Source organism: Bos indicus, chromosome 3 (genome assembly GCF_029378745.1).
Source record: "Bos indicus isolate NIAB-ARS_2022 breed Sahiwal x Tharparkar chromosome 3, NIAB-ARS_B.indTharparkar_mat_pri_1.0, whole genome shotgun sequence".
NCBI classification, from domain to species: domain Eukaryota; kingdom Metazoa; phylum Chordata; class Mammalia; order Artiodactyla; family Bovidae; genus Bos; species Bos indicus.
Window position 1 is genome coordinate 22,224,711 of NC_091762.1, and position 121,896 is coordinate 22,346,606.

General features: G+C 44.9%; 2 protein-coding genes and 1 long non-coding RNA gene across 3 annotated transcripts; 2 read left to right on the top strand and 1 right to left on the bottom strand.

The window, feature by feature from the left end:
• The first annotated feature begins 15,437 nt into the window (after positions 1-15,437).
• On the top strand, positions 15,438-33,032 carry GJA5 (gap junction protein alpha 5). Its single transcript, XM_019956678.2, has 2 exons — positions 15,438-15,599; positions 29,919-33,032. Exon 2 carries the CDS (start codon positions 29,951-29,953, stop codon positions 31,028-31,030), a length of 1,080 nt encoding a protein of 359 aa, XP_019812237.1. The 5' UTR covers positions 15,438-15,599; positions 29,919-29,950; the 3' UTR covers positions 31,031-33,032.
• An 11,891-nt stretch (positions 33,033-44,923) lies between these two features.
• Positions 44,924-98,408, bottom strand: LOC139182142 (uncharacterized). The gene is made up of 2 exons (XR_011565707.1): positions 98,282-98,408; positions 44,924-51,170 (listed from the first exon to the last, which is right to left on the bottom strand). It is a non-coding gene; the product is annotated as an uncharacterized lncRNA (long non-coding RNA).
• On the top strand, positions 98,367-119,241 carry ACP6 (acid phosphatase 6, lysophosphatidic). Its single transcript, XM_019956677.2, has 10 exons — positions 98,367-99,019; positions 106,401-106,532; positions 106,653-106,783; positions 107,574-107,653; positions 111,309-111,396; positions 112,776-112,908; positions 113,908-114,008; positions 116,864-116,959; positions 118,230-118,395; positions 119,044-119,241. Exons 1-10 carry the CDS (start codon positions 98,801-98,803, stop codon positions 119,185-119,187), a joined length of 1,290 nt encoding a protein of 429 aa, XP_019812236.2. The 5' UTR covers positions 98,367-98,800; the 3' UTR covers positions 119,188-119,241.
• The last annotated feature ends 2,655 nt before the right edge of the window (positions 119,242-121,896 follow it).

A 121,896-nucleotide genomic window follows, 5' to 3' on the forward strand; every position in this document is an offset into this window, starting at 1 on the left:
TGTTGAGGGCCCCTCCTTCATCCCATGCAAGATAACAGATTCCTGCCATTCCAGGGTCTCTACTTATGATTCCCCAGGAGGGGCTGGTTCTAGGTACCCAACCACAGGTGTCCACGTGTCCCTGTCCCAAGACCACGTTAGACTCATGGGAGCTAACATATAGTGGTCAAGTAGCTAATATTTAGGAGGCACCTGCTCTGTGCCAGGCACTGTGCTTAACACATTCTTGACTCATCGTTTAATCCTCTCAACATTCCTCTGACATAGGCATTATTAGAATTTTACAGATAAGGACACTGAGACTCAGAGAGACCATGTAACTTTTCCAAGGTGACACAACTTGGTGTTGACACAACTTTTCCAGGTGACACAGTCCTGCTGGAGTCAGGATTTAATTCCTGCAGCCTGACTTCAAACTCTCACCCTGAACCACAATGGGGTCCAGCCTCTTGTGATACTTAGAGCTTCACATTAAGTCTTTAATGTTTGTGAGAAATTGGCCTCTCTGCTTTTCTTCAATTAATTTCAGTTTCTCAAAGTTCTTCAGTATTTTGAATCTTTTCTTTCTTACCTTTCAAGTTATCCTTTATAGGCATGCCTTTTATTCTCTTAGAATTTTGTCATTTGAAAAATTTCTCATTCAGAAATTATTTTCTTATATCTGTATTTTATCCATTCCTTTGGTTATTTGATTTTTTTTCTTTTTCTTTTTTGCTTCTTGACTTTTTCATCTTCTACTTGCAATGGCCAGAGGGTAAGGATGGAAACTTGAATGTGGAATTCTTGGGCCTGAAGTCACCTCAGGAGTCTTCTCTTTTCCCTCTGTCAGGGCTGTGCCATGAGGAAGCATCTGTAGATTTTATCTCTTAGCATCCATGCCTCTTCGTCATCACACCAAAATTCTGCTTTGGGGGCCCTGCCCTTCCCTGTTGATATTTGAGGAAGTATAGCAAAGGGGTGCCACACTGCCTCGGCTTGAAACCCTGCTCTGCCACCAGACCATCTGTGCGAACTGGGATGGCTAATTCAAACCCTATGGCAAAGTTTCTTCATTAGAATAGTACCTGCCTCATAGGGTTACTGTGAGAAGAAAATATGCATAAATATAGTGCTTAGAGCAGTGCCAAGTGGAAAATCAACACACCATAAACATTAGTGATTTATATCATTAATCTTTTCTAAAGCTTGGCTGAACGAGCGCTCTTTCCCTAGAATTTGAATCTTGAGCAGAATGAGAAGAAGACAGAAAGCATTAAAGCTGATTTACTCAGATAATTGTGCCCCCAAAGAAGCGGTTAATCAGCTCCTGCTCCCTGGATCCTAGGGCAGTCCTTGTCTGGTCCTTCTGGAATCTGGAGCTGCAGAATATTCTTTTATTCTACATTCCTCTCCCAACACTCTGCCAACAAATGTGCCCCGCCCCCACCTCATTTTGTTCTTCCTCTTCCTCTTTCCTCTCCTTCTCCTTTTTCTTCTCCTCTGGCTAAAAGTAGGAAGTGTTAGTTTCTGATACTTCTTGACAAGAAACTTTACTAAACCAACATCCCTTGAAAATGGCCCTTTAGCCTTGGCTTAAATCCTTCCATAAAACACCTCTCTCTTTAAATTGGTAAACTCTAAAAGTACTTCCTCATAGCAAAAAAAAAGTGTGTTAGGTGCTCAGTCATGTCTGACTCTTTGCAACCCCATGGACCACCAGGCTCCTCTGTCTATGGGATTCTCCAGGCAAGAATACTGAAGCGGGTTGCCATGCCCTCCTCCAGGGGATCTTCCCAACCCAGGGATTGAGCCTGGGTCTCCTGCACTGTAGGCAGATTCTTTATTGTCTGAGCCACCGTGAGAGAAAACCTTTCTAGGACCCTGGGGCCAGAATGTTTGGAGCCTGGCTCAGTCATTTGCTTGCTGTGTAGCTTGGTCAGGCTGCTTAACCTCTATGCCTAAGTTTCCTCATCTTTAAAACAGAGGTTGGTAATATTTAACAGTAACCCCTTCATGGTATTGTTGTGAAGATTATGTGTCGGAAACACTTAGATGCCTAGTAAGAGTGAGTTGTTGGCCCCCTTCCTCCCCCTCCTTCCCCCCTCAGGTTCTAGCTGCAACCTCTATAGCTGCCCAGAATGAGCTAAATCCTCCTCTTCATGTCAACCTTTCAAATAATGATGCTCTCCTCCTTTCATTCTTTCCCCCAGGCTCAGCCCTGCTTCCTCTGTAAGCTATTGTTTGTGGGCCAGACTGACCAAACTGGAAACAGCCAGTCTTTAACTGGCCTGCCTCATTACTTTATCAAAAATAAAGCACAAACATCTTATAAGGCTTTATGTTAAAATTTGCCCACATCCTCGGGAAGGACCTGTGCCACAACTTCTGGACCCCAGCGCCTCTGAGCCAGACTCCATCACCTGGGCTGAGAGTGGAGACTGGGGTCAGGAGGAGGAGGATGCACGAAGGCCCTGGGCACAATAGCTGTTGGGAAAACTCTCCTCTCCCGGCCGGGGTCCACCCTGGTTTGTGCAGAAGCAGATATACTTCTTGCATTTTGCCTGCTCTGCCTGCTTGGCTCTAGAATCATGGACACAGCCCTGTACTAGGCTGTTTCTGGTTGTTGACATGCCACCAACAAGCCTGCATGGTTTTCTCTTTTAGGAAGAGCTTTCCCCACAGCGTGGAGAGCAAGAGTCTGATTGATAATAACATCAGTTGCGTGGCACTTCGCAATTTGAAACACATTAGTTTGGTACAGTATTGCGACGAATTTGTCAGAGCCAGAATAGCTTTTTCACACACACACAAAAACATACCCCACCCCCACCCGCAACTTTTTTTTTTTTCGCCATGGAGACATTGGGGCTTGGTGAGGTTAAGGGACTTGCCCAAGTCATACAGCCACCTGGTGACAGAGCTTACATTTGAGTTGAGTTTCAACTTCTTTGTGACATGCCTTGTTTGGAAGGCTTTGGGGCTACTGTTGGATTGCTATCCCTGTGATGGCATCACTCTGCCCCTGAGGCTGCAGGACCTCCTGTAGCCTTTTTCCCAACGGTCAGCAGAGACACAAGAAACAGGTGGCCTGAGAGCTCTTGTACCTACAGACCTTTGAATGTAGAGACAACAGCTTGTGATCTGACAGACCCATTATGTTCGGTCAGTCTGCAGGTGTGTCCGGGAGAGAATAAGAACAGGAATAGACTGGTGGGTTGGTATTATTCATGTTAAGGGGAAAGTCATGTTCCATTGTCTCTTCAACCTTCCGCTTAAGAAGGGAGCCTTCCAACCGAGGGACTGTGTTCTTTGAGATCTGTACAGAGATTTTAAGGAAAATAAGTGCTGGCCCCTACTTGGATTTTCTTGGATTCAGGGCTCCCAGGACAAACAGTTTTCTATGGTGGAAAGTAGATGGGGTGTCTTGCCTGGCTCTGTCATCCCTCACCTTCCAACCCTGGCCTGGCAGTAGGACTGAAGTCACCCAGCCCTGAGCTCTACCTGGTGGCCAAAGCAGAAGTGATTTTACACTGGGTGTGAAAGGTGGGATAAGGCAACTAGGCAATCATCCTGCAGATCCCTGAAAACTGAAGGAGTCCTGACTCATCTCCTTCCTTGGCTCCCTGCTGTTGCAGAACAAACTGATGTGGTTTGCAAAGCTCTTAACAATCTGGCCCCACACTTTGGCTCTGCAAGCCAAGCTCCCATGAACCTTTCAGTCCAGCTGTTGTAGAATTATTTTTTGGTCTTCAAAAATGCCAGTTTTCTTTCTCACCTCAGGTCTTGGCTCATGTTGCCTGGGGTGGACTGCTCCCGTTCCTCTGTCTGGAGAACTTCTGCTCACTCTTCAAGACATCATCACGTCACCTCCTTTGGGGAGCTTCCCTGGCACTTTTACTACTTGCTCCTTTTTCGGTTTCTACAGTCTTCTGATCTTAGCTCTGCTGCAGCCCTTCTCACATTTATTTTGCTTGTGATTTATTTTGTCATGTAATTTATTTTATGGTGAGTGAACAGACACTGAGATCAGATTGCCTGGATTCAAATCCTAGCTCAACCACAGAAATGTTGGATGACCTTGAACAAAGTCTCTGTCCTTGCTTTCCTCCTCTGTAAAATGGGAATATAACACCACAGTTACTATGAAGATTAAATGAGCTGTATATTAAAGGTTTAGGTCACTGTCTGGCACTTTTAGTGTTAGTTGGTATCATTATCAGTAGCTGTTTGAAGTCGCCTGTCAAGGTTCCATCCTTTTCAACCTGTGCTTCAACCATCATGATGTGGCCTCTTGCAGGCCCATCAATAAGTCAATGAGCCAGACCTGGAAGTGAGTGAGACGCTCTGTTTGCACCCTTGTGTGGAGGTGAATAGATGCTGACATGCATGGTTCCTGATTTCTATTCTATGTTCTTCTAGACCAGAGCTCCAACTGGATCCCTTCTGTAGTCCTTTCCAGCTCCTTCCAGCATGCTTTGCCCAGCCCCCTCAATCCAGATGGACTCCTTGGGTATCAAAATGTCCTTGTAGACTCAGCAATCTAAACCAAGATAGCATTTCTCCTCCAACTAGTTCTCCATGCCTGTGGGTCTCCCTTCTGGTAACATCACCCAGTTGATTCTCAGAAGAGTCTGGGAGCATCTGGAGCTTTATTATACCACCAAGTTCTGGTCTACATGCTATGTTTGAGTCACTCAAATATCTAGTTCTCAGCACAGTACCAAACTTTGTGCATTTTAAAAACTAGACAAATGGATGATGGAACGAATGAATAAATAAATGGATCAGTGATAGAGCCATCCATTAGCATTAACGCTTCCTATGCTTTCCCACAGTGTAGTGGTGTACGAGGTTGACTGTACCTGGATTTTCTGTAACTAACAGCTGAAAGCATCCTAATTAGAATACACTTCCAAGCATATGCTCATTTCTATTGTTCTTATCTGGAATTCTCAACACAGTGCCACCATCTGGAATAAAACAGGTCTAAGAACATATTTTGGGCTCCCAGACTGCTGGGAGGGGAACACCTCCAAGAGCAGAACAGTTGGGCATCCAAGACAAACTTCAACTTCTTCCAAGCTTTGGCTTGGTTTGGAGAGAACCAATCACTTAGAATCATAGTGATGGTGAATTTTAGAGCTGGAAGGAATGGTGAATGCAATTCAACCCAATTCCTTCCTTTAACCAAGATTGAAAAGTGAGGGCCAAAGAGAATGAGTGACTTCTCAAGGCCACTCTGCTCTCTAAGTGTCAGTTAGGACCCGAACTCAGGTCTCTCGAGTCCATGATTAGCGCGTTTCTCCCCAGCCTCTCACAGTCCCATCAGCCCTTGCCTTTTCTCGTGTCTTCACCGTCACAGGCAGAGCTGATACCTCAATCCCTAGGCTGTGTGGGAGCTCACAGAAACATGGGTAGGGCTGGTGGTTTTGAGGGCAGCGGACCTGATGGCAGTGGCAAGAGCTGTTTGTTTTCACTGTTCAGGATTTAAACATCTACTTCTGTTTACCCACAGAACTAATCTCTCAAGACTTTTGAAGGATTTTCTCAGGATCGGTCAAGGTCACCCTTATCTTCCCCAGTGTTTCACCACTCACTCAGACACTTCCTTTTGTGTGTTATGTATGTGGTGGGGAAGGGGTTGTTGAATAGGGGAGGCTAGTAATTTTTGTTTTGTTTTGAATTGTTTTGTTCAGAAATTCTGCTTTTTCCCACGAGTTGTTTGTGAGGCTTTGAAATGAGGGCTAGGAATCACATGGAGTAATTTATTTGGGGCAGACAGCGGAATGTGTCAGCGGCACCAGATTACCTTGTCTTAGAAATTAAAAGGGCGCCACTTACCTTCAACATGGTGATATTTATATTAACAAAAAGGTTGAAATGCCCAATAATATCATTAAAGGAACATTGTTAAATCTACAGAGTAAGAAATTATGCAACCTAGGGACTTAGCAATAGTTGAAGGGGACATATCTGCTGGAATCAGTCTGGAAGGTCCCGCACAGATGCTCAGCTTTGGGAATTCTAGTGCAGTGCTAACATCCTCACAGAGAGAAAGGCACAAACACATTAAATTACCTTTGGGTGTCATTTCCATTCACTACACTCTAGATAATCATTAAAAAGGTGAAGAAGATGTATACTAGTGACATAGAAAATGTCCCTGACATACTGTTAAGTATAAAAAAACAGACTACAAAGCAGTGTTTGTAATACAATTCTAATTTTGTAAAAAAAAAAAAAAAATTATAAGGATAAGAATATGGTGGCTAAAAAAGAGATACCAATATTTTAACAGTGGTTACAGGTGATTTTAAGTCCTGTTGATACTTTTTCTGTATCATTAAATTTTTACAATAATACACTATTGTTGTTGTTGTTCAGTTGCTAAGTCGTGTCCAACTCTTTTGCAACCCTCCAGGCTCCTCTCTCCATGGGATTTTCCAGGCAAGAGTACCGGAGTGGGTTACAATTTCCTTCTCCAGGGGGTCTTCCCAAACTAGTGATCGAACCCACATCTTCTTCATTGGCAGGTGGGTTCTTTACTACTGAGCTACTTGGGAAGCCCAATACACTATTACTTTTCATAATTAGGAAAATACTATAAAGGTTTGAAAAAATAAAGCTTTCTGTTTGTAGCTGAGCTCAGGGATTGGTTTATGAAAGGAGGAGGAGGTCGGTCCTTGCCTTAAGAAAGTTAGGCGATCAATAAAATGCTATTACCCTTTCCTGTAAACAAAGGTCTGTCTAGTCAAGGCTATGATTTTTCCAGTGGTCATGTATGGATGTGAGAGTTGGACTGTGAAGAAAGCTGAGCGCTTTTGAACTGTGGTGTTGGAGAAGACTCTTGAGAGTCCCTTGGACTGCAAGGAGGTCCAACCAGTCCATTCTAAAGGAGATCAGCCCTGGGTGTTCCTTGGAAGGAATGATGCTGAAGCTGAAACTCCAGTACTTTGGCCACCTCATGAGAAGAGTTAACTCATTGGAAAAGACTCTGATGCTGGGAGGGATTGGGGGCAGGAGGAGAAGGGGACGACAGAAGATGAGATGGCTGGATGGCATCACTGACTCGATGGACATGAGTTTGAGTGAACTCTGGGAGTTGGTGACGGACAGGGAGGCCTGGCGTGCTGTGATTCATGGGGTCGCAAAGAGTCGGACACGACTGAGCGACTGAACTGAACTGACTGATGAAGAGAGGGAGGTAGGAGGAGTGTATCCTTGATGTAGGTATAGGGTAGAGATTCTTGAGTCTGAAATTCTAAAGTGTGAGATGTACTCCTGGTGTCTCCAGTCAGAGTTTGGCATCATTATTTCCCATCCAGAGACCATCTTAACTAGGTATTCTCAGCTCTGTAGTTAAACATTAGTCCTTAAATAAACATTTTGGGCCTAGTTTGGGAAGCTAACTACCCTTTACAACATTATTTCTGTGGGAAAATATGCTCCAAATTCCATACCATCAATTCACATTGGAACTTTTAAGATGCAACCATTTTCAGTTTGGAGCCATTTTTGTCCCTTTTCCCTTAAATCACTAATTATTTAAACAATCTCTATTAGTTTGTTAAAGATTACAAACTTATAAACAAATCATCTGGCTTATGCTTCATTTTTTAGAGTCCAGCACACAGTCAAAGGGTTTTCAAGACTGAAAGGGATCTTAGAGATCAGCACCAACAACTAATTTTTGAATGAATATTACTTCTCATGGGTCAAGCTGGCTAGAGCTGTCTAGGGATCAAGCAGTTGTCTGTCTTCCCCAGAATTTCTCTTATTTTTGCCATGATAATTAATTTCATGCACCAGCTTGACTGGGCTAGGATGCCCAGATCACTGGTAAAACATTATTTCTGGATATGTCTAGGAGCATGTTTCCAGAAGAGATTAACAGTTGATTCTGGGCTGGCACTATCCAGTCTGCTGAAAGCCTGAATAGAACAAAAAGGCAGAGGAAGGCTGAATTTTCTTCTTGAGCTGGGATGTCCATCTTCTTCTGCCTTTGGACATTGGGTCTTGGGCCTTCAGCTTCTGGGACTTATGCTAGTACACCATCCCCACTCCCTACCCCAACTTCAGCCTTACTATGAGAGTCACAGCATCAGCTCCCTTGCATCTCAGGCCTCTGGACTCAGACTGAACTATACCACTGGCCTTCCTGGTTGCCCTGCTTGCAGATAGCACATTGCAGCATATCTTAGCCTCCATAATTTTATGAGCCAATTCTTATAATAGATCTTTCCTTATATGTCCTTCTATCTCTATATATCCTATCGGTTCTGTTTCTCTGCAGAACCCTGACTAGTACACTTACGTACTTTTCCTTAATTGTTTAGAGAAGCTTAAGGAACATATAATTCTTTTATTCATTTTCCCAACACATTTACAAATTCATTGAGGTAAGGGTTGGACTTTGTAATCCTGAAGCTCCTCTAGCATTTGGGACAGTTTCATGACCATCCAGAAGGTGCTTAATAAACACTTGGAAACCTTAGGAGGCAGTGGAAAGAGTGCTAGATGAGGTGTGATGAAAGTTGGATGCTGGTCTTGGCTAGCTGTGCAAGTTTGAAGTTATAAAAAGGAAGCAGTGGTCAAGCTGATCTCATAGGGACTTTCTAGACCTTTAGCAGAGAAACTCACCTCATGTCAATGGGACAGATTTCGTCCTGTTTGCTAACATACTTCTAGGTCAGAGGAAAGGGAGAACATGTTGACCTCTGTTAGATTTGTCAGTCATTTCAATTACTTTGAAGGTTAGTGGCAAATAACCTTTCTTGACCTTATAGACCTAGAGCAATGATCTTTGCCCTTTTCTGAGGCAAGGGTGTTTTGTGAATCAGATCAAGAACATGGTCCCTCTTCCCCTAAAGCTTTGTGTATGAATATAGGAGTTTCTCAGCCCCATGAAGCCCACCATAAGTCTTCTAGAGGTCCATGAGTGTAATATTCAATTAAAACCCTCTGGCTAAACTCTAAATGGCTGGCTTCTGCTGCTGACCTTGGACAAGCCGCTTCCCCACTGGGGGCCTCAGTGTGCGAATCTGGTTCAGTCACTCTTTAAGTTCTCTCCCAGCTCCAGTGAGTCCTTGATACCTGTGGGACACTCTCTAAGAAGTCATGATCCTGGATCCTAACTCTGGTCCATTCCTGCTACTGAGGATACTCCTGTCCAGGGAGGAATTTCTAGAGCATCCTGACTGAGAAGCCATTGGCTCCCCAGAGGCCTCCAGGGGGAGGGCAGGAACAGGGCTTTCTTTTTGGCTTTCTGCTCTTGGAAGAAACTTACTAAGAGCCATGTCAGAGGGCAGATGCCCACTGACACATGCGTATCCAAATGAAACCCACACCCAGAGGACCAGAAAAGGCAAGCCAGCATCAGGGATTCAGCCGTGCCCTGAACAATACAAAATCTCCACTCTCAGGCGTTCTCCCACTTCCGTGACTCACCTCCTCTCATTCCAGAAAGTCATGCCCAGGAATTAATTTATGGGTCCTGTTCAGAGGTCTTTAGGTAAACAGCTCTACCAATCCTTTCAGCTTCCCAGACAGCTTGATTTCTGGCCCCAGGGAGGAAGCTAATGACTTGTAGTTACTTTGCTATTGTTTTTCCGAAAACAATTTGACTTCCTTTCTGATAGTCTCAGAATTCCTACTTTACAAATGAAGTCGCTACAGCCCAGGAAGGGCTGAGCTCACCAGGTCGCTTGCACAATGCTCCTTGCTCAGTAGCAAGATCTCCTTTGGGTGAAAAGTCCCAGAGGCTCCAGAAAGAAGGGTGGGCAGGCAATTCTGGGGATGTAAGATCTGTCTGGGGATGGAAGGCACCTTGGTGCCTCTGACTCTCTTCTGAGATCTCACCTCCATCCCAGAGCTTGCAAGAGTAACAAAGGTGTATTGGTGTCCAAAGAATAAACTTGTGAAGATGGTGTTATTATGACCATTTTATAGACCAAGACGTTGAGGCTCAGTAGTTTGCCCATACCCTCTGTCCATGGGATTTTCCAGGCAAGAATATTGGGGTGGGTTGACATTCCCATCTCCAGGGGATCTTCCTGACCCAGGGATTGAACCCAGGTCTCTCACACTGGGTGAAGATTCTTTACCATCTGAGCCACCAGGGAAGCCCAGTTGTCCTACATATGTCCACTTTAGCACTAATTACACTGCATTCAGCTTACTGGTACACAGGGCTCTCTCCAGTCATGGGGAGCATCAGGGCAGATTTTATCTCTCATATATCTTTGTATGCCCTGTCCTCACACATAGTAGGTCCTCAATATACCTTCACTGAATTAAAGATAAGTGAATAAATGACTCTACAGAACAGTGATGTTCCTCAGACTCTGGGAGGAGGATGCCGTGAGGCAAGTACAGGTCTGCTGGAAAAGTACATGTCATGTGTTCCCGAGTACAAAGGGACAGTTTTAAGTGTATGGTAACTTTGGATGTGTGCAATGCATATCTGCGTGGCTGTATCTGGTGGCCTTGCTTACAGGAGGCAATAATGGTGGCCATAATAGTTATAGCTACTATAATGGTGATAACACCATGTTCCATTGTTAATTTTTTTCTCTTTCCATAGTATTCTCCCATCTATAATTTAATTTTGATCTTCAGAACAGATCTCTATGTATTTTACACATGAGAGAGAATATTTATTTAACACTCACTATAAGCCAAACATGATATACATCTCATTCAATCTTCATAAATAATCTACAGGTTTGATAGGTACTATCATTGTCTTTATTTTAAAAGTGGACCAGATGTGGCTTTCAGGGAGAAAAAAATTGTCCTCTGTCCTTTTGGTTCAGTACTTGGGCTGGGGGAGTCGGGGTGGGTAGAGTGGCCCATGAATTGAACTCACGAAAGAGATTAATAGCACAAAAAGAGATTTTTTTCCCCAAATGCATAGGGGAGCTAACAAAAGTAGTTAGCTCACTAAATGGTTAAAGTTAGAGGCTTATATATTTAATTTAGAGAAGAGATGGGGTGGGGTGGTGGCGGGGAGGAGGGTAGAAAAGACTTCTATGGGAGGAATAAATAGGTTTCCTTAGAAAAGACAAACAGGTATTTAGGAGAACAAATAGGAGACAAGAAAGTTGTGATAATGTTTGTTTATGCAAGTAGAGTGATCATTCTGTCTTCTTCATGGCCATGAAATTTCCCTGGAGAGGGGATTTATAGTAGTCTCATTTCCCAGAAGCTGCTGCTTCTAGTCAGATAAGGGAAACTCCGAGAAGCCTTCTTTCTGCCTGCTGCTGCTGCTAAGTCACTTCAGTCGTGTCCAACTCTGTGCGACCCCATAGACGGCAGCCCACCAGGCTCCCCCGTCCCTGGGGTTCTCCAGGCAAGAACACTGGAGTGGGTTGCCATTTCCTTCTCCAATGCATGAAAGTGAAAAGTGAAAGTGAAGTCGCTCAGTCGTGTCCGACTCTTAGCGACCCCCATGGACCGCAGCCTACCTGACTCCTCCATCCATGGGATTCTCCAGGCAAGAGTACTGGAGTGGGGTGCCATTGCCTTCTCCGTCTTTCTGCCTAGTGAATCTCAAATGTCTTCAACTTACTCTTCATACCAACTCTGATGCTCCAAATGGGTCCCCACATGGCAAAAGAGGACCCACGTCTGCTGAATGGAGTCAAGATCTGGACCCAAGCACTCTAACCACAAGTTTATTTGCTCTGAGTCCTGTGTTTTCTACCTTGAATATTTAGCTATCTGAACATGAGATTAACCTTTGGGGATGGGGGGCAGGGGGGTTGGAGAGAAAGAAAATTAAAACAGAAAACAGGGAAGAGTCTTAGTCTTCTAAATGCCTCTGCTGCTGCTAAGTCACTTCAGTCGTGTCCGACTCTGTGCAACCCCATAGACAGCAGCCCACCAGGCTCCCCCGTCCCTGGGATTCTTCAGGCAAGAACACTGGAGTGGGTTGCCATTTCCTTCTCCAATACATGAAAGTGAAAAGTGAAAGTGAGGTCATTCAATCGTGTCTGACTCCTAGCAACTTCATGGACTGCAGCCTACCAGGCTCCTCCACCCATGGGATTTTCCAGGCAAGAGTACTGGAATGGGTTGCCATTGCCCTCTCCGTCTAAATGCCTCTAATCTTGCATAATAACTTGACTCCAGGAGAACACTAATTTGGGAGGAGATATAACACTTTTGCTCATGAGTTTGCTTTTTATTATTATTGGCTGGATTATTAAGACAGGCCTGGGGTGTTATAGCTATTTCACATGCAAGGAAATGACTCTCCTTTGAGTGATGTGTCTGCAGGCACTTGCATTAATGGCATATTTGACGGAAAGTTTCTTGACCTTGTATTTTAAGATGCTTGCCAATAGATCACCTAGATACCATGGACTTGACTGAAAACATCTTTCAGAATAAAGGAGAAGCAAGCCCTTTTTAGTCCTTGTGAGGTGGGTAGGTGTGGATAGACCAAGAATGCATAATTTATTATAAGAGAGAGGTGTGCTCCGGATATGCACTGCACACTCTAGACACTGCTGATGATTCAACCAAAATAAAATTCCCAGCCTTCTTGCTTTCAAGGACTTCCATTCAGATCTAGAGGACAAAGCCCATTCTAAAGTTTCCCAGAAGAAGGTCCCAATCTTTGTGGATGCAATGCGTGGACCTGGGACTCACAGAAGCCCAGTGATGCTGCATCCAGCTGTTGTCTTCATGCCCTGGCTTCAGTGGGAGAGCATCAGGCTTGGCTGATCCTGGATTCCTCCTCCTCCTCTTCTCATTTCCGTGGAGGCTGCAGGTACAAGCCCACCACAGAGTTCTTAATTTTGGAATCAGAAAAAAAATCTCACCTGCCTTAAGCCCAAGAAAAAGCTTGGTTGTGACTCAGGCCTTTTCTTGGGGACTAAAACTTGAGATGTGTTGAGAGTAGATTCATAGACCAGAGTACCAGGGGCAAGGAAGTCTGTGTTTCTTTTGCTTTCTGCTTCTTGGAACAGGATGTTCTTGCTCATTTTAACCACTGGAAAGTATGTCTTTAAGGGGACAGCTTACGACTATGGTGTCTGAATCTCCACTGGCAGAAAAGTGTGTGACCTCAGCCCACAAACCAGGGCTCCAGTGACCCATTAACACCCTCCAATGAGGCAAGAGGGACTCATCACTCTTGAAAGGAGATGCTGACAGAACTTATTTGCATGTGTTACCCTTATAGGCTCTAAGGAGAGTGGCTGTTTAAACATCTGGACCCCAGCGTCTTGGGAAGGAAACTGATGGAGTCAGAGACACATTGAGTAGAGGAGACATTGAAAGGTCTATTCATTTGCCCTCTTGCCCATCAGGAGAAGCAAAAAAGAAGCACTTTTCAAAATACCACCTTAAAAGACTCATAGAGAAGATGATTGGTCTCTTCCTGGAAACCTCAGATGGTGCTGGACCCGCTGGACTCACAGTCATGGTCAAAGACAACCTCTCCTGCAAGGGCTGGAGCCCATCCTTCTTGTGGCATCTGCAGGTCTGTTTGCTTCCAGCTGGAGGGCCCTGTGCCCCACTTCTCTGACCAGGTAAACAGGCTTCATGAGAATTTCCTCTACAGCCATGGGGAGAAAGTGCCTGGCCTTTAGCATCAGGCAGACATTTCCTCCCCCTATTAACTGAATAATCTTGGGCAAGTCACTAAACTTCTCTGGGTCTGAATTTTCTTTTCTATAAAATGGAAATAATAACAGAGCATCTACCCTGCAGTGTTGTGAGGTGAGAATGCCTGGTACTTAGAAGGCCTTCAGTAAATATGCCTTTCCCTGCCCCCTTCACCATTATCAGACATCACTCTAATGAACATGTTGTCCAAATGGTGTTTTCCCCACCCAATTTAACACTGCATTATATCATTATGCATTGACGATAAATACATATAGATACTGCCTTTATACTAACTGCTTTATCTGAATAGCTCTTTTCTGCAACTAGAATATCAGCCTCTTGCGGACAAGGAACAATCTTTTCTCCCACTTAGCATAGGCTGGCCCTATTGTTATTCAGTTGCTAAGTCCTGTCCGATTCTTTGCGACCCCATGGACTACAGCGCCCCAGGTTTCCCTGTCTTTCACTATCTCCTGGAGTTTGCTCAGATTCATGTCCATTGAGTCAGTGATGTCATCCAACCATCTCATTCTCTGTTACCCCCTTTTCCTCCTGCCTTCAATCTTACCCAGCATCAGGGTCTTCTCTAATGAGTCAGCTCTTTGTATCAAGTGGCCAAAGTATTGGAGCTTCAGCTTCAGCGTCAGTCCTTCCAATGAATATTCAGGATTGATTTCCTTTAGGATTGACTGGTTTGATCTCCTTGCAGTCCAAGGGACTCTCAAAAGTCTTCTCCAACGCCACCAGTTCAAAAGCATCTATTCTTTGGCACTCATGTTTCTTTATAGTCCAACTCTCACCTCCATATATGACTACTGGAAAAACCATAGCTTTGATTAGATGGACCTTTGTCTGAAAAGTGATGTCTCTGCCTTTTAATACACTGTCTGGGTTTGTTATATCTTTCCTTCCAAGAAGCAAGCATCTTTTAATTTCATGGCTGCAGTCACCATCTGCAGTGATTTTGGAGCCCAAGAAAATAAAGTCTGTTACTGTTTCCATTGTTTCACCATCTATCTGCCATGAAGTGATGGGACTGTATGCCATGATCTTAGATTTTTGAATGTTGAGTTTTAAGCCAGTTTTTTTCACTCTCCTCTTTCATCCTCATCGAGAGGCTCTTTAGTTCCTCTTCACTTTCTGCCTTTAGAGAGGTATCATCTGCCTATCTGAGGCTGTTGATATTTTCCCCCAAAATTTTGATTCCAGCTTGTAATATTATGTCTATATCCATATCTATATCCATATCTATCTCACCCCATCCCGGTGCCTGACACATAAAAGTATTCTCTTTGCATTAGAGAAGGAGAGAGTGGTCCTGGGCAGTGGAGATGCCCTCTCCCCGCCCTTTGGAGCTTTCAGGTGACCCCTGGTGTCTATTCTGGGTGCTGGTGTTTGTGATTTGTGAGAGCATGTTTTCTGTGTTCAGCTCACTGATGTGGGCATAGTAGACATCCCCGAAAAACCTGCTCTGTGAATGCGCAGTCCATTTTTCTGACAACAGGAAAAGGATGGGGAAGAGGGATCTCTGGGGTAGTACCGGTTTTCCCATTGATGCCCAGGAAAGCAGCTCAGCAGCGGGTGGGCAGGCAAAGACTAGCACCATTGCACAACCAGCCTGAAGGAGAGAGGGCTAGCTCGAGGACTGTGGCAACAATGACAGGGGGAGGGCCGGGGGGAGGGGGAGGGCTCAGTCTCCTTCTGGGGAGAACGCTGTGTGGAAAGGCTGCAAGCAGGTCAAGGGGAGAAAACTTTTTAAACAAGCAAAGATCCTAGGAGCACAAAAGGGAGAGGGGAGGGAGAGATCCTGAGGGGGAAGTGGGAGGAGAGAGAAAGAGTAGGAAGAAGTGGGCGGAGGGAGGGTGACAGATAGCGATTAAAAAGAGGGTGGGAGAGGAGCGACTGACAGGCTGGAGAGCGAGGAAGAGTGGGCAGCGGAGGACAGGCGGCCAGAGAACCAAGAAGCCTACGGGAATTCCAGACAGAAGGAGGAGGAGAAGAAGGTAAGAGTAAACTTGGATTTTAAGAGCTAAAACTACCAATTGATGGGAAAGAGCCATAGAGAAAGTCTTGAATTACAGGCTGGTCACAACAAAGCTCTTTCTCTGCACCTGTGGGTTTCTCTCCTACCTCTCTCACCACCAGCCCCTGTGATGGTCAGCTCTGGGTATATTAAAGAGGATGGCTTAGGAAGCAGTAGATAAATCACGTACTCGATTTAGAAGGAGCTGTAGAAACGCAAGTGGAGGGCCTCTGCCATCTGTCTACCTCTCACAGAGTCTCCATGCTGCAGGGGCATCTTCTAAGCAGGACACCAGGCCATTTCCAGGAACTTTTGTGAAGACTGGAATTGGCCCTTTAAAAACTCAAACGATCACTATTTTACGATGCTTCCTCTAGGCTTGGAATCTTTTGAAATGTTTCCACAGCATCTAGAAGAGTGTTTTGATTTTTTTTCCCCCCTAAGGCATGTTGGATGGTTTAAAAATATTCCCTGCCTGGTTTCTTGTGGAGTATCATGTCCCTGCTGTACATTGTGAGCAATCTGGCCCCTCGTGCTGGAGGAAAGAAGCTGGTGAGACCCAGAGAGAAAGCCCCAGAGAAGCACCCATGGGCGGTCTCCTTTCCTCCTGGGCACAGGGCAGGAAGGTTTCTGTTGGCCCCTTCATCTCCCTTTCAAGCATGTGGTAAAGGAACTGGGGCTCAGGGGGCCAAGAGACCTGGTTTATACTGCACTGAGGGGCTTGTGATCTTGGACCAGACAATTCCCCTTCTGGGCCTCACTTTCCTCAGCTATAAGATGGAAGGTTTGAAGTAACAGGACCCCTCTCATTACCGTCAGCAGTAACATTGTCCAAGGCTGAGATTCCTAAGCTCAAATGCACCTCAGAAACACCACAGAAGGGAAGCCCGACAAAGGATTTGACATCCTTACTGCACCTTGGCTCAGTTTTTCCTTCATTCCTTCTCTCAATATCCCACCATAATGGAGGACTTCCTGGTTCTGACTCCTCAGCATCTCACCGAGCTGTTTTCTGAACACAGCTCTGGCACACAGAGTCTGACTGGCCTGAGACAAGAAAGGACACCAGGCAGGGAGTCAGGCGACCTGGGAGAGATCCAGTGACATTGGACAGAGAAGAGACCAAGGCCACCTCCATCTGCCTGGGGTGGTAGGCTCATGGCTAGGGACATAAGCTGGTATTTAGAAGCATCCCAGCCTGACTTTTACATCATCAGGCCAAGTGGCCTCTATCTCTTCCACCCACTGACCTGAGAGTCATAGCCCAGCCCAGCCCCTGACTTGCCGTTCACCAGGGACAGCTCTGAACCTGCCACCCTTCAGCCAGGGTCCCTAGGGCACCATTGCTGTTCAGAGCCTGCTCCCCCTGCTGTCTCTCCAAGCCTTTTCCTCCCTTGCTGGCGGTCAAGGAGCAGCCCCAGAGACCACTGGCATACAGTAAACCATACCAGGACATGAGTTTCCTGGCTTCCAAACTGGCATCCTGGGGCGTCCCCTCCCCAGACACATGACGTTCACAGAGCCATGGCAGTAACACAACCGTGTTCCCTGCTTGGCCACTGCCTGGAATTCCAGAGATGTTCTCGCTGCGTTGTTGAAACCGGTTATTGTTCTTGTCTATTACCTGCCTCACTCCTGTCCCTGACTCCAGATACTGCCCTGAAGTCCTAGGCCTTTAGAATTGGAAGTGGTCTCTTAGGTTTCCTTTGGCAAGTGAGGAAAACAAGGCTCAGAAAAGGGAAATGATTGTTGGAAACAAGAGAGAGCCAGGGCCAGTGTAGTTGGGAGAACACCATACTCAGCTCACTCACACCACGGGCTCTTCTGCCTCCCATCCTTGGCTGTGTTTTCTGAGTTTCCATTTCCCCCCAAACCTCCCTGCTTCTTGCATGTAAGTATCTGTACAGTCCTGTTGCCTGGCAGTGGCACCACTGTCCACCTGCTCCTCTTCATCTCCGCCAGCTGGTTGGGGGCACCCGCAGTGGAGGCTTCTGGGCTCTCACAGCCAGCAGGGCTACCACAGGGCAGCCTGGCCTCATGAGTCCTGGCTGATCTCGCCTCTGGGACCAGCTGGTCAAAACAGAGCAGGGAGCCTGTCGGTGTGGATCAATCAGACAGGAACTAGAAGACTCACAGTCCTCAGGGTTAGGGAGACCCAAGGCCCAGGCTTTGTCATCTGTCCCAGGAAAGATCTCACCCACCTTGGAGTCCAGCAGTTCTCTGTGTCTGGGCTCCAGGACTGAATTGACTGAAGGGGAGAGATGCCCACTTTTTCAGGAAAGCTTCAGGGCTCATAGGAAATAAGCTGACTTCCCTTTCAATAGCCAGAAGTTTCTGGTTCCTGGCAAGGGACAGCTTGATGCCACTGTGTGAATCAATTGTTTCTGACATATTAGCAAACAATGGGCAAGAAAAATTCAGCCTTTAGTAATCAACTCACCTTCATAAGGAAAGGGAGTCAGGAGGCCTCAGAATCAGAGGTACTGAAATAACACAGAAAGATCTTAGATTTTCTCTAATTCAGGGGCAGGGCAAAAGGAACCACATTTGGATTAGAATTTCAACTGTGTAAACCTTGGGGAAATGATTTAATGTCTTTGAGCCTCAGTTTCTTTATCTGTCAAAGTGAATACATACTTTCCTTGTAAAGTTTTATGTAGAGTAAATAAAACGATGTATTTTAAATGGCTACCATGCAGTAACTGCTCAGTGAATGATAGAACAACAGAGGAGAATACAGGTCACCTGGTGCTCAGTCCAAGTCTCTTGAATTGAGTCTCGTTTTAAGCAAAGGTCTTTCCATAGTGAAGGCTCACCATGACTTGAAATTCTGAAGGTACTGCCTGGTTTTTATGACCACAGATTTTTTTTTTTTTTTTCTGGGTCTACTTTTGCTGACCTCTAAGTTGGGAATTAGAAAATCTGGATTTGCCTCTTGACTTTCCACTAATTTGCCAGATGATCACAACTGGGCAAGTCACAAATTCCCCTGATGTTCTAACAGACCTGGAAGGGCCTAAACAATCATCCAGCTCAACCTCTTTGTTTTACCTATGAGTGAACTGAGGCTCAGGGAGAGGGAAGATCTTGTCTGGAGTCACAACCAAATAGCTGGAACCAGAAAAACCTGTCTTCTGAGGCTCTTGTCCACAGAGGACTTCTAGAAGCTGAATCCAACCTCGCATCTCCGTGATTCAGAACTTTAGGAAGTGCAGGTGTAGTTAGGGGTCAGGATGCCTCTTTCCCCTCAGATCACAGAGTACACAACCTCCTATTTCTCTTTCATGGAAAACTGAGTCACCTTCAAAGCTATCCTTGTGGATGTGCCTTCGGATTGGTGATTAGATTCCTAAGTGCTGCAGCTCCTCAGAAAGAAGGAATTACATGAAGCACACATTGTAATATCGACTCATGAGTCCATCTCCAGACCCAAAATCTTGAGTTAAAGGAAAGTTGGGAGGCAGGCTGGACCAATGATGAGTATAAATGGAGCGTGATTGGAGTGGATCTCTACACGTCTCTTCCTCTCCTCCTACCACTCTTCTTTAAACCGAATGACATAACTGATGTAGAGTTAAATTAATATCCTTCCCATTGACCATGTTTTCCTCACCTCTGACAGTCACCCTCCCCCACGTGGTAGCACATGGGGGCGGTCCTTGCTGAGGCCCTCTAGCCGGCCTGCTCATGTCAAATGCTGAGTCAAGGTGGCTCGCTGGGTCTTATTTGAGAGGAGTTTTTACTGGAAATGGCAGAAAACAAGGAACTACATCACTGAGTGGCTACTATGTGCCTATTATGGTTCTAGATGTTTCCACTTATTCACACACTGTTTAATCCCCATGAGGAAACATGCCCTCTTTACAAATGAGGAAGAAATTGAGAGGTTATGTGACTTGCCAGAGGTCACACTACTAGACAGTGATGGAGGCAGGCTCGAATCCCACTCTTCCGAGGAAGCATGAGTCCTACCACCTAACTATTTCTGTTCCCATTGCTCTTGTTGCAATCTGACATCAATGGAACTCCAGCGCCTGCTGTTTGGCCAGCTGAGAACCCAGCGGTAGACAGTGTCTCAGCCAAGGGCATTTACTGGCTAAAAAAGGAAATAACTTTCTATATGTGATTTCTGGCCAAACGGTGGCAGATGCTGAGGAGTCTGGGAATCCTGACCACTGTGGGCTGAGGGCTCCATGTGATCATCAATTCTAGGAACAGCATATGCAAGGGATGGCCAGCCAATGAACCAGAGGCTAAAAGGAAAAACCCTGGGCCTCTTATGGGAAAGTGGGGAAAGCCCTGCTTGTGGAGTTAAGACACTGGAGCTCCAGTCATGGCTTTGTCACCAGCTGTCAGTCCTGTCAGTCCTAAGGCCTCTTTGCTTTTCTTTCCCTTTTAGAGGCACAGAGAGAAAGGCAGGCTTTGAAGTCAGGTAGACCAAGTTCAAGTCTCCTACACAGCATTTGCTACTTGTGTGACTCTGTACAAGTTCTTTAAACTCTGAGTCTCAGTTTTCTCAGCTCTAAAATGGGATAATACTGCTTTCCTAGCAGGGCTAATGTAAGAGTTAGAAAGTGGACTTGTAAAATGCTTCACACGTGGAAAACACTCAGATAGTGGTTTCTGTTATTACTACCACTTAACTTCCCTGGACCCTGGTCTTCATCTTGGGTTGAGACATAAGGGGTTGATTTTGATTGATCCCTAGATTCCTAGATTCCTTTTAGCTCTACTGTACTATGAATTGATGACAAGATGTTGGAAATAATAAAGCATTTCATAAATGTATTTTTCATTAATAGCCACATAAGTATCAATCAACCCCTTCTGGGATAATAAAGATCTCCCAATATTTCCTTGTAATTCAATATCTCCATTTGCCATTCCCTCCCATCCATTCCTTGTAAATACATCTTCTAACATTTTAAGAAGATTACTTATCCTAGCATAATGCTCTTTCTCTACTTTGCCTGCTCCCTTCTACCTCCTTGGCTTTGAAACAACTGTCAGCCAGCAGGATCTCTGAATGGCCCACTCTGTCCTTGCCAGAATCAAATAATTAAATTTAAAGAGGAGTTAATTATCTGCCCTTGGCCGGAGTAAAAGGAAAACTAAAGTGATACTTAATCTCGTCCATCTGTCTCCTTCTCCCTCTCTCTCATCTCTAACTCCTCCTCCCCTCTCTAGAGATTAAGATTCAGGGGTGCAGGCCCCCTGGACTTCTCATTCTGAGAAAGTTGCCCACACTGCCCAACTCAATGCTGCTGCTACTGCTGCCAAGTCGCTTCAGTTGTGTCCAACTCTGTGCGACCCCATGGATGGCAGCCCACCAGGCTCCCCGTCCCTGGGATTCTCCAGGCAAGAACACTGGAGTGGGTTGCCATTTCCTTCTCCAATGCATGAAAGTGAAAAGTAAAAGTGAAGTCGCTCAGTCATGTCTGACTCTTAGCGACCCCATGGACGGCAGCCTACCGGATTCCTCCATCTATGGGGTTTTCCAGGCAAGAGTACTGGAGTGGGTTGCCATTGCCTTCTCCGCCCAACTCAATAGCCATAGGTATATCATAAATCTAGCTAGTTGCTTTCCCTGAGGCTGAAGTAGCTACCACAAACCTAAATCAAGAAAAGAATGAAAGTTCTAAATGTAAGAATTACCCTCAACCACGTACAAATAGTCTCCCTAGTCTCATAGTTATTTCACAAACATCCCTGTGGCAGTTATCTTATGTTAAAGAGGCCACTCCTCGACCAGTAAGGATTTTCAAAGAAAGGAACTTCAGGTGATTTAGAATCTAGCATGATTCTTAAGGCAGGAGCACTGCTGTCAGAAAAGACAAGAGTTGGCTTTGATGCCAATTTCATCGCTTACCAGCAAGTCACCCTCAAGTGATCTTGCTCAAGTCTACCCCCACTGAGGCCTGTAAGAAGGGAACAGGGTCAGTCCCTACTTTCTCTGGTTGCTGTGAGAATCAAATGAGAAAATATATATCAAGAAACTTGCAGAGTATCTGGCACATAGAAGGGTCTCATAGAGTGTTAGATTCTCTTTTTATTCTCACCTTTTTGTGTAACTCTGGGTAAACTAGCAAATGGAACTGAGAATCTGCGAGGATAATAAAGATTAATGAGGTGGCTGAGGATCAAGAGCACTCTCTCCCGTAATTCTCCCTACAAGTCTATTTTAGGGAGAAACTATTGGGGGTGAAGGAAAATTAGAAAAATGTACAATCATAAGTAAGCTTCACAAGAGCTCTGAGATGATGGTTACAGCTGACACTTCACTTTATAAAGCCACCTTTGATATCTGGCATAGCACTGAGGCTCATGGACACTTTCTGAACTGAGCTGCACTGACATGAGACTGCATCTAAGGCATCCTGTAAGTGACACCCTTTGGGTCTTTTTACAACAGAATTCTCTTCATTGGGAAGCAAGTCAACCCTGCCCTTGCCGCATTCCACTGCATGGTGAGCGAAATTATAACATGGGCCCAGGGGATTGTTATTATTACTATGAATAACAATCTTTATTGAGAGCCAGAGGTCTGGTAGATACTATCCAGAACATGTGTCATTGTCCAGAATTAGACACAGACTCTGCAGAGTGATCTTAAAATCTAATTTTGACAAACTTGGATGAGTTTCCCAGTAATCTGTGGGGAGGGGGCAGAGAAGGAATAGTCCGTGGTGACCAAGTCTCTTGCTATAGACACACTCAGTCCTGTTCAGTTAAGTGGAGGGCTCCCTCATGCGCAGAAGGAAGGCTCATGGCTCTTCTTTCCCTGGTATCCCGGTCACCATAGTAACTGTGCAGGTGACCCTAGGTTGGCTTCCCAAGGAGCTGCCTCTACTGGCATTAGGTGTTTTGAGTGACCTGAATGCTGTCATTCATCCACCGTTGTTTCTAAAAAGTACACAAATCTGCCTATCAACTTCAGGGCACAATATCAAGCTCTAAGGGAAAAGAGAGAATAGAGAGATTTCAGGGGGAGGATCCAATGATGAATCATTATGGGGTTTATCTTCAAGGACAACTCAACTCAGGGTTGAGTTGGAGAGATGATACAGAGTCAGCAGAGCAAATAATTCTCATTACGTGTGGGAAACTCAAGGTTTTACAATTAAACCCAAGCCCCAGCCCCTGAGGTGGGGACACAAATTTGTTGTTAAGTAAAATACTATAGTGGAGAAGGCAATGGCACCCCACTCCAGTACTCTTGCCTGGAAAATCCCAGGGATGGAGGAGCCTGGTAGGCTGCGGTCCACAGGGTCGCTAAGAGTCGGACACGACTGAGCGACTTCACTTTCACTTTTCACTTTTATGCATTGGAGAAGGAAATGGCAACCCACTCCAGTGTTCTTGCCTGGAGAATCCCAGGGACGGGGGAGCCTGATGGGCTGCCGTCTATGGGGTCGAACAGAGTTGGACACGACTGAAGCGACTTAGCAGCAGTAGCAGCAGCAGCAGTATACTATAGACTTCCCTGGTGGTACTGTCAATAAGAATCTGCCTGCCAATGCAGGGGATTTGAATTCGATACCTGGTCTGGAAGGATTCCACATGCTGCAGAGCAACTGAGCCCGTGCGCCACAACCATTGAACCCACGCTCTAGAGCCTGTGCTCCACAACAAGAAAAGCCACCACAATAAGAAGCCTTCGCACCCCAGCTAGACAATAGCCCCCATTCTCCACAACTAGAGAAAGCCCATATGCAGCGACAAAGACCCAAAACAACCAAAAAGAAATTAATTAATGAATTAAAAAATAACATATTGTAAGGACTGATATGTTTGTTCCAGAGGACAGAACTAGAATCAACAAAAGAAAGAGAATTTTCAAGGCCTCCTCACAGTAGCTTCTAACTCACTTGCAACACACCTTCTGAGCAGGAGAGACGAAGGTGCAGTTTCTGCTATGTGCTGGGTGGCACTTGTCACCTGCAGCTTGCCTAGTTCGTGCTGCAGTCATGACTAAAGGACTGCAGTGAGCAGGATGACTACCAACGGAAGGGTCTCACGTCCCCCACTCCATTTGGGGGCTGTGTCAGAGGTAATGCAACTTTATTACTAGATCAAACATTCTTCCCCCAATCATTAAGAAAACATTTATTATGCACCGAATAAGAAAACCTAATGCAATAAAAATACTAAGTATTCACTTTGAGAAGTCTACTACCCATCTTATAGGGGAAGCTGTTAAATCCTTGAGGGCAGGAATCATGTCTAATCTGGGTTTTTGCTTGTTTGGCTAGCTGGGCTGTGCAGCATGTGGAATCTTAGTTCTCTAACCAGGCAGCAAACCTGTGCCCCTTATGATGGGAGCGTGGAGTTGTAACCACCAGACCACCAGGGAAGTCCCCTGATCTGTTTATTAATTCAACAGATATTGACTGCCTAGTCTCTGCCAGGCCTGGTACCTCTGAGGTATTATTTCAGTGCCGAGAATAATAGCAGACACATAGTGCAAGTTAGCTGAAAGACAAGAAGTTTTTGGAGAACAAGGATAAGGCAGCATATAGGCCAGTGTGGGAGTATATCCCGACTGTTAGATGGTAATTTAGCATCTTCAGAGTTCAGGAGATATCAAAGAGGGCTGAGGTCAATTTGAGACAATGTCTCCATTTCCACTCAGAATGGTGGGGCAGAGAAAGAGGTGCTGACTATGAGTTTAGGTTAATTTGGGCTGCTCTAAATTGGTTTTCTTTAAAAACATTGGCTGTGTAGGGCGGCCTAGGTGCCAACATAAGGAGGAGCGCTGGATTGGGAACTAGACACTGAATTTTATTCCTAATCATATAATACATGAAGTGAAGGAGTAAAATGATGCTCACTTTGCACAGAAACCTTCCTTTGGCCCTTTCCGTCTTATCCAAGCACCACATTACTATTACCAAACAAGTTCCCTAATTACTTCTCCAAAAGTTTTGCTTTGTCCCACAATGTGACACATTGAAAGAGGACATGGAAATTCTTGGAATAAAGAATGTTTGGGGTTGGGTTGTTCTTGTCCAGGTTCTAGGGACTATCTCTTTTTGCCTTGGGGGCTTCAGAACTCATATCAGTTGCAAAGGGCTGTAGAATTCAACTATCCAGGGCTCTACGAAGGGCCCAGGCCCCACCTGAGCCGGAGTCAACCTCCCGTCTTATGTTTCCATCCCTGCTGTTGCTTAGTCTCTAAGTCATGTCCAACTCTTTGTGACTGTGGACTGTAGCCCACCAGGCTCCTCTGTCCACATGATTTCCCAAGCAAGAATACTGCTGTGGGTTGCCATTTCCTTCTCCAAGGGATCTTCCTGATCCAGGGATCAAACCCAAGTCTCCTGCTGTGGCAGGAGGGTTCTTCACCACTGAGCCCCAGGCCCCTGTATTTCCCTAATGTTAACACACATTGTGCTTTATTGCAATTATGCGTTTATTCTCTCTCCTTAATGAAGGAAAATAAAGGCAGTTCAGCTCAGTAAAGGCAGGGACGCTTGTCTTTTTAGTTGCTGTATCTTCAGTGTTGTCCTCACTAAATGATGCCTGATAACTGGTAAGCATTCAATAAATGTATTAAATGAATGACGGAAAGGGAAGGACATCATAGGCTAAGAGAACATGAGAAGCCAAGATAAAGAGGTGATTTTCCCATTTAGATCACCACAGAGCATTAAGTAGAGTTCTCTATGCCATACAGTAGATTGTCATTAGTTATCGATTTTATTTATAGTACCAATAGTGCATATGTGTCAGTCCCAATCTCCCAATTCACCCCACCCACACTTTCCCCCCTCTTGATGTCTTTATGTTTGTTCTCTACATCTGTGTCTCTATTTCTGCTTTGCAAATAGATTTGTCTGTACCGTTTTCCTAGATTCCACATATATGCATTAATATATGGCATTTGTTTTTCTCTTTCTGACTTTACTCTGTATGATAGCAGAGTCTAACACAACATTGTAGAGCAACTATACTCCAATAAAAATTAAAAATAAAACAATACCAGCTATATAGGAAAAAAGATAAAGAGATGAGAAATTGTGGGTCATGAATATGTGTGTGGGGAGTTGTGTAGCTTAAGTATTGAGTATGTGAGGGGAACAGCAGAAATAGATAGGATGGGGAGGGCTTCCCAGGTAGCGAAGTAGGTAAAGAATCCACCTGCCAATGCAAGAGATGCAAGAGACACAAGAGACTCAGGTTCAACCCCTCAGTCGGAAAGATACCCTGGAGTAGGAAATGGCAACCCCCTCCAATATTCTTGCCTGGGAAATCCCATGGACAGAGGAACCTGGTGGGTTACAGTCTGTGGGGTCGCAAAGAGTTGGACACGACTGAGCATACACACACTGTGGAGGGTCTCAAGAGCAAGTTAAATAGTTTGAACTTTATAAACAGCAGGAAGCTAGTGAAGATCACAGACAAAGCAGTGGCGTATACTACCATTTGTATTTGATAGGTTTATTCATGGCATGGGCAGCTTCCTTTGCCCTCCTAACACACTTCCTGCCAAGAAATAGATAATAATCTACAAAGTATATTGTGTGCTATTCACCCAGAAAACTCAATGAGTATCTCATCTACAAGTTTCTTTGGCTGAGGTTGTAAGGGGCCCAAAGACACCCAGAGGAGTCAGGAAATTGACTTTAGCCAGGGAACTTTCCTATTATAAGCTGAGCAGCTTGTACATAACAGCAATGTGAAGTTTCTCTGACCCTGTCTGAGTCATCCAAGAAGTTACAGATGAGAGGTGTTTCACCCTATATGCTGCCACCAGGGCTCCCGGTCTGCCTCAGTCCACACCTCCTCAGTTAGTTAGTTTCTGTTGTTCTCTCCCAATGAGGCTTCCCCAGAGGCTCAGGGGTAAAGAACCCACCTGCCAGTGCAGGAGACGTGGGTTTGATCCCTGGGTCACGAAGATCCCCTGGAGAAGGAAATGGCAACCCATTTCCTTATTCTTGCCTGGGAAATCCAGTGGACAGAGGAGCCTGACAGGCTACAGTCCATGGGGTTGCAAAAGAGTCGGACACGACTTAGTGACTAAACAACAACAGCAAAGATTGTCTTTCTGATATTCTATCAAGACTGCTTTCCTTTCTGGTACCTGTGCTTTACCTCTTCCAGGTGGGACCCCTTGGACCACAAGTGAGGGAGTCAGCAGGCAAGCCTCCTGGCAGACCAGACCAAAGCATCACATTCTTTGCCTTGAACTATTTTTATACATCCTTGGGGACTTGCAAGGAATGAATGACAGTGCCAGAAGATCAAGGGAAAAGTCTTCAGGGATGGAGGAGAGTTTGAAAAACTTGCCCTGGAAGAATATACATCTGTTCCGTTTCTTTTTCATTAACCTTTCTCTTTCTCTCTGGCTTTCTGCCCTTCTCCTCTGTTTCTCTCTTCTGCTTGATAATTCACATCTCTCCACCTTCCACTTTCTTTTATTTTTGTCTTTCCCCACCACTTTCCTTGCTAGAAATGGCTGCCTTTTATTTGGTTCTTATATTCTGAGTACTGTGTGAAGTGCTTTTTATGTATCCCCTCATAATACTTGATGAGCTAAATAACAGTATATCCATTTTGCATGGGAGGAAATTGAGACATAGATCCAGTAACTTCTCCAAGCTCAGCAGATACTCACAAGGATTTGAACTCCACTTAACTAACCCCCAAACGGACTTCCCTGAACTGTTACAGTCTCTTTCCCCCCATTTCCACCACTCCCTCGTCTTTTCCCTCTTTTTAATCCTTCTCTTTCCCCTTCTCTCCCTCCCTTCTCTCTGACACTCGCCACATCCTGGCCTCTGCATGTGTGCTGATGACCCTGAAGGTGCTGAACACTGTGCACGCGCCCAGAAGGGATCGTAGACCATTCAAATTCTTATCTAATCAGCTATTTTCCTTTTGGAAAAACGCGCCACAATTTTCCACTTTGGGAGGGGGCCCTTAATCATGTGAGGAAAAGGGCAGATGTCTGGTCACAAACCAGAGGAGAGGTCTCAAGACTTGGAAGGGTCTTTGATATGAAGGCGAACACAGATAAGGTCCTTTCTGCTTACTCACGGACCCTTTCATTCCCAGGGACTCTGTGTACTCTCAGGGTTGGGGAGTGGAGTGCTGGGGGAAGACAGAGCCAAGAGGCTGGTCTCTGTCAAGATATCAACTCAGAAGCCAAAGCCTGGACCATGAAATATGGTCCTGTTCTTCCTTCCTCTTATGCATAACAACTGGAACTGGGATAGGATAGGGGGCATGCTGGCAACAAAGATGTGAAGGTTAAGGTTTGAACTTGACAACCTCTAAAGTCCCATCAGAGTCTGAGGTTTTAAGATTCCAAGAAGGGAATATTTATCTTCAACTCCCTCCTTTTTTTTTTTTTTTTCATTAGGACTGGTTGATTAAAGGCTTAAGCCATACGAACATTTATTGCTCATCAAGTAAAAATTCTGAGAAGAGTCAAGAGTTGATTCAGAAGCCTTGGGGCACTGGTTGCATTTCTGAGATTCCCTGGGCAGCTTCAGGCATCTTGACTCACACAACCTGTCCACAGGCAGTCGTGGGGGTGAAGAGGACTTCAAGGGAGGCTCTCTCTGTTTACTGGGGGATGGAAAACATTTTCTAGAGCACTCCTTCCACATTAGACCCTCCCCACCTCACCTCACAGAGCAAAACTAACTGCAGTGAAGGCTGAGAAAGTGATAGCTGACCTTCTTATCCTGCTAATGGACACAGGCAAAGAATAGGGGATTGGTTTGCCATGAGTAGGAAACATCAGTGCCTGCCACCCGCTCCTTCATTCATTCAACTAAGATTTACTAAGCCCCCACTCTGGGCTAGGTGATGATGGTACAGAGGAAAAGGCAAGTCTTGTTCTCAAGGAGCTCCTACTGGAAGAACGTAGACAGAAGGAGGATCACAAGATGTTAGGAGAGGACTGAGTATCCCCAGGGTCACTGCAGAGCTGAAGATATTCAGCGTGAGGAACCCAGGGAGGGCTGGAGAAGCAATGACTGGGTTCAGTTTTGAAGAGTATATAGGATTCAGCCAGGGGTGAGGAAACATGTAGGAGGCGGTTGGGAGGAAGGCATTCAAGAATCTTTCAGGAACTGGCATGCTGGGGACCAGCAGGAAATGAGGCTGATGAAATATGCCAGGACCTATGAGGGAAGGTTCTAGGTGAGACTTAGAGGTTTGGGGCATTTATTCTGAATGTAAGGTGGGCAGGTCTGGGGGTGGATGCCTTCTGTATGCAGAAGGACAAGCTGAAAGGCACACTGGAATGGTTGCACTGCAGTGAGGAGTAGATCAGCACTAGCAGCTGCTCACCAGCTGGGGGAACCTGAGAAACCTCTGAATGTCTTCTTTGTGCTGCTGTGCTTAGTTGCCCAGTCAGGTCCAACTCTTTGCGACCCCATGGACTATAGCCGCCGCCCCCCCCCCCCCCCACCACCACCCCCAGGATCCTCTGTCCATGGGGATTCTCCAGGCAAGAGTACTGGAGTGGGATACCATTCTCTCCTCCAGGGGACCTTCCTAACTCCAGGATCAAATCCAGGTCTCCCACATTGCCAGCAGATTCTTTACCATCTGAGCCACCTTTGCCACCTCCCAGAAGATCTGACCCATGCTGCAAGGCTCCGATTGCTAGAAAATGCTTCCTGAGGAGCCAAATTTGCTACTCCCACCCTCTTTTTTCTCTACCACCTAGTTCTACCTGTTGAAGTCAGAAAAATATTTTTTACCCAACAGCCACTCAACCATATGGAACATGTGAGCTATGATTTTCAGCATATCACATACCTCATCTCATTTAACCCTCAAATCCTCTGGTGTAGCTATTCCCATTTTACAGACAAGGAAACAGACTCAGTGAGGCAAAAGTCCAGAGTCACACTTGCAGATTCCTGTCCTACACTACTCCAATATTTCACAGGTGAGGTCCTTGAATATCTGCATCAGAATAACTGAGGCTACTTGCTGCAAATCAAGATTCCCTCAGGGGCCAACCCAGACCTCCCAGAGTAGAATCTCTGGAGGTAAAAGCACAGGATCCACACACATTTTAACACACATCTCAGTTGATTTCTAGATCCATTAAAGTATGGGAATCATACTCTAATCTTGCAATCAGGAGTCCTTTGAGTCTTCTCTTTCATTTTTACTGGGCATGGGGGAGAAGGAGAGCCTTTCAGGTGAATCTGATTTTTAAGTTGCCTTTCTTAAGGAACGTATTGGTTTGGGTCAGTGGAATCACAGGACATGATCGGACTTCTCAGACATCCGCAGAACCATCCTTCTGTTTTTCTCTCTGCCCCATTGGCAGGAGTCTTGGCGCCTGTCTTCTGCTGAGCCAAGATGGGTGACTGGAGCTTCCTGGGAGAGTTTCTGGAGGAAGTACACAAGCATTCCACGGTGATCGGCAAGGTCTGGCTCACAGTCCTCTTCATATTCCGCATGCTGGTGCTGGGCACGGCTGCCGAGTCATCCTGGGGCGATGAGCAGGCTGATTTCCTCTGTGATACGATGCAACCTGGTTGCGAGAACGTCTGCTATGACCAAGCCTTCCCCATCTCCCACATTCGATACTGGGTGCTGCAGGTCATCTTCGTCTCCACGCCCTCGCTGGTGTACCTGGGCCACGCCGTGCACATGGTGCGCGTGCAGGAGAAGCGGAAGCTGCTCCGGGAGGCGGAGAGGGCCAAAGAGGCTCGGGCTGCTGGCTCCTACGAGTACCCGGTGGCCGAGAAGACAGAGCTGTCCTGCTGGGAAGAAGTGAATGGAAGGATTGCCCTCCAGGGCAGTCTACTCAACACCTACGTCTGCAGCATCCTGATCCGCACCACCATGGAGGTGGCCTTCATTGTGGGCCAGTACCTCCTCTATGGGGTCTTCCTGGACACCCTGCATGTCTGCCGCAGGAGTCCCTGTCCCCACCCCGTCAACTGCTATGTGTCCCGGCCCACGGAAAAGAATGTCTTCATTGTCTTTATGCTGGCGGTGGCCGGACTGTCCCTTTTCCTCAGTCTTGCTGAACTTTACCACCTGGGCTGGAAAAAGATTAGGCAGCGATATGTCAAGTCCCAGCCAGGCGTGGGTGAGTGCCAGCTTCCTGGTCCCTCGGCCGGCAGAGTCCAGAGCTGCACACCACCCCCTGACTTCAATCAGTGCCTGGAGAATGGCCCTGGGGGGAAATTCTTCAGTCCATTCAGTAACAAGATGGCCTCCCAGCAGAACACAGATAACCTGGCCACGGAGCAGGTGCGAAGTCAGGAGCAGATTCCGAGAGAAGGCTTTATTCACATCCGTTATGCCCAGAAGCCCGAGGTACCCAATGAAGGCTCCCCAGGACCCAGCCTCCCCCACGGCTACCAGAGTGACAAGCGCCGTCTCAGCAAGGCCAGTAGCAAGGCCAGGTCAGATGACCTGTCGGTGTGACCTCCAGTGTGGGAGAACCAGATGGGAACAGAGGAACTCAGAGAGGGAAGGCATGTCCTTTCTGACCCCATCTCTTTCATTCTCACCACTGCTATGCTATTTTTGGACTCTGGGTCTCAATGGCATTGCTCATTCTTCCCAGAAGATGTTAGCAGGTCTTTGTGGATGCGGTCAGAGACATAGCTATCTGTCCAGGCTGCTGTCTCTTCCCCATCCACATCCACCCAGAATCCTCAATGAAGTCTTTCAGATTACTCTGTGAATGGGATGGAAGAAGGGAGGGGATCATAGCAAATCTGGCCTGGGAGGGATAGCCAGAGGGGTAAGATGACTCTACACAACAGCCACACAGCTGATGGATTCTCTAGGTCCTTCTGACTTCCTTGATCTGAACACCCTTCCTCTGGCAAGAAAGAGCCCAAAGTTCCCAATCCAACAATGAGCATGAGTCAGGAAACATGCCTCAGATGTGCTCTTGTGTGTTGTCTCCTTGGACCATACCTTGGAATGGTGGTGAGGTTGCCGTGGTCTGCCCTCGGCTGCCCCTCCCTCTGCCCAGTCTTACTTAAAAAGAAGTCCTTGGAACTCAACCAGCAAGCTCAACTTTACAAGTGCCTTGGTATGCACCTCTGGCAAATGTCTCACCTTGGTGATATTGCAGCCTTTCCTTCTGCCAGGGTGTGCAACCAGCCCCTGGGGCTGGAAAGCTCTCCCGGGGAGTCACTGTACACACAATTCCACTGGAATTCCTGCCACCACCTGGCATCCTGCAGCTCTTTTACAGTTCAAGCTGATGATAGACACCATCCCTTCCATTCCCCCTTTGGCAGTCCCTCGAGTGCTCCCCTAAACACCTTATTGACCAGAATGCCCAAGAAGCCATTGTCCTCTCTTGAATCCTGACCAGTTCACCAGCCATGGAGGCCAGTGGAATTTCCCTAGGTCTTATGAAAACAAAGAGGACATTGTGCTTCTCAGATTCCCCTTGGGAAAAAGAATAATTCTGTTGTGAAGATAGAAATAAAAAAGGAGAGAAAATACTGGAAAACTATTTTCCCCTCCTGTTTGCTTCCCTTGCTGACTGCCAACTTCGAGTGCCAAGAGGAGGTGTGATGACAACTATGGAGGCCCCCAGATTTCCCTTTCCCTGGAGTATTTAGCAGGGGCATGAAAGCAGTAAGGGAATCTCCAGTTCTCTTGGCAGGGCCCTGTTTAAGAGCACAGAGATGCCTGTGTCTTCCCAGTGCTCCCAAAGAAACTGCCAAAAGCAGTGGGGATGGCAGAAAAGCTGTGTCTCCCCAGGGACTGGCCAGGTTTCTCTCTTCAGTCTGTCCATAATGGGTGGTTGCCACTTTGGATGGAGATAAATGATGCTCAGAATTGGATGCTGAAACTTACAGGGAGATGATTACTTTTTAAAATGCATGTGTGTTTGTGTGTGTGTATGCTGATAAAGTGGATGAAGGGGAGGGGAGTCCAGAAATAAGGAAAGAATATCTTAGAGACACTTGGGTTTTCCTGCTTTCCTCTAGATGCCCGGCAGAGGGCTGAGACTCACTGTTTTCAGTGTCATCAACCTAAAGATATAGCCCTGAGAGGCCTGGATAGAGGAGGTTGAAGGCTCAGAAGGAGGCTCAGCCTCTGCCCCACCTGCCCATCTCTGGGCCCCTCTGCTGAGACTTGAATGCTCTTGGTGGGGAGAGAGAAGGATGTGGGCAGAGGGGTGGAGGAAACTGACTGGGATGCCATTTAGGGAAGAATGATTGGTTATCCCAGATCCCTGGAGGGAACACCTTTTAATCTATTGTCTGGCACTGGCATTAAGACTCTCCAAAACAAAACAAGACCATCTTTCCCACTATCTCTCAAGGGTGTTTGTTTTATGCAATAAGTGTTCTTGGGTTAGAAATTCTATGAAATCAGTCCTTCATGAAGGGGCTTTCAGGAAGAAAAAGGAAATAATATGTGTAGTTTGTCCAAATAAAGTCTGGCCCTCCATGTATCTCTTCTTTGTGTCCCTTTCATGGTATGACTATAAGATAGAGGTAGCAGACTTGGTAGGGGAGGGGAGCACTTGATCAATATTGCAAAGGGCTTTGGAATCACACATGCTAGGGTGAAAATTGCAGCTGCTGATTTACAACTGGACTCCAGCAAGCTACTTAATCCCTGAAGCTTGGTTTCCTCATCTGTAAACTGAACCTAGTAATATCTACCTCACAGGTTGTTAAATGAGATAGTGTTTGTAAAGAGTTCAGCAGGGTGCCTGGGAAATCATAGTCTGTCATTAAATTACAATTATTGCTATTATCTTCATTATTTTTGCCATTATATTGACTACATAGAATTTGAAAACCTGGGATGTTCAGGAATGATTCCAGAACTTGCCATTATGGAGCTCACAGTCTACTTAAGATGGTTAAACTAAATTACATAAAGGAAACAAAAGAGAATGAAATAGAAATTCATTAATGACCAATTCTAGGACCTATAAGGCTCTAAGAAGTGATCCACGTGAAAAAAGCTACATTAGAGGAGGAGATACCTGACTTGGCCTTAAGGAGTGGCTAAGGTTTTAGGAAAGTGAAGACCTCAGAAATGACTCTGTGAAATAGACCTGTGTGTGTAAGTCGCTCAGTCATGTCCGACTCTTTGCAACCCCATGGACTGTAGCCCACCAGGTTCTTCTGTCTATGAGATTCTCCAGGCAAGAATAACTAGAGTGGGTAGCCACTCCCTTCTCCAGGGAATCTTCCCAACCCAGCGATTGAACCCAGATTTCCTGCATTGCAGGTAGAGTCTTTACCATCTGAGCCACCAGGGAAGCCTGTGAAATGGGCCCGAGAACCCGAGTCTCCTACTTTGCAGGTGGATTCTTCACCACTGAGCCACCAGGGAAGCCCGAAAGTGAAATAGGCCTGATACTGGGCTTTCCAGGTGGCTCAGTGGTAAAGAATCCACCTGCAAAGTAGGAGACTCAGGCTCAATCCCTGGGTTGGGAAAAATCCCCTGGAAAAGGAAATGGCAACCCACTCCAGCATCCTTGCCTGGGAAATCCCATGAACAGAGGAGCATGGTAGGCTACAGTCCATGGCGTCACAAGAGTTGGACATGACTTAACGACTAAACCACCACCACCATCCCCATTTTACACTTGGAAGCTGAGTTCCAGGAAGGTTCCCTGATAGTGTTCATCTTCTCACTGGCCTCTTTGATTGGGATCACATCTCTTTGGAAGAGGAAAATGCTTCGTGCTAAAAAAAAAAAAAAAAAAGAGTCCAGGGATCACCCAGTCACTCACCAGCAAATGGGTGCCATTTCCTAGACAAAGAACCAAAGGCTGGGAAAAAGCAAACAAGTATTATCTGAACTACCAACTGGTCTATCAGGCAGGGAAGCTCTTTTAAAGAGGGGTTGCAAAGAGCTCGTAGAACACATCTTGCAACACCACTGTTGAGAGTCAAGTGTGTACCTGGCACCTGTCCAAAGGTAAGGTGCTCAGCCCAGAAGTACCTGAGCAGTTCAGCTGGAAAAAGCACCTGGGATCCATTTTTTTCTCCTAGGGAAAAAAAAATAGTGAATCTCATGGTTTTATAAACATGGCTGTTAACATTTGACAGTTTATGTTACACCAAGACTTCAAAAGCCAAGGGACTTATTTTATAGGGAGTAGGATTTCAGCCTCACGTTTCTATTCTCATTTTACTTCCTTTCTGCCTCTAAATGTTCACCACTAAAGAGGTAAGCTGAGCATAATATAATGAACACACCTCGGTTGTAGGTCCCTCCAGGCCCCTTTCCTTACTTTCCTTCCTCCAGTGCCAGTTAAGACCACTAGTGTTTCATTCATATGGCTGAAGTATTGATGTGGTTAGTGCTAGTAACACTCTTATGAAGAATTGTAGTATGAATGAGTTTTTCCAGGTTTCTTCTTGATAGCAAACTTTGATAGCAGAGGGAAAAACAAAAGAGCACTAGGCACTTGGCAGATGTCTTGAAGATTGGCTTTCACGATGTGGAAATGAAGAGTGGAGCGAGGCTGGAGAAGGAAGCCAAAGATAAACTGCCACTTCCCAGTCCCCAGTAGATGCTGGAAGCCCCTGCCACCCATCCATGTATTGGCCCTTACTGTCCATATGGTGAACAAACGAATTTACAAATGACAGCTTTTTAAATAGAATAGAATCGATGGTTTATCCTCAGTGGCCACCTGATGATCATCAGAGATGGGTATGGTCTATAGTTTTTTACTGTCATTTCAATTGGAAAAGAGGAAAACTTGAATTCAACAAATACTCATTGAGTATCTACTTTGAGCTGGCACTCTTTTGGGCTTTAGGAATACAGTTTTACAAAATAGACATGGTTCCCTCCTTTTGGAGCTTACAACCTAGTGGGGGAAGACTCCCTCAAATAAGCAAGTGAACAAAATAATTACAAATTGTGATAAGTGCCTAGAAATAAACAGACTGGGTGGGGGTGGGGGTGGGGAGCTAACAAAGGTGGGGAAGTTTCTAATTTCTAAGAAATTAGAAAACATAAACTAAATGAAATGGGAAGAGTGAATATGAAATAGAAAAAGTGAAACAAACTAGATACAAGTAAAAGATCCTCATATAGTCCATATAGCTATCAGATAGGATGGGCAGAAGGTCCTTTCTGAGGAGGTAATGTCGGGGCTGAGATCTGACAGCTGAGAAGAAGCCAGTCAGTGATGAGTAGGACAAGAACCCAGGTAGGGGAAACTAAATTACTTCCAGGAAACCCCAGAATCCAGCTGTCCCTGACCGCAATCTGATCCAACATTTTTGAAAGACACAGAATTCACACAGCAACTGGATAGCACCTAAAGCAAGACTGTTCGGCACCAACTGCTGCAAAACACAACCAAGCCTGAAGGGACAGAGAAGTCTTTTTACTCAAAGAAGCAAAAGGAACATATAAAAGGTCTTAATTAAATATATGTTGTTAACATTCTAGAAAGCTCCGTTTGATGCTACAACTATTATTTCCACCAATATCAATTCTTGTAACACACTTGGGGCCTGCTAAACTAGGCCTGTTCCCTAGAGGCCACAGAAGCTGGTGGGCGCAAGACTGTGTTTGGAGGGGCTGGGAAGGAGCCAGCAAGGCGTGGTCCAGAGGAGCCTTGGCATCACAGGAATCAAAACAGCAAAACATCGAGTGCACAGAGAAGGGGAAGTGAGAGGGAGGGTAGCACATCTGCAGGGAAGCCAGGCTACAGGAGTCGTGCAAGACACCAGGCAGACAGGCATGCTGGGGACATCTCTCCACTGGATCTGGACTTGAAACTAGACCTCCAGACTCAGAGGAGGGAGTTGACATGGGCAAAGCAGAGCTTCATCCTCGGGGCTGGATCACTAGGCGGAGCACCAGGCCAGTGTCTTGGACAGAGTACAAGGTGGGTGCCCATTATCAGAATTACTAAGGTGTTGATAAAGTCATTGCCAGTAATATGTATGATTTAATAGATGCCTTTGAAATCTTAAACCGTAGGAATGACCGATTGAGACTTCCAGGTTCCCCATCAAGCATGGTGGTGGACGGGGAGATGATTTTTGGCACGGAACTTAGCACTGGTCTGAAATAGCCCCAAGTTGGCATCTACTTCCTTCACCTGCATGTAAGGCCAGCATAGCACTGGGGAAGTTGTGCCTGGACACAAGTCTTAAGTCCCCTCTGTCCCTTCAACCCCGCTGACTTTTCCATTACCCTAATTCAAGACCCTTGTGTGACAGGGTAGGCACATTTACTTGCTAACAACAGTTTCCTCAGAGACAAGAGAGCCATGCGTGAACGCATTCTGGAGACGGTATTGCCCTGGGCACTGTATCCTGGCCATTGCTCAACCATTCAGGCAATCACTGCTGTTCCAGCAACAGGGGACATTCAGGGCTGGTGGAATTGTCTTATGCCTTCCTGGGACTCCTCTTCAAATGAGCTGAAATGTTAGAACCATATCTGGAGCCTTGGAGAAAAGAATTTCTCTCATTGTTTCTAATGAGTAGCCATGTTTAAAAACAACTGGATTATATGAGGCTCTTTTACTTGTATGTAGTTTGTTTTACCTTTTCTATTTCATATTCAATGTTCCCATTTCATTTAGTTTATGTTTTCTAATTTCTTCATCTCTTCTTTTTCTTTTGATATTTTTTCTCAAGCCTTTATCAAGCACAGTAGAAAAGCTTTTGTATACATGCATATAAATAGTATGTATAACATATATATTTTAGAAAACTTATGAATTTTGCCTAACTAAAAGATTTATGACATTCTGACTCCACTTGTTTGACTTAGTATGAATAGAATGCTAGATTTTTAATTTTAAAAAACAGATATGCAACAAGTAACAAAAGTTTACTGTATAGCACAGGAAACTGGAGTCAATATCTTGTAATAACTTATAGTGGAAAATAATCTGAAAAATAATATACGTGCATGTGTATAACTGAATCACCTTACTGTACACCTGAAATATTGTAAGTCTTCTATACTTCAATAAAATATATGCATATTAGGAAAAAAATAAAGATTGGAGAAAGAAAAAAATTAAGCTGAAATATAACTTGGAGGGATTTAAACTTGCAAATATTTGAGGTAAAATTACGCATTTGAAACCCAGTGTAAAAAACTGTAGGGTGTCGTTGGCTAGGGACAAGTCAATTTAAAAAAAAAGAACCTCACATATTTTGGTAATAATCACATAACAAGTTTGCAGTTGTTGAACTCTAACTCTTTCATTGGCTCTGTGCTGAGATTTCATGAATGATCATTTTCCCCTTACAATAATCCTATGAGATCAGTTGACTCCACTTTACAGATAAGGAAACAGAAAGATGCAATAACCTGCACAGCTTGTAGGTGGCAGAACTCTGATACAAACACTCATCTCTCAGTCTACAGTGGGCTTCACTCAGTGTTAGTCGCTTAGTCATGTCCAACTCTTTACAACCTTAAGGACTGTAGCCCGTGAGGCTCTTCTGTCCATGGGATTCTCCAGACAAGAATACTGGAATGGGTTGCCATGCCCTTCTGCAGGGGATCTTCCTGACCCAGGAATCGAACCCAGGTCTGCTACATTGCAGGCGGAATCTTTACCATCTGAGCCACCAGAGAAACCCAGCTTATCATATATATTTTTAGTACAAAGGCAACACACAAAATTGTACTTATGCTGTAACGTGTAAAATAGGTATTTATAAGAACAAAGACCTGAAAAGAACAGAAATGAAAACAGTCATGCCGGTATGGTGGATCTGTAGGGGTGCTTTAATTCTCCTTATTTTCTAAAGTATTTTAACGTTATGTTATTTTTGTAATTAAAACATTTAAATTATATTTATATTCAACCTTTGGGCTAAATTTGGTGTCTCCCTGGGGCAGCTGCCAGGAGCTGCCTCTCTTCATTTCCGCAGTTCTCATGCCTGGGAACATTTTTCTTTGTTTGGGCTCTGACTGCCACCCTTAAATGGAATAAGACTAAGCAGGAGGCACCCACCCCAGGGTCTGGGCTGCCGACTACGTGACGGTGGATGGTCTGCCAGCTGTGTCTCTGGAAATTGCTGAGCTTCTGAGGGAGCGTGGGAGGCATGACCCGCACCCTCGGTGTGGTGGGTGTGGACAGTGCCCGCTCCACGTCAGGTCAGGGCCATGGACCACCAGACACTGTTTGGATGATTTAGAAGGTTATCAGTGGGAGAGAAGCCTGCCCTCAGATGCTCAGACCTAGTGGGAGAGGAGAATGATGCTAAAGCACAGGGCAGAAGCACAGTATGGTAAATGAGAGGAAAGCAGCAGTGTAGTTCTCAGAGAAAGGAGGGGACCTCGGGAGAGGAAGAGCTCAGGAAAAGAATCACCAAATAGGTGCCCCTTGAACTTGGGTGTGCAAGATGAATAAGATTTTACTATGTAGAGAAGACTTTCTAGTGGGAAGAAATAGAATGCAATGTTCCAGGAGCTGGGAGGGGCCCAGAAGGGAACTTTGAGGGGGAAGATGAGGGCAAGGCGTAAGAGGATTCTTGAAAGTGTGCCTTTCACCTTGTAGGTGATAAGGAGCTCTGAGTTTCTTTGGGCATCTGGGGAGCGGGGTGATCAATGCTGTTCTTGAAGTCAATTAAGGCCAGTGGGCTGTGGAGGGAAGAACATCGAGGCTGACCATCCATCCCCTTTTGATCTGGGGATGAAGTGAGGGGCCACAGACAGAGCCTCAACCAATGGGACTTGGTGGCTGGTGAGGAATGAAGTGGGAATAGTGGTAGGAGAAGGATGCCCGAGATAACTAAGAGGTTTCAGCTCTCTGTGAACATTTATTTATTTATTCAACAAAATTAATTCCAGGAGAGGGTAATGGGTATATTAGACCCCTTTTACGTATCAGTTCAGATCCTATCCGCCTTGGTGGTGGTGGTTTAGTCGCTAAGTCGTCTGACTCTCATGACCCCATGGACTGTGGCCCACCAGGCTCCTGTGTCTGTGGTATTTCCCAAGCAAGAATACTGGAGTAGGTTGCCATTTCCTTCTCCAAGGGATCTTCCTGAGCCATGGACTAAATCCAGGTTTCCTGCAGGCAGTCTCCTGATTTGCGGGCAGATTCTTTACCAACTGAGCCACTATGGGAGCCCCTTGTCAGCCTTAACTGTCTCTTATTTCAGTTGCCAGTGGGTGCTGATCAGCCACCCAAGGTGCATCTGACCCCACTCCAGGGTGCCCTACCGACCCAGTGGTAGAGCTCTGCTCAGCACCTACACTGGTGCATGGACAACTGGAAGTGGGGGGTCATCAGTGCAAACACAGGGTACACCTCTGAATAGTGGAGACAGAAGCCCCTCCTCTGCCCCTGCCACCTCGCCCCTGATGGTTCAAGGCCTGGTCACTGAGCAGCCCACTGCACTTACCAATGCACAGTTTGATGATGTGTCTTCCTATTTTGAGTCCTTCCCTGTTTCTCTCTCCTTGCTTCCCACTCTTGCTCCTGGAAATGTACACCCTGATAAAGTACTGATAATGTACATCAGTCTCTGCCTCGGGCTCTGCTCCCTGGGGAATCCAGACTGAACCAATGATTCCAGTTTGAAATCTGGAAATTTCAAATCTGAAATCTAGCTTTTATCACTCTACCCAGAACTGTAGAGCATTCAGTCCAAGCCAAGGTTGGCAGTTCACTCTTAGGATAATTATAAGTGTGCAGGTCACAAATCCTGACATTGACAGCTTTCAGAAGTCCAGCAGGTATAGGCATTCTCATAGTTTCTTCTGTGTCAGTCTTATCTGCCTGTATGGATCTTTACCTCCAAGACCCTGTGCCTCAGGCATTTAGGACAATGTGGGGCAGGCAGAAGATGCCAGAAAACATCTGCCAAGTTGAACTGAAGCTGTTCTCTTTTGTTTCCCTAAATTCCACATCATCTTCGGTGGCCTCACTTAATCTAGAGACTAGTTTCCAAAAGGGCATGTCCTTCTGCTTGTACTGTTTGTGCGCAGCGAAGTGGCACCGATGGAAACTTCCACTGAGCATGGCGGTGCCACGGCACTCCAGCAGATACTGGGCCATTATACAGTGCTTTATCCCAAGAGCTCGCCTCCCTCCGGCAGTGCATCTGGAGCTCCAGCCTTGGAAATATTCAGGCTGCTTGCTGCTCTTATGCCCCTGTGTCCCTCTATCCACAACATCCCTGCTCCCCTGTTCCCCCACCCACCCACCACTGACAACCATGACAACTCCCTATTTCTGTTCAAGTTTTCAGTGGGAAAGGAATTAAAAGTGTGGAAAGAAATTATTCTCCCCTCCCCAGTTAACCAAGGACTTCACTGCCACTAACTTGCCTCTCCTTCCCCATTCCTCAAATAGTCTAAAGATTTGGGGAAAATTAAAAGTTGCTACAGATGCACACACATATGCATGCATGCATACACACACACACACACACACACACACACACACAGGGGCCTCTATCTTCACATTTATAGCTGCCCTTAAGCCAAAGGGCTTTCTGGGTGAGGGAGGCAGCCCAAGTGATGCTGGCTTTTCTCTGAGCCTCCCGTGCCGGGTTCATGCAGGAGACCACGAGCGTGGAGGTGTTGAGTTCGGACCGCCAGGGCACTTCAGCTGGTAGAGAGAATGAAAGGCGCCCTCTGACAGCTGGGCTGGGAGCTGTCAGGGCGTGGAGAGAGCAGCTCAGGTGGCAGCTAAGCTTTCAAAGGAAAACACCTCTGGCTTTTCCAATGTGCACTCTTCTGCTTCCTTTTCCTGGCACCCACTTACACTCTGCCATCCCGAGCCCCCTGATCACTCCTTCCAACACTTTCTGTCCATCCTGCTGACCTTCTCTCCCCACCCATCAGAGCCCAGGGTCACTGGCAGATGGATGCATGTGTATATGACTCGTCTTCCCAAATAAACCCCTGAACGTCAGAGTACATCTGACTTTTCTGTTGTCCTCTGTCCCTCTCATATGAATCACAGGATTTTTAAATAGGGAGAGGCCTCTAGCAACAAATTTAACTCGCTTTTTCCAGGAAACTGAATCCTGGAGGATCAAGAATTCTGGAACCTCAGTGCTGAGCAGTCGTTTAGGCCAACCTCCTAATTGCTGCTCTCTGCCAGTGGTTGCCCAGCTTCTCCTGACACTTCCAGTGACAAAGCCCCCTGGAACTTTAATTTGCCTGGTTTCTCAGACCCAGAGTCAGAACCTAGCTTTCTACTTATAAAACCTCTTTGAGCTCTTGTTTCTCATCTAGGAAATAGTATAATAGTATCTAACTCATAGGCTTGTTGTGAAGAATAAATTAAGGAAATAATACCTAGTACCAAATGATTACTTAATAAGTATTAGTTATCATTATGCCTTTTTCCAAGACAGCCCAGCCAATCTTCAGATGGATCTGTTGGAAACTTAGTTTTCTTTTTTAGATAAAATTGTTTTCCTGTAGTTTCCATCTTGTGTGTGCTGCCCAGAGTCACTCAGTGAGTTATGGCAGAACTGAGACCAGAACCCAGATCTCTCCATGGGCCAGGCTGTCTCTGAAATACTCGCTGCATAACTGAAAAAGAAGGCAATTTGCCACAATAAAACACTGTTGTGTTTATTCCCATTTTAGAAGGTGAGATAAGAGAGTGAGTTTTCGCTAGCCTCAGAGCTAGTTAGGTTCAGAATCGGTTCCAATCACGTCTTTTCTCCAGGCCTGTGCTCTGTCCCACTACATGTGCGGCTTTAATGGTGTTTTCTCTCTCCCGTTTCCGTCTTAGCAGATCAGAGAGGGTGGTATTTGTAGATATAGATAAATTGTAGCCTGCCCTGAGATCCCACTCATCTCCTCTGTTCATCTTTCTAATGCTAATGGGTTGGTTAAAATATAGGAATAGTTCTGGCCTGCAAGTATATTGGAGAGACAAGATTAGTCCTTCAGTTCTATAAGGGGTCACAAATAACATTCTGCTTACACCTCTATTTAAGGGTGGCCCTAAAGGACAATATAGGAGAGAAATCCTACCATGGTGCAGAGCTCTGATTGGTTCTTGTCATGATGCACTTTGTCTGGAAGAGGAAATGACCTGACCTCTGGATTGAAGCCAATTCAGAGACAATGACTAATGATTTGGAAAAATAGGGAATTTGAAGAGATAAGACAGAAAGATGTGTGACAAAGAATTTTGGGAAAGAAGTATATGAATGGACCAGTCATAATGGGCCCAGGAAGTGAAATAGATTCGTTCCATGAGAATGTTCTTCCAAAGGTGTGCACAGTGCAAGAGGCTCTCAAACAGTATACAAGATATCTTGCCCTTTGTATGTTAGCCTCTTTCCCAAGTCACCCCAGTATTTGCTCAGTGAGGTTAGGAACCTCATCCTGGTGGCAGGGTTAAGATTATTGAAAGTCTACAACATGCAATAGACTTTACCTAGGCTGACCTGGCCACCATCACTGCTGAGTATCTAACTTCCCAGAAGCTTGAACCCTCAAGATGGTACCATGACCTAGAGGTGCCTATCAACCACTTGCCTGGAAGACTGACTACATTATATCCTCTTATCATGAAGGGGGCAGAAATTTGCTTCTCCTTGAAATAGTAAGTGTGTTAGTTGCTAGTTATGTTCGACTCTTTGTGATCCCATGGACTGTAGCCCGCCAGGCTCCTCTATTCATGGGATTCCCCAGGCAAGAATACTAGAGTGGGTTGCCATTCCCTTCTCCAAAGGATCTTCCCAACCCAGGGACTGAACCCAGGTCTCCTGCATTGCAGGCAGACTGAAGACTCTTTACCAACTGAGTTACAGGGAAGTCCCACTGAAATAGATATTTCTGCATTTGCTATCTCTGCCTACCATGCTTCTGTCAGGAATATTACTTACAGCGTGCCTGCCACGCTCCTCTGTCCATGGGATTCTCCAGACAAGAATACTGGAATGGGTTGCTGTTTCCCTCTCCAGGAAGATGCCCTGACCAGAGATCAGACCCGTATCTCCTGCATTGGCAGGTGGATTCTTTACCACTGAGCCACCAGGAAAGCCCCATAGTAAATGAATGAAACACATTTAGTATTCTCCTTAAGAGATATTCTGAGGAGGGTTGAGAGAGAGGTATGAGAGAGGGGACATATGTATTTTTATGGTTGATTCACTTGTTGTAAGGCAGAAACCAACACAACATGGTAAAGCAAATATCCTCTAATTTAAAAACAAAAGAGATATTCTGATAAACACATTTCTTTCATTTCATTATATTCAGGGATGGTTAACAACCTGGTCATGTTTCCGTAATTCTTGTAAATGGAACTTTGGGAACCTGCCTGGTTGGCCCATGCCCAGCCCTCATTGAAAGAATGAACATTCTTTCATTCTAGGACTGGGAAGAGCAGAGCATACACAATGCGGGGAAATGAGGTCAAGTAGAGCTCGCCCACTAGGTGCCGTCCGGTTGGGGTAACTCCACCATTGACAGCCTGTGCATAGAGAGAACTCTGCAGCTGCTCACCCCTCAACACAGGAGCCTCACTTCCTTTTGACCCAAGGCAGGTTTTCCTGAGAGGTGAAGTGAAGGGAATATGGTGGTTCTAGATGTTTCCCTCTGATAAGGTAAACCCAATGCCTGGTCCCACTTTAATCCATAGCTTCTTCAGAACTTTGCAGAAGGCGGATGTAGCTAACATTGAGTAAAAATAAACCCTGAAACAGACATTGTTAGGAACAGGTGCTTCAGAGAAGTAGGATTTGATTCCTGCAAACAAGTACCTTTGAGGGCCTTTTTGCCAGGAGGCGGGACGCCTGATGGTGGCAGTGAAGTTGGTTTTCTTGCCCAAGACTTCCACCTACCCTCCACCTCTAACACCACCACATACCACAGCCCCATCATTCTCTCCTCACATTGCTTCCCCACCTCCTGCCCAATATAGATTCCTGAAGCCACCACCTTCTGACTCAAGGATTATAGTTTCTCAAAATAAGTTGTACTGAACAACTGCTGTCCCCGGAAAGAGATCGAGTGGAAATTCCAAGGCCCTGGGACAGGGTCTCCCCCTCCCTCATGCTTAAGCCCCTGCCTCTGTGCCCCTGTAGGTGCCTGTGATGTGTTGTTCTGAGTCACTTGGTCATGGCAAGTGGTCCACCCACTATTCATAGAGTATGGAACTGACAATAGGGTAGATTCCATTCCCCAGCATTCCCTGTATCTATGTAACTATCACCCATGGAATATGAGTAGAAATGATGTCATTTCCAGGCTGAGGGAAATCCACATTTTCTTCTCCTGTCTGCCATATGAATGTTAAGAACTCTGAGTTTCTAGGAAAGAGTGGAGCCACAAGACAGCTCCTAAGTACTACATGAAGGAATGCTGCAACCTACCAATGAGAAACATGCACACTGGACAATTACATAATCAAGAAATCAATATTTATTTGTGTTAAACCACCATTTTTTGTTATAGAAACTAGCACTATCATAATGCTGTGCTCAGTTGCTTCAATCATATCCAACTCTTTGTGACCCCATGGACTGTAACTTGACAGGCTCCTCTGTCCTTCAGATTTTCCTGGCAAGAATACTGGAGTAGGTTGCCATTTCCTCCTCCAGGGGATCTTCTCGACCCAGGGGTTGAACCCATGTCTCCTGCATCTCCTGTGCTGCAGGTGGATTCTTTACCGCTGATCAGAGGAAGCCCTGTAGGTGCCTAACCAAGAAGCAAATGGAAAGAGCAAGTCTTTCCAACCCTGTACTCCATTTTTACATCAAAAAGAGGCTGGTCAGGTCTAGGTCAATGTATTGAAAGTCCTTTTGTATTGTGCAACTCTTTGAATACAACGTCCTGTAAGCTCATACAGGCAACTGGCCCACCTGAGCAGCCCTGATCAAATTGTGAGGCAGGGAACGATATGTGGCTGGGCTTTACCCACTTTGCTCCATGTCAATCCTTCCCTCCTGTGGGCCTGGATGAGCTATTAGGATCCCTTCCGTCATAGCTCAGGGAGGACGAATGTGAGGCCCAGATTGCCCTAGCAGGAAGGGACATGCTGAATGGAGCAGGAACTGGAACTAAATTATATGTGGGCCAATCTTTTCAAGCCTATGTTGGAGATACAGATGGGATGTTATATGGCCTTGCTGGAGAGGAGAGAGGCCTGCTGGGCCAGGAACCCTGGCAGGACCAGAGAAGGCTCTCCTGGTCCAAAGAGAACTACCGTGGGGAGGAAGCCATGCAGGATCGAGTTAATCGGCAATTCTGAAGGTTAGTGGGGAAAACCTGGATTTGGTCCTATAGGCAATAGGGAACTGCTGTAACTTTCTGAGCAGAGGAACATCTCATGAAAGGGTTACCAGAAGAACAGTGGCTGTGCTCATGTAAAATCATCTCTAAAAACGCACGTGTCTGAACTACAACAACCTTTAACAAGCACTTCATGGTGTCTCTTCCTCTCATCCAACATTTCTGCCCATCTAATTTTAGATGCCCAAACATGCTGCCCAGGCTTCTGCTCAGGTGTCCAGGTTCCATCACCCAGCATGAACCCATCCTCCATCCTGAAGCTGCAGTGACTCCCTGGAACACAAATGCGGCACGGCATGGCACTCCCGCCTTCAGCGCCTTCAGTGGACCCTCACTGATTCAGGTCCAACTCCTCCACAGATTCACTGCAACCTTCTCCAATTACACTACAGCCTCCTCCAGTTATACTATGGCCTCATCCCCAGTTACACTACAGCCTCCTTCAGTTACATTATAGCCCTCTCTCCAGTTACACTATAGCCACCCTTTCTGGCTTTCTCCTCAGGACACCTACCCACACCAGCCGGTCAGCATTTCCCCTGTCTCTCCCCACCTTCCTGCCTGACTCACGCCTTCCTCTCTGCTTATTCTCCTTCCCCTCTGCAACCTCCCTTACCTTCTCTCAAGCCTACCATTGAAAATCTGTTTTTCTCTGATGCCTAGGTCTAACCTCATGTCTCTTGGAAATCCTTTTAAGATCCTCTAGTCTAAAATAGTCTCTCAAGACACCGCATTTGTATCTCCAGTGTATCTGGTTTAGCACTTATCTGTCTGCCTAGTATCAGAGTTATTTATAAATGCCTGTTCCTCCCGTTGTGTTGTGCACTCTTAGCAAGCACAGAGTTGAAATACATACTTGACCATCTTGTGTTGGCAAGCAGAGTTTATAAACTTTCATGGGGAACAGTTCTATAGATATTTGAAAAGTAAGAGTAGTCATTCTGAGCTCAGGACACTCTGAACTTTTAAGCCCCAAACACTTCCTACCCCCTTGTTTTGTGGTTGGTGAGACCTGCACTAGATAAGAAATGCTACCAAGAAGGCCAAGAGTCTCCTGCACCCCTCCCAGTCCAGGGCTGTGTCTAACTGGAGCCAGGACGGCAATTTGCAGACAGGCACAGCATCAGTATCCAAATGCTAGGACGTGATCCACTGCACGGCTCGAGTCCCTTTCCTCCCATTGTGCGTCTATAACCTGAGGCTGCTTAGTCTTATAAAGACTTTGGGGGAATGCTGCCACTCAGCAATGAGGAGAATGGTTATTTAAGAGAACGGCAGCCATCTGAGGTCACTTATTGAGCATGCTTATATGCTGGGCTCTGAACCCGAGACTGGGAAAACACAATCCTGAAAGGTTAAGAATGATGGTGAGGGGACTTCCCTGTGGTCCAGGGGTTAGAAAAATCAGCTTTCCAATGCAGGAGACTTAGGTTCAATCCCTGGTTGGGGAACTAAGATCCCAAAGGCTGCGTCCAAAGCAACTAAGCCTGAGCGCTGCAACTATTGAACGCATGCCATAATGAAGATCCTGCATGCTGCAACTAAGACCCAATGCAGCCATAAATAAATATTAAAAAAGAAAAAAGAATGATGGTGAAGTTACTAGTCAGGACAGTGTGCCACCTACAGATAGGTTGTGTTCCTGAACCACATGCGTTGCAACTTAGCATGCTTGCTTCAGAGAAACAATGAACAGGAGGGTGAGGCTTCCGGGTTATCACACAAGAGTCCACTGAACTCACAATGCAGTTAACTGTAGTATCTGAACAGTACAGAATTCAAGCAACCTTTAAAGTCTGATTCCAACAGAAGTCATTCTGCCTTCCAATATGGGATGCCATCTTCACCAAGTGCAGCCTCAGCACAGGCCTGGAGGTCCTTTCCTCTGCACCACCACAGTGGGCAGAACCCACTTTCCTTGGGGCCCCCTTCTTTGGGGCCACCACAGTGGCAGAAGCTAAGTGCCTTGGCTCCTCAGTAAGTATAAATGGAAGGGAGGAAAAGTCTCTGAAGCTTCTAGTGTTTAAGTGGGTGCCTAAGTGTCCCTAGCAGCACACAGGAGAGGGGAACTCAAATGTTTCTATCTGAGGTGGGAGTCCTTGGCTGGAATGGCCATCTGTACAGAATGGACATTCACTGACCATGGTTTGTAAGCTGAGAAGAGGAGTTGGAGAACATTAGAACTGAACGGATCTTTAAGATCAGCTAATCCAACCCCCATATTTTATAGAGGAAACTGACACTAAAGAAGTTAAACAGGGACTTCCCTGGTGGTCCAGTGGTTAAGAATCCACCTTTCCAGGCAGGGTACTTGGGTTTGATCCCTGGTGGGGGAACTAAGATTCCACAAGCCATAGGGCAACTAAGCCAGCACGTTCCAGGGCCTATGTACAACTACTGAGCCCTCGTGCCACAACTAGAGAGCTGTGTGCCATAACAAAAGATCTTGCATGATGCAATTAAGACCCGATGCAGCCAAAGAAAGAATTAGATAATTTTTGAAAAGAAGTTAAATGACTTGCCTCTGCTTACACAAAAAGAGTGGCACGACCAGCCCGTGAACCCAGAGCTTCTAAAGGTGAGCAAGTCAAGTTTAGTTCCGTCATCTGCTAGATGGGACAATGATCCTTCCTCATCTCAGGGTTATTGGGAGGTGCTCATGAAGACATCCTTAAGAAATCTTTGTAAACTGCAAAAGGCCACGTGAATGGAAGCTACTTTTCTTTCCACTACTCCTAACTGCTGCTCATTCCTCTCTTCAAACTTAGTGGTGCAGTGAGGTGATACAGAAGCCAGGATGTGCAGAGTTAGGATACCCAAAGGCAGCCCCCAATCCTGTTGGTCTACTAGCCTAAGAGGTGTGGCTTGTTAACTTCCATACTTTTATCCCAAAGCTGACATTTCTCTTTGGACAAGCTGTTAAAAAAAAAAAAAAATGCTCACTCTTCTAATCCAAACAAGAGAAGCCTAGTCTCCTGGAAAAGTTTCCAAGCTTTAAATAAGAGGCATGCTTCATCTTATTTGGGACAACACTAGAAGCACCTCCAGGTGCCTGTCAGAATGGCACCCAAAGCCCCTTGGTATTTCCCAGAAGAAGGCACTAGAAAGCAGGGAGTCCTCAGAAGAAGGCCCTTGGGAAAGAAACCATTTTCCCCTGGTGCCCACTTTGCCCTTTTGAACAAGCTGGTTTAGAATCTGCCCATGTTCCATCCCCTCCCACTTGCAGATATTCTTGCAATAAGTTAAACATTTTGTAATTGCTTGCCATTGATGGGTCACTTGTTTTTTCAATTGCTCTATGCTACCTTCAAGAGTATTCCATTCACCACCACTGCTCAGTTATGGGGTTCTGATAGCTGGTGGGAGCCCACCCATCTGGGTGCACTTGCCTTATAAGGAAGTCCTTGCTGAGTTCTGATTGGCTGATTTTCCTAGCGGTCCAGTTGATCCCAACATCTCTCTGAAGGTGGGTAGTAGTGATTTCTTGGTGAAATCTCATGGCTAATGTGTTATCTCTTGTGAAGCATGGAACAGAGGTAAGTAACAATCATAGTGAGAGCTAACATTTATGGCTCAGTGAATATCCCAGGCTCTGTGATGAGCTTGTTACTTGGGGGAACTCATTTAATCCTTATAATAACCCTCTGAGGTGGGTTGGCGGTTTTTACTCACATTTTGCAAAGGAGGAAACTGAGGCTCAAATAACTTGCCCAGGGTCCCACAGCCAATAGACAGAGGAAGTAGGATCTGCTAATGTTAATCCAGGTCAATGGATTTGGTCTATGAAATTCTCAGAAACTGACTTAAAAACAAATGTATACTACTTTGTTTATGAGAAGTGCTCTTGTGCACATAAAATGGGAAAATAGTCACCTTTCACAGTTCTGAGCTCTTGTTTCAGGTCAGGACAGAGCTTACTGTGGTCTGACATGGGCTGTGTAATCTGGGAAGGACCTTGCACGCAGCAGCTGTAGATGGTCACCAAGTTCTGATGACAGAGGGGTCACCTCTGTACACCAGTCTGAAGTGCCCCCAGAGGGCTGAGCTGGACCCCTGCCCGAGTTCACATGACCCTGAACAACAATAAGAAATTATAGAAGAGTTCACCAAGGAGTGTCATTCTGCCCAAGTCACCCCACCGTAAAACTCCTGGGTGCCCATCCAGCCTCGGGGCGGGAGCTGCGTGTACTCCTGCAGGAATGGGGCTTGAGCCTCACTGGACATCGCAGATGCAAACCCACCTCACCCCCTGCTCACCCTCTGCTGTGGGCTCCACCACCTCCCTCGCCTCCTGCAGGAGGCCACTGGGTGGGATCTTTTGTTGGCACGCTCACTGAGTAGGGAAGAGTAAGCAGAGGGAGGTGGCAGTGACTGCGGCTGTGTCCTTGTCACCACAGGCACAGCTGAGACTGGGCCCCATCCAGCCACACTCTTAACTCCAGCTGTCACGGCAACCACACCCTCAGCTCAGTTTGCAAGAGTCAAAGTAGCTGTCCCCAGTGACCTCTTGGGGGCCGATAGAACTGAAAACTGAGACCAAAAGTGACTCGACAGAAAATAGACTGAGTCAGGGCTTAAAAACAATGCCTTCCTCAGCACCCCCTTCCCCATTTGGCTTTTGTCTCTGTCCCTTATCTCGTAGGTGTGCAAGCTGTTCCATGCAGTGGGAGGAGACCGTTACATACGATGTGAAAACGTTATGATGGTCCTTTAGAACTGCCCTGGAGGGGATCTCAGGAAATATGCTGCTGACACACAGGAAAGCCCAGGAGGCTGTAGGCCCGTGTCACACAGATCATGGGGCGTCACATGGCCTCTGCCAAGCTTTCAGTCTCTGCTAAATATTAATCCACTAAAGCTCATTTCCTCTTCTTCAATAGGGGAATAGCATGAAAAAAATCTCCAAATATCTAAGACATCTGGGAAGAAGAATATTATTGCCAAACAGAAACCTTGCCCTTTGAGGAGAAACTCCATCCCACTCTCTCACCCCAACCAGCCCCACCCCAGCTCTGTTATAGGTCATCGTAGAGTCTGGGCTGAGATGCCTGAAGCAACCTCATCCCTAACCTTGGTCGTGATCCTCCAGGCCAAAAAGGGGCAAAAGGAAGTGTGCCCCCAATTCTGCCTTCCTGTGATCTGGAGAATTCCTCAGTCTTCAGGAGATGCTGAGACCACTGAGCTTCACAGGCAAGTCTCTGTGACGAGAACAAGGCAGGAACCAGGGAGCCACTCAGCCCACATTTTCTTCCTCCGATGAGTACCTTCTTCAGTGCTTTGCCCATTTCCTGATTTGTCAGTAAAACGAGGTCAGAGTAACCAGTTCAGTTGCCATTCTGGTGAGTCCTCTAACCTAGACCTAATAAACGAAGAAAAATCAAATAGAAAGGATAGATATTAAAAAAAAAAAAAGAGCATGATGTGCACTAATGTGTAAAACAGGTAGCTGGTGGGGGCCTACTGTATCTCACAGGGAGCTCAGCTTGGTGCTTTGTGGTGACCTAGATGAGTAGGGAGGGAGTTCCCAGAGGGACGGGATATATGTACACATGTGGCTGATTCATTTGGTTGTACAGCAAAAACTAGCACAACATTATAAAAGTAACTATATCCCAATTAAAAAACAAACAGGAGGAGGGACTCATGGGGCAGAGGCAAAGAATAGAGAGGAGATGAAAGGGCGGGGAGGGGAATAGAAAAGTTCTAAAAGTCCTTGAGTAAACAAGTGATGAGGAGCCAGGCACTGTGGAGTGTGACCAATTCAGTTCATTGCACCTGAGGTCTAATAGAAAATGAATGAACGAATAAGGAAAGCGGTGTGTCTCAGAAACTAAGTCCTGAGAGAGTGCTTTGGACTGAGATGAAAAAAAATGGCACCACTCATTCACAAAAGAGACAGCCCATTGGTTATTTTAAAACTCACCCATATTCACACCCTGGCTCTGACATAATGTATTTTAAAATGTAAAAAAAAAAAATTCTCCTTGCAATTCTAATACGGTGGGGAAAAATTCAAGTTATTGTAGAAAATTCTACAGTGTTTCTTCTGTTAAATGCATAAAGTAAAAATGCCAAGAAAGGAAGAAATAACCATATACGTGCCTGGGACATAGCAAGTGCTTAAATATTTATTGCGTAGTGCACAAATTCAGTAATGCAGTGTCTAACCTACTGTATGTACTATGAACACAGACTCTTTGGCATGCTTTATGTATATTTACTTGTATTTTCTTAAACTGCTCAAAATTTTCCTTTCTTTTCTTCATTGTATAATTCATGCATTCTTCCCTCTCTGGTTCTTTTCTTGCTTTTGTTTTTTCTCCTCCCCATCCCCCACCCTGGCACCATATAGCCTGTGGGATCTTAGTTCCTGGACCAGGGATGAAACCCTCGCCCCCTACAGTGGAAGTGCAGTGTCTTAATCATTGGACAGCCGGGGAAGTACCCTCTTGCTTTAGTTTTTCAACTGGCATTTGCTTTCACAAAATAACCTCAAGGAGCTTCCTTAGTTCCCAAGCCTCTCTTCTCAATGTATTACTATTCTGTTTTCTCCTCACACACACACTCACACAGCACATCCCACAATCTGGATGCCTTTATTTAACTTCCTATAGACAGCTCAACATATACCTCTTTCAGCAGAATTTAATGCTTACCATAAAACATTAATAATATTGTATTTATTCATGTAATTATTACAAATACAGTTAATTTATACTTAGTAAGCCCAATGGTAAAACTCTTAAGAGAGCAACATATGGTTATTAATGAACACATTAATAACTATGTTTTTGATGGTATAAGTTGTTTCTATAAAGTGACTATTCCTATGACAGACTTGCTCAATTATTTAAATGCTTAAATAAAATATGTGATTTTAATACATTATATTACACAAAATGAGTAATTTATAGGGATTCTAAGATTATTTTCAAGAAGACAAAGTAAAAATGCTTCTAAATAGAATTCATTACCTATTACTTGTCAACATCTAAAATACGGTTTTCATAATTACTGAATATCTGTCTATTCATTGGCTTGGCTAGTCACCTGAGAACCATACCCTATTGAATTCTGGGGGAAATATACTTAAATATTTTAAGTAAAGCCATGCCTTATAACAATACTTGATTCTCCTCAATATGGCCTAACGTGCTGGTCTCATCTTCAGTTTCTCACCTTTACCCTCCCTTCAAGCCCAGCTGACTATGAATGTTCACAGCCTGGAATGCCCTAGGTAATTTGGCTGAAACTTACTTCAAGGTCCAGCCTCAATGTCACTTGCTCTATGGGGTGGCCTCAATAACCATGACAGAATTCATCATTTTCTTCTATGTGCTTCTGGGTGCTCCTGTGGCACTTTTCACCTGGAGATATGAAAGTCATGTCTTTCCCTGTGTGACTTCTCCCTGGGCTTCAGAATTCCTTAAAGACAAGGATGGGGACTTATTTGGGATTGTATTTTCACACAGGGTTTGGCATATGGTAGATAGGCAAGAACAGAGAAGGCGATGGCACCCCACTCCAGTACTCTTGCCTGGAAAATCCCATGGATGGAGGAGCCTGGTGGGCTGCAGTCCATGGGGTCGCGAAGAGTTGGACACAACTGAGCGACTTCACTTTCACTTTTCACTTTCATGCATTGGAGAAGGAAATGGCAACCCACTCCAGTGTTCTTGCCTGGAGAACCCCAAGGACGGGGGAGATTGGTGGGCTGAGTCTATGGGGTCACACAGAGTCGGACATGACTGAAGTGACTTAGCAGCAGCAGCAGATAGGCAAGAAATATTTCTTGTATAGACTTATTGAAGTATTTCTGGTCTGCATTCAACATCTCTTTTTATACTTCTACTAACAATGATGCCCAACAGGTGCAGTGAAGCTGACTCCAGCCTCAAGAAGCAAGTCAATTGTCCTAACTTCTTTGTTGGGTCGGCTCCCTTGGCAACAGTAAACAACCTCTAGCTCCCCTAGTTTGCTCTTCCAGTCTCTCTTTTCTACTCACTCTTCTGTGTTTCCCCATAAGTGAGAATAGGAACAAAATCTCTAATGCACACCATATGAAAAGGCTTGCGTTCATGTTAAGTCATTTCAGTCATGACCGACTTTTTGCGACCCTATGGACCATAGCACGCCAGGATCCTCCGTCCATGGGATTTTCCAAGCAAGAATACTGGAGTGGGTTGCCATGCCCTCCTCCAGGGGATCGTCCCAACCCAGGGATCAAACCCGCATCTCCTGTTTTGGCCGTGTGTTCTTTACCACTTGCACCACCTGGAAAGCCCCATGAAAAGGCTTATCTGCTAAAAAACGTTTTTGTGGAAATGTAATTAAGCTACACCTTATATACTCCTGTAGACCATTCTGCAATGCCTAGCACAGTCCTTGGCTCAAAAAATATTTCATCAGTATGGCAGAAATCAAATCAATATTGTAAAGCAACTATCCTTCAATTAAAAATAAATAAATTTAAAAATATTTTATCAGTTAATACATGGTTTTATCAATGCTATAAAATACCAGAGAACTTTAGCTATTTACAATAGCAAAAATGATTCATTATTAGGGTATCCTTTTTGTGGGGTACATAAATAGGGTTAGAAGATTAAGAGACTAAAAACTCTGTGCCTGCCTTATTATTGCCCCCTTAAGCTACTGGGAGACTTGGCACATGCTATTGTGGTTAGTAAACTAATTTCATAAACTCAGTTAAGATAGACTCAATTCAACCTCTGAGAAAGTAACACCAATTTTGAAAGATGGCATCAAAGTGGCCAGAGGTGGATTGTACTGTACACAGAACTGCAGGCAGCCCCTACATGCCTCCTCTGGCTAGATCTCCAGCCTCCTGGCATCTCAACTCAGCTACCACCTAAAGCTGTCACAAGTTTATAACATCTGTGGAATAGAAGAGACTTTAGTTCTAGTTTAGAGACCAAGTTCTTCCAGCCCAGAGACCTCACATTCTCAGGAATATACTAAAGGGACAATGAGAGAGCCAGAGTCATTTTCAATATTTCAAAAAGACCAGTGGAGATCATAGGCTTACCAAGAATCCTATGACAAAACTCTCTTTAAAAGTCTGATTTATGTACAGATGAATCTATTTGCAGGACAGGAATAGAGATGCAGATGTAGAGAATGGATGTGTGGGGTGGGGATGGAAGGAATGAATGAATTGGAGGGGGGAATGAATTGGGGAGATTGGGATTGACATATGTACATAACTATGTGTAAAATAGAAAACTAGTGGGAATCTGCTGTATAGTAAAGGGAGCTCAGCTCGGTGCTCTGTGATAACCTAGACGGGTGGGATGAGGAGGGAGGGAGGTCCAAGAGGGAGGGGATATATGTACACATATAGCTGATTCACTTTATTGTACAGCAGAAATTAACACATTGTAAAGCAACTATACCCCCAATTTTATTTTTAAAGTCTGATTTATTTATGTTTTCGTTAAGCTTTTGTCAATTCTGTGTTATCAAGCTCTCTCTCGCTGATCAAAGTCTCTGGTTAATTACATATGGAGAAATAAATTCTGTAAAACTTGGGGGTTAGGGGAAAAGGAGACCAAATCTTTCAAAACAACATTCATGCAGATAAAAACAATACAAGAGGTCCATGGTGGTGAAGAGTTTGCTGACCTCATCCAGCACTCTCCTTTTCCCACCCAGGAAAGGAAATTTGCCTGGGTCACACAGAAGGCTACAGGCAGAGTCAGGGTGACTCTCTCTTTCCTGGGCTGATGTCTTTAGTGTCTTTTGGGCTCCCACACTGTAGCATTCTCAGTTCCTTGCCCTGAATCTGTCTCTGCTTCCTGATTTTCCTGACATCACTGGCTGTTTCAGACAGACAGGAGCGCACTGCACCCAGAGGAAAGGAGACCAGGAAGTGCCCCAAGAGAGAAAAAAGCTGGAGACTAGCGACACCCACTGCTCAGACCGTGATGAGACATACAAGTGTTCTGGGCAAAGGACCTCAGTATAGGAACTCAAGGAAGGGGACAGTGAGGAAGACTGATGGAGTCGGCTGAAGGGAAGTACACAGGTCAAGAAGAAAAGATAAAGATGGCTCTGTTTCCTGGAGGCCAGGCCTCCTTATTAAAGGGGCATTGAGGATGTGAAACATTTACTCCATCAGCTCCTAATGGTTAATCAGTGGCCCTGTGCGGTGAGATGAGTAAGCACATGGTTTGGTAGAGACCCAAAAAAGACAAAGGGAAGTAAAAGCAAAGATGCAGAGTGACCACTGATTACGTAAGGGACGCACTTGCCTCTTGAGATTTCCCTGATCTCCTCTCCCACAGTCCCTATTGCCTGCCTCCAGAGCTCACTTAGTAATAACACACAGTTAGAGTCTGTTATAGCAATTCACTCAAGTCTCGTAACAACCCTACAGGTAGGTACTATTATGTCCCCATTTTATCAGTGAAGACATGGAAACAGAGAGAGGTTAAAAAATTTGCCCAAGTCTCACAACTAGTAAGGAGCGCAGCTGGGATTCAAATTCAAGCAGTCTGCGCTAAGTGAAAGTGAAAGTCGCTCAGTCAAGTCCGACTCTTTGCAACCCCATGGACTGGGGCCTGCCAGGCTCCTCTGTCCACGGAATTCTGCAGGAGTGGGTAGCCATTCCCTTCTCCAGGAGATCATCCCAACCCAGGGATCGAACCCAGATCTCCCGCACTGCAGGCAGATTCTTTGTCATCAGCCTGACTTGCTATATAATTAACATCTTCTGTTGAAATGTTGCTTTTCCCTCTCAGTCTCTGACTCTGAATTCCTAAAGGTCAGGGACTTGATTTTACTCATTATTGTATCTACTCTACTTAGCCAAGTGCCTGATATATGGTATATTCTCAACAAATGTTTGTTAAATGAACCAAAATCCCCCTCTTTGTCTCCAAATCCTCCAGATTTCTAAGATTCCAGTAGGTCTCCTAGCTGGCATAGATTTTATTCTACCATCTCCTCCCCAGTCCCTACTCTCCCAACAGGCTTGTTCTCATGAGACCTGCTTCCTACTTAGACAATATTTCTTTCCTTTCCCCTTATACCCCTGCATTCTATAGGGCCTCTCATTTGACAAGATCCTATTTTTAGCCATCAGAAATATGAATTTATGCTAATATTAATAGATTATCATTTGTTGTCTCTCTTAGTAGGATTTCCTAACCCAAATGGAAAAACACAAATTCATTCATTCAGACAATTCAACAATTCTTTAGTCTGATTCATGGAAGGTTAGGGCAAGGCAGGATCTTAAAAGTCATCATGTTCAATCTCTTCATCCTACAAAGGATGAATCTGAGTCTTGGAGAGGGAAGTGACGGATCCTTGATGATATTGCCAGTTAGGAGCACAGTCAGCTCTCTTAGGCCCTTATTGATGGATAGGAAATGGTCCTTCCCTTCAAGAAGTCTGTGATGGAAGAATTGCTGCAGGTGCTAGTAGGGGTGGTGTTGGAGTAGACAGACCTTCTGAAATCATTCCATATAGGTGGCCACCTACTTGATTGTCCCCTGCTTTGGGCATCTAACAGTGGTTCCTAGCAATCTGGGCCAGAGGTGGGGAGCCTGCAAAAGTAAGGAGGCTGTGATAACAACCAGAAGCCAACTATTAGAAGGACCTCACTTTAATGTGTGCTTATAGTTTCAGTACAAGTAGCACCAATCTTCTGCAAATTCATTTTAAGATCTTTGGATTGACAGAACAGATCAAGAAGACTTTTTTTTTTTTTTTTTTTTTGGTTTGTTTCAAGCCTTAAATTTGGGGGAACATTTCAGTTCAGGACAATTTCATTAGTCTTCTCTGTTGACTGCCTGTAAAATGCTGTTTTCCTTCATGGCTTCATTCCCATCTATTCATTTATACCCTTTTCCTGACTGATCTCATCCATTCTCGTGGCTTTTAACCTGACTCTCAAATTCTTATCAACTGGCAGTTCTCTCCCCTGAGCCCCAGTTGCTGTATTGAATGCCTTTTGGACATCTTTATCTGGGTGACCACAGTCTATTAGACTCCATAACTTTTAGGAAGGTTTCACCAATCCTTTTCTGCCTGGCCTACCTACCCCTGCAACTCCAGACTATCAGTATCCTGTGACAGACTCTAACTCTTTGTCTACAGTTTATTATTACTGATAATAGTTGTGATGGTTATGTTTCAACTTGACTGAGCTCTGATGTGCCCAGGTCTTTGGTCAAACATTCTGGGTATCTCTATGGATGCTTTGGGATGGGATTAACATTAAATCAGTGGACTGAGAAAAGCAGATTGCCATCTGTAATGTAAGTGGGCCCCATGCAATCAGTTGAAGTTCTGAATAGACAAAAGGCTGCCCTCCCTCAAGTAGGGGAGATTCTCCTGTTCGACGGCCTTTAAACTGGGACATCACTTTTCCTGGTTCCACAGCAGCCTGCTGGCTTTGGGACTTGAATTGGGACATCAAAGCTATAGTTTTGGGACTTGTCATCATCCATGGTCTTGTGAGCCATTCCTTATAATAAATCTCATATGTTCTATTGATTCTGTTTCTCTGAATAATTCTGACTAATACAATGTGCTAACTCACTTCAGTCATGTCTGATTCTTTGCAACTCTACGGACTGTAGGCTCCTCTGTCCATGGGATTCTCCAGGCAAAAATATTGGAGTGGGTTGCCATTTCCTACTCCAGGGAATCTTCCCAACCTAGGGATCAAACCTGTGTCTCTTACGTCTCCTGCATTGTCAGGCAGGCTTTTTACAACTAGCCCCACCTGGAAGTAAGCTGACTAATACAAAAGTAATAGCTATTTATTGCCTTGTTTTACTATACTTTATTTTTGGGGGCTCCAAAATCACTGCAGATGGTGATTGCAGCCATGAAATTAAAAGACGCTTACTCCTTGGAAGGAAAGTTATGACCAACCTAGATTGCATAATAAAAAGCAGAGATATTACCCTGCCAACAAAGGTCTGTCTAGTCGAGACTATGGTTTTTCCAGTGGTCATTATGGATGTGAGAGTTGGACTGTGAAGAAAGCTGAGCGCCGAAGAATTGATGCTTTTGAACTGTGGTGCTGGAGAAGATTCTTGCAAGTCCCTTGGACTGCAAGGAGATCCAACCAGTCCATCCTAAAGGAGATCAGCCCTAGGTGTTCATTGGAAGGACTGATGCTGAGGCTGAAATTCTAATACTTTGGCCACCTCATGCAACAAGTTGACTCATTGGAAAAGACCCTGACACTGGGAGGGATTGGGGGCAGGAGGAGAAGGGGACGACAGAGGATGAGATGGCTGGATGGCATCACTGACTCGATACACATGAGTTTGAGTAAACTCTGGCAGTTGGTGATAGACAGGGAGGCCTGGTGTGCTGCGATACATGGGGTCTCAAAGAGTTGGACACGACTGAGCAACTGAACTGAACTGAACTATGTGCTATAAGCAGAAACACATTAACTGCACTTAACTTCTTTACAACTCTACATGGTAGGTATTATCTCTATTTTATAGAAGAGGTATCAGGTTTAGCATGGGATAGTGATGTGTCCAATGTGCTCTCATTTCAAGGTCCAGATTTCTGGTCACCTGTGTGTCTCTCTCACTGAATTGGATATATTCCTATATCCAAAAAATATATTCCTATATTTTCTTTCCTCTCTCGGCATCACTCAGATTCATCATATCCAAAAAAAGAGTTATTTTACCTTTTCCTTGAAGTTTCTTAGTTAAGGAAAGGGGTGGAGAGCACTTAAGGCCCTAAATTTTGGATATGCTATAAAGTGTTACCACGGAACTCTAAAGAAAGTGATGGAAACTTCTCACCACCAACATTTGCAGCACAATGCCTCACGCCTGCCCACCCTGTGAATGTCTTCCTTGCCAAGAGTTTCAAGTCTGTCGGTAAATTAACTTTAAAAATTTAACCCCGAGAACACACTACAGTTTTATGATGAAAGTCAGTGGAAAATAGAATTTTATTCATTTATTTATTCATCAATTCATATCTATTGAGTCTCTACTATTTTTCAACTTCTGGGCTAGGCATTGAGATTGACAAATATTTCCAAATTATAGATACAGGTGGATCTGTTTTATTTATTTTTATTTTTTGCATGATAAACCAATGGATTTTAATGTAAGACATTGTAGAAAGTTTATTGATGTGATTTTGGATACCACATTGCAACTTAAGAAACTGCTCCTTGCTGAGTTTGTTATGATATCAAAGAAGAATATTCACAGTTATATGCAAAAGTTATTAAAATACTTCACCACAGGTCGATCTCTTTTAATGAGAAGTATACGTTCTTATTGGGGTTTCCCACGTGGCTCAGCAGTAAAGAATCTGCCTACAATGCAGGAGACTCTGGAGACACAAGTTTAATCCCTGGGTTGGGAAGATGCCTTGGAGGAGGGCATGGCAACCCATCCAGTATTCTTGCCTGGAGAATCCCATGGACAAAGGAGCCTGTCAGGCTACAGTACATAGGGTCACAAAGAGTCAGACACAACTGAAGTGACTGAGCATGCACACACACGTGTATATTTCTTTTCAGAAATAGAAATGATACACAGTGGGTTTCACAAAAACAAGCTGTGTTTTTCAGAAAATTTGAAGACATTGAAGGTTTTTGAGCAGTATCTGAAGTCTGACAGCATTCTGCAGAATGAATTAGATGCAAAAAAGAGGGAAAGATTGATGGTCTGGACATAAATTAAGGAGTAATTGCAGTAAGTTGGAGAATGTTGTAATTAGGTATAAGTTTAAAATGTGCCAGACTCAGGTACTGAAAGCAGAAATGGAAAGGGGGTGGGGTGGGTGAAAATGTATTGCAAAGGAAGAATGGACAAGATGTGGGAACTAGCAGACATTAAGGGAAGGAAGAAAAAGTGACTCTAGGAATTTGAGTGTGAGTAACTGGAAGAATGAAACTTTGGAAGGAGGAAGTGGTTTGGAGGCTAAAGCCCTGTTTCAGATACACTAAGTGGGAATGTGGTGCCTCTGGGAGGCACCCCTAGTGGGAAGTTGGTGAAGTGAAATATAGGATTACCTAACCCATGTCTTCCATGGGTTCCAAATAGGAAAAGGAGTACATCAAGGCCGTATATTGTCACCCTGATTATTTAACTTATATGCAGAGTACATCATGAGAAACGCTGGGCTGGAGGAAGCACAAGCTGGAATCAAGATTGCCGGGAGAAATATCAATAACCTCCGATATGCAGATGACACCACCCATATGGCAGAAAGTGAAGAACTAAAGAGCCTCTTGATGAAAGTGAAAGAGGAGAGTGAAAAAGTTGGCTTAAAGCTCAACATTCAGAAAACTAAAATCATGGCATCCGGTCCCATCATTTCATGGCAAATAGATGGGGAAACAGGGGAAACAGTGGCTGACTATTTTTCTGGGCTCCAAAATCACTGCAGATGGTGATTGCAGCCATGAAATTAAAAGACACTTACTCCTTGGAAGGAAGGTTATGACCAACCTAGACAGCATATTCAAAAGCAGAGACATTACTTTGCCAAAAAAGGTCCGTCTGATCAAGGCTATGGTTTTGCCAGTGGTCATGTATGGATGTGAGAGTTGGACTGTGAAGAAAGCTGAGTGCCGAAGAATTGATGCTTTTGAACTGTGGTGTTGGAGAAGACTCTTGAGAGTCCCTTGGACTGCAAGGAGACCCAACCAGTCCATCCTAAAGGAGGTAAGTCCTGGGTGTTCATTGGAAGGACTGATGTTGAAGCTGAAACTCCAATACTTTGGCCACCTAATGTGAAGAGCTGACTCATTGGAAAAGACCCTGATGCTGGGAAAGATTGAGGGCAGGAGGAGAAGGGGACGACAGAAGATGGGATGGTTGGATGGCATCACCAACTCAATGGACATGGGTTTGGGTGGACTCTGGGAGTTGGTGATGGACAGGGAGGCCTGGCGTGGTGCAGTTCATGGGGTTGCAAAGAATTGGACATGAATGAGTGACTGAACTGAACTGAACTGAACCCATGTCTTCTGATTCCATGCAAATACTGCTTTAGTTGATTCACAAGAATGCTATACAATCACTTAAAGTGATGTACTTGAAAAGACATTTGTTCATTAACATGAAATGAAGTCTGCATATTAATTGGAAAAAAGTGAATAGAAAGATCTGGAAGGACTTACCCCAAATGTTAACAGTGGTTACTTCTGGGTGATACGATTATGGTGATTTTTCCCTCTTCTTTATGAATGGCATTTTTAAACCTTTGGCATAATTGTGTTATCTTGCCCTCATCTGAGACCAGTCCCAGATCAATGACTGAATGAGATCTGCTGTTTCCTTCAGTCAGGGTGGCTCACAGTCTCCTGGGCTAGTGACTGGGAGCTTCCCACAACTCTCCTCCCACCCTGCTCACAGGACAGCCAGCAAAACCACAGTGGCCACAGCTCAGCCATCCTTGGCAGTCTTAGTGCCTTCTCTGGTGGCAGAGCTCCCCACGTGTAATGTGTGCCTGGGACATCGTGGGGGTTGTCGGAAGGAAAGGTCCATCCTAGGAGGCAGCCTTCTTTTTGAAGAAATCAGGCTCAGAATCCACGTGGAAGGAAGTGGTGCGGGGAGCTTTGACCCTGTCAGAACACAGAAAGCTCAGAGCCTGTTTCTCCTGAATAAGCCACGAGGCCTCTCAGTAGCCTTAGGTGGCCCTGCCCAAGCTTTCCTCTCTCTCCATCACCCAAGAACTGTGTGTGGAAAGCTTTCCCCAGGCCTTCCAGGTGCAATAACATGAGCATGGGATTGGCACCAAGGCAGGAGAATTTGCATTCTCATTCCACCACCTCCTAATCAAATGTGTGCCAAGCATTGTCACTCTGTGTATTAACTCATTGAATCCTTACACCAACTCTAAGAAGCTGGTGACAATGACAGTCTTTCCCAGCCCCAGAGAATTGCAGAGTTCTCACTCTGACCTCTCTGATTGCTACCCTACAATGTTCCTGCACCTCCGCTAAGCTCCAGCCACAACCATCTCTATCTTCTCATTCCTATTTGCTTCTCATCCCTCTGTGATCCTCTTTATTCCAATTGCATCAGTGAAGTCCCTCAGTAATCTTCAGGCTGCCAACTCCTATGTATATTTTCCCTCATTTTGTATCACCTCTTTGTGCATTTGATTAAGTTGACCAGTATCTCTCATTTAGCTTCCAAGATACTCTCTCCCACCCCCTAGCCCTATTTTCACCTGTCTTTCAAAATCTCATTCGGATGCCATCTCAGAGTCCTGCCTACCTTCTGTTGTGCCAAGGACACTTCTTCCTCTGGGTCTTGCTCATGTCCTCTTTGTTATACTTAGCACATTACATTATCCTTTGTTTACCTGCATCCCCTATTGGCCATCCCTTGAGGGCAGAAATCATACTCCATTTCTCTATTCTAAGTATTTGATACATAAAAGTTCAGTTCAGTCTCTCAGTCGTGTCCAACTCTTTGTGACCCCATGGACTGTAGCATGCCAGGCTTCCCTGTCCATCACCAACTCCCGGAGCTTGCTCAAACTCATGTCCATTGAGTTGGTGATGCTACCCAACCATCTCATCCTCTGTCGTTCCCTTCTCTTCCTGCCTTCAATCTTTCCCAGCATCAGGGTTTTTTCAAAGGAGTCAGCTCTTCACATCAGGTGGCCAAAGTATTGGAGTTTCAGCTTCAGCATCAGTCCTTCATCAGTTCGATAGTCCAACTCCCTCATCCATACATGACTACTGGAAAAACCATAGCTTTGACTAGATGAACCTTTTTTGGCAAAGTAATGTCTCTGCTTTTTAATACACTGTCTAGAGTGGTCATAGCTTTTCTCCCAAGGAGCAAGCATTTTTAAATTTTATGGCTGCACTCACCATCTGCAGTGATTTTGGAGCCCCCCAAAATAAAGTCTTTCATTGTTTCCCCATCTATTTGCCATGAAGTGATGGGACCAGATGCCATGATCTTTGTTTTTTGAATGTTGAGTTTAAAGCCAACTTTTTCACTCTCCTCTTTCACTTTCATCAAGAGGCTTTTTAGTTCTTCTTCAATTTCTGCCATAAGGGTTGTGTCATCTGCATATCTGAGGTTATTGCTATTTCTCCTGGGAATCTTGATTCCAGCTTGTGCTTCATCCAGCCTGGCATTTCGCATGATGTACTCTGCATAGAAGTTAAATGAGCAGGGTGACAATGTACAGCCTTGACATACTCCTTTCCCAATTTGGAACCAGTCTGTTGTTCCATGTTCAGTTGTAACTGTTGCTTCTTGACCTGCATACAGGTTTCTCAGGAGGCAGGTAAGGTGGTCTGGTATTCCCATCTCTTGAAGAATTTTCCACAGTTTGTTGTAATCCACACAGTCAAAGGCTTTGGCGTAGTCAATAAAGCAGATGTAGATGTTTTACTGGAACTCTCTTGCTTTTTGATGATCCAGTGGATGTTGGCTATTTGATCTCTAGTTCCTTTGCCTTTTCTAAATCCAGCTTGAACATGTGGAAGTTCACGGTTCATGTACTGTTGAAGCCTGGCTTGGAGAATTTTGAGCATTACTTTACTAGCATGGGAGATGAGTGCAATTATGCGGTAATTTGAGCATTCTTTGGCATTGCCTTTCTTTGGGATGGGCTTCCCTGATAGCTCAGTTGGTAAAAAAAAATCTGCCTGGAATGCAGGAGACCGCAGTTTGATTCCCGGGTCGGGAAGATCCGCTGGAGAAGGGATAGGCTACCTACCCGAGTATTCTTGGGCTTCCTTTGTGGTTCAGCTGGTAAAGAATCCACCTACAGTGTGGGAGACCTGGGTTAGATCCCTGGGTTGGGAAGACCCTCTGGAGAAGGGAAAGGCTACCAACTCCAGTATTCTGGCCTAGAGAATTCCACGGACTGTATAGTCCATGGGGTCGCAAAGAGTCGGACATGACTGAGGGACTTTCACTTTTCTTTGGGATTGGAATGAAAACTGACCTTTTCCGGTCCTGTGGCCACTGCTGGGTTTTCCAAATTTGCTGGTATATTGAGTGCAGCACTTTAACAGCATCATCTTTTAGGATTTGAAATAGCTCAACTGGAATTCCATCACCTCCACTAGCTTTGTTCATAGTGATTCTTCCTAAGGCCCACTTGACTTTGAATTCCAGAATGTCTGGCTCTAGGTAAGTGGTCACATCATCGTGGTTATCTGGGTCATTCCCTAGGTTGGGAAGATCCTCTGGAGAAGAGGGGAAAAAAATACATAATAGGTCCTCCTCAATAAATTGCTTATTAAATAAATTAAAAACTGAGTAAATTGATGAGGACAATCAGGCATGCAAATAGTTCATTTAATAAATTTGCTAAGGACATAGGAAAGGTAGTTGGAAAACATGACCAAATGGTAGAGAAATGTGGTTTTGTGTGTGTGTTCATTTTATTTAGGGAATGGCTAAGACCTGAGACAAAGTAGTCCCTGAAGAGAGAAGAGGTTTTTAGCATAAGGAAGAGCATAGGGCTTCTTCGGTGGCTCAGAGGTAAAGAATCTGCCTGCAATGTAGGAGACAGAGGAGATGTAGGTTCGAAAGAAATACAAACCCACCCCAATATTCTTGCCTGGGAAAAACCATGGACAGAGGAGTCTGGAGGTCTATAGTCCATGAGGTTGCAAAGAGTTAGACACGACTGGGTACACACTCACAGTTCACTTCATAATTCGCACAGTTAGGTTTGCACGAGGTGGAAAGCCCGTGGTAAAGGAAGTAGGAAGGAATGAGTGTGGGGAAATACCTGAACCAGAGCCTGTGAGGAAAGTCAGGAATGGCCCTAAAGCACAGGTGGAGGGATTAGCCACGGACAGAGGAGGAGCCAGGGCCATACCCTCACCAGCTCGGCCCTGCCCTTCTCAGCAGCTTGTTACCACCCCCCTCAGCTGTGGCTTCCCCAACCCCAGCTGCCCACACCACCAAGACCTGGCAGGCAGGAAATAGGTGCTGCTCCTCCACTTGGTCATTCCTGAGCTCTGGTGGCATGGTCACCATCAGATGCTAATAACTCCTCTCTTCAGCCACAGAACAGGGCCTTCATTCTATTACAGTCACCCTAACCCCAGAATACTTTTTTTTAACTTCCTCCTTCTATTTATTATCATTCCCTCCTTAGCTCTTAGGCCTGACAGTCAGAAAACATTGTGGGGGACACTATATTCCCATTATATATACCGAGCATGAAATGGTCGAAGAAAAACTTAGTGTGTGTATGTGTGTGCGTGTGTGAGAGAGAGAGAGAGGGAGGGAGGGAGGGAGGGAAATGAGGGTGTTGGAGGAGATGTTCCAATGGCTTTGTTTTTAGCTCAGATCTCAATCAGGAAGTCATTCACTCTGGCACTAAATAGATTGGGTCAGAAAGCAAAGATGGGCCACTGAATGCTCAGAGAAGTGTAAAGAGCCAGCTGGAGCTGGAGCTTCTTGCAATTTAAGAGTGAGAAGCTGCTCTAGAATAATAATCAGGGTGGGCAGACAGGATTTTACAGAGTTTTATATCCAATTAGTCATTTGACAAATATTTTGAGTGCTTACTATATGCCTGGCACAGTGCTAGCCCCTTAGGGGTATGCTGCTACTGCTAAGTCGCTTCAGTCGTGTCCAACTCTGTGCGACCCCATAGATGGCAGCCCACCAGGCTCCCCCGTCCCTGGGATTCTCCAGACAAGAACACTGGAGTGGGTTGCCATTTCCTTCTCCAATGCATGAAAGTGAAAAATGAAAATGAAGTCGCTCAGTCGTGTCCAACTCTTCGCGACCCCATGGACTGCAGCCTACCAGGCTCCTCCATCCATGGGATTTTCCAGGCAAGAGTACTGGAGTGGATTGCCATTTCCTTCTCCAACTTAGAGGTATAACATTCAACAAAAGAGATCAAAATTACTACCATCAAGAAATTTTCATCTAGTGTGACCTGTGTGCTCAGTCCTGTCTGACTCTTTGTGATCCCATGGACTGTAGCCCACCAGGCTCCTCTGCCTGGGATTCTTTAGGCAAGAAGACTGGAGCAGGTTGCCATTCCTACTCCAGTGGATCTTCCCAACCCAGAGATTGAACCCAAGACTCTTGCATCTCCTACACTGGCACGTGGATTCTTTACCACTGCGCCATCTGGGAAACCACGTTCATCTACTGTGGGGAGGAGACCAAAAACAAACATCTGGACTAGGTAAATGATATGGTGTGTACAAAGGGATGAGTACTATGGAAAACAATAGACTTCAACATGGACCCCAGTGATCCCACCTCATGGGAACACACCTAGTGTTTTCTCCCACACTGAATATGTCTGGCCTGTGAGACTGACTGGATAAGTAGAAGAGATGGTGAGTGACTTCCAAGGCTAGGTTATAAAAGACATTGCAGCTCCTGTTATCTCTTGGATTGCTTGTTCTAGGGGGAGCCAGTTGCCATGTGGGAGAGGTCCATGTGGGAAGAAACTGAGGCTTCCTGCCAAGAGTCTCACTACAAAGGAGACACTTGAGCGGAGATTTGTAAAGAAGTCTGGGAAATAGAGGGGCAGATATCTGGGGATTTCTGCTTGGAGGAGAAAAGCATGCTTGGAGGATTTGAGAAGCAGTAAGGACTGTGTGGCTGGAGTAGAGAGATGGGGAGAGAAGTTAGTGATAAGGTCAGAGAAGTAATGGGAGGAGGGACAGTGGCTGGTCCAGAGAAATGAAAAATGATTATTGGATTTAGCTCCATAGCAGTCATTGTTGACCTTGATAAAAGTTGCTTCAGTGAACTAATAGAGATGAACACCTGCTTGGTTTGGGTTTACAAGATAATGGGAGAACAGAATTGGAGGCAGCAACTCTTTCAAGGAGTTTTTCTGTGAAGGGGAAAAGAGAAATAGAATGTAGCTGCAGAAGAAAGTGGGGTCAAGAGAAGATATATATTTTTAGATGGGAGAAATGACAGCATATGGGCATGCTGATGAGAAGGAACCAGTGACAATGGATGATGGGGAGAAATGCTGGAGGGATATGCTTGAGTAGGTGAAAGGGGATCAGATTGAAGGCATGAGTGGAGGAGCTGGATTAAAGAGGAGATGGAAGTTTCATCTAAGGAAAGGTCAGGAAGACAGAGAATATGGAACAGTTACTGGGGAGGGCAGATGTCACGGTAGGAGGCTGTGGTAGCTCTTGTCTGATTATTTCTCTTTGCTCACTAGAGGAAGTCAAAGATTTTCTCAGCCATACAATGACAAAAACTGTGTATAAAATGAGCCAGTATATAACAAAGACAGAATAAAAACCCCAGCAGAAGAAAAACACATCTCGATATAGCCTGTTGTTTAGAAAAAAGTGGCATGGAACATAGAAGAGAACTATAGAATTGAACTACCTAAGACTTCATCAAAAACCCAGGTAATTCAGCCAGACCTGGGGACTTTTGAGTCTACTTCATAGTTTTCTACTTCAAACTACTTCTACTTCTATACTACTTCTACTTCAAACTATAAATCCTTCATAGTTTTCATGTGCACTTATGTGTGAGTTTGCCATATGGCAAAGTGTATAAAGTTTTAATTGCAGAATGTAAGTTTTATCATTCTTAATTTTCATATCTTCATCAAGTCCTAAGGTATAAAGATATTTTTAAAGCTCTTATTATAGAGAGATCTCTATCTATCTATATATATATGAAAATTAAGAATATATATAGATATATAGATATCTATATCTATATACCAGGGTTTCTCTGGTAGCTTAGCTGGTAAAGAATCCACCTGCAATGCAGGAGACCCCGATTTGATTTCTGGGTCAGGAAGATCCCCTGGAGAAGGGATAGGCTGCCCACTCCAGTCTTCTTGGTCTTTCCTGGTGGCTCATACCGTAAAGAATCTGCCTGCAATGTGGGAGACCTGTGTTTAATCCCTGGGATGGGAAGATTCCCTGAAGGAGGGCATGGCAACTCACTCCAGTATTCTTGCCTGGAGAATCCCCATGGACAGAGGAGCCTGGTGGGCTACAGTCCATAGTGTTGCAAAGAGTCAGACATGACTGAGCTACTAAGCACAGCACAGAGAGAGATATCTGGATTGGCTGGATCTTACTTGACTTTTGAAATTAGTATGTGGTGTCCCAAGTTTTTGTCCTGAGGTTTTAGCAAGAGAGTATTCCATACTCTATATCATCATATAACATTATATTCAAAATCATCTCTCCATTCACCCAAACAGTATCTTGGATTGAATTGGTACCCTCATCTGTCTCTTTCCTCCAGGTAAAATGTTTTAGTTTGGGACATTCAAAGGTATCCCTCTTACGGGCTGTAATTATTAAAATGAGGACCAATCATTATCTCTGACTTGTCCTGGTCCCCTCCCTCTTTAGGTTCATTAAGCCTGCATTCAAACAGAACCAGTGGCCAGCTACTCTAAGTGCTCAGATTTGCTTTGATATGCTTGAGCTCCCTAAATAGGCAAACGACTCAGCTCACCCGCCCTGGACCCTCCTACATCCCCTTTGTTCCATAAACTGAGGGGAGGATAATTCTTTTTTATTAAGACCCATCTAGGATAAGTTAAATAGCCTGCTGATTTCCCCTGAACTACCATGAGTTATTTTCAAGTCTCTTTAGATAGCACTGGGGGAGGTTGGTGGAAAAGGAACGGGGAGGGTGTTTGACTCATGTTTGAGAATTGTTCTACAATAAAGATATTAAAAAAAAAAAAAGATTCCTTCTGTATAGACTTTCATTCAAACACAAAGCTTCTCTTTATTTGAGTAACAAAAAAATCCTATTTATGCTTACAATTGTGCATTAACCAAAAGCCTCAAATTAAATTGCAAGAGAATTGAGAAAATAGGGCTATTAAAATATTTGAGTTATTTACTGAAGTTGAGGAGGAAAAAAAAGACTGTTCTAGCTTCCTCCTACCTTTTATCCCTCTGCCTTTTCCCCTCCCTCGCCAATTCCCCTCTCTTCCTCAGTCTGTCTGTCTGTTTTTCACACTTTGTCACAGGAAATAACTTTAGAGGGGTCTTACAAAACATGATCCTGCCGTGGCTTTAATTGGCTGCCATATTGACCCTCAGATGGAGTGGAGAGTTTGTCCTCTATCCTGCTCTACTCCTGCTTTTCATATCATTCCAGTTGGAATCATTCATTCCACATGCGTTGAGTTCTCTCCATGTCTAAAGCACTATGATCTATAATTTGGGGGAAGAACAGGCTTAAAGAATTGAATGATGTAGTCTCCTTAGGATTTTTATCATTGAGATGTAATCATACATACATATTGTTGAATCATACATATATATTGCTGTAGTTTAGTCAATAAAATCTGTCAATGGAATTCTCCAGGCAAGAATACTAGAGTGGGTTGCCATAGCCTCCTCCAGGAGATCTTCCCGACCCAGGGATCAGACCAGTGTCTCTTACATCTCCTGCATTGGCAGGTGAGTTCTTTATCAGTAGTGCCAACTGGGAAGCCAGCTGTTCAGAATGCTAAGTCACTTCAGTCGTGTCCGACTCTGTTCGACCCCATAGACAGCAGCCCACCAGGCTCCCCCGTCCCTGGGATTCTCCAGGCAAGAACACTGGAGTGGGTTGCCATTTCCTTCTCCAATGCATGAAAGTGAAAAGTGAAAGTGAAGTCGCTCAGTCGTGTCCAACTCTTAGCGACCCCATGGATTGCAGCCTAACAGGCTCCTCCGTCCATGGGATTTTCCAAGCAAGAGTACTGGAGTGGGGTGCCAGCACAGCTCAAATGATGGCATAGAAGAAAACGTCCTAATACAGCAGGTAATAGATCACACTCCAGATAACAGATCCAAACAGCATGCTTAACATGTCTGCTGCAGCAGTCTTCCCCAGGGACAGTGAATGGATATTTGCCTTACACCTACCTGACCAAATTGATCACTAAGAGGACACTCTCAGGACAAGAGTGGGTTTTCTCAAACACACTCAGACTTCACCACCCAAGAGGCAGAAGCTGCTGCCAGTCCTCAGCTGGCAGTTTAACCAGCTCCATCAGGGTTAAAATCCATTTTCTACCTGGCAACCTATTACCCTTTTATGAATCCTTCATTGTGTCTATTTCTGATTCTGGTTCTAACTTTTTTTTAAGGCAGCAAAAGATCTCCCATGACAAACTTGAATATCTAAAAATGTGTAAACCTTTCAGTAAACTAAATCTTTAGTGTCATAAGCAATAGAGTGGTACTTGTAATATGTTGCTACTTAGGCTTTTTTAAAATGTGAACCTGATCATTTTAGTTTAAGGCTGTGACTCCATATACATCCAGTTGAATACGAAAATAAGTAATCATTTTCTAACCTTCATAATATTTAGTGACTGACTAATGGATCAGTCTCTGAGTGAGTCTCTTTGAGTCACTTTGAGTCAGTTATCTTCATGACTACAATAACTATATGAGTTTTGTAGACCTGAGTCAGCCTACTAGCTCAGACACTCCTGGAGTACTGATAAAATAGGCCCCTTGAAACTGAAATTGTTGTTCAGTCGCTAAGTTGTGTCCAGCCCTTTGTGCCCCCATGGACTGCGGTCGAATATCAGGCTTCCCTGTCCTTCACTATGTCCCAGAGTTCGCTCAAACTCACATCCACTGAGTCGGTGATGCTATCTAACCATCTCATCCTCTGCTGCCCCCTTCTACTTTTGCCTTCAGTCTTTCCCAGCATCAGGGTCTTTTCCAATGAAACTGAAGAACACACCTCAATTTCATAACAAGCTCCCCAGGTGCAGCCATGGTCTGAGAACCTTCCTGAGCCATCAGTCACATCTCTCTCTGACATCTCTTTAACAATAGCAGCTCTCAGGTCCAGGAAAAAACACTTTTCACTGAATAACAAGGACTTTCATCAGATGTGATTTGCCTAGATAGTACTCTCACCCACAGAACATCCTTAGGTTTCTTTTCAGGTCTTAACCACTGGCTCTCATTATTGAGTTGCTACTACATGCCAAACTCTGTGAAAAGCTTTTATGTATATCATCTATAATCTTAAAGAATCTTAAAGAAATTCCTGTGAGGTGGAGCATCATTTTCCTGTTTTCACAGATAACAAGCAATTCTATATGCCTTGCCTAAGGGCATGTAGAAGTGAGTGTTGAAACCAGGATCCAAATGCAAATTTGCCTGGATCCAAAGCTTTTCCTTTTTCTTATTTCTGTTCTGGATATTTCCTGCTGGCTTATTGGAGAATAAGTATTAGTGGCCACCTGTATAAGCCAGTGTACAATAATGAGAGATACCACACAGTAATTTGAACAAATGAAGTTTAGCATAAAACATTATTAACTACATCAGGGGATTGGAATAATGACAAATTGTCTTGTAAAAGGTAAAGAAGAACTTTTACATGTCAATGATAAGAAGACAGACTACTCATTTTTTTTTAATAGACAAAAATTTGAATAGATATGTCACCAAAGAACATGTATGAGTGGCTGATAAACACATGGAAAGATACTCCACATCATTAGTCATTAGGGAAATGAATATTAAAACCACAATAAGATGCCACTCACATCACTAGAATGTTTATGATAAAAAAAGACAATACCAAGTATTGGCAAGGATGTAGGGAAAGTGGAACTCGCACAAATTGCTGGTGGGAATGCAAAACGGTACAGCTGCCTTAGAAAGCAGAGTGGTAGAGTTTCTTAAAAAGTGAAACAAGCTGATTCACTTTGCTGTACAGCAGAAACAAACACGACATTGTAAAACAATGTTTATTTTTTTTTAATAAAAAATTTTTTTAAATGTGAAAACCCGTGCAGCCCAGTGATTCTGCTCTGAGGTATTTACATAAGAGAAATGAAACATAAGTCCACACAAAGGCATGAACATAACTATACAGAGCAACATTATTCATAATAGCCAAAGCCTTAAAACAAATCAAATGTCCATTAACTAAATAATGAATAAATAAGTAAATGGGATCTAAGCATATGGTCCAGATAATAGTCTATATTATCCAGCCATTAAATCCAGCCATTTAAAGGTTCAATATGGATGAACCTTTAAAACATGCTGAGTCAAAGGAGCAAGAGACAAAAGATCATGTATTACATGATTCCATTTATATGAAAAGTCCAGACTAGACAAATCCATAGAGATAAGTAGATTAATGGTTGGCTGGGGTAGAGAATGGCAATTGACAAAAAATGGGTATGATGAATTTTTATGGGGTGATGGACATGCTGATAAAATTAGATTGTGATGACAGTTGTACTATAAATATACTAAAAGTTATTGAATTTTTACACTTTGAGTAATATTTTTTCAAAAAATGTAAAGACAACTTCAAAGAATTCAAGAAAAGCAGATATAAGGAGCAGCCACTACCACAAGGGCTTGGAGCAGCCCCAGAGGAGCACACCCCACACCATCAACTCCACACGCCCAACACTCTTCCAGTCACCTGCCTTGTCTCCAACGTCAAAGAAACTTGAAGCAGTCAGCCATGAATTCCAACTTCCCACCTCTTTACCTGCAACTGCCTTTTCCTGTTTTCTCCAGACCCAGAGGGCAAAGGGTCCCTTTTCCCAATCTCCTCTGGCCACGTGCTCCTCATCCCTTCATGCATTGTCCTCCTAGGCTCTGCTCCACACTTAATCCCCTTTCTTTAAAGTCTGCCTCTCCTTCTCCTCTGCCCTCTGCTGCCACATATCAAAATGTGCACACCTCCTCCATCCAAAGAAAAAGAAAACTTCTCCAATTCTGCCACTTCTTCAACTGCTTCTTTATCTTCTTAAATTCTCAAAAGAATGATTGGCAACTTGTTTCTCCCATTTGTGCATCAGTCCACAGAAATAAGGCTTCCGCCACTTACCCTTTAGCTATTGTGCTCTGAAAACAGAACAATGACCTCCTCCCAAGTTCCCAATCAAAAAGATTCTTTTTCCAGACCTCATTTGACTTGCCCTCTCTGATTGCTCCCCTTGAAAAACTCTCTGCTCGCAGTGTCTCTCCTGCTACCTGCCACTGTGTTGACTCCCCTTCTACCTGATGCTCCCTAGTATTCTGACCTTGGCCGCATTCTTTTCTCAGACCACAACTCTCTCCTCGGCCATCTCTTCGCTCTCACAGCTTCAACCACCTTAGGGCTTGTTCTCTGCAAACTCTCTCCAGACCAGGCCTCCCCACTGAGCCTGAGAGTCAGAGATCCATCTGCCTTCTGCATCTCTCCATCTGCCCAAAACCACTTCTCCTCCAGGGCTCCCTGTGCCAGTAAATGTCACCACCATCTACCTAGTTTTTCAGCCAGAAACCATGGGGCCATCCTAGTCTTCTTTTGCTCCCTCATTCCCCATAATCAAATCACTAGTCTGTATTGCTTTTATTTTTTTTTTTTTAATTGATGTGGACCATTTTAAAAGTATTGATTTTGTTACAATATTGTTTGTTTCATGTTTTGGTTTTTTGGCTGACAGGCATGTGGAATCTTACCTCCCCAAAAAGGGATGGAACCACCTCTCCTGCATTGGAAAGGGAAATCCCAACACTGGATTGTCAGGGAAGTCCCCTGTATCGCTTTTACAATACAATTCAAAACTGTCTATAACTGATCCCTCCTGTCTATCCTCAGTGCCCCTGCCTGGATGAGGAGCAATATCACTTGTCGTGTGCTTGTTTTTCTAAACCCAGACATGGAATTATCATCACTTGGCACAGAAGCTTCCACAGTGGCTCAGCCGTAAAGAATCTGCCTGCAATGCAGGAGACACAGGAGATGCGGATTCAATTCCTGGGTCAGGAAGATAGCCTGGAGGAGGAAATGGCTACCCACTCCTGTATTTTTGCCTGGGAAATCCAATGGACAGAAGAGCCTGATGGGCTGCAATCCAAAGGGTCGCAAAGAGTTGGACACGACTGAGCATGTAGGCATGCACAACAACTGCACAGAATTTATCACCTCTGAAGCATCACCCCTTCAGTAATGCTGATGGGGAGACTATTTGAACCCTCTGTGCTGGGTCAGGGTTTGTCATAGAACAAGAGTCTTAAACCCAATCTAGAGGATCCAGGTAGGTCTGTATCTCTATAAACAGTCAGTTGAATATGAAAATAAGTAACTTAACTGGGGCGGGGTAAAGCTGGCAGTGGGGGGCATGTAGACAGCGGAGAGGAAGGGACTGAGCTGAACTAAAAGACACCGTGCTCCATCTGAAGGCAGTGACGCTCCGCTGCACCCATCAATCGCAATGTGGAAATGCAGGCCTCGAGTTGCCAAATAATCTAATTCCCCACCCCACCCCCTAAAAAGCTAGAAATTCCAATTTTTATCTAAAAATCTTCCTTTTATAATGTTGGAGATGAATTCAAAATATTTTTTAAAGTATCAGGTAGTCAAACAAAGCATAATCTATAGGACTGAGAGGACTTGTTCAGGACTTCCACATTTAAGGTTTTTTATCTGTGGAGGGGCATGGTAGAAACAATGTTCTGGGAAAATGTTTCTAGAAGCAGCGTGCATGGTCTCGGCTGTGAGGAGAAGGTGAAGGCAGGGAAAACTAGTATCGAGCCCAGGTGTGGAGAGGAGAGGCCCTGGATGGGTGGATAGCAGTGGAGCCAGCATGTCATGGATGTCCCCCACACCACACACCAGCTGAACAAGACACAACCAGAGATGAGGTCTTCGTGGCAAAATTCTCCAAAGGAACCCATTGAGGTCTGAGTCGCTGCCTCCACTCACCTACCGACATTAACCTGCGCTCCTCAGCCCCACCCCCATTCTCTTAAGGAACCTGAGGGACCCTGGTGACGTCCATATGGCTCTGATGAGGAAGCCGCCGGCTACTTTCAGAACTGCCATTGTCTCACTCTGTGGCCTTATGCAAATGGCAGGCCCGCCGAGCCTGTTTCTCCATCTGGATCCCCAAAGGAAAGCCTTCTGGACAACCTGACCTTCCTCTTGGAGACAGTAAAAGGAGCAATGAGGAAGCGTTTGCAAAGCCCCCCCCACACCCACTTGTTTGTCGAGGGAAGGAGAGCTGCTCTCTAAATTATTAAGGAGACCGATCTGAGCCCGGAGGGAGTCTTGGAAACTTCATTATTATGCGTGGTGTGTGGCTGTCTTTTGAATATTCTGCTTGCTTGGTTTCTAATTTCCTTTTCCTACGCAAGTCTTTCTCCCTCATAAATCTTTGCATCTCAATGTGCTGTTCTTTCTTCCTTTGTGTTCTGAACTGGGAGTTCTCACAACCCCTCCATAGTTAACCTGATCCTCCAAAGTCGGGCTCTGAGCAGCCCTGGGTGAAATTGGGATGAGTCCTGGAGAGGAGAGGAGAAGAGAGGGGGCGTTGAGGAGAGTGAAGTGGGTCAGGAACCCTCCCATCGAGCCTACCTCTCCCAGCTGGCCAAGGGAACACTCTCCAGACCAGTTCTCTAGAACAAACAAACAAACAAACAAGCACCACAAGCTGATAGTACAAGCAGGACTTCCAATTTCCCTGGGGTAGCACCTCACCCAGAATCAGCAGCAAGTGCACCCTAGTGGGAATCAGAGGCACCCTATGTGAGAGGCAAATCAAGCCTCCCTGAAATGGGCACTCCTTGGCATATGATACAACAAACAAACCCCTCAAATTGGTGTCTTCGTCACTAAAAGACAGAAAGGAAAGTGTCCTTTGGTATAAAGAGGAATCTCATGTCTGAGAAAATGAGTGCTGATCTAATTAGGCTACATTCTCTGGCAGAAGCAGTAGGCAGGGGAGGGACCAGTGGTGATCCTTGGCTGGGGTGACTGTGTGGCCCCTCTACTGGCTCACTCTTGGGACCGGCCCCCAGCCACAGGGTTCCTAGCCAGAACCTGCTACCCCTTCGTTAGGGGAAGCACACTGACTGAAACCCTGGCCAGGCACCAGAGTAACTATTTGCATGAGTTGTTTTACGACAGGAGATCCTGGTAAGGTACATGGAACTAATAAGCCACCACCAACCAATAAGCCACCAGCAACCAGGAGAGTTCAAGAAAGGTCAAAAGGTGACACCACATGCCCAACCACCTCCCTGAATCCTTCTCGCTGGTGTCCATCTTGGCTGAACAAGGTATGCACCACCAGGAAAGACTCCGAGTTAGAATGATTGGCTAAAGACAACCCAGAAACGAAGCCCATCATCATAAAACCTGAGACTGCAAGCCACATGGCAGAGCGGTTCTCCTGGGTTCCCTTACCCTACTGCTCTCCGCCTGGGCGCCCTTTCCCAACAAAATCTCTTGCTTTGTCAGCACATGTGTCTCCTGGACAATTCATTTCCAAGTGTTAGACAAGAGCCCACTTCTGGGCCCTGGAAGGTGTCGCCCTTTCTGCAACCTTCACCCTTGCTTTTGAAATGTGTTGAAGCAGGCCCAGCTGTTTAAACTGTGGCATCCCTGTTTATCTTTGTGTTCTCAGTGCTTAATATCAATAGTTAAGTGCTTGAATGGAATTTAAATTGCTGTAAGCTTGTTCATTACAAAATAACAGAAAATTTTCAGAGGGATGGTGGTTGGGGCTGCATTTCTACTGTTACCGAGTCCAAGCTCCCTCTGCTCACCACATGACAGGCCAATGAATCTGAGAGATGAGGTGTTGAGGCAAGGAATACGACTTTATTCAGAAAGATTGCTGACCGAGAAGATGGCATCTCGAAGTAACCATCTTGTCCATGTCTGGAAACTAGGTTCTCTTACAGAGCCAGAGAGAGCCAACGAGAAACTGAAGTCAAAAGGCAGAACAGAGAGGGAGAGGTAAAGGGGAAGTAAAGTGAAAGGGTCTTCAGTCCTGCAAAACATCTCCCGGAAGGGCCAGTCTTCGGAAAGGGTGTGTTAATCTCTTCTATTCACAGGTGGGCAGGGTCAGATGATCTCTCTATGAGCTAAACAAAAGCACTTTGGTCAGGCAGGGGTAGGGTCCTTTGAGGCAAGACATTACATATGATTTCCTTGGAAGAAAAGCTATGACCAACCTATATAGTGTATTAAAAAGCAGAGAGATTACTTTGCCAAAAAAGGTCCATCTAGTCAAAGCTATGGTTTTTCCAGTAGTCACTTATGGATGTGAGAGTTGGACTATAAAGAAAGCTGAGCACTGAAGAATTGATGCTTTCGAACTGTGGTGTTGGAGAAGACTCTTGAGAGTTCCTTGGACTGCAAGGAGATCAAACCAGTCAATCTTAAAGGAAATCAGTCCTGACTATTCATGGAAGGACTGATGCTGAAGCTGAAACTACAATACTTTGGCCACATGATGTGAAGAACTGACTATTGGAAAAGAACCTGATGCTGGGAAAGATTGAAGGCAGGAGGAGATGAGATGGTTGGATAGCATCACCGACTCAATGGACATGAGTTAGAGTAGGCTCCAGGAGTTGGTGGACAGGGAAGCCTGGCATGCTGTAGTCCATGGGGTCGCAGAGTCAGACATGACTGAGCAACTGAACTGAACTGATTATGTATGATTATAATAACAAAAGCAAGGAAAAGCAAGTCAAAGAAGCAGTTTCCAACATAGAGTCAGAATTGCCTTCCTCTCTGCAAGAGTTGGTGTCTGGCTTAACTTTTTATGTCTGGAGGGTCAACATGGTATAATGGGAAAATCTTGGGTCTTGGAGTTAGTATGATTAGATTTCAACAGGAGTTCCTCCACTTACTAGATGCGGGACCTATAAAAGTTTTAAAAACTTTCTGCGCCTCAGTTTCTTCGTCTTTAAAATGAAAACCTATTTCAGAATCTAGTTCATTTAGCATAATGCAAACTCTTAAACCAGACACACATTTAATGACATGGAAACTTTATGATATGTTAAATTTAAAAAGTAAAGTTATGAAAACTGTTATAGAATGTAACCAGTTTGTAAGATGACATAACACTGGATGTCCCAAGTTTTCTTCTGTGTTTTGATCTATTGCTACCATATTTGCATGGCATCATTGTTACCAAGTCCACACGTGCTCCGTTTGCCGCACAACAGGCCAATAAAACCAAGAGATGAGGTGTTGAGGCAAGGAATACGACTTTATTCAGAAAGTCAGCAGACTGAAATATGATGGCAGATTAGTCAGTCAGTTCAGTCGCTCAGTAGTGTCCAACTCTTTGCGATCCCATGGACTGCAGCATGCCAGGCTTCCCTGTCCACCAACTCCTGGAGCCTACTCAAACTCATGTCCATTGAGTCAGTGATGCCATCCAACCATCTCATCCTCTGTTGTCCCCTTCTCCTCCTGCCTTCAATCTTTCCCAGCATCAGGATTTTTTCAAATGAGTCAGTTCTTCGCATCACGTGGCCAAAGTATTGGAGCTTCAGCTTCAATATCAGTCCTTCCAATAAATATTCAGGACTGATTTCCTTTAGGATTGACTGGTTTGATTTCCTTGCTATGCAAGGGACACTGAAGATTTTTCTCTAGCACCACATTTCTAAAGCATCAGTTCTTCAGTGCTTAGCCTTCTTTATGGTCCAACTCTTGCATCTGTACATGACTATAGGAAACACCATAACTTTGACTATACAGACCTTTGTTGGCAAAGTAGTGTCTCTGATTTTAATACCTTGTCTAGGTTTGTAGCCCAAGCTCCTCTGTCCATGGAATTCTCCATGCAAGAATACTGGAGTGGGTTGCCATTCCTTCTCCAGGGGATCTCCTGCAATACAGGCAGATTCTTTACTATCTGAGCCACCGGGGAAGCCCATCAGCTCCTTATCTCAAATCAAAGGACAGGACTTTGATGGAATCATCTGCAGAGTTTAATGTGTGCCTCCTACATTTGAAGAACACAGGTCTGCTGACTGGCTCACACTGCAGAAATTGATAAGTCGAGGACTGAAGTGTGGGAATTCTCAGAGTCTGCCTGGGCAAATGGTGTTTCCTATGGACAAGACAAAGTCCCTAAGGGAAAGGGAGTTGAGGTGGTTATGCTTTGCTCCTGATCAAAATGGCCTCCAGTGGAGGGGGGTGAAAGCTGGAGGTGAATTGCTGCTGGACACCTTGATGCTGCAGAAATGGGGAAATCGAAGTTCTCTGAGGAACCCATGAAAGTCCCTGGAGAAAGAAATCAGCTTCCAACATCTGCAAAGTCCAGAGACAGTGTGATCACTTGCAAAGCATCAAACAAAAATTTTATGAATCAACGAATTCCCCTCCTCAAGCTCCAGGTCCTGAAAGGATCAGAAACAAGTTAATAAGATGGGAGAAGAGAAGAAGGAATGTGAAAGGAGGAAAGAGAGATGAAGCCAAGAGCCCTTCTCTCCCTGGTCTTCAAATTTCAGACTTTTAATCTGTGGCCAGCCTGAGCTGGAGGAGAAGAGACATTTCAACTGTAAGTTAAAGTTGAAGTTACAAAAATTCTTATCTGGAACTGCCATTTAAATTCCTGATTGACATTTTGTGCCTTAAAAAGTGACGATACTGTTTTTACCTCTGAGGAACCACCTATGTCTCTTCTAAGAGTAAGAGAGAAACAGCCCCTTGGTGCAGACTTAAAGAGACAGTGGGAGACAAAAATGAATTGCTTTAAGATTGCATTCTACTGGTTGTCCTCATTCAATGTAACCTTTACAGGTAAAAATGGGAGAAGGCCTCAAGCAAAGGAATGGAGGTGAGCAGATCCAAGCTCTACTTGGAAAAGGAAACATAAACATATCTCTCCTTGGGGTGGGAAAGAGCAGGAGGGAGCTGGGACTGTAGACAGGGGGCTGACCGGAGGGGCCTCCAACGCCAAGCTCTAGTCATTTAAATATTGGATAAAATTTCAGGATATTTTGGTACTTATTTCACATAGTATATAAATACTCAAGATCAGTAGAATTAAGTATTTTTGTTTCTTTTTGTTTGTTTAGTTGCTAAGTCATGTCCAACTTTTTTGTGACCCCCATGGACATGCTTTTGATCCCTGGGTTGGGAAGATCCCTGGAGAAGGAAATGGCAACCCACTCCAGTACTCTTGCCTGGAGAATCCCGTGGACAGAGGAGCCTGGTGGGCTACAGTCCATGGGGTCGCAAAGAGTTGGACACGACTGAGTATACACACACTAGCATAAATGTAAACCTATGAAATATATTAAACATATTATTTTAATATAAAAATAAAATCCTGCTTAAAGTAAGTACTACATAAAATAGTTTAATTGGGGTTTAAAGTGAAGTAAAATTACAGTCTTTTAAATGATATTAGTCTATCAATGATATCATCATTGAGCTGTGAAAAGCTTTCCAGTTGCTGAAAACTTCTGAATGTATGCTGGTTAAGGGAATGATAAGGAGATAGCTATAAGATGTTCTTAAATATTTTCTCTAGTCCTGTATATTCAAACAACCCTATCTTTAGGTTAATAAGTTCGAGGAGATTTGGGTGAGGGGCAGTATTTTCTTTCTTTGCAGGGACAACTTTTTGTTTGTAACAATCTTTATTTTTTTTTTTTGCTTCAAAAAAAGTATCTCTCACTTGTCTTCATCTTCCTAGCTCACCTTACATTAATGAAGATTCTCATGTGGGCACCATATTAATAACAATAGTGTTCTGGTCCTTCTCCTTCTGTTGGAAATCTTTGTAACAGATAAGAATTATTCTTGCATTAGAAGCTTTGCTTTAGTGGTTGTAATTTTCTTCTTTGGCTTAAGGATTATGGAAGTATAGAAGATAGCTTTCTAAACTAGCTCACTTATATTTGATTCAAAATTTTAATGAAGCATGTCTCTGATTTGCCTGAAGACATAAATGATTCAGATTTTTTAAACTCCAAAATAACCGTATCACACCAACAAGAATGCCAGTATTACAGGACTTTAAAACAGCATGGAAAACCAGAGCAGTGGACCACTGAACACTGATACTGTAAATCATTCTTCCATGGGCAATGTGGAGCCAATAGAAATGTTTAAACAAGGAAATGACAAAGATATATAGACGCAGACATAGACAGACCCGGTTAGAGTTGTAGAGAGTGTTAAGCCCACCCACCTCTGCTAAAAGGTCAGCAACTTCACTGTGAGTCACTGACAAATCACGTGGGAAGATGATTAATGAGGAGAAGAAAGCTGGGAGAAAGGCGTGGAAGCATCTGTTGTTTTCCCCTAATCATTCTGTCACTCGTTTCTAGTAAAAACAGTTCTAAGTCTCCTTTGAAGAACTGCCTGTACTCGTCTAGCTTATGTGTGTGGGTTTGACTTCCCCTTCAACTCCAGAGATGGTTGGAAGTGATTTGTCATGAATTAAACACGTGTCTCCAATCTTGCAAATGATTGCGGTCTAGGGTTTATTTATGTGGGGGAAATTCTTTTTTTCCGGATATACTGGATGCTCAAGAGATAGAACTGCTATAGCCATTGTGTGACCCAGGGGTGTGTTAGGAGTCACCAAATAAAGTTTCAGGAAAAAGGCAACAGAGTGAGAGAAAGATCTGGAGGCTTCAAAAGAACCAGAACCCATTATTATCTGAGCTTCTACACAGCCAAGCCTTCTGAAGTTTCCGATTATGCAACCTAATTAATTCCTTTTCTTTTTTCATATTAAGCGAACTTGAGTCAAATTTTCTACATTTACAACAGAAAGTTCTAAATGATATTTAAGAAAAAAATAAGAAAAACCCAGAAAGCCATCAATTAGGACTGAGGTGATAGTAGGAAGAAATACTTAGTGGCCCCAAGTCATGAAGGAAAAACCCTTTCAGTCTCCCAAGTTAGAGGGTATAGTGAATGCAAGTAAGTAAGTGCTGAGTCCTGTCCAACTGCAACCCAATGGACTGTAGCCCACCAGGCTCCTCTGTCCGTGGGATGTGCCAGGCAATAATACTGGAGTGGGTTGCCATTTCTTTCTCCAGGGGATCTTCCCAACCCAGGAATGGAACCCAAGTTTCTATGTCTCCTGCATTGGTAGGTGGGTTCTTTACCACTAGCGCCACCTGGGCTGAATCATGTATGCAAAATGGCACACAAATTACTATCCCTTCCCCAGTGAGTTCAGCAGTATAGTATCTGTGGCTCATAGTGTTGGCTCAGATGTCAGACAGACATGGGTTCAAATTCAGACCACCTAGACTCTTGGACAAGTTACTTGCATCCTTGGACAAGTTACTTGCATCCTTGGACAAGTTACTTAATTTTTGTTCTCTAACCTCAGTTTCCTTCTCTATGAAATGGTAATAGGACCTTCCATTTAACTTACTAGGAGGATTAAATGGCACATTGCATGTGAAAGGTTTAGCGTAAGGCCAGGTATTAATATTATTATTGATAGTTTCTCTTTTCCAAACTTGCTGGAGATTATCACTGGGGAAAATTTTTGTTGGAGGTAAAAATACCAATGTCAGTTACCTGCCTCCATGCTTATGTCTTTATCTCCTTTACCATCTTAATGGGAGAGGAAGCCCAATGGCACCCCACTCCAGTACTCTTGCCTGGAAAATCCCATGGATGGAGGAGCCTGGTAGGCTGCAGTCCATGGGGTCGCTAAGAGTCGGGCATGACTGAGCGACTTTACTTTCACTTTTCACTTTCATGCATTGGAGAAGGAAATGGCAACCCACTCCAGTGTTCTTGCCTGGAGAATCCCAGGGACAGAGGAGCCTAGTGGGCTGCCGTCTATGGGGTCGCACAGAGTTGGACATGACTGAAGTGACTTAGCAGCAGCAGCCCTTACTGAAAGAGGATTTAAGGCTCTTTCTGCCTAAGGCTGATCTAGAGAAGTTGATGCATCTCCTGTCCAAGACTGATCCTTCTTTCTTTCTTCTTTATCACAACTTCTTTATAGAGATTTTCCGTATCAATGATTCCTTTTTGTCTTCTTGTTTCTCCCCTCACTGGCAGTTTTCTTTCATTTTATTAAAAAAAAAAAAGCTCTCCCAGACTAAAATAATCCCTTCTTGGTACTTAGCTGGTAGTCCAGTAGTTAAGAATCTGCTTTGTAATGCAGGGGAAGGCAGGTTCGAACCCTGGTTGGAGAACTAAGAACCCCCACACACCACAGAGCAACTAAGCCTACAGACCACAACTACTGAGCCTGAGAACCACGACTAGGAAGTCTGTGCCACAAAGAAAGATTCCACATAACACACGGAAGATCCTGCGTGTCTCAACTAAGACCTGATGCATAAAAAAAAAAATCCCCTCCTGACCATCAGTAGTTCTCAAAGTGTAATCTGAAGAACTCCTATATCAGAATCACGTGGAGACCAGCAAGCCTCTGGCTACCTCGTCATCACCCTCTGTTGTGCTGCTGCTACTTCACTTTCCCACGTCCCTCAAATCTTCAAAAGTACCAAACCTACCCCTTCGAACTCAGGGGAAAAAAAGAATCATCCCCCTCCACCACACACACACAAAACCCCTCTAATTCCCATACTGTAAGTGGATCTTCACTTACGTCTACTTTTTCTTTTTTCCCATCTGTCAATGTTGACTATATGTACCTTCTTCTGAAGCTAAAAGTCTCCTAAATACTTCACTCAATTATCCTGTCTTTTGTATTTTCAGCCTCTCCCTATCTACAGCCTTCTTTCTATCAACATTTAAACACACATAGGAACATCTCTCATCTTCAAAATACAGTTAGTTCTCCCTTAATGTCCTGAATCAAACACCTCATGATACTGTACTTGTTCACCTCCTCTTCTCAGCTAAACTTCAGGAAGATGTCTACACTTTCTTCCTACTCACTACCCAGTTCTATGTGATTTTCATCCCACTCTTTCACTGAAACTGCTCTCCCTAACATGACCAGAGAATATTTTGTTAAATTCAGGAGACACTTGGTTCATCTATCATGACCTCTCAGCTCCATTTGACACTACTGTCCATTCTCTTCTTTTGGCTTTCTTTCTTCTCTTGTCTTTCATACCTAAGTCTTTTCTATCTCTGCCACACCTTAAATTTTTTTTTTTAATTTTTAAATAAAAAATTTATTTTTCCCAGTCCTTCTCAGGTTTCTCTTTCTCTGCCCTTCCCCTAAATAACGATGTTCCTTATGTTACTAATCAAGAGCTTCCTGCCTCACACGGAAGCCAGCACAGAAGCCAGTATTATAGCACTGGTTTTTGAGAAAAGAAAGCATTATTGTGAGGTCTACTTGATTTCGGACATGCACAGCAGTAAGCGGCAGTTTGCAACAGGCAGCAGCGAGCGGTAGCTGGAAGCAGGGTCTAAGTTTCCCAGACTGGGAGTCCTAACCACTGGACCACAGGGGCCAGCAGTTAGGGCTAAGTTCCATAGTCTTGCCTGCCTAATCAAGAATGAATTCAGGTGAGGAAGCAGAAGGTAAATGGTAAAGTAAAAAGTTCATTGAAAAGAAAAGTACATATGGAAAGGCACACAGGTGAGACCAGAGAGAAAGTTGCGCCTCTGGAAATTTAAATCCTTTATAAAGGGGCAGATTTCTGGGTCTTCATCTTCCCTTAGGCTAATCACCTTGCTTTATCTCCCTGCTGGTTAATTTATCTCAGGACCTTCCCCTGAGGTGCACATGCACACCCTAGCCAAGATGGATCTCAAAGTGAAGTCTTCTGAAGGAACAAGACTCATATGGCCTGGAATTATCCTCTGACTTTTGGCTCCAAGGAGCCTTTCTGCACATGTGTAGTGTCTACCTTATCAGACAGGGTTTTTTCCTTTCTTTGTCCTTGCCATGATTATTCCCTTGAGGTAAGAGACAAAAACTGGCTATTTACCCAGTTTTTGTTGGCTGCAAATTCCTCAACTGGAGCCCACCTATCTCATCTCAAGAAATGTAAGCAGAAGGGTGACTGATTATAAATTTCCAACCTGGAGCCCACCTATCTCCTACCTCATACTCACAAAGACACAGGAGGCAAAGCTCTCAAACCTCTCTCCTCAACCCAGAGTTTGGGGAGAAATTCAAGAGGTTAGAAGAAGGAAGTGGCAACACACTCCAGTATTCTTGCCTGGAGAATCCTGTGAACAGAGGAGCCTGGTGGGTTGCTGTCCGTGGGGTTGCACAGAGTCGTACACGACTGAAGTGACTTAGCATGCATGCATACATTGGAGAAGGCAATGGCACCCCACTCCAGTACTCCTGCCTGGAAAATCCCCTGGATGGAGGAGCCTGGTGGGCTGCAGTCCATGGGGTCACTAAGAGTCAGACATGACTGGGCGACTTCACTTTCACTTTTCACTTTCATGCATTGGAGAAGGAAATGGCAACCGACTCCAGTGTTCTTGCCTGGAGAATCCCAGGGACGGGGGAGCCTGGTGGGCTGCCATCTATGGGGTCGCACAGAGTTGGACACGATTGAAGCGACTTAGCAGCAGTAGCAGTAGCAGCAACAGCAGCAGCAGGGGAATTTCAAAACTGGAAGCTGATTGGTTAGTCTTGAATAGTCCATATGAGCTACTGGAAGCCAGATTTCCCTTATTGAAGGACTTGTCACTTTGTAAACGGCTCTGGTGGCAACATTTCTATTCTCTGAGTTCTATAGACTGAAGATTTTTGGTTCTAGGGTCATCCTGGAGACATGGGTTCCTGTCTGGCAAACGCACAGTGCTATCTCTGTAAAATAACTCCAGCTTTGATTAATCAACAACCTGTTTAAAGGAAGTAAAACCAGTTTAAGCTGGCGCTGTTTCAGTTTGATTAGTCAGCAACCTATTTAAGGAGGCAAAAGCAGTTGAAGCTGGTTTTATGTGCTATTTCAAAAAATCTTCCCTTTTTCTTCGTACATTCTTCAGTCTTGAGGGAAATAGGGCAATGACCATTCTAGGTGTTCCTTCTGATTGGAGTTGTGAATTTTTATAAGAGGAAGGAAATTGTTTTGCATTTAATCATAAATATTTGCAAATTCCACCTTGAACTCTTAAGTTGAGCAATCTCATGCAAATGGGGAAGGCCTTTTTAAATATACACGATGAACAATAAGTACAAAATCTGATGAATGATTGGATTAACCCTAAGATACAAAAAACTATGACTCCTAACTTTAAGAGTCCTTAAAAAAAAAACAACACACCTATTCCTTTGGGAATCCATGAAAACATGTTATAGTGTCTAATTGTTTTACAATATGAGCTACTCATGCTGCATGATCATTTTCAAAACTGTAATAATACCCAGTTTTAAGGAAGATTCTTTCATATAACATTTCATAAGGGCTCATTTGGAGCTTGTGGCTAAGGGTTATTCTTATCCCAAGCTAAGTTGGTTTCTTGACATATTTTGGTGATTGTCTTTCTAAAAGTATGATTCATCTTTTTAGTTTTTCCTGTAGACTGAGGTCTCCATGAAGCATATAACTTTCACTGTATTACGAGGGTCTAAGATACTCCTTCAGTTATCTTGGCTATGAAATCTCCATGTCACTTTGATAGAAAGAGGCAACTAAAAAAGAGGGAAACTTTCCTTTAGTAGGTCTTTGTTACCTCGGAAACTTTCTCTGTTCAGCATAGAAATGCTTCGACCCATCCTGTGAAGATGTCCACAAATACAAGCAAATATCTGTTATTTCCCCTGTTCTTGGCCTAACAGTAAAGTCTGTTTACCAATCACTTCCTGGTTTTGTCCCTCAGGTTTGCACCCTTTTACTATTCAGCATGGTCCAGTTTTAGGAGTGTTTCTGGTGCAGATGAGGCAATTTTGTACTACTTTTTGGATGATCCTTTGAATTTGCTAACCAACAATAAACTTCTGTAGCCAATGATAGGTTGTATCCTTCCCATAATTGGCTCTTTGATGTAAATGAGTTATAGTTCTTTCCAGTAAACGTGCAGATGTAAGCAGTAGTCCCTATTCAAGTCCAACCTTATTTGGTTGTTTGGTACTGATTATCATCTAAGTCTTGAGTGTTAGCCACTCAGTCGTGTCTGATGCTCAGCCACCCTATGGACTGTAGCCTGCCAGCTCCTCTGGCCTTGGAATTCTCCAGTCAAGAATACTGGAGTAGGCTGCCATTCCCTTCTTCAGTGGACCTTCTAGACCCAAGGATCAAACCCAGGTCTTCTGCATTGCAGGTAGGTTCCTTACTGTCTGAGCCACCAGGGAAGCCTGAAGTCTTAAGAGTCATCAAAATCCCCATAAGTATCTTTTTTTTAGACCCATTTTTGAATACTGAGGCTTAAAAATTGATGAATCCACACTTGGAATTAGTGCAAGGGCCTTAGGATCCGGGGTTTTGGCTCTGGCTGCCTGTTTATAGCCCGATCCATCAAATTATTTCCTTCAGCTACATAACTATCATTCTTTTGGTGGCCAGGGCATTGTACTATGGCTATTTCTTTAAGCATTATAACAGAGTCTAATAAGGCCAGTATCTCCTCTCTGTGTTTAATTTCTTTCCTCTCTGATATCAGTAGACCTCTCTTTCCTTCTGGACCCCTGGGTATGCACAACAGAGAAGGCATATTTAGAATCAACATAAACAGTTAACTTTTTCTTAGCTCTAAGGTATAGGGCTCTCATGAGGGCTATGAATGCTGCCTTTTGGGCAGATGTACCTGGAAGAGGGCTTCTGCTTCTCGGACTTCCTCATGAATTACAATTGCACAAGTAGCCTTTTGAAGTCCCTGGTCCGTGAAACTGCTCCATCTATAAACATTTCCACATCTGGCTTTTCCAAAGGCTGATCAGTCAGGTCAGGTCTGCTAGAATAGACTTCTTCAGTTATTTCTATGGTATGCAATGCCTTAGGGCATTCCACAGCCCAGCTTAATGGTTCACTGTCATTTCTTCTAAGAGCCTCATATAAGGATTTAGCCATGAGTCCAGAGTTAGGAATCCAAATATGGCAAAACCCAGCCATTCCTAAGAATCCTTCCAGTTGCCTTCTGGTGGTGGCTACAACCATCATACCTAATGCTAATGCTTCCCTTAGATTTGTCTTTGTCCTTTTGGTAAATCAAATCCTAGACATTTTACAGTTGGTTGAGAAATTTGCACTTTTCCCTTGGACTTTATAACTCTGGTCTGCCAAAAAGTGAGGATTGTATTTTGGTCTGAAGCATCCTTAGTTTTACAAGTAATTAGTATAAGGGAATCTTTTAATTGGAGGTCCTTTGGCTAGATCAGATCAGATCAGTCACTCAGTCGTGTCCGAATCTTCGAGACCCCATGCATCGCAGCACGCCAGGCCTCCCTGTCCATCACAAATTCCCGGAGTTCACTCAGACTCACGTCCATCGAGTCAGTGATGCCATCCAGCCATCTCATCCTCTGTCGTCCCCTTCTCCTCTTGCCCCCAATCCCTCCCAGCATCAGAGTCTTTTCCAATGAGTCAACTCTTCTCATGAGGTGGCCAAAGTACTGGAGTTTCAGCTTTAGCATCATTTCTTCCAAAGAAATCCCAGGGCTGATCTCCTTCAGAATGGACTGGTTGGATCTCCTTGCAGTCCAAGGGACTCTCAAGAGTCTTCTCCAACATCACAGTTCAAAAGCATCAATTCTTCGGTGCTCAGCCTTCTTCACAGTCCAACTCTCACATCCATACATGACCACTGGAAAAACCATAGCTTTGACTAGACGGACCTTTGTTGGCAAAGTAACATCTCTGCTTTTGAATATGCTATCTAGGTTGGTCATAACTTTCCTTCCAAGGAGCAAGCATCTTTTAATTTCACAGCTGCAGTCACCATCTGCAGTGATTTTGGAGCCCAGAAAAATAAAGTCTGACACTGTTTCCACTGTTTCCCCATCTATTTCCCATGAAGTGGTGGGACCGGATGCCATGATCTTCGTTTTATGAATGTTGAGCTTTAAGCCAATTTTTTCACTCTCCACTTTCACTTTCATCAAGAGGCTTTTTAGTTCCTCTTCACTTTCTGCCATAAGGGTGGTGTCATCTGCATATCTGAGGTTATTGATATTTCCCCCAGCAATCTTGATTCCAGCCTGTGTTTCTTCCAGTCCAGCATTGCATAGAAGTTAAATAAGCAGGGTGACAATATACAGCCTTGACAAACTCCTTTTCCTATTTGGAACCAGTCTGTTGTTCCATGTCCAGTTCTAACTGTTGCTTCCTGACCTGCATACAAATTTCTCAAGAGGCAGATCAGGTGTTCTGGTATTCCCATCTCTTTCAGAATTTTCCACAGTTTATTGTGATCCACACAGTCAAAGGCTTTGGCATAGTCAATAAAGCAGAAATAGATGTTTTTCTGCAACTCTCTTGCTTTTTCCATGATCCAGCGGATGTTGGCAATTTGATCTCTGGTTCCTCTGCCTTTTCTAAAACCAGCTTGAACATCAGGAAGTTCACGGTTCACGTATTGCTGAAGCCTGGCTTGGAGAATTTTGAGCATTACTTTAGTAGCGTGTGAGATGAGTGCAATTGTGTGGTAGTTTGAGCATTCTTTGGCATTGCCTTTCTTTGGGACTGGAATGAAAACTGACCTTTTCCAGTCCTGTGGCCACTGCTGAGTTTTCCACATTTGCTGGCATATTGAGTGCAGCACTTTCACAACATCATCTTTCAGGATTTGGAATAGCTCAACTGGAATTCCATCACCTCCACTAGCTTTGTTCGTAGTGATGCTTTCTAAGGCCCACTTGACTTCACATTCCAGGATGTCTGGCTCTAGGTCAGTGATCACACCATCGTGATTATCTTGGTCGTGAAGATTTTTTTTGTACAGTTCTGTGTATTCTTGCCACCTCTTCTTAATATCTTCTGCTTCTGTTAGGTTTGGCTAAGGCTACCCTGAAGTCGATGGGAGCATTTTTAAATCCTTGTGTGAGTATATTAGTCACTGGATCATCCCATTCAAAGTCAAATGGTTCCTGGGACTCAGGATTTAGTGATTAAATGCATTAAAAGGCAACTTTTAAATCCAGAATTGTAAACAAGTAAGTCTCAGATAAAGTTGCATAACGATTTGGCACCACTGAATGTATGTCCTCCACAATTTGGTTAATGGCTCTCAAACCCTGCACAAAATGATGCTCTTTTGTCCCAGGTTTTTGTATGGGCAGGACTGGAGTGTCACATGGGGATTGACAAGGTCAGATTAATTGGAATTTAAGAGAGATGATTATCAGAGGCTTTACACCTTCCTTGGCATGCCTCTTTAAAGGGTATTGCTTTAAATTTGCAGCCTTGGCACCTGGACAGAGTTGGCTCCCCTCTTTGCTCTCCCTGTGCACCCATCAGCACAAATATCTGTTCTTACACTTTGTAGAATTTCTTCAGGGACTTCTAGTTGAGGCTTGTCTCCCAATTGTAATAGTGCAGCTTGGAGGGTGCAAGCTTGCTTTTTTTTGGTGATAAAGTCATTTAATTTTGTTAGTAGATCTCACCTAAAAGGAGTAGAACATTCAGGCAAATGCAGAAAGCTGTGCTTTAAATATTTTTTCCCCCCAATTGTATCAGTCAGAGGTAGAAAAGCAGGAGGACACATATGCAAATCCCCTGAGCTGACCTTGGGCATCTAGACCTGTGGGACACTGTCTCCGTGGATATTACCCTGCCTGAAGAAAGGTATCCCTGGGCTGAATTGAGTACCTTCTTGGGTATGAGGGAGCTTCTCTGGTGGCTCAGACAGTAAAGAATATGCCTGCAATGCGGGAGACCCGAATTTGATCCCTGGGTCAGGAAGATCTCCTGGAGAAGGGAATGGTAACCCATTCTAGGATTCTTGACTGGAGAATCTCATGGACAGAGGAGCCTGGCGGGCTACAGTCCATGGGGTCACAAAGAGTCAGACATGACAGCAACTAACGCTTTCCATTCCTTTTTGGGTATGGGGAGGGGAGACTGTTGATTGACTGGTGAGGAAGGTTACAGAGCTAGCGCTGGACCTGGGGCTCTAGGAGGATTGTTGGTAGAAGCCTCAGCACCACTCACAGAGATTTCCCCCTTCATAAGGTGGGGGAACAGTGGGAGGCACCAAAGGGGAGCCAGATGTAGTAAGTCAGGATCATCACTGGGCTCTGACTCAGGGAAGACAGACTGTTTGTGGGGGTCTTCCTCTGAACCATAACTTTACACATCTTCTTCAAATTCTTATTCTGATATAAAGACTCAGTTTGGACATGTTGCTGAAAAATGTACAAAATAACTTAGAAAAACCAGTTGAGGTCAAATGTTGTGAGGCCACTACTCATACCTGCCAACTCTTGATCTGAGGAAAGTTGATAACTGTCATGCAAGGCAGAGCTGATGGTAGGACAGCCAAGAGTTCTCCAGTTGGGAATTCCTTCTCTGAAGAAAAACAAGTCCTAGTCAAGTCTGAGGTTTGCAATTGGCTGACTGGATTTCCTTCATTACATTGCTCAAAATAGTGTATACATGTACATACACACTTAAAAGCAGTTCAGTGCTAACTCCTTGAGAGAGGAGTTGTACAAAAGAGGGTTAAAACTCTCAGTGAAGAAAGGCTAAAATGTGTCCTATTGTATAAAAGCTCTTCCCTTGCAAGAAATGGGAATAAAGCTGATTTTGTTCCATTTATCCTCTCTTTTTTTTTGCAAAACAAGTCTAATTGTAAGATAGTCTTACGATTCCTAAGTAACATTCTGATCTTGTGTTTCTTCCTCAGGATAACCAGAGCAAAATGACAAGAAGCAGATTCAATAAAGCTTTGCTGTGGCCATCCAGTGGTTAACCTTATTGTTATTCAATTTCTCAGTTGTGTACAACTCTTTGCAACCCCATGGACTGAAGCACTCCAGGCTTCCCTGTCCTTCACCATCTCCCAGAGCTTGCTCAAACTCATGTCCATTGAGTCGGTGATGCCATCCAGCCATCTCATCCTCTGTCGTTCCCTTCTCCTCCTGCCTTCAATCTTTCCCAGCATCAGAGTCTTTTCAAAGGAGTCAGCTCTTCACATCAGGTGGCCAAAGTACTGGAGTTTCAGCTTCAGCATCAGTCCTTCCAATGAATATTCATCCAACGATCTCATCCTCTGTTGTCCCCTTCTCCTCCTACCTTCAATCATTCCCAGCATCAGGAAATTTTCTAATGAGTCTAACTCATTACAGTCAGTCTAACGAGTCTAACTCTAATGAGTTAACCCTATTAGCCAATTCCTAACAGATAAAACAATCATAGACAAACATATACAAGCAGAGAAATCCAAAGACCTCAGCCTCTAACCCAAGGCTTTAGACTTTAATCCTCTTGAGCACTTTACTGGCTGTAACCTTTTATATTGGCTCTCTTAGGGAAGGACTCTAACCCACAAACTGGACTTGCCTCTAGAAATACTGCCACTAGAGCCCTTTAGTAAGTGAGAAGTCCTTCAATAAGGAAATTCTGGCTTCTAGCAGCACGAGTAGCTTATGGGAACTAATTCAAGACTAGCCAATCAGCTTTCACATTTGAAATTTCCCCAACCCCTTAAACTTTTCCCTTATACTGGGTCAAGGAGACAGGTTTGAGAGCCTTGCCTCCTCATCAGTCAACCCCAAGATAAAGTTCTTTCTTTTCTCAAAAGCCAGTGCCTTTTTATAGCTGAGTAATATTTCAAAGGGGTAAGATGGGGAGAGGGAAATAGCAGCCCACTCCAGTATTCTTGCCTGGAGAATCACATGGACAGAGGAGACTGGTGGGCTGCAGTCCATGGGGTCACAAAGAGTCAGACATGACTGAAGTGACTTAACAACAGCAAGATGGGGAGGGAGGTTTAAGAGGGAGAAGATGTGGTTATCGGAGAAGGCAAAGGCAACCCACTCCAGTACTCCTGCCGGGAAGGTCCCATGGATGGAGGAGCCTGGTAGGCTACAGTCCATGGGATCGCTAGGAGTCAGACACGACTGAGCAACTTCACTTTCACCTTTCACTTTCATGCATTGGAGAAGGAAATGGCAACCCACTCCAGTGTTCTTGCCTGGAGAATCCCAGGGATGGGGGAGCCTGGTGGGCTGCAGTCCATGGGGTCGCTCAGAGTCGGACACGACTGAGTGACTTCACTTTCACTTTTCACTTTCATGCATTGGAGAAGGAAATGGCAACCCACTCTAGTGTTCTTGCCTGGAGAATCCCAGGAACGTGAGAGCTGGGTAGGCTGCCGTCTATGGGGTCGCACAGAGTCGGACACGACTGAAGCGACTTAGCAGTAGCAGATGTGTTTATGCCTGTGGCTGATTCATGCCGATGTATGACAGAAACCATCTCAAAATTGTAATTACCCTCCAATTAAAAAAAGAGAAGCCACTGCTATAGTATTGGCTTCTATGTGCATTGTACAGTGAGCCCTTGCTTGGTAACACTCAGAGTCCTGTTTTAGCCTTCTGTTTTTCTCCTTCTACTCTATTTGCTCACCTGGGAATCTTATCTGCTCCTTTTGTTTCAATTAATAATTACGTGCAGAGGAGTTCCACCTACATTTTCCTAGTCCAAATTTATCCTGAGGGATATAATCTAGAGGGCATTTCTATTTAAATGCCTCACAGGTAACCTCATAATGTACATGTTCAAAATTAACTTGCTAATCTCTGCTCAATCTCCTTCCAAAAGTCATTCTCTGAAAGTTGTCCAACCCAGGAACTAAGAAGTCATCCTTGTCTCCTTCCTCCCCTCTCACTCTCTATTGTTAACTCTCTGTCTTAAAGATTTCACACCTGGAGTCCTGCAACACCCTCACTGACCTTTTTCCAGTTTTGCCCCCTTCCAATCCAAAGACAGCTGAGCACTGTAAGAATTTATGCTTTTGAACTGTGGTGTTGGAGAAGACTCTTGAGAGTCCCTTGGACTACAAGGAGATCCAACCAGTCTATCCTAAAGGAAAGCAGTCCTGAATATTCACTGGAAGGACTGATGCTGAAGCTGAAATTCCAATACTTTAGCCACCTGATGCAAAGAATTGACTCACTAGAAAAGACCCTGACGCTGGGAAAGATTGAAGGCGGGAGAAGGGGCCGACAGAGGATGAGAAGGTTGGATGGCATCACTGACTTGATGGACGTGAGTTTGAGTAAGCCCCGGGAGTTGGTGATGGACAGGGAAGCCTGGTGTGCTGCAGTCCATGGGGTCACAAAGAGTCGGACCTGACTGAGCCACTGAACTGAACTAATCTGGGGTGATTTTTCTGGAGGAAAAGATCACAGTTATACTAGCTATTAGATTCTAAATATTTACTGTGGTCAAGTTTAAAATTAAGCCCCAAACTTCCTGTCAGCCAAGGCGAAAACGAAGGAAAAGTAATCTTTATATGTTTTGCTGTTTGTTCTAATGCTACGACTAAAACAAGGTTCTCAAGAGGAGATTCATATAGGGAGCAATAAGTGATGTAATGAACAATGTCTTCAACACTATTCCTATGATATAACCTATAATTTCATCCCACAAGTATTTGTGGGGTACTTATGAGTCAAGCATTATGCTCACTATTGGAGATAAAGCAGTGAATGTGGTTGTTTCTTACCTAATCTCATAATTCAACCTGAGTTTGGACATAATACTAAAGCCAACCCTCTGAGGACAATTTGGGTGGAGGAGGGCTTATTTCCCAAGCCAAAGTTGTATGATGGTAAAGCCAAGGTCACAATATCAGTTGTTTAGTACCAACCCTTGCTGCTCTGCAGTCCCAGAGCATGATTTCAGGATTTCTAGTCTTTCTTTTATCTTTTTAAAAAAACTTTTAATTTTGTATTGGGGTATAGCCAATTAACAATGTTATGATAGTTTCAGGTGGACAGAAAAGGGACTCAGCCATACATATACATTATATCCATTCTCTCCCAAACTCCTCTCCTATCCAGTTTAGCCTTTCTTTTAAAATGCAATTTATTAACATGACCAGGGCCACTGCACACAACACACCAAATATTTGTAGGATTCCCCAAGTGTTGTCTCACATGTGCTGACAAACAGGGCTTTTATTAATAAACGACCTCAAGGAATCTATCTTTTCCCAACCTTACTCTCTCTGGCTTCTGGCAAAGATCTGCTGCTAAGACTGCTCCCCACGTCAACCACACACTTGCGTCCTGACAGCACGCGCTCCACCGGGTCAAAGGTGCTGCTCACGATGTCTGACAAGACTGTGCTGAGGCTGTCAGGGAACAGCATGTGGACTAGGCTGACCTGTCCATTATGCAGAAGGGAATGGAACCCGGATGCCAACATTACATTGCCCTGGAGCTGCTCTGACATCCTAGAACGGCCAGGACTCCTGTAGCTGCTCATATGCCAGGGCCCTTCTGTACTCAAGTCATACCACATTTTCGCTCAACTGCTGAGAACATTTTTCCCCACTGAGGTTACATTTCATCACTCAGTTTCCGAAGCAGTATTGTCTAGTGCTGCTGATACCTTACTTAGCCTAGAAAAACAGCTTTCAGTTTTTAATAATATCAGAACACACAATAAGACTCTAAGAAGTGAGTCCATGGGCTAGGCCAGGGAGAAAACTGTGACAACATGCAGTGTTCCAAAATGACCCCTCCCAAGGGTAGGACATTCAGAATTTTCTAGCCTGATGTAGAAGTTTAGACTCAGGTCAGGAGCCATACTCCATAAGTATGTTGCCTTTACATCTGACCAAGTTTGACACAATGATAGAATTCAGAATGGTAAAAGAACTGGTTGGATGTTGTTAAAAAGAAAACTACAAGCCCCAAATGGCATTGTTTGTGTTGCCAAAATCTTGGCTCTCTGTGTACCAATACCAGACAAATACAGAGACAGTTAAGGAGGAGAAGGAAAGTGAGGCTTTATTATTTTGCTGGGCAAAGGGGGAACACAATAGGCTAGTACCTCAAGAACTGTGCCACCCTCCCTGGTGAGTAGGGAGAGATTATATAGTCAGGCAGGATATGTGATAAGGCAGTAACAGTCTTCATTCTTTCTTCTTTAAAGTTTCAAAAGTGTGGGATTGCTGACAAGATTAGGGTGTGTGCAAGGTCTCAGGTGGCTCATCTCCTAATCCTGTCCTTAGGACAGTAAGGAGATCAAACCAGCCAATCCTAAAGGAAATCAACCCTGAGTATTCACTGGAAGGACTGATGCTGAAATTCCTATACTTTGGCCACCTGATGTGAAGACTCATTGGAAAAGACCCTGATGCTGGGAAAGATTGAGGGCAGGAGGAAAAGGGGGCAACAGTGGGTGAGATGATTGGATGGCATCACTGATTCAATAGACACGAATTTGAGGAACCTCTGGAAGATGGTGAAGGACAGGGAAACCTGGCAGTGCTGTAGTTCACAGGGTTGCAAAGAGTCAGACATGACTTAGCGACTGAACAACAACAACTGGTCCCTTTAATCTTGCTCAGGTGGTTTCATTACTCTTTCTCCTTTGATTAGTAACTGTTCTGCCCTTTGGAACTCAGAGAAGGTCATGGAGGCTGGAGTCTTGCCTACAAGGAATGACGGACAAAAAGGCCTCCAGGCCCAGGATCCAACAAGGCCTTGCTCAGCATCACTTGTACTAAAGTCCATGGTACCAAACCTAGATTTAGTATCTCTGTCAAATTGCAGTTTTAACCTCCCCTAGAAATGTAATGTTAATGGACCAGTCTGGAATTTTCTGGTTAAGCACCAGTAAATTAAGCTGTCACAGGGTCCCTCTCCATCAACTCCCCCATCCCCAGCTGCAGAAGAGGGGAGTTAGTATCTCTGTCAAATTGCAGTTTTAACCTCCCCTAGAAATGTAATGTTAATGGACCAGTCTGGAATTTTCTGGTTAAGCACCAGTAAATTAAGCTGTCACAGGGTCCCTCTCCATCAACTCCCCCATCCCCAGCTGCAATCTGCATGATAAAACCCTTGCCAGTTCCCTTCTCCTCCCTCTTCCCACTAGGGGAATCCTTTTTTTCTTTTATTACTACCATCTTTTCTTTTGTTAATACTTTCTTGCTCCACCCTATGAAAAACCTTCCATTTTGTACAACCCTATCCAGCATCCTTCTAGTTGCTAGATGGGGTGCTGCCCAATTCATGCATAGTTGAATAAAGACAATTAAATCTTCAAATTTACTCAGTTGAATTTTTTTTTTTAATGTTAATATACTCAGACTCTCTTCACAACTTGACCTTTGCCTTGAGGACACAGATGTGTCCTGTTGCAAAGACCTGGAACAGCAGTTTGGAGCCGCGGTATATTCATGAGAAACCAAACCAGCAGCTGGTTTAGGCTAGCAAGGTGCTTACTCACTGGGACATCTACAGACAAGGCCTGGATTTTTCCACAAGAAATATTCTGGATACAAGTAACGCATCAATGGGCTTGAACTTCTATACGTTTGCAATGATCTAAACCTCTTTAAACATAGAAGTGGGATATCAAATGATTAAATATAAAGCCCCCACTCCCTGTGTAGCCAAGAGTAATCATTCAGTAAGTGGTGTCTTGGCTCTTAACTCAGTAACTTCAACTTCAAGGAAGTCCTCTGTGCTCCCTAGACTCCAAATAGATGATCTACATCACTCAATTCTATCTACCCCTTTCTTCATGTCTCCTACCCAATTAGCCTGGCAAGCTCGCCAATTCATTCCCACACACTGGCCGCCCTGCCCCCGAGACTTACAACCTGCTAGCCTACCAGGCTAGGCCCACTGCGGAGGGCGGGGTAATACCTCCAGCTAGGGCCCACGGCGCGCAGCCTTGTGGGAGTTGTAGTTCTCGAAACTTACAGTCCCCGGACAGGCGTCCCCACGGGACTCGTTTTCCCGTGCTCCTTTGCATGGGTCCACTTGGGGCAAGTCCCTGGGTAGATGAGAAAGTGGCCGGCAGCTTGCTTATAAAAAAGTGGAGTTCAGCGGTCTTTGTTAATGGAGCCACTGCTACGGAGGAAGTCAGGGCGTGTTTCTGTCCCGCCAAGAGTGCTGGAGGCCGAACCTGAAATATAAGTTTAATGTTCCCTAGAGGACGAAAGATCAGGAGCTGAGCTCCCGGCTCCGGGTATCCCCGCCCAGTCTGCTGCAGGAGCGGCCAACACCGACCCGGGTTAAAACTCCCGGGAAGTCTTCGCTGCGCCCAATCTGGGTCCCCTTCAAAGCTGGGAGTCGTAGCCGTCGCAGCCTGGGCGGCTGGATGTGTGCACCCTCCGGTTCCTGGGAACTTAGGGGAGGCTGCTGAGCCCCGTCGCGCGCGGGGGACTTGTATTCGCTTTCTGCACGCTCACCCCGAAGGGCAGACGAGGGGTTTCCACCATGATCTCCCGGGTCTTCAAGCTGCGCATGTGGGCCCCCGTGGGCGTCCTGACCTCGCTAACCTACTGCCTCCACCAGCGGCGGGTGGCCCTGGCCGAGCCTGGGGGTGCGGACCAGCAGAATCCTGTCGACCGAAACCTGTTGGAGTTGAAAATGGTGCAAGTCGTGTTTCGACACGGGGCGCGGAGCCCTCTCAAGCCGCTCCCTCAGGAGGACCAGGTGAGAGAGGCCGGCACGGTTGGGGAGCGAGAACTGTGTGGCCAGCTAGTGGCGGGCCAGGGTCTTTGCCCCAACGCACACCACCTTTGGAATTTAACTCTCACTGAGCGGGAATTCGGACTGGGTCCTGACGAAGGGAAAACAGTGTGAACAAAGGTGCTTATCATGTACCCCCAACCCCCCCCCCCCCCACCAGCCCCCTCGGACACCCGGATTGTGGGACAGCCCGGAAACTTCCCATGGCTGTGATGTAGCCCAGCTAGTAGTAAGTAGTGTGCTTCCCTAGGTGCGTATAAATTGCCTAGGGATCTTGTTAAAATGTGGATTCAGTAGATATGGGAGCCTGAAACTCTGTATTTCTAGTGAATATTTGTGGGAACTTGAGTACAAGGGTGTAATGTAGTTCTGTGTGACCATTTTAATGGTTGTCAAAGAGTTGCAGGGACCTTTGTGACAGGAACCAACCTGATTAGGATCACAGTGGATAAGAGGTTAATAATGCCTTTGGGAAGGGACCTCCCTGGTGGCTTAATGGTGGCTCCTGCCAATGCAGGAGACAGGGATTCAATTCCCTGGGTGGGAAAGATCCGGGCAGAAGGAAATGGCAACCCACTCCAGTATTCTTGACTGGAAAATCCCATTGACAGAGGAGCCTGGCAGGCTATAGTCCATGGGACTGTAAAAGAGTTGGAGTGACTTAGCGACTTTTGGGAACAGATTTTACCTCAACTTTCTCTCCGGGTTTGCTGGAGACCGTTTGAGATCCTGAAGATTTTTTGGGCAACAAGTGCTGTATCTTGGGGCTCTCCTTTTTCATTCTGGCATCCTAAACTTACTGTAGAAGGGATCTGAGGCAGGAAAAAACAAAATTAATTGACCAGTCTTAAAATCCCCCTGGTTTTGCTCAGGATAATTACGATTAAAGAACAAATAGCTGGTTTTGAAGATGATTACCCTTTCTGGATTTGATTCTTGGGAAGACCCAGTAAAGATCTCTGGCCTTTCATAGCAGGCAGGCCTGTGATTAAAGAATTGTCTTCCTAATGAAGATAAATAGGCAACCTGGAATTCCCAGGCATCCAGGTGGCAAACTTGCCTGTGGGATGCTTTTGCATTGTTGGTTCTCCAGGTTGATGTTGGAGCAGGTTCAGCAGGATGTCCAAATTGATATTAGGCATACTCATGACAGTTGCTTTTAAGAAGTCCTCAGGGTTCTACAACTCACGGTGTACAACTGAAAACCCAGTTTTTAAAGCTTGCCACACGTGAAATCAAACCTCAAAGCATTTCCCACATAATAAATCTTTGTAGGCACTTAAATTCTGTTATCAAGTTTCTAGTTAGCCTTTCTAGATGGCTATTCCACATTCTATCTGGAACCTGAACTTCACTCCTTTCCTTCTCTTTCTTTCCTTATTCGAATATTTGGATCTTTTCTCAGTCTCTTACTTTGCCTTTTTATATTAGGTCACTAAATTTTCCTTCTAGTTTTGTACATAGCCCATCTCTTATGTACTCCTCTTTCTTCTCCATTTATTCTTGGTACAGAATTGTTGTTCAGTCGCTCAGTTGTGTCCAGCTCTTTGCGACCCCATGGACTGCAGCATGCGAGGCTTCCCTGTCCTTCACTATCTCCTAGAGCTTGCTCAGACTCATGTCCATTGAGTCGGTGATGCCATCCAACGTTCTTATCCTCTGTCATCCCCTTCTCCTCTTGCTTTCAAACTTTCCCAACATCAGTGTCTTTTCTAATGAGTTGGCTCTTTGCATCAGGTGGCCAAAGTATTGGAGCTTCAGTATGAGTCCTTCCAGTGAATATTCAGGATTGATTTCCTTTAGGAGTGACTGGTTTGATCTCCTTGCAGTCCAAGGTACTCTGCAGAGTCTTCTCCAACACCACAGTTGAAAAGCATCAGTTCTTTGGTACTCAACCTTCTTTATGGTCCAACTCTCACATTCATACACGACTATTGGGAAAACCCATAGCTTTGACTAGACGGACCTTTGTGGCAAAGTAATGTCTCTGCTTTTTAATATGCTATCTAGCTAGGTTGGTCAGAGAAGGCAATGGCAACCCACTCCAGTATTCTTGCCTGCAGAATCCCAGGGACAGGGGAGCCTGGTGAGCTGCTGTCTATGGGGTCGCACAGAGTCGGACACGACTGAAGTGACTTAGCAGCAGCAGCAGCTAGGTTGGTCATAGCTTTTCTTACAAGGAGGAAGCGTCTTTTGATTTCATGGCTGCAGTCACCATCTGCAGTGATTTTGGAGCCCACGAATAAAAGTCTGAATGTGTAGGCCTGGACCTCTTTCAGACAGTATATGTGTTCCCTTAAGTAACCGGAAAAAGATTTAGATTCTTTTAGGGCTTTCTCCTGAGCCAGTGGGTGTGTGATGGGTATCTCTGCCTTTATGTTGGAAGGGGCAGAATGCCGGCTTCATTCATCTTCTATTTTTGTGGCCACGATATATGGTGCATTTGAATCCTTGGTCTCATTTTGCAATTGGCACCCCACTCCAGTACTCTTGCCTGGAAGATCTCATGGACGGAGGAGCCTGGTGGGCTCCAGTCCATGGGGTTGCTAAGAGTCGGGCATGACCGAGCGACTTCACTTTCACTTTTCACTTTCATGCATTGGAGAAGGAAATGGCAACCCACTCCAGTGTTCTTGCCTGGAGAATCCCAGGGATGGGGAAGCCTGGTGGGCTGCCATCTATGGGGTTGCACAGAGTCAGGCACAACTGAAGCGACTTAGCAGCAGCAGCAGCAAGGCACATTACCACTCAGGCCTGTTCACATTTTCAGATTTTATGTAGATGCACTGAACGCCTTTAGTTATTTTGTATAAAGCATAAAAGCAAGGGGTATAACCAACCTTTGTTCAATTTAGGCTATGAGTGGGTGTCATCAGCCTCCTGTGACTTGTTTCTGGCTATCAGGATTTTTTTCCCAAGCTCTAGTTTGATAGAGGTCGTTAATGGGATTTTCTAGTCTTCCTGGTTCTGCTATTAATTAGAGTCAGGAAGGACTATTTAACAGCTGTTCTAAAACTAAAATTGCCTTTGGTAGATGTTTCCAGACTTCTGACTGGTTTATAGATAAACACATGACAAATCAATGCATTCATTATCTCACAAATCCTTAGAAAATATCATTGTTTAAAACTAGATGTTTTATTGAGCTTTTTTTTTAATGATTGAATGACTGATGAATTAACCTGTCTTCCTAAAAGTATTGTATCTGTGCTCTGGAAATAAAACTCTGGAACTTGATTGGTCATTTTTTCTGATTGTTAGATTAGATCCAAGTATGCTTTCCAAAGATAATTTTGACCCTACTTTTGGAATTTTGTCAGCTTCTCTCTGTTTCATGGCAAGATAGCCCCCAACCCAGGAAGACTCCAGTTTTTAGAAAATAAAGTCCAATGCGTTCAAACTCCACAGTTCATGAAGACATTGCTGCTAAGTCACTTCAGTCATGTCCGACTCTGTGTGACCCCATAGACGGCAGCCTACCAGGCTCCTCCGTCCCTGGGATTCTCCAGGCAAGAACGCTGGAGTGGGTTGCCATTTCCTTCTCCAATGCATGAAAGTGAAAAGTGAAAGTGAAGTCACTGAGTCATGTCTGACTCTTCTCGACCTATGGACTGCAGCCTACCAGACTCCTGCGTCCATGGGAGTTTCCAGGCAAGAGTACTGGAGTGGGTTGATATTGCCTTCTCCATATGAAGACATTAGAGTCCATGTTTATTCTATAGTGTAAATGAGCCGGGAAGAATAATGTCAGGTGGGCTGGGGAAGATGATGTCAGTATCATTGTAGATTAACACTTATTCAAAGCTCAGCTAAGATAAGTGGTTTTCAGGAAGCATTACATAAAGGATGTGCCAGTCAGTCCATTAATTCCTGTGCAGTGGTGGTTCTTAACCTTGGGACATTGGATTCAACTGGGGAACTTTAAAAAATACTGAAGCCTAGGTCTGTCTCCCAGAGATTCTGATTTAATTGACTCAGAGCATCTAGTCATGATAAAAGCTTCTCTGGTGAAGCTTTATAATTATCTAGACTGAGTAGCATTCAAAAAACTGAGGCCCCATCCCTGGGAGATTTGGATGTGATTAACCCATGTGGGGCTCAGGCATCAGTAACTTTAAAAAATTTTTCCAGCTGTAGTAGTGTGGAGTGTGCAAGCTTTCAAATTATTAGTTTATTCTGAAAACTATACCTGGAAGTTTTTGTTTACTTTTATGTAGATTTTTTTTTTTCCTTTTACCTGGAATGTAACATATTGATCCCTGTATAGTATTGTCTTCATGGAAATGTGCTTTGGTGAGATGCTATCATTCTGTGTCAAGGGAACAATAAGAAACAATCCCACAAAACTCATTGCTGTGACTACTGAAAAGATGTTCATTATATTACTCTATCCTCTTTATGAGGACCCTTGGGAGGAATTTGTCTGTTCACTTGAGAAATGGTGTGCTTCTCCTGAACAGTTGGCTTGCTTTTATCTTTAAGTTTGTCTAGCTGATCAGGTTTCTCCTTTTACGTAAAAGCCAGAAAGCTTAGTGCTGAATCTTTTGGCCCACCTACAGTAAGTATATAGATCTTCACAGCATGTATTAATATTTTTTGAGAAACTTTATTGCTTTATCCATTTTTTTGGTTACTTTTTTTGTCTTTCTTTTCGATTTTCTTTTCGACTTTTTGTCTTTCTTTTCGACTTTCTTTTCGACTTATCTTGGGAATTCCCTGTTGGTCCAGAGGTTAGGGTTCCATGCTTTCACCACTAAGGGCACAGGTTCAATCCCTGGTCAGGGAACTAAGATCCCACAAGCTTCGTGGTGCAGCCAAAAAATAAATAAATAAATTGGTTACCTTGCTATATTTTAGGTATTGCTACCACCTCCTTCAAGTTAGTTCTTGAAAATGGAGTATAAATAAATAAAATTATAAAGTTACTCTTTGCTACTGACTCTGGACGGCAAAACAGGAGCAAGAACGACAGTGTGTATGTGGGATGGACACTGTGTGTGGAACTGATGTATCATCCATTCTTGAGAGTCTGAAAATGGGTATTTTAGTCTTGATGTGACCTAGCCCTCAGGAGTCATCTCCTAGGAGAACCACAGGTCCTCTCTTGGTGGGTACACCCAACCGGAGAAGACTTTTTAGTGTGGCTGAGCAGGCCTTATGGACCTGGTGTCAGGACCTGTGCTCAGACACTGGACTTACATGGGTGGATAATTCAGTCTCAGCTATAAAAAAGAAAAGAGTTTACAGTGTGATGAAGAAGAGAGACAAAACGGACTCCAGTTATGGGAATATGCTGGGAATGCTGGAAACGCAGAGGAGATATCCCAAACTTAAACTGTACAAAATTGAACTCAGTTTGTTAGCTGTTCTTCTGTCTTGGCCTCAGTTTTAGTCAAGAAGTACCTCCTCACCCCTTACCACCTCATGCACCTGGACTCCAAATCAAAGTAATTTTTTTCTTTATTCTTTCTTGTTCACCTACCAATATAGCCTCCAAAAAAAAAAAAAGAAAAAAAAAGCTTTTATCTACTTACTTGCCAGGATTGACGCAATGTCTTGAATTCTGTTCTGTTGAATTCCCTTCTGTTCTGACTGCCTTAGATGAGCCCTTAGGCTCTCGCTGGCTCTAGTACAGACATCTTGAAATTGGCTTTTTCTGTGTTGAGTCTTTCCAATTCAGTTGTGATCTATCTGATAGCCTTCAAACCATTCTGTAGAGCCTGTGGGCTAAAGGGATGCTGAGTGACTGGGGCTCTGAGTTCCCACTCCTGCTTCAGCTAGAGAAACTCCAGGCCTTTTTATGGCTGAGTAATATTCCATTGTATAAATGTACCACAACTTCTTTATCCATTCATCTGTTGATGGACATCGAGGTTGTTTACATGTCCTGGCTGTTGTAAATATTGCTGCTCTTTCCAATGGCTATTGTAAATATTGAGGTACATGTATCTTTTAGAATTGTGGTTTTCTCGGGGTATATGCCCACTAGTGGGATTGCTAGGTCACATGGTAGATTTATTCCTGGTTTTTTAAGGAATCTCCGTACTGTTTTCTATAATGGCTGTATCAGTTTACATTCCCCAGCAGTACAGGAGGGTTCTGTTTTCTCCACATCCTCCCCAGCATTTACTGTTTGTAGATTTTTTTTTTGATGATGGCCATTCTGACTGGTATGAAGTGATACTTCACTGTAGTTTTTATTTGCATTTCTCTAATAATGAGCAATGTTGAGCATCTTTTCATGTATTAGTAATAAGGTTTTATGAAGCTCCCCTGGTGGCTCAGTAGTTCCAATGCAGGAAAGATGGGTTCAATCCTTGGGTCAGGAAGATCCCCTGGAGGAGAAAATGACAACCCACTTCAGTATTCTTGCCTAGGAAATCCCATGGACAAAAGAGCCTGACAGGCTATAGTCCATGGGGTTGCAAAAGAGTCGCACATGACAGAGCGACTACAAACAACAACAATAAGGATTTATACTCTAATAATAAGATAAAAGAAGGACCAGTGGAAGTGACATTTTTTTTCTAGCCAGTGATCCACAGGGTTTGGGGTGGAAATGGGGGAGCAATGGGAAGAGTCAGGTTTGAGTTTTAGGGATTAGAATTGGGGTAGCCTTGAGAGTCATAATAAATTGGGAAGAGGAGCTGGCATATGGAATTAGAAGGAAAGACTTGTTTTTAAAATTGAGTCATCACATCCAACTCAATGAGTGTAAGAATTTTATGGGCTGTTGGAGCTAGGAGGCCTATAGCTACTTGTTATGTTTTGAAAACCAATACAGCTGGGGCAGGAGCCAGATTACGGGGAGTAAAGGAAGATGGTAAAAAGTGAAGGTTTCTTAGAGGGCAGCTACTTGTTTGAGAAATTGGATGAAAGGAAGAGATATATATAGTAGTTCAAGGGGCATTAAATAGAGTCTTTAACGAGGGGCCACAAAACCCTGCAGGTTGATTCCTTAAACATTCTTACAAGTATATGGTCACTGAGATTGGATTATATTCATTCATTTGTTCATTCATTCATTCACCAAGTATTAGGTGCCAGGCCCTCTGGCCACTTCTCCCCTTTACTTCAGTCTGGGCTTGGTGCCAGAATAGACCCTCAGCAGTGAGTACTAGTGTGGCAATCACAGGACTTGGGCCGAGGACACCTGGAATAATAAATTGCAGTCATTTCTTCCCTTAATTGGAGCTGGAGTGGAAGTTTCTTTCCTTCTTCCCATCCTTCTTGGGAAGGTTGCTTGTCTAGCATCAGTGTGATTCTAGCTATGTGCTGCCAGATGTTAACACTCTTAAGTTTCTAGAACCTTTTTAAGCAATGTGTTGTTTTTTTGTGCTCACAGCAGGTAGAGTGGAAGTCCCAGCTATTAGAGGTCCCACCCCAAACTCAGCTTGAATACACAGTCACCAATCTCGCTGGTGGCCCGAAACCACACTCTCCTTTCGACTCTCAGTATCATGAGACCACGCTGAAGGTGAGCGATGCTTTCCTGCTCCCTGAAGCGCCTTGCAGAGCTGTGATGGTCTGCCCTGGGCTGAGGTTCTTTAGCAGGCTGTGAGATTTCTCCATTCTTCTCTCCCCTCCCACGCCTCAGGGGGGCATGTTTGCTGGACAGCTGACCAAGGTGGGCATGGAGCAGATGTTTGCCCTCGGGGAGAGGCTGAGGAAGAACTATGTGGAAGACATCCCCTTTCTTTCGCCAACCTTCAACCCACTGGAGGTCTTGTGAGTCACTTGAGAAAGGAATATAGCACCCAGTGTCAGGTCTTGAGTGTGAGAAAACCTGTCCTAACCCTCTGTGTGGTTCCCACTCTCATCCGAGGTAGTCTAGGTGGGACATGTGAGGGTGATCTGGCTCAGCCTGTCGCCCCATTGATCGCCAGGGTTGATTTGGCTCATCTGGCTGGCTAGGCTGGTGTCCCCTTCCTCTCTCACTGCTCCTCGTGTATCCCTCCTGATGCTGCGTGCTTGGTCAAAGAGGACGACCTTCCCTGAGAGAGGAGAATCATTCTTCCATCAAGGGTATACAAGAAGCTGCGTTCCCTTGCTAGAACCTCCTAGGCCTTCTGGGGACAGTTACCCTAATATGATAGGATTCGGAGAACAAGTGGTCCCTGGAGGTCATGTTCACTGGCCCTCAGGTCCCTTGGGCAGCCATCCCACAGAGAGAGAAAGGGTATTTCCCAGCCCTGTAGCTCCCTTTTGGGGCTTCCCTGGTGGCTCAGATGGTAAAGAATCTGCCTGCCGTGCAGGAGACCCAGGTTCCATCCCTGGGTTGGGAAGATCCCCTGGAAAAGGGAATGGATACCCAGTCCAGTATTCTGGCCTGGAGAATTCTATGGACAGAGGAGCCTGGCAAGCTATAGTCCATTGGGTCGCAAAGAATCAGGCACGACTGAGTGACTAACGCTGTAGTAGTAGTTTAGAAAGCCTGTGAGTGCTCTGTGGAATAAGGTAGTGTGCACATGTAAATCTTCCTTCTATGAGTTTCTCTATGTTTTTGTTTTGTTTCCAGCATCCGTTCCACTAACATCTATCGGAACCTGGAGTCTACCCGCTGTTTGCTGGCTGGACTTTTCCAGCGTCAAAAAGAAGGTTCGAGTTCAGGGTCTACAAGTCAGCCCCTGTCCCCTGAGGTGCCTTTTCGTCTTGCTTCCAAAGCCCTGCTCTCTCTTTCTTGATGTCTGTCCCACCTGGGTCTCTCTCCTCCTGCTCCTGGGGCCTCTGGTGTACCAGCTGTGTGGCGGGCCCCTCCCTGTCTGGCCTGCCGCTGCACCTGCCAGCCTGACCTCACCCCTACACCAACATGTCAGCTGCTCCGATGCACCCCTGGCTCCTGGCTTTTTCTCTCAAGTGTCTACACAAGCTGCATAAGGTAGCTGCAGCCAGAGTTTTTCAAACAATACTTGGGGCTTTTTGTTTAGTTGAGACACTGCTGGAAGGGAAAGAGAGTAAGAGGAACTCTTCACTGGGACCCGGGTCTGCTGCCACGGCCCTGGTCTTGGTGATAATCCACAGCATAACCCAGGTGGTGGTAACAGTGTCCCATATGGCCTCTCCCAGTTAAGGAAGTCTGTCGAGTTTGGGTTTTGACATATTCAGCCAGTGAATGATCACATTAGTGGGTTCTGCAACTTTCCACCCTCGAGGACTACGTTTATTATTTTCCCTGTATTTGAGGGCTTTTGACTATCCGGTGAAGCTGCATTTTGTCATTTGTAATAGATTCAAATTTACACTTAATTACTGGTCTGAGTTTCAGATCATCATGACCTTGCCAATATTAAAATACTCAAATGATGCCATAAGGCAAAGTTCTTGTTACTTTATTTAGCTTCTTTAGCAGTATCTCAAATCGAGGTAAAATTTCCATCAGGCTTTTAAAAAATGTGTAAGGTACAGAACCTCCAGACCAAAGGAGACTGGCCTTGCCCCTAGCTGGTTTGGGTATGGCTGCTAATTCTGGCTGACATTGGCTGAACACAAACAGCCTGAGTAACAGAGCACACAGGGTGGCCTGCTCCTTACCTTTTGGGAGCCCCTGAGCTTAGGAATAGTCTATGGTGCATGGCCTTCTGAAAACTGTTCACTTGCCCAGCTTCTGAAAGGCAAATGTCCTGTCCCCAGAACCACCTAAAGTAAAAGTAATGTAGAAAGGGTGTTTTTTGGTAGCAGCCTGGTCTACAGGCGGGCCTCAGACTCAGGCTGCCCCAGATTTCTTGCAAGGAAGGAAGTGGCATCATCACCAACTGCTGGTGTGGCCGCCTGGTAGCCGCTCCCTGCGCTGGACTCAGACAGCCTCACACTCCAACTTGACTTGTGTCCTGACTACTTCCTTGCCTTAGCCAGTATCATGGGATTTGGATAGACCAAAGAACCCCACAAGGTGCTAACATTGGTGGGAGTGGTTCAACTTTGGGATATTGTTTCAAGAGTAAAATCCTAGCGAAGTCCAAGAAGGTTTTGAGGAAGCTCCAGAGAATCAGGCTGGTGGGGAAGGGCTGGAGGGTGTTGCTTTGTATCATTTGGTCATTCATTCCTTCAACACATATCTGAGTGCCAGCTGAAGTATACCTTATTTATCATAAACTGAAGCTCTGTTATCCAGACAGTCATGGCAGGTACCAGGTAGGAATTACCATGTGTTAATCAGAGGCTTAAATCATAGTTACTATTATTCTCACATTTAAAGGACTTGCTATACATCAAACATGGTTCTAAGAGCTTTGCGGATACTGACTTAATTCTTGTGATGACCCTGTGAAGTAGGTAGCATCTCTGTTTTACAGATAAGAGAACTAAGGCAGAGGGTAATGGACTGTCTGAGGTACACAAAGCTAGTATATGGAGGAGCTGGGATTCAAATTCTGGCAGTCTGGTTTCCCAGTCCATACTTTTCACTCTTGTGCCATCTTGCTTCTCAGAAGACTTGGGTATCTGGAGAGGGCCTCTGATCATGAGGTCTGTTTTACAATGTGTCCTGCAGAACTCCAGGATTCTTCAGAGGGGTCGGGAACTACAGAAAAGGAGTGGGATGGGGCATGCAAGTACGCTGTGCTTCAGACCCCTACCTTGAAGCCCTCAACCCCTTTTCTTTTATTACCTTATTTCATAGTGGGAGAAAAAAGCTCCCACTGCTTTAGAAACAGTTGGAAATTGCTGATACTAGTCTCACCCCTTCAATTTACATGTGAGCCCCAAAGAAGAGAAGTGACTTCCCAAAGTCATCCTGCTGGCTGGTTGTAGATTCAGGGCTAAACTCATGACACAGTCTGATTTCCTTCTGTCCAGACCAGCCAAGTATGTGACTTCTGGTATTCTGCTCAAGTCACAGTAGGCTGCTCTTTAATCCTGAGGTTTTGACTATCAGCAATTTGTTTGGGAATGGTAGGTCTTGGGGTTTGGATTCACCTGAAGGCTTCCCAGGTGGCACTAAAGAATGTGCCTGCCAATGCAGGAGACACAAGAGATGTAGGTTTGATACCTCGGTTGGGAAGATCACCTGGAGTAGGAAATGGCATCATGCTCAGTATTCATGCCTGGAAAATTCCATGGGCCGAGGGCTTAGTGGGCTATAGTCCATGGGGCCTCAAAGAGTTGGATACAACCGAGTGACTGACCACATAATACAGTAATCATTCCACAGATTGACCTCAGTGAATTCCATAAAGCTCCTCTGCCATCAGAGAAGAAAAGGCTTGAGCTGTGTAGAACAGGACGCTGGTGCAGAGCAAAGCATGGAAAGGTGTTAAAGCACCTCCCTTGGGCATTGACAGGAGACAAGGGTACCTGTCAACTCTGAGCAGGAGCAAGCTGCTGCGAGGTGTGTAAGAAACACTGTTTGTAGTCTAATCTTTGGTTCCTGCTAGTGCATCTAGAAGCCTGGCTTTTCTTTTGGGCAAGGCCATGGGGTCTCAGAGGATTTGTGACCTTGTGGGCACCTTTCTCAGATTGTTTCATAAGTCACCATACTGGTGTATGCATGCATGCTAAGTTGCTTCAGTCGTGTCCGACTCTTTGTGACTGTATGAACTGTAGCCCGCCAGGGTCCTCTGTCCATGGGATTTTCCAGGCAAGATTACTGGAGTGGGTTGCCATGCCCTCCTCCAGGGGATCTTCCCAACCCAGAGATTGAACCCGCATCTTACTTCTCCTGCATTGGCAGGAAGGTTCTTTACCACAAGTGCCACCTGGAAAGCCCATATTGGCCTATAGGATTGGACTTTGCAAAGCAAGAAAATCACCTTGTTCTGCTAAAGTAAGGGATGGCCCATTTGTTAGAATCTCTGAGTGCTGGTAGTATCTTGAGGCAGGCATTTTTTTTGGAATGCATCATAGATGTGCCTGGAGTAGGAAATAGCTACCCACTCCAGTATTGTTGCCTAGAAGATCCCATGGACAGAGAAGCCTGGCAGGCTACAGTACGTAGGGTTGCAAAGGGTCATGACTGAGCATGGATGTGCCAGTCTGATCAGGTCTGTGCCTTCTCCAGGATATAGGTAGCCCAGCAGGAGAGGTTGTGCTCGACAGAACTGGGCTGCTGTGTGCTTTCTCAGGCCCCAGGGGAGCTCCTGTTGGCAAAGCCAGGGCATATTGAAGGCATTCACTGTCCTTAAGGAGTAACCTGGATGATGGCCGGCCTCTGGGGGCAGCTCCATCTGTGTATACAAAGAGAAGAAGAAGGGGATGGAGCTGCTGGGAAGAACAAACTGAAGCCTCTTCCCGCCTGTGCTTCCCACCTTCCTTCCAGGACCCATCGTCATCCACACTGACGAAGCAAGCTCAGAAGTCTTGTACCCCAACTACCAATACTGCTGGAACCTGCAGAAAAGAACCAGGTAACTGCCTCTGATTCTTGTTCCTCAGGGTGGGGTTACAGGCAGCATTGTACCACCTTTGCCAGCAGACCGGCTGTGCCAGTGGATAATGGGTGGGAGAGATGGCATTACTTGGGTCTGACATCAGCTATCTAGGACGGGAGGCAGCTGTTGCTCACAGGACAGGCTCATGGTGAAGGTACAGGACATCAGGGAGACCCACACGCTGGGCTGAGAGATGGTGTATACAGCCACGCGTGGGGCTTCACCATTTACCAAGCGTTGTCCTTTGTCTTCAGTCCTGGGCTCTCAGATGGGGTAACTGAAGAAACTTATGGAAAAGATGAGTAAGCCAGTCATTAACTGCAAATCTAGATGGGCACGCTGAAGAAGACACAGATTCCCCTTCTCTTACCAACGTGCTGCTGTGTAGGATAGATTGGTTTGGAGTTGATGGCACTATTCAGGTTTCAGGTATTTTGGGATTGCACTTACAATATGTAGAGTGTGTTCCCCAGAAGAAGTAGATGTGTTTTCAAGCAGACCTGGCCATGCTTGCATTGTTTTGGGTATAATAGAAGGGAATGCTAGAATGGGATTTGGAAAATCCATTATTCTAGCCCTGGTATGTACTAAGTCAGTTGGCCTAGTAGAGTTTCAGCTCAGTTCAGTCACTCAGTCGTGTCCGACTCTTTGCGACCCTATGCACCGCAGCATGCCAGGCCTCCCTGTCCATCACCGATTCCCGGAGTTCACCCAAACCCATGTCCATTGAGTCGGTGATACCAACCATCTCATCCTCTGTCACCCCCTTCTCCTGCCCTCAATCTTTCCCAGCATTGGAGTCTTTTCAAATGAGTCAGCTCTTTGCATCAGGTGTCCAAAGCATTGGAGTTTCAGCTTCAACATCAGTCCTACCAATGAACACCTAGAACTGATCTCCTTTAGGATGGACTGGTTGGCTCTCCTTGCAGTCCAAGGGACTCTCAAGAGTCTTCTCCAACACCACAGTTGAAAAGCATCAGTTCTTTGGCGCTCAGTTTTCTTTATAGTCCAACTCTTACATCCATACATGACCACTGGAAAAACCATAACCTTGACTAGACGGACCTTTGTTGACAAAGTAATGTGTCTGCTTTTCAATATGCTGTCTAGGTTGGTCATAACTTTCCTTCCAAGGAGTAAGCGTCTTTTAATTTCATGGTTGCAATCACCATCTGCAGTGATTTTGGATTTTGTAGAGTTTACCTATCTTTAAAATGACAATTATACTAGCTAACCCCAATGAGTTGTTGAAAGGTAAATAAGATCCTAAATGATGAATGAGATATACTTTGTAAACTTAATAACCATACAGTATAAAGAAATATAAGGAATAACTTTTTAATTTTTTTCTGCAGAGGCCGGAGGCAGGCTGCTTCTTTGCAGCCAGGAATCTCAGAGGATTTGAAGAAAGTGAAGGAGGGGATGGGCATTGCCAGTAGTGATGAAGTGGACTTCCTCGTCCTGCTGGACAACATGGCTGCTGAGCAGGTGGGCTGGCTGTCCTCGGGCTCTGGGAGGGTGGGGGGAGCCTGGGCAAGGCTTGGTGGGCTGGCTCCTGAGTTAGAAGCGGGTGGAGGCCTCCTGGCTTGGAGGCAGCTGTGAAAGAACTTGCTGGCAGAATGGACCTGGGAACTGGGGGGTAGGGTGGACTCCTCACCAGATTAGGAGTGTAGACATTTTAACTCTTGACCAGAGTTCCTTGAAGCATATTCACTAGAATACCCATGATGCAAGTGTATATAATGTGGGCAGGCAGGGCTGGGGTGGGTGGTGAGTAGGGAGGGATTGTGGTCTAAAAAGTTTGGAATGCCTCTTTATTGTATCACTTTTTGGAGAGTCTATATGCACGTCAGCCTATTAGAGAACCCGAGAGCACTGTGGTAAAGAAAACTGGTTAATCTTTAATTCTGTTTTTCTCAAGCTTGTTTAGCCCTAGAATCTTTTTTTTTCCTAATAAATACTGAAGGCCACACAATGGGAAATGCTGCTCCAGATTCAGAAGTCAGACACCCAAAGACTGTGCAGCCTGGATCCTCCTTCCTTCTCTTGTGAAGATGACAGTGTGCCTTGAAGGCAGAAATGTACCTTATGCTTATGTGTAAAATAGGTTTAAGGTTATAAAAAAAAAAGAGTTGATAAAGTATTTATATGGCATACTTTTTAGAAATCATTTTGGGGATGATTAAGGCCGAGTAAAAATTTATGAATTCCTTGCCTTGTATTTTATTTATTGATTTATTTAGCTTAAAAGAACACAAATTTTTTTTTACTTTGGAGTAGATGAGCATCAGAAAGAGAGGAAAAAACTATTTTTCTCTGGGCCTTCAGATCTGGAGGAATAGCTTCCGACAGGCCTTGGGGACATAGAGCTTTGAGCCAGTCTTTTTCTGAGAGAAGACAATCCCCTTGGACTCCATGGAAGCGGGTCCGCCGCCAGGCTCATTGGATGAGTATTTCTTTCTAAAACTGTACCCGTGGCCCTTTCAGGTGCACAGCCTCCCGAGCTGCCCCACGCTGAAGAGGTTTGCATGGATGATTGAGCAGAGAGCTGTGGACACAGCCTTGTACATCCTGCAGTGGGAAGACAGGTGAGGGGGGCCTCTTCAGCTGCCGGCATACAGTCACGCTTGGTCAGGCCTCCCAGAGTGTGGGGAAGGGGACTCGTCAGGCCGGCTCACACCTGTCAGCTGGCATCTCTGTGTGCAGAGGCTGAAATCACCCCCTTCTGCTGGCCTTCTCAATAGACTCGGCCCTGGGTCCTTCCATTTCTGGAGCGGGGACTGGTGACGTAATGTTTTCATTCACTGTTACACAAAACTGGGAGCTGCCACTCAACCAAGTTTCTCTCTCTCTTTTTAAAGTATTTATTTTATTTTTATATATTTATTTGGCCACACCAGGTCTTAGTGGCAGCATGTGGGATCTAGTTCCCTGACCAGGGATCAAACCTGGGCCCCCTGCATAAGGGAGCATGGACTCTTAGCCACTGGACCAGCAGGGAAGTCCCTTGATTGAGTTTCTCTTAATCACCGACTTTTTCCTTTGCTTTAAGGAAAGGTACCCAGGGGATGCTGAAGGAAGAATAATTATTGCTCATTTTATACATCACGTTACAGTTTACAAATCATTTTCCTGTTCTTGCCATAAGGTTGGTGTCATTATCCCTGACAAGTCCAAGTCCTGGCTTTAAAGATGGAGAAACTGGGCCTGAGAGATGTGGGCCACCTTGCCTAGGCTCAGCTAGAAAGAGGTGGAGGCAGGACTTGAACCCAGATCTTCTGACCACCAATCCTGTGTTTGCTCTGTTTTACTGGTATTTAGGGCTCTCTTTTAGAAGGCCTATTTCCTGACTATCAGAATGGAGGATATCTCTCTTCCCAAATATAAAAAAACACCTTTTAATGGTTGGTTCAGAGCATTCAGCTTGTACTCCGAATAGGTGACTTGGTAAGAGAGGGGAGTATAGAGGGGAAGTCCTGAGGAAGAGAAGTGGGAGGAAAAAGCCGCTAACATTTCAAGAATTTGCTTAATCTTGCATAAGAGTAGGAGCCTCTGCCTGCTTTTCTCCCAATCAGTGCATCCATTTTGCACTTGCCTCAGGCTTCTGGAAGGTTCCAGCCATACCCTCTCAGCTTGCTGCCACTCCTGTGACCGACCACCTTCCCTCATCTTTTCCTGAAGTGGCCCCACTGTTCCTAAATCGTCGCTCGCTGCCTTCCCCTCCACCAGCACATACTTCCATATATTTCTTTGGCCGTGCTGCGTGTCCGCTGCTGTGTGCTCAGGCTTTCTCTAGTTGCAGCAGGGGCTGCTCACTGCGGTGGCTTTTCTTGTTGCAGAGCACGGGCTCTAGTGCACGGGCTTCAGTAATTGCCACCAGGGCTCAGTAGTTGTGACAAACAGGCTTAGCTGCTCTGCGGCATGTGGAATCTTCCTGGACTAGGTATTCAGCTCATGTCCCCTGCCTTGGCAGGTGGATTCTTGTCCACTGTGCCACCAGGGAAGTCCATACACACATATCTAATAAATATATTAGGCTTTGCAGGCCATGCATTATCTGTTGTGTCTGTTCATCTCAGCCCTTGTAGCATGAAAGCAGCCATGGATGATACACAAACAAATGGGCACAACTGTGTTCCAGTGGAACTATTTACAAAAACGAGCGGCTGAGTTGGAATTGGCCCACAGCTATTGTTTGCTTTCTCCTGCATTTTAAACAAGATCTGAGTCCAATCCACTTTCTTTTCCATTAGCCCTGGTTTCTTAAAACTGATGTTTCTTCAGGAACAAATGGTTCTAGTTTCACAATGCCATCCAACTTGCCTTGGCCTGCACAAATTCTTTGGAAAGTATATGCTGCTTATAGTATTGGTTGTCTGCTGCTGGTGCTGCTAAGTCGCTTCAGTTGTGTCAGACTCAGTGCGACCCCATGGACGGCAGCCCACTAGGCTCCTCTGTCCCTGGGATTCTCCAGGCAAGAACACTGGAGTGGGCTGCCATTACCTTCTCCAATGCGTGAAAGTGAAAATTGAAAGTGAAGTTGCTCAGTCGTGCCCGACTCCCAGCGACCCCATGGACTGCAGCCCACAAGGCTTCTCCGTCCATGGGATTTTCCAGGCAAGAGTACTGGAGTGGGGTGCCATTGCCTTCTCTGATTGGTTGCCCACTCCTCAGCTATTGTTTCAACTTTGCTTGATTTGTAAAAGTGGCCAGTCACCATGAATAAGGATTGGTCTAAGCCAGTCATGGCAACTCTTTTTGTTAGTGATTGGGTTCTGGGAATTCTGGGAAAGATTTTTCTTCTCTTGGATAAAAAGTGAGAGTCACCCAAACTAAGCCTTTCTGCTGCTTACTAGCCCCCATGTTCCTGCTTTGTTTGTTACTTCTCAAATATGCTTTGAGTTGAGGTAACCACCTGTGATCATGAGGGGACCATCCTGAGAATGAAAGTGGTGGAGCCACAGTGCCACCCCAAGAGCACTAGTGCTGAGCTTGTTAAATCGAATAAATTAAGAAAAGTCCTTGTGGTCTCAATGCCAAAGAAGGGGAGCTGGCACACAGGAAGTGTAGTGTAGGTGATTTCCCTTCAGATGGCTCTTCTAAGGGCCTTCTGGAGTTCCTGGAATTCAGTACACCCTGTCCTTCCCAGTTTGGGCCTAGTTCTGTATTGCTTATCCTGGTTGCCATCCCCTCACCCCTCCCATCTCAGCCATGTTCATACCAGGTCTGTGCCCTGCTGCTGTTTACAGTCTCGGCACACAGAGAGCCCTCGGACTTGAGGCGGTGCTGTTTCCGCCCTTACTGCCTGTCTCTGTCCTCCTGCGTCCCTTGTCTTTTCTCAGCTCTCTGACTGGGCTCATGAGGTTCCAGGGGGCAGAAGCAGCCTGCATCCCTTGTGTGCCCAGTGCCCACTGGGTACTTCAGTACCGTTTACTCACCACAGGGAGGGCCTTCAGATGGCAGTTGGCCCATTCCTGCACATCCTGGAGAGCAACCTGCTGAAAGTCGTGGACCCTGCCACTCCTCCCAGCAAGACCAGGTACTTGGCTGAGCAGCTTGGTTTGGCATGACTGAGGACGGTGGTGGCGGTGGGGCTCTGGCTACAGGGAGGGAACCCAGGCTCTGGGAGGGTGAGAACCAGGCCGTCGGTAACTGAAAGTAAATGTTCGAGGCCATGTGTCCCAGAGACATTCACGACATTTCTACCTTTCTTCCTGACACGTCTGTCCTACCATGTTTTGAAATTTTCATTTTAGTAGAAAAGAACCCTAAATTAATTTTTTCCATTTTTTAAAACGAATTGAACATGCATCCAATGGAATAAGTAGTTAGGACATCACAACTCCGGGAGGATGGACAGGGAGGCCTGGTGTGCTGCAGTCCATGGGTCGCAAAGAGTCGGACACGACTGAGCAACCGAACTGAACTGAACTGATTTGGTATTAAAATAGCCCCAAACAATGATAGTTGCTTAATAGATTGTTTAAACACCTTCACTGAGTATATTGGAATATAGGAATTCTACTGGTCATTTAAAAATGTTGGAAGTGGCTTGTGAACCTCTATAGCCACTTTTGGGGTGCCTGGAACTCCAGGTTAGGGACCATGGATTTGGAATGTGTGTCCAAGGCCCTTGGTAAACAAAGTGTGGTCTGCAGATAAACAGCTTCACCATCACCTGAGATTGTTTGATTCTCCACCGCAGCCTGACCCACTGAATCAGAGTCTGCCTTTTAACAAGACTCCCAGGTGGTTTCTAAGCCCCCTGATATTGGAGAAAACACTTTGCGACCCCATGGACTGTATCCCACCAGGTTCCTCTGTCCATGGAATTCTCCAGGCAAGAATACTGGAGTGAGTAGCCATTCCCTTCTCCAGAGGAAACTTCCCAACCCAGGGATCTAACCTGGGTCTCCTGCATTGCAGGCAGATTTTTCACTGTTTGAGTCACCAGGGAAGCCCATCTACGCCAAAGGAGTTTTTGGGGTTTTTCCCCTCACATTTATTTATTTGGTTGTGCTGGGTCTTCATTGCAGCACGCAGGCTCCAGTAGTTGTGGCACATAAGCTTAGTTGCTCCACAGCATGTGAGATCTTAGTTCCTGGACCAGGGATCGAACCCATGTCCCCTGCACTGCAAGGTAGATTCTTAACCACTGGACTACCAGGAAAGTCCCTCAAAGGAGATTTATACCAGGCTCAACTGATTTCTAGATGTCACCTGGTTTCCTCACTCAAAGGAGGCAGGCGATGTCCTGGCCTCCAGAGTCCTGCGGTGAAGAACTATGGAGAACTGTTCTCTGCTTGCAGGAAGCTGTACCTCTATGCAGCTCACGATGTGACTCTCATGCCTCTCTTAATGACCCTGGGAATTTTTGACCACAAATGGCCCCCATTTGCTGTGGACCTGACCATGGAACTCTACCAGCACCGGGAGTCTAAGGAGTGGTTTGTGCAGCTCTATTACCGAGGGAAGGTAAGACCCCTGGGGTATGGTTGGGAGGCGGCTGGGCCACCCGGCCCACCTGGTTTAGCACCAAGTCACCTGCTTGGGCCCAGGGAGTCTCCACTGGTACACGAGCTCTCTGGATCCTCTCATGGCTGTGGCCCAGGGCTAAGGCAGAACTGGGTCCGTAGTGGCAGGCTGGGGCTGGAACCATGTCCCAGTTCTGCCACAGAACCCTTCTAACAACAGGACCACCCTTCTCTTCTCCTGAGCGTCTCTCCCAGGATGTAACTCCTGACTGTGAGGCCTGTTTTGAAAATTAATGATGAGGTCTTTGGGAGGTGATGTGTAGTATCAGCACCTCTGGTTCCTTGGCCACTTCAGCAGGTTGCTGTCCAGGGCAGAGGCTGAACACTCCCTAAGGTTAGACCTTCAGCCTTCCCAGGGGTATAACATCAATGTGTCTTCCAGTCAGTTCAACCAGCAGTTATTGAGTGACTTTCATGAGCAGGGCATAGTGCTTTTAATCTGGAAGCTGACTGATTAATGGGGGTTTCTTGGCTGTTACATGTGTACGTACACATCTGATTGGGTCAAAGCCTTTCAGAACTCTGGACACAGCTGAAAACAGCCAGACAGGGTCCCCAGTGCCCCTGCTGAGTTACGTCTCTTCCACAGGAGCAAGTGCCAAAAGGTTGCCCTAACGGGCTCTGTCCACTGGACAAGTTCTTGAACACCATATCAGTTTATACCTTAAGCCCAGAAAAATACCACATGCTCTGCTCTGAAGCACAGATGATGGGACTTGGAAATGGAGAGTGATTGATTTGTACAAGTAAGATGTCTGGATTTTTAAAATAAAACGCCTTTACACAATGCCTCCTGCTGTTTGGTTTGGGGAAGGCAGGAACAAGGGTTAATGGACTTTAACATAAGGTAAGGGTATTTCTTTCCTATAGGTGTATTAAGGTCTCTTCTTGAAAGGAAAAGGGTATAATGTTGAGACCAAAAGGATATACCCTATTTTGTGGCTTGATTTCCATGGCAGCTGCCTGTGACATGAGGCTTCCCTAGTGGCTCAGATGATAAAGAATCTGCCTGCAATGTGGAAGACCCGGGTTCCATCCCTGGGTTGGGAAGATCCCCTGGAGAAGGGCACGGCTACCCACTCCAGTATTCTTGCCTGGTGAATTCCATGGGCAGAGGAGCCTAGTGGACTATAGTCCATGGAGTTGCAAAAGTCGAACATGACTGAGCAACTAACACTTTCCTTTCTTGCCTGTGACATAAGCTATAGAATCGCGTGTAGTTGTGGACCTCAATTCTTTTCCTATCTTCACTTCACACACATATATTGAACACCTACTAAGTAGTGGTCGTTATAAGGGTGAAAGGTTTCTTCCCTCAAGTTTTTTCAGTCCAGTAGGAGAGGCAGATAAAGTATATCAGTGATGACGATACAGTATGGTTCATCCTGTGATAAGGTACCTCGAGGGCTATTTGGATTCAGAGAAGACACCCTCAGCCCTGATTGGCAGGGGCTGGGGGGAGCAGTTAAAGGTTTTTTGGCGGGTTTTGCCCTGATCTGAATAGAGAAAAATGAGTGAGTAGTAGTTAACCAGTTAAGTAAGGAGAAAAGAGTGTCATGTAAAAGGTCAGCTAACCAGGTAAGCAAGGGGGAAAGGGTGTCGTATGAAAGGTCAGGGCGCACAGCTGGGCAGTGAGGTGGAGCCCTGGGCAGTAGGGAGGTCACTGGCTTCTGGTGGCTGTAGCTCCAGAAGCGTGGGTGAGGTCTCTGCGTGGTGGGTCAGGACCACTCTCAGCATATGTGCTCCACCTTGACCTGGGCCTCCAAAGTTACCTGATGGTCCCCTATTTCCTTTTCAATTTTCTCATTCTTCCCCAGAATCTATCTCAAACTTTCTCTGATCTCAAACCATCAATCCCTTTACTTCTCAGAGAAAACAGCAAGCACAAGAACCTCTCTGCTTCCCACTGTCTATATGGTGATGACTCCCAGATCTCCTTCTCTAGTTCGGGTTTTTTCTTCCAAGCTTCAGACTCTCATGTCCACTTGGAGGTCTCATAGACACAGAATTTCCCCTCTCTCCTCCTAGACCTGCCCCCCCTGCAAGCCTGCCTTATTTGAATGGAAGACACCTCCACCATCCACTCAGTTACTAAACCAGAAATCTATCTTTATCTCCTTCCTGTCACATTTTTCTATGTCTGATCTGTTAAGTTTTATCAATCCCACCTGTTTATGAATTAAATACATTCATATTTTCTTATCCTCAACCTTCAATATCCCTTCACCCTACAGATTGCTATATTTAATTCATTAAGAAAGTAAAAGCAATCAGAAGAGAACTTCCATCTCCATCACCCCTCCCCAACCTGCTAACCCAGCTGCATTGGTACCTACAAGGCCCTCCTTCCTGTTACTAAGAATGAACCATTCCTACTCCTATTGAAGGCCAACCCTCCAGCTTTGCTTTGAACCCTGTAATTATTTCTTTCCTGTATTGTTAATTTTCTTTTCCTACCAGTTATTCCCATTAGCTTACAAACATGCCATAAAATCTGCTGTCTTGAAAAATGTTTCCCACATCTTTGAAATACTGTGCTATTTTCTTCTCCCCTTTATAACAAAACTTTTCAAAAGAGTTGTTTATACCCTGATTCTTCCCTTCCCCTTCTCTTTTGAACCAACTGTGATTTGGCATTCACCCCTACCGTTCCATGGAAACAGCTTTGTTAAAATCATCAGTGACCTCTGAGTGCTAAATCAGTAGCCAGTTTTCAGTCTTCTTACTCAGCTTCTCATTAGCACTCTTGGAGTAGTTTCTTCATTTGGCTTCTATGACAAATGGTTTTCCTCACTTCTTAACTTCTCAGTTTTCTCTGAATCTACCTTTTAAAAATCTCTAAATGTTGGAGTATCTCAAGGCTTAGTCCTTGGACCTTTTTTCCTGCACTTACCACACCCCACACACACACACCGTTGGTGATGTCAAGCTATTCTGTAACTTAAAATATTACTCACATAATGTCTCCCAAATTTATACCTTCATTCTGGACCTTTCCCCTGAATTCTGGTCTCATTTCCAACGGTTTACTCAACATGCCTGCATGGATATTTAAGATCTTTAATGTGCGTTAAGCTTGCTGTTGCCTGTGCTGAGCTCTGAATTCTCACTCCTCTTCTACTTCTCCACAACTTCCCCAACAAGGTAAATGGCACTACCATTAACCCAGTTGGCTGGGCCAAGAACTTTGGAGTTACCCTTAATATCTGTCTTTTTCTTCTGTCCTACATCTAATCCATCAGTAAATGCTATTGCGCCTTATCCAGAATTGACTGCTTCTCAAGACTACCATTGCTGCCGTTCCAGCAGCACCACTCACCAGGACTGTTGCCAGGTCTCCTGTTTCTGTGCTTTCTCTCTCTGCTAATTTATTCCCAACATAGGTGTGGCTTTTAAAATACGAGTCAGATCATGTCAGTCTTCTGCTCAGAATTCTTCCCAG

Coding starts and splice junctions, on each gene's coding strand:
- GJA5 (XM_019956678.2), top strand. CDS start 29,951: ATGGGTGACTGGAGCTTCCTGGGAGAGTTTCTGGAGGAAGTACACAAG.
- ACP6 (XM_019956677.2), top strand. CDS start 98,801: ATGATCTCCCGGGTCTTCAAGCTGCGCATGTGGGCCCCCGTGGGCGTC. Junction 111,397..112,775: donor AACCTGCAGAAAAGAACCAG/GTAACTGCCTCT, acceptor TTTTTTCTGCAG/AGGCCGGAGGCAGGCTGCTT. Junction 112,909..113,907: donor ACAACATGGCTGCTGAGCAG/GTGGGCTGGCTG, acceptor TGGCCCTTTCAG/GTGCACAGCCTCCCGAGCTG.